Consider the following 115,087-nt stretch of genomic DNA (forward strand, 5'->3'; position numbering starts at 1 on the left):
CAGCCTTTTCCTGAGATTGTTCTAACTTTGGTTCAGAGTCCTCAAATAATTTCTATTACTTCATTGGAAAATTTATTTCCAACATTCCTTAAATCAATGGTTGGCAGTGGTGAGAAGATTGAAAAGATGGTCAATTGCTTCGGCAACTCTTCCTTATTTCAATGATTTTCTTCTGAGCAATATTGTCTGAAAACCCAAAGGATATGACATGCTAATACATATGAAAAAGAAAAAAAACTGAGCTCTTATCCAATCATACTAAATTGGTAGGTGAACTTTCTTTACTTACCTTTATTATGTATGTAGCTTTTTGAACAAAGGGCTTACGCTAAAGGAGCTTCTTTCAAAGCTTGAGACTTAGCTGCTCAGATTCTGCTCTATAAAAAAAGTTTTTATAAAACCCAAAAGTGATTAACTTTATTATGTTGGTGTCAGGGGTGGGTTCCTGCCAGTTCTAACCTCTTCTATAGAAGAGGTTCCACAAATCTACAGTGCCGTTTAGAACCGGTTCCAGCTCCCTCCCCCCCACCCATCCGCACATCATCAAGATGAAGAGTGAGAGGAGGAATTCTGGGAGTTGAAGTTCACAAGTCTTAAAGCTGTCAAGTTTGAACACCCCTGGGTTTTTTTTCCCTAAAGGGTTAGGGGTGCAAGGGTCTTGCGTGCTTCAATGCCAGAGTTCCTGAGCCAACATGGCTGGAGGAGGAATTCTGGGAGTTGAAGTTGACCACGCCTACCCGGTCACATGGCCGGCAAGCTACTCCCACAAAGCAGGCCACATCTACAGAAGAGGTTCTAAAAATTTTTGAAACCTACCACTGGTTGATGGCCATATTCCTCAGTGTAATTTGTTCAGGAAGGCACTATAGATAACACCTGATGGCAGAAAGGAACATTTATCTATAGTAGCTGAATCTTTCTCCTGCAGTTTGGTTTTGAAATTGATCTGAGTACTATATTAGCCCTTGTGCTTTTGGTTGGGCATCTCTATCTTAACCATGGATTAATATATACAGTATAGCTTCTACCAACACATATTTTTTACAAACTCCTAAGCCCCAGCTGCTTCAGTCCTTAGACAGTGGCAAGATTTTCAGTTATGGAGAAGCCCAATAATATTGGCAACAGCAGGCTTAATTGGGCCAATATTGGGTTAGGGCAGTGATGGCTAACTTTTTTCTCCTTGCATGCCGTGTGCTTGGCCACACCCATAATGTTATGTACCCTGCCCTCTGCGCATGCGCGCATGACCCCCCCAACTGCAAGCTCCCCCACCTCCCTTCCATGCGCACATGACCCCTGCCACCCCATGCATGCATGCGTGTTTCCCACATGCATGGAAGAGCCCTGAAAATCAGCTGGCCGGTGGGACGTGCGCGTGCATGCTCAGTGGAGCTGAGCTGGGCAACGGCTTGCATGCCTGCAGAGGGCTCCACATGCCACTACATGCCATAGATTCGTCATCATGGGGTAAAGGTGTTGTATGAGAATATGAAAAAGCAGTTAATTGACCCATCCAACTAACTCCAGCAAGGTTAAGTTTAGCCCCAGGCTGACCCAGTGACACGCAGGGTGAACTCCACTCAGTCTGCTGTGGAAATAATAAAACCCAGTCAATTGCATAAGAAGGCATATATGAGACAGGCTTTTTCAGGAACAAAGTTTGAATTTACGGTCTCAGTAAGGATTCAATTTGCCATATTTTTTTCAGAGGGACACTTTTTCACCACATCAAAGAACAACACATCACACCCATTAAAAGTGAGCACTCTAGACTTAACTGGCACTCCTATCCCTGATTAATTTCCCATCTGTGGCGAGACATACGTTTCTTTAAATTACCATTATTTCTAAAAACACACATTTTGCACACCCAGCTTTGGGATTGCTGTTTTAATTATGTTTTCCTTGTGATATTGTAAATAAGAGTTATGAGATTGTGGCAGAACAAAAATCATACATGCATACAGCAATTTTAAGATAATCCAAGCTTGCTTTTTATCCTTGTTTTAAAATGATGAAATCATCCTGAAACCAATCTCTTAATCCGGGATGGAGATTCTATGGCCTTCAAATCATCACCAAGCAATGACTCCCCACAATCCTCATCATAGGGCAATTAGGAGCACCAAGGACTCCTCAGTTGTAGTTCAGTACTTTGCAAGTTCATTGCATCCTCATATCTGCTTTTAAAATAAACTTCCATAAACTAGATTTCTAGATGTGGTTTTTCTTTCTCAAGCTTCCTAGCCATCAAATGGTAGAAAACAGCTATTCCTCTTACATTATAAACATGAAGACACTTTTCCTAAGTTTTGCTGAAGTTCTTCTTATGTAATACTAGCTGGATATCCATGCTCCGCTATGAAACTATGTGATCCGGGCTGCTAAACTGACACTTACATTTTGAATATTAATGAGTAGTTACGATCGGCCTCTCCTCTTCCCTTCTCTCCCTTAGGCTGGCCCCATTGATCCTCTCCTATCCCTTTGTCTCCCTCAGGCTTGCCCCACAGAGGTCTCTCCCATCTTATCCACTTCTCTCCCTCAGTCTAATCCCTTAGTATCAGAGCGTTTTTTCAGGTGGAGAGGGGAAGTAGAATGTGTAAACTCCAAGCCCGCAGGCCGGATAGATGCCCATACCCATGCAGATGTAGCTGGCCATGCCCATGCCCAAGTGGCAGTTGGAACAGAATTCTTTTCAAGTGGGGAGGGGGAGTAGACCCTTTAACTTCTTAGCATCAGAGCATGTTAATAATAATAATATAAGAAATACTAATGATCTATGGTCATTTCAAAAAATCCTTTCTCAGCACCTAGAAGCCAAGAAGAACATATGTGCCAAATTTCATATAATTTGGCCCTCTAATCGTAATTCCATTTATCCCTCAGCATGGTTTTTAGCAAATCAGATGCAAGTCTAATGAAATTTTCCACAAATATTAGCATTTCTTAATACCTTTGAGAAATGAAAGAAACAACAGACCAAGCCATTTCTATTTATTGAGGTGCGGTTGTTGTGCTTATCAAAAATTCAACTGAGGAACAATGAACCAAACAGCAATGTGTTAGGACAGCCCCTTCCTGAACAAACTGTGTTTGTATAAGTGACAATCAAAACCTTCTCAATTGTGGCACAAAAAATGTAGCCCAATTTCCATGGATATTTATTACAAAGTCAATCACTTTTCATAATATATACATATATGTATGTATAAATAAATAAATATCTAATCAAGTACAATGTGGATGGATTAGTTGGCCAGTCACTTGGATTTACTTTTCAGGCAACAAAATTAAATGAGAAATTTTCAACCATAGCTCTGCTTAGAGGTTACTACATCAAATTTATTATTTTGGTTGCAACCAAATTTTATTGATAAAGAAATCCATAGTATTTCTCAACTGTTAAAGTGTTGCACTGTTGCTATATTTATCACATTATATAAAGCAATTACTGCAAAAAAGGGATGTCATTCACCATTCATATTTTTAAATTTGAACTTGAGAAAAAAATCCTCTCATACTATATTTTTAATATTAAGCGTTTAAATGTTTTGAATTTTACTTAGAAAATGCCATGTGTTAAAATGACAAAGAATCCCTGGCTTTCTATGAGTGCTAAATTTATCAGTTTGGACTGGAGATGAACAGTTAATGTTCCCATAAATTTTATGAGAGCATAAAATATTCTTTATAAATTGGACCAATTGCTGCACACGTATTCTAGTCTAGGCTAAGAAATCAATGATATTTTGGGGAAAATATGCTTAACATCTTTTATTTTTAAATCTTCATATAAATCCATCCAATCTCATTCTGACAGATGGGGAAAAACTTTTTTCTGTAGTTCATAATGCTATTTTTTTTTTAAAAAAATCCCATTTGATCTTTCATTGCACAATTCAAAGGTTCCATGAAAGATTCTAATAGTCAGTGCCAATCTGAGCTAAGCAGTTGAAGCAATCTGATGACTTCCCAATATATTTGTAACTAATGAACTTATTTAGCTGAAAGGAAAAAAAATGGAAGGGGGGGAAAACCCACTTTCAATTTATCTTGGCCTGTTGTAGCTTGAATGAAAGATATAGCTAATCTGGTAATATTTTTGCTTTTTAAATCATTCCAATCCATTAGGTAAGAACAGTGCAATGTAATTGTTATAAAGTACCAAAAATAATGACGTAAATTAATGCACTGAAAATATTTGAGGTCAGTAGCATGCAGGACTTTTATTTCTACTTAAATAGTTGGCAGAAAGGCTATTTCCTCCCTTTATTATGTGATAATTCACAAGTGGATAATTCTGTCCTTCATGCTTTGTTGTTGAATTTTGGGGAAATGTTTCATCCTGCTCAGGCAATCTTTATATGAATTATGTTATAATTATGCAAATGACCTATATAGCAGTAGAGTGTTTTTAAGCAAAACCAGAAAACGTTGGCTATTTGGTGGATAATAAATAAAATAAACAAAAATGATCTTCTGCACATTTGTTTGGCTTGGTGTAGTGCAGGGGTGTCACACTGGCGGCCCGCAGGCAGGATTCATCACATGCAAGTCCCCCCACCCCAACCGCTCTGTGAATGAGAAAAACGTTGCAAAATGGCAATATGACTCAGCGAGTTTGAGACCTGTAGTGTAGTGGTTAAGGTGCTAGCCTAGAAACCAGGTGACCGTGAGTTCTAGTCCTGCCTTAGGCATGAAAGCCGGTCTTGGGCTTTCCTGAAAAGCTTGGGCCAGTCGCTCTCTCTCTCTCTCTACCCAACCCATCACACAGGGTAGTTGTGGGGAAAAAGAGGAGGAGGAAAGACCATTATGTATGTTCACTGCTTTGAGTTATGGTACTTATAAAATAATAAAGGTGGGATAAAAGTCTAATAAAATAAATACATACATTTGGCCATTCTAGCTCCATTTCTTAATAAAAGAAATCAAAGATTGGCATGTTTAAAGCTAATAGGATAGTGAAATCCAGGATACCTGGAGTTTATTTTCTCCACTGCTGGCATGAAATTGCTGTGTGAACACTGCTTTGTGTACAAAGGCAAACAAGATATAACAGCAGGCTTTCTCCAGATTATGATGATGGATTTATCCATGGCTTTAATTCTCAACTAGCCCTTTTGTCAGGCAAAATGTTACTTAATCACCAGCACATTTTTTAAATACCTGGCGTAACCTGGTACAATTACCTAAGGAGAAAAGTTCTCTTATTGAAAAATAGTGTAAGAGTGAACTCTTATGCTATTTTTCAGCAGGAAAACTTTTCTCTTTATAATAATTAGTTTTTCCAGTTTCAGTTAGGAAAACCATTACAATATCCAACTGAGATTTTTTCTAAACTTGGATTTATGTACAAATTAGCGTATTTTTGGACTATAAAAGACTCTAGTCTATAAGACACACATTAGCTTTAGAGGAGGAAAAGAAAAAAAAAATCTGCCTCTGCCTCCACGGCCCGTTCAAAACTGCTGTGGCCCGTTCGCTGCTACTGTGGTCCATTCACTGCCGATAGCCATGAACAGGTGGTGGCGGCAGTAGGTGGCAATGGCAGCGATCTCTGCTGCCTAGAACAGCTGATTGGCCCTGCACCAACCCCCTCCCCCCCGCTCCACAAGATGCACAGACATTTCCACCCACTTTTTTCTTGGGGGGGGGAGTGCATCTTATAGTCCAAAAAATACAGTACTCTAGACTTGTTTTTTGGGCTGTAGGTTGTAATATACAGGATGAACCAGGTCTGCTAAAATGAAAATGTTTGGCTAGTATACAATTCAATGGATTGTGTGTGCTTACAAAATGGGATAATCTAGTAATAAAATGATTAACTGAACTTGACCTTTGTAGATTGGTTGGGGGTCCATAGCTCTAAAGCAGGGATTCTTACTCTGGAATCCATAGAGTTGTGAAACTGGATGGAAAAATAATTACAACTCAATTTTTTTACTAATCTAAGTCAAATGTAGCTATTCACTCAATACTTTAGTTTGATTACTCAGGCCAAATAAAAGCTTTTGCCTTGAAGTTTTTTTAAAATAAAATTTAATTGTAAATACAATTTTAGTATTAAAATATTATTTAATTAAAATAAGATAATTACTTATCTTTTAAACATAATTATTGCTTTGCTGATTTAATGTATTAATTAAGCACATGTATTACTAAATTACACATAAGTTACATTTTAATAATTTGATAACTATCAGAGAACAATTTGTTTCCTGTTGCAATACAATCTATATCAATGCAATGTATGCATTTAAATTATGATTTTTCCAGAGTTGTTTGCTTATTTCCAAAGAAATTCTACATGTAGCAATAGAACCACCATTTTAAAGTACAACATGTAATTTTTGCTTACTGTATTTTCCCAGAGTATAAGACGCACCAAGGTTTTGAAGAGGCAAATTAAAAAAAATTTTTTTTTGCACTCGGCAAATCTCCCAAAAATGGCCTGTTTTTTGCAAAAACGGGCCTGGTTTCTCCCTCCCCAAAAGGGCATGAATAACCCTTAGGAGGCTGGTAGACTGTTCCTGTGTGGGAGAGGGGGCAAAAACGAGCAAAAAAATGGTCCGTTTTTTGTGAAAAGAGGCCCATTTTTTTTTTTTTTTTAAAAAAGGCATTAGGAAGCTTATAGCCTGGGGGCTGGGGGGGCCAAAATTGAGAAAAAATGGGCCTTTTTTGCTCATTTCTGCCCTCCCCAGCCCCCAGGAGGTCTCTGAAAGCCTCCTACAAGCTATGGACGGTCATTTTGGTGAAGGGGGTGGGGTTTCAGGAGGCAAAAAATGCTGTATTCAGTGTATAAGACGCACCCAGATTTTCAGCCCCCTTTTTGAGGGAAAAAGGTGCATCTTATACTCTGAAAAATACAGTATTTTCAAATAATACAAAATCAAGTTCCAGTTACTGTACAATGTAATGTGCATTTCATTAGGCAGCAAATCAAAATATTAGTTTATATAAACATGCTACACTTCTAAATTTGTTTCCTGAAACAAGATGCCTTGACCTTTTGTGAAACAGGTTGCACTAAATGGTTTGGGATGCTTTGTTCCAATTCATTTAGCAAGAGATTTCAGTTCAAAGCCATAACTACAGTTCTGCTAACCAAGAAGACCATACTTCAGAGATCCTTTGAACTTTGATATTGCTACATAATGGCCATCTTGGCTTCTGCTATATACAGGATGTGTTAGGATGTGTTAGGAGACCTCAAACAAACTCAGGCGGGTGACGTGGGAAGACAGTCTGAGGGCATTTATTTTCCTCTATGTGGAAAAGTCACAACTAACAGCAGTCAGGACAGATGGAATGGAACAATAGTAATGTATTGTTTTTAAATGTTCCAGTAAAGAAACGTAAGTGCAAAAACCATAAACTATTTTGGATTTTGGTTCATATGCACGTTACAGCATACCAGTTTGTTCTTGGTTTCTCTGGATCACAGAAGGGAATAAGGATAGATTTCAACCAGACTCTCAAATAAATTAGGAACTGTAAATACATTTCAAATGCCAGAGTATATTTTTAATGACCGATTAGGACTTCCAGCTCGGAGATAATTAACAGTACTGAAAACACTTTCTATTATTGGGAGAAGCAGAGCACAATAAATATGGAGATGGGGTGTCAAATAGTTGCTTGTTATATTTTAAGGCATTCCATCAGATTCAGGATTAGCACTTAGTGAAAATGCGGTTCATATATGCACACTTACAGAATACTTAAAATCTATTTAGTGAAATTAATATTATTGATGAAATTGCCCAAACTCTGAAAATATATGCATTGTTTAATACATAAAGGGGTCTAGCATTTTTTTCTTTAAAAAAATATAGAAGGCTCTCTTTCTAATCATTCATTACTAAGTTTCTCTATAAGACGACTAATGGATTTGGGGGGAAATTGATGAGTAAATGGCAGACATTTGAAACACTGTAATGTTGTGGGTTGTTTAGTTATAACACCCCTTTAATTTATCAGTACTTTGTTATCATGTGCAAAGTTAGGAAATCATGTCTTTCTAACAGTGTTCAGAACTTACTCATTTATATATATTTTACATCTTCTATATACTGAATTCACTGTAATTTTCAAGAAGAAAATTTTATAACAAGGAAAGACCACATGCTTTGCCAGGCAGGATAACAGTGATACAATCTGTTACTATCCAAGAGTTATATTTGCAATAATGGTAACTGGACACTGTAAGAAGAAAAGAGAGAGCGCGCACGAGAGAGAGAGAGAGAGAGCGCGTGAGAGAGAGAGGGGGAGGGAGAAAGAGAGAGAGAGAGAAAGAAAGAAAGAAAGAAAGAGAGAGAGAGAGAGAGGCAGTATAACAATATCTAGTAACTTGCCAAAACAAAATGATGTTCATTAATTTCAAGCAGAAAGCATTCACTTTTATCCCCAGTCCTTCTTCCTGCCACTCTTATTTTTAATTCTTAAATCATAGAACAAACAAAATGTGTGCACCCATTCCAAAGGTAGATACGGTGCTTTGAATTCTACAACATGGAGAGGTGGATCAGCATTCACTGAATTCTGAACAGTTACCAGGAATAGACATAAAAATAATCCTTGTAATTTAGAAGATTATGCAGGATGGCATAATTTAAAGAGGGTGTGTGTGAGTCCAGTCTCATCTTCAGCTTCACCCTGGATATTCCTAAGACAACATTTACCCAAGTCAAAGACACCATAGCTTATATAAGGTAATGTAATTACATAATGTGCCAGTTTTACTGAGCTTGGCTTTTAGTCTAAATTCTATACAAAATGAATATATTACTGTGCAAAGCTGCTGCTTTTAGAGAATACCTCATATGGCTCAAGAAATTCAGTTACAAGTTTATACATCTGCATTTAACAGAGGGAAAGACTAGGCAGTGCTTTTAAGGAAAAGTTAAACATTTCCCCACCAAGGGCAACACCATTAGTCGCTAAATGATGATTCACTATCAGAACTTTCTCCTTTATTTGTCTCATCTCCCCATGCAGGCACTGGAGCATCTGGTGTTCTGAAACACAAAGGCAAGATATCTCAACAATGTGAGCTTTTATGTCTTCAGGCATTCAGAACCTAAAAAAGTATCTTCATATAGGTGCAAAAATGACTTCTGGACCTGAGAACTTGGATAGCAGCCGGGCTCGTACAGTGCGTTAAGTCATACTTAGCAGATTGACAGCGTTGGAAGGCACCTTATAGGTCATCTAGTCCAGGGGTCTCCAACCTTGGTAACTTTATACCTGGCAGAACCTTGGTAACTTTATACCTGGCAGACTTCAACTCCCTGTGGACTTCTGGGAGTTGAAGTCCACCAGGCTTAAAGTTGCCAAGGTTGGAGACCCTTGATCTAATCTATAAATGTAATTATAATAAATGTAATTATAAATGTAATTATACTGTACATCAGGGGTCTTCAACCCCTGAGCAGTGGCCCACTACCGGGCTGTGGCTGGCTAGAGCATGTGTGTGCATGCTCACAGCTCAACCTGTGCACAGCTCAACTTGCACAAACATGCGCACCAGCTGGCCACTCGTGTGGCATAGTTCCCCTCTTTCCCCCAGCTGGGCTGCCAAGCCACAAAGTTGGGGGCTGCTGCTGTAAGTAACAAATTTTAATTAAAGCCTAATTAAAGCCAAACAAATAACATTATGGTCCAGCATATTGTGTGAAGCAGATCATCACTTATCTACAATCATCAACTATATGAAATTAATCAATAAAATGCTTGCTAGGCAAAAAAGCCTCTAGAGGTATACCATAAAGAGATGGGGATACAGTGGAGGAAACTATTATATTAAAGTTTTTTTCTCTGGATGTAAAATCCAGGAAGGCTAGATAACTGATATTGTGAAATGGCTTAAGTAAGCAAATTGAAAGGTTCCAAGTTCACATCTTGCTTAGTTTAGGTCAACTTTCAGTTGACTTCACAATTCTGCAATAAGGAGGTAACACTGGTAGATTTCCTAGAGCTGTTGGCAGGCTCACTGAGCATTCCAAGAACACTTCATAAATTCAAACTACTATGCTTATTTCCACATAATTGAAAAGAATATTTCTCAACCAGTTGGGCCAGCTGTACAACTTTTGTTCTTCTGAGGACTGTATTATCTCAGGATAAATCTTGGGAATTGGGAAAATGCATTCAAATATCAGATCCATTTAGATTCCATGTAAATAATGTTTAAACAAAATAGATATTGCTACTTACTCAAGAAGATCCGGGTTTAATCCTTCAGAAATCATTTTGTTTCTTATTGCCATAACAGGAACACCCTATGGAGGAAAAAAACACTGTGAGAAGCTCAGAACATAGGAGCCCTACCCCAAACATAAGCACCAATACAAACATTAAGAAAGAGGCCCTGGAGACAATTACTAATGACAAATTTTATTTTGACTGATTTATAGGCAGTTTCTCCAACCTGCTAGTTATGCTGCTAGAATTTGATGGCAGCTATGATGGAAGCCAGTAATGCACACACACAAAAAAAGGGTGGGGATATACTTTTCCATTTGAATACAATGCCAAACAATTTTTTAAAGGATCCCTAAAGACAGACTTGCCTTAATTTTTTTTTAAATATCCCAGTATGATAGACATTGGATACACTCAATTAAACCTTTCAAGAAGCTCAGTACTACTTTCCAGGCGCTACCTGTATCTATTGCATGATGTGGGCCAAAATTAAGTATCACTGTAAAAGCAGCTGGAATTTGGCAAGATGATCACAGAAGTGAAGCCAAGGGAAACCAAACAGCTAATGCAGCAAGGAAAGTATGAAATTGCCACACTGCAAATAAGTAATAGACCAAAATTCAACCCAATTTCTTCCCAAGATCCTACCATCATTTCAACCTTTTAAATAGAGGTCTGAAAGGTTAGATGAGATGAAATAATCATTTAATTCATCATTTTAGCTGCATAATGCAAACCAGAATATGAAAGACCACTTGTGTTCCCAAGCATCATGAAGCAGTATTTTTATTTATCTAAGATTTATTTACTGCAAATGAACAATAATGCTTATTCCACCATAAAACATGATTCAAAAGCATCATTAAAAAACAACAACCCAGAACCTTATTTTTCAATTGATCTAACAGTACAATAGAAGCCATGCTGGAACGTGACTGTGTAAGAAAATGGTAGCATTAGCAAGATTCCAGCCAGAGATGACATAATAGAATAATAGCATAATACAATTACTTAAAATACCTATACTAGAAGACAGATAGTGGAACTATCCTTTCCAATTCAGTTGGCTAATTGCAGTTGGTTATTAAAAAACCCTCGTTTCTTATTAAACCATACATTTAGATGATGATCTAGACTCTAGACCATTCTTGTGTTTATATTTATATGAAGGTTATACATTATCAGTACTATATCTTTTCATGTTGCAAAGGTAAACTCCACCAGCTGAATAGAAAGACATAACTTGTATCAGTGATAGTCCTTAGTGTTAAACTATTCTCAGCAATTACCTTCACTAATCTTACAGCATATTTTATCTCATTTATTTTTTGTGGAAAAGCTACTTTTATTTAGTTTTCCTCTACAGTTTTTTAAAGAAAACTGTGCTCAACTCAGAAAGGCCTATATGAATTTTAGCAGCATGACATCCAGATTTTCATATTGACTGTTCACAATGGCATACTTCAGCCAATTATTCATATGAAAGGAAAACAGCTTTTCCATTAAAATTCTCTCAACATTTGTGGATCACTCATCACTAAACATTCTCCTTTCATATTCTTTCAGACTCCTAGGAATAATCTGAAGTCAAAGGTCTTTGCTAGAGATGTTCCAAGAGAAGCTATTCCCATGTTTCTGCTGACAAAGTTCAATAGAACATTCTTTTGACATGGAAAGAAAGAAAGAAAGAAAGAAAGAAAGAAAGAAAGAAAGAAAGAAAGAAAGAAAGAAAGAAAGAAAGAAAGAAAATCTTATTTCCAAGGTTGATGGCAGGTCCGAAAAGGATGCAAGAGACCTTGGTTTCTAAATTAACAGTAATCAATGTAGTGTAGTTGTATTGGCATGGAACCCAATGACTTTTGGGCCAAGGTAAGAACAATATTTTACAAACAAGGGAGTAAAAACTTAACTGTTCAGAGAAGTATCTCTGTACTGGTGTCATTGAGGAAAGCAAGCGAGTGGTCAAGACTAACATGGCAATAACTATGCTGATGTGGTGATTAATATTTTCCCTTGCATATCTGTATTTGGAACGCTTTACCCTAATATAAAACTAGCTATCTCCAATAAAAACAATTACACTCAGCAGTTTAAGAGTGGGAATTTACAGAGCTGTCATTACTGTTAGCACACATTTTTTTTAATGACTAGGAGTCACCATCTGCCATATGGAAAATGTATCCTGAAATACAAAGACTAAATTGTGGTGGTGGCAGTGCTCTGTTATTCAGAACTTCTTTCTTATGTCTTACAAATGGAAAATGTTACTTAATATTATTATGTAAACATTTTCCATTTGTAAACAGTATACAATTTTTACTGGGGAAGGGAATCACAAATTAAAGCTGAAAATTCACCACAAAATTGTAAAAGGAAATAACTTTAAAGAAATTTGTCACTTCAGAATTCTCCAGTATATGTTGTTAAACAGATATGTCAAATTATACCATCGTGGAAATGACCATGGAAAAAATGGTTTATTAATAAGGTCAACATAACTTTTTGAAGCAGGAGGGGAAGCCTTACAAGGATCTCTTGGAATAGTTAAATAAGACATTTATAAAAGCAAGTAATTTAGTATGCTTTAATTATGCATATATACAAGATATTTTCATCACCAAACACATGGCCACAGAATTGGAAACTATCAGTGTTCATTCCATTGCCAAAAAAGGGTGACTCCAAGGATTGCTCCAAATATTGCACAACTGCAATATTTCATCCTAACAAGCTAGCAAGATTGTCTCTAAGATCATACAACAATGTCACAACAAAGCATGAACTCTAAGATCATACAACAGTTCAACGGTGCCAACCATTGAAAGGGAATTAACAGGTGCCAGGTTGCCTTCAGAAGGGGTAGAACTCATGTCCATGTTGTAAGTCTATGCTGGATCATGTAAAAGTCTAAAGAATATCAAAACAATACCTATCATTTGCTTGATTGACTATTAAGAAAGCCTTTGAATTGTTTCGATCAGGACAAGTTGAGGGTCTTGAAACATCTGGTCATTTTTCTGCAGTTTCTGTACACAAATCAGGAAGCTATCGTGCAAACACCATATGGCGATCCCAACTAGCTCAAGATATAGCAAGGAGGGTGGCAAGGCTGCATTCCTTCGACTTTCTCATTCGAGCTAGAACTTGAAGAATAAAAAGTTGAAAGAAAGATTGGATCAACCATCTTCAATATGCTAATGACACAACTCCTCCCAGAAACCCAAGAAACCCTGAATATGATCAAAAGGATTAAAGAAGAAAGCAAGAAATGTGACTTCTTCCTAAACAAATGACCATTGTAGGGAATGGAAATGTCAAAATAATTGACAATGAAGAGATCAAATGTTTGCAAAAATTCATTTTCCTAGAATTGATTGATGAAAGCAGTGAATGCAGTGCAGAAATAAAGCATCAAATCACACTGGGTTGCACAGCCTAATGATCATGGATGGAGAATGAAAAAGCAAGGAGATCAACCAATTTTAAGATATGTATGCTGTCTAGGGATATCTGAGAGTTGAAGTCCATGCATCTTAAAGTTGCCAAGATTCAGAAACACTGAATCTAATATGATATTCTGTTCCTAATTCAGAGTTTTTAACTATTGCAAGGCTTCAAAATTAAAACAAAATCAAAATTTTCTCATCTAGGTTTTAATCCCAGAAACTGTCAAGGATAATATGAAGGATAGAATGGGTAAGATGAAATGCCACAAATTATTTACCGTATTTGCCGATAACTTTATCTAACAGAGAGATGATGGTAACATGATTGATAATTAACTAAAAAGAGAATTGTATCACATAACTAATATAAGAGAAATTATATCCTTGGGCTTAGTTAAAAGTTAGCTTAAGATTTATGAAACAGATGGAGACACTATTCCAAATGAAAGGTCATTCATTTCCAGACCTACCTTTACATAGAGAACAATTGTATTTTGTATCAACTTAAAATAGGAAAGTTGTCTTTCCTAAGGCTCTGTGTTGGCTTGGTTACTGCTACAGAGAGCTCTTCTGCTTTTACTCTGAAGTTTACACCAAACATTTGAACTTATCACACCCATCTTAATAACAGCTCCACATGGATATCTGCCATTACCAACATTGCTTCAAACTTTTTACTGGAACTGTAGTAAAACTGATTCCTTGGTTATCAGATTAGAACATATTCATTTCCTTAATGGTCAAACTATTAGAGCTCTCCATGCTTTGAAAAGGACTCAGGAGCATTTGGGATTGTATATGAGGACAGTATCTCTCTGCTTCATACTGAAGTCACAAAAGTAGCAGCATTTTTTTTTCTAGCTACTCATTTAGAAGCCTGAAAAAGATTTAGTATTTCGTTAGCAAATTAATTCTAGGATTGTATGAAGTCCAGAGCATTTCTTCCAAAACATTGTCAAAATATGCACCTTCACATAAATATAGCTTCTCAACATATATCCAATGAACAGATATTCAAGCAGTAGTAATGATTTGAAGAATTTGTCCTACTTGTCACACCAATGCTCCTCAGTCTGCATTACATGAGCTAAATTCTTAGCAATAGGTGTACACTTTCCTTATTTATTTGTTATTTTTGAAATAGGCCACCATACAGAAAAGAATTCAGCATCTTTTATTCTACTTCCCAGGCACAGACATTTCACTATACATCAGATTTGCATAAATCATTAAAAAAAAACTGTTGCTATTCCAGGTATGCAAATTCTTAAAACTTTTGTTCTGCCCTAGAGGATAGATATTTAAGAACATAAACCCTAGCTGAATGATAGAGAACCCCATCAGCAATATTGAACATCTATTCCTGTATAAGGACTGAGTACAAAAAACAGCAGGCCATTCCTCTCTCCTACTCAACATCCAATCACTGAAACAAGAATTGCTCACGGAGTGCAAATGTGTTTCCCCTTAAATGGGCATCTCCATCTGATGCATTTAAAAGCATCAAACGAGCAGACTGAAGGGATGTTTCAGTCCTCCTTGCTTATGTGTTAGTTCTTGTCTATAGTATTTCCTTCAAGGTCATTTCCTCTTGTTCACGCTCCAGTGAACAACTCTGGCCTCGTTTATATCATAATCCATATCCAGGAAAAGGAGAATCACAAAAGCTTACATTTTCCTGTGATTTTTACCACTGTTGAAAGAGCTGTAACATTATATTGCATTTCAAAATTATGCAGTGCTTCAAAAGCAAAAGATATTTCAGAATCCACAGTGAGTTCACAAGCCTACAACTTGTTAAATCAAATGTCATTTTCCCCTCAGGACTGCACTATGGTTGAAATGGGTATTTGTGTGCTTCCAGCAAAACTGTAAAGAGTGGCAAAGCAAATGCCATCAAAATTGCTTTGTTATCATATCCTACTTGGGAGAATGGCGACAAAACCACAAGTTTCTAACCTTCTCCATGATGAGATCCTACTAGGGTCAGAAGCTAAATAGGGCAAATGAATAACAACAGTTGAAGTGGAATTATCAATGTAATTTCTTACCTTACCTCTTTGCATTAAATCTATTATATACAATATTACATATACATAATTTTTAAAAAATGTGCCTATTCGTTCAATTTAGTTTCACTTTGCCAGGCTTACGGATTATTTTCATTTTAAACTTTAGTGTATTCAAGTTGAACTCTTGCTCATATTTTGCACATGTTTCAGCATCAGAAGACATTAAAAAGAAAACTGTTGGCTCTGTCAAAGCTTGACAGAAACTCTGTCAGGAGCTCTTTTGTGAGCAAGTAATAGAGCCAAAAACAAATTCTATGTGATAGAATAAATGGAATGCAACTGGTTTTCTGGGACAACCATAGCCAGCAACGATGGGAAGAAAATTAAAGCTAAACTGGTTTTTAAATTGTCTATCACAAATAAACACTGTTGGATTAAAACAATCACAGAAACTATTGGAGAGATTTTTTACCCCTAAACAGGACAGAGTAATTCATAATTGTGCATACAATACATACATACATACATACACGCACACACACTCACACACACTGCACATAATGAAAAATCAGTATTTTTAGTAATGACGGACAATTGGGTACAGCAAGACATAGAGGAAAATTGTGTCTCAATATTTATGTCTCAATCAATCTCTATACTAATTTCTATGCTAAAATCATATAAAATTCAACCTACATTCATAATTAACCTCAAAATACAAAATTTACTTTAAAGGAAGCTTCAGGGAATAGAAGTCCAAATGTTTATGATAAAGCCTGGTAAAATAAATGTGACTTACCACTTGAACCATTTTGAGGTATCTGGCATAGTGTGGATCCTTTGCTACAGTGATGACATTTTCATCAGTTCCATTTGTCTTCTGTTGCCCCAACTCAGGTACACTGGTCTGGAATACAACAAACAGTGCACACCAGTCTTCACATGACCTCAGACTTTACCATATTTGGATATCACATTGTTTTTTTTAAAAAAAAAAAAGCTTTACCAGCAACTTATACCCGGAGTTTGATTGGTCCTGCTTGGCTCCTCCTGCCAAGGCAGCAGTTAGACAAACCTGAATAGCAATGCCTATGAATCAAGAATTCTATTTCTGTCCAGATACTGCAGAATTACTTTTTAAGATAATAACGTTTAGTCAAGCTTCACTGACTGCAAAAAGCTATGCAGGGTTGGACCTACTTGGGATCTTGGTGCACCCCAAGACAGTTGGGGACACTGCGGAATTGAAGATGCATCCCAGAAGAAGGCAATGGCAAACTACTTCCTCATTGGACTTATTAGGCAAGAGTCTATTAAGTCACCAGAAGTCAAACTGGAGTCCAATGAGATGAATCTTTTGAATCTAAACAGAAGCAAGTCTAAATATCCAGTTCACACAAAAGGTACTGTGTTTTCCGAAAATACGACCTACCCTGAAAGTAGATCCTAGCTTGATTTTTACATTTGTGCTCAATATAAGCCCTACCCCCAAAATAAGCCCTAATTAAGACCCTATCCACTCCAGGGTGCACGGGTAAAAATTAAGCTAGGGTGGGGATGTGGGGCTGGTGGAGCTGCCCTACTATTTATCTTCAGATACTTACAGCCACACCCCAATACTTGACTTGCTGGCCCATTTCTTCTGTAGCTGGCAAGGTTTTCCTGAAGGCCTCTGGAGCTGATAACAGAGTTCTGGATCGATCCTGAACTCTGTTATCGGCTGCAAAGGCCTTCAGGAAACTCTTGCTTGCCTTGCAGGCTGCAAATGAAATTCCTGAAAACCTCTGACAGAAAAAGGAGGCCGGGGGCAACGTGGGCAAGTGAGGTGAGTCAGTAGACGACATCCCCCCCCAAATAAGTCTTAATGCCTTTTTCGGTAGCAAAAAAAAAAAGACTGTCTTATTTTTGGGGAAACACAGGTAGCAAATCAAGGGATAAATATTTCTGTATTATTTGGCTAGTTGCCAGAATCAATGAAAGCAAACAAACAGCTTGCACCAACGATTTGGTTATTTTCAAATAATTCTGACTTTCTTGACCTTTGAATACAGTCATATTGTGCTTTGGAAAGACTAGCTTACCTCCACGTTAGGTGATATATTTGTTGTCTGTGGCTCTACCAATGTTTGTGAGACAGAGCCATTCATAACACTGGTGTTTGAGATCTCATCTTCTAGGCCAGGCACAGAAGATAACTGAGGATGGGGCACATCACAGGTAAATAATATTTTAATATTGAACATACAAACATTCCATCTGTAATACATCTGATAAACATTTCTCTTCTATAAAGTTTCAGAATGTATAGTTAATGATGCTAGCATTGTCAGACTTTACATATGTCCAAATCTTTACCTTCACTTTGCACTACTGAATGTATCTATTTCCTTTCTGTTCTTTTTTACTTTCCTTAATACTAAAAATATACATGTTTATTTTTGTTTGTAGACAAACATGATCTAAATGAAATCTACCCTCAGAATCCTACAAATTATATATTTAAGAATGTTTAAACTACCACATAAAAAGAAGCATATTAGGAACAAACCTTTGCATCCAGAATATTGAGCAAAGTTTCAATTTGCTGAATACGGAGAGAAAGTGCTGACAATTTCTGGGAATAAGAAAGAGAAATATTACTCAACAATTTCCTTAGTATCATTTAACTCCTCCACATTTTCCATCCAGTAATACTTAGCTCTTTCCCATCACCCCAATCCTGAAAAGCAAACTTATTGCTTTGGTCTTTTGGAGACTAATACAAAACATATTGGACAATAATCTTCTAAGTGCTATTATATAGATGGTTTGAAATAACTGATTACACTATGATGATCAGCTGTTTTAATATACTACTATGCTAATATTCATTCCATTAACAAATAATATGGCGCACATGACATATGATTATATCCCTATTTATCAAGCTTTACTAACAAATAATTTTAACTAAAAGACATGAACTCAGCAACTATAATTCAAAGAAATCAATACTTGCAGAGAGTTCTTATTAATCTATGCATCCCTGGACATTTAGAATAGCCTTAATTTCTGGTAATACTAAAATGCACTATATAGGCAAGAGATGGGATCGTGAACTCAAATAAATATAAACAAGCAAATTAATCTAATAAATTTATTAAGCATATTATTGAAGAAATAATTTAGTATTCATTATCATTAAAAGCTACTGCTTTTTTTTCTTCAGTCTGGTGCCAAAACATAAGTAGCTACCAAAGGTAGTTAATTGTCTCAGAGTTCCAGAACTTGTTGTTAGGCAGAGACTAGTTGGGAAATGCTTTTAAACTATTAGTCAAGATTCAACTGATTTATCTAATAGGTTTTAATAAACAATCCCAGTATGCTTCTAGGTAAAATACTATTGATGATTTAGTATTCTTTTTAATTAATAACAAGTACAGGTAAGCAATACAATATTCCTGGACAATTTGGAGTTTACAGAGACACAAAAACCTCAAGGTACCACTGAATATGGAAAAGTAATACTAACACATTAAAAGAATGGCAAAATTGTAACAAAAAGTCTCTCGTAAACCTAAGTCCCTCTTTATACACTGACTTTTCAATTTATGTTTCATACCCACAAATAAAAATATATTGCTTCTCCAGAAAGATTAATATGGTGACATGGTGATGAAAACTGATAACTACCTCTTGTTTAAAGCAATAAAGGATGAAAACCAAGTTTCCAGACATATTCCCCAAAGCATTGCATGCCAAAGCCTTACAAGCCAACTTTGAATACAGAGACATTTTCATGTTTTCCACTGGCAGATTATACTTCTTCATTGTTTTAACCTTTTCATGGTGGAGAATGAGAATTTAAATTATTTCTGTACCAAGCATGCATTATAAAGAAATGTAGTATACGCTGGCTTTGGAAAGTTACAGTATGGCATGTACTACCTCTTCACAAGTAGTTGAAAATCGATTCAGGAACTGAACTGTGTGAACCACAAATTGGTTTAGAAACGCCACTGTTCTCTTTTGTTGGATAGCTGGAACCTGCATTACATAAAACATAGAAAAAAATACAAGAGAAATCAATTAACTAATGGCCTAGTCACTGCCATTTCCTTGGCAAGATTTTTCTTAAGTGGTTTGCCAATGCCTCCTTCCTAGGGCTGAGAGTAGTGACTAGCCAAAAGTCACCCAGCTTTTGTGGCTAAGGTGAGACTAGAACTCATGATCTCCCAGTTTCTAGCCTGATGCCTTAAACACTACACCAAACTAGCTCTTTTAATATCTCTCTAATATGAAGCAAATACAGTATCAAACATTTACATTCAAACTCTGAGAATGGCCAAATATTTGAATGATAATTTATTATTTGAAAGCAATGTGCCAAGATGCATAAAAGTATAACTTAACTTTTATCAAATTCGCAGTTTGTCAATTGAATAAACATATTCTCTTTTATCAGAACTGTACATTAAAACATGGAAGAGCAAAAGGATAAGACAGTCAAGAGTTTAAAAATATAAAAGTGAATAACTTTTGAATTTAAGCCAAACTATTTATTAGTGACATTGAATAAATAGGAGTTGTAAATCTCAGATCCTGAAATTGGCACAGGAAACATTTTGGAAGTATATTACAGTTTCACTGTTTTTATAGACTGCTGTCAGAGAATGAACTAGGCTAAAAATCGTATCCTACATTTATTGGTGCTTTTGTAATTAATGAGAAACAACGTAAGGAATTTGTTCATGGTCAAACTGAAAATCCATAGCAGCCACTGTCCCTTAATCTAGCATCACTAATATATCCTTTGCAAGAGAAATGATTAATATTTCAGCAGAAAAACACATTAACACAAAATTTCCCATTTCATACTTATCTACAGAAATTGGCAACAACCATTTTAATGATAAACCATTTATTTCATTTATTTTTATTTATTAACTCAGTTTTAAAGATCAGTCAGCTATACTGACAATAGATATTTATTACACAATGCTTAATCAATCAAATTGAATGCCTTATCAACATTTTTTCCCCTTGCCATATATGTTGAATTTTTTTTCTTCCATAGAATTAAACACTAAGATCTCTTCAGTATGAAACTTTTGGAAGTTTTTGAGATTTGTCTATTCAGGGAAAAATTTGTGGGCTTTGTTTAGTTTAATTTAAATTTAAACCATCTTAAAAGAGTTTCAAACTCTTTTAAATTTAACCATTATATTAACCTTCCTTACCCTGCTGTTTGCTTGATCAGAATAGCTGGACAATATGAATTAGTATTCAGCACATCTGAAAAGCACCAATTTGGGGAAGTTGTCTTATACATTTTATTTATTTAAAACTATATAGCCATCCATCTTATAATCAAGGCTCCCAATTAAAAATTACAACATCATAATAGCCATCTTAAAACTATAAAGATGAAATAAACTCAGAAAAAACCTGGAGTCAAGCCAAACTTCTTGGATGAGCCAAACAACTCATCCCACTGCTTGGAGAAAAAGCCAGGCCTTCAAAGCTTTATGGAGTGGAGGCCAACTGAATGTTGGGGGGGGGGGGGGAGTACCCTATGGCAGGAGCTGCCATAAAAGAGGTACACTTTGAGATACCACGAGAAGGCAATGTTTAAGGGAAGAGATTAGGACCTGTGCCCATCCTATTGTCAGACCTGGAAGCCATATTTTTTACATTGGGACTTCAGGCCTGCCACATTTTTCTACTGTGGGAAGGGAGGATTACATAAGAGCATGGGTGATATACAGTCAAAATAACATTCTTATCTCAGAGAGTCAAGGAGACCTTGGCCTGCAGCTGTGATGAGGTGACTCTAGGCATCTCTAGTTTTGGATGGTGCCTGATTGGATCATGTGACAGATATGTGGGTATTGGGCAGGAACTTGAACTTTCTTTTGGGTGGGGAAAACCTGGAAACTTTCAGATTTGGGTCTGAAGATGTGCCAATATGACATCTATTTCCTCAAATGGAACTTTGAGGAAACTCCAGCCTCGGAGTCTTATTTCATTGGAGATGTTACTTTGAACCCTGACACTTATCTGATGTGGCAGGATGGGAATATCCTTAGGGAAAGGCGCTCATACAAATAACCTGGCCATATAGGACTTTAAAAGTGATGACCAGCTCTTTAAATTGCACTTGGAAAGAAACTGGAAGCCAGTACAACTTCTGCAACAGTGGTTTTACACAGGTAAACCAAACCCCCTCCCCTCGCTCCCCAGGTTACTTTGCACTGCTGCATTCTGGACTAGCTGCAATTTCTAGGTGGTCTTCAAGGGCAGTCCCATATAGAATACATTGCAGTAATCCATATGGGAGGTGACTAAGGCAGTGATTCCCAAACTTGGCAACTTTAAGACTTGTGGACTTCAACTCCCAGAATTCTCCAGCTAGCTCTTCTGGCTGGAGAACTCTGGGAGTTGAAGTCCACAAGTCTTAAAGTTGCCAAGTTTGGGAATCACTGGACTAAGGCATGAGCTACTGTAAACATGTACAATGGAAATTTCTTTCTATTTCAAACTTTATTTGAACGTAGGAATGCTATGGAAACCCATTTCAGGAGCTATGGGTGCAAGAAGATTGCAATGTTATTCTCTCTCCTGGTAGGATGGCTCGATTCATGTAACTGCATAAACACAGTAATAATATCATCCTATAAATATTATGATATTTTATGATTTGCTTTAAAAAAGTTATAAGTAATGTACGTAGAGTCACCTTAATCATCTGCAGTGATTCCCTTAACAATTGTACGTCGGAAAAAAATGAAGCAAAACTTGTTTAACAGCTGCCTCACTTAGCAACATAAACTTTGGGCTCAATTGTGGTCGTAAGTCAAGGACTACCTGTACAGAACAAAAAAATTACTGGAGTAGCCTAGAAGACCCATAAGCAAATAAATCAATGCGTTTTCATGTATATATCTACTCAGAGATGACTCAGGGAGGTTTCCTCTCCTGTTCCTGGATATATATGATTACAGCTAAACAATGCAAAATGCACTGACAATGTCTCCTCAAATGGTGAGGAAACATTTGCAACCAAATAAACCAAGATAAACCGCTCTGAACTCGACAGCAGAAAATGTGACTTCAGCAACAGAGTGGTCAATGCCTGGAATGCACTACCTGACTCTGTAGTTTCTTCCCCAAACCCCCATAATTTTAACCTTAGACTGTCTACTGTTGACCTCATCCTATTCCTGAGAGATCTGTAAGGGGTGGGCCTACGGTCCCTGTCCTACTGTCCCCATTTATTTGTACCCATTTCTTGTGCTCATGTTTATGTTTACACCTATACCTGTTATCTTTTACATGTTTGACAAACTAAATAAAATAAATAAAATAAATAGCCAAGCTCGGAACTCGAGCTACTAATATTCAAACGCTGTGAAGAGTAACGACCACGACTCTTTCCGTCTGTCGTCTCTTCAGCCTTCAGCCCCCCCATTCAGGCTGTTACAGATTTTGCTTCATCATAAAACTTTTTTGCTTCTGCTTTCCCTGTCAGAAGTGGGCTCCCCCCCAGTACACACACATTTGTGGGCCTGCTGTGAAATATTACTGCAGGGAAGGGGGGGGGGCTTTTAAAGGGATGGGGAAGGCAGCGGGCACCCAGAAGGGGCTCTCGCCCGGTTCCTCCTCTTCCCCACCCGAACGCCAGCTGGGACACGGGGCGGCCATAGAAGCGGCCTTTCGGGACAGGCAGGAGTCGCTCCACGCATGCGCAAGACCAGGCCGCCCGCCAATACCTTGGTCAGGTCGATGCCCGAACCTACGAGAGGCAACCCGTCCTCGTCCATCCCCGGCGACCTCTCACAGCGTCGAGACCACGGCCGCAAACCTCTTCCCTAATCATCCCTCGCGACCTCTTCTCACGGGAAGCTCTTCCGACGTCTCTTTCGTGGCCTCAGAGCAGAAGGAAGGGCATCATGGGAACTGTAGTTCGGATGCTTGAAGGTTGAGGTTCTTTAGACGCCGAGACTTCCCGATGCTCGCAGCATCTTCTGCAAAAGGAGGCTTGAACGGCAGTTTTAATCATGAAGGTGCTGACAGGAGCTCTCCGCTCAAACCCACTCAGTAAAGACAGACGGACTGGAAGAAACTTGAGTGTAAAATGAAAATGGTTACGACTTGGTAGGACGATATAATTTCGATACAATTCTTTATTAGGGTGCAAAGCGAAAGTGAATCTTGGGCAAGCCACCCTGAATTGGCTTATTGGGCAGATTGGCAGCATATAAATTAAATCAATCAATCCATCCTGAGAATGGGACAAATAATTTGAAATGGTCTACAATTAGAAGTGGAGTCTGTGGATGTGTTTGGTGGAAGACTGACTCAGATAACACCGAAGGTTGTTCTAGTCTAGTCAACCTGGATGTATTGTGACAGGCCCAAACTTTTATCTGAGTATATGTCAGTGGTGGGTTTCAAAAATTGTTCGAACCTACTCTGTGGGTGTGGCCTCCTTTGTGGGAGTGGCTTGCCGCCCATGTGACCGGATGGGAGTGGCTTGCCACCCATGTGACTGGATATGAAGATGCCGAGACACTTTTCAGAACCACCTTAAATTACCTCCCACACAGCACTGGCCTGCATAAGAATAGGATGTAAACTTGTTTTTTAAAAGGCATCTTTGGTTTGCGTTAAAACAACTTTAACACATGCAATGTTCTGATTGCACCACAAATGCAGTAGTCATCCTTACCTTTCACAGAGGCACTGAGTTTTATAAATATGAGCATGATAGTGTAGAATAATCATATCCAAGGACCAGTGGTGGGTTTCAAAAATTTTTGGAACCTCTTCTGTAGGTGTGGCCTGCTTTCCGGGTCCACTGGTGGAACCTCTTCTAACCGGTTCGGTAGATTTGACGAACCGGTTCTACTGAATAGGTGCGAACTGGTAGGAACCCACCTCTGGTATATGTATATTAACATCCATAAAGGTAAAGGTTCTCCTCAGACATATGTGCTAGTTGTTCTAGGGCAGGAGTAGCCAACCTTTTTATACCTATCGCCCACTTTTGTATCTGTTAGTAGTAAAATTTTCTAACCGCCCACCGGTTCCACAGTAATGGTGATTTATAAAGTAGGGAAGTAACTTTACTTTATAAAATTTATAAAGCAGAGTTACAGCAAACCCCTACCACCCACTATGAAAACTGGAACGCCCACTAGTGGGTGGTAGGAACCAGGTTGACTACCACTGCTCTAGGGGGTGGTGCTCAGCTCCGTTTCAAAGCCGAAGAGCCAGCGCTGTCCGCGGTGGTCATGTGGCCAGCATAACTAAATGCTGAAGGTGCACGGAATACTGTTACCTTCCCACCAAAGGTGGTTCCTATTTTTTTCTACTTGCACTTTTACATGCTTTCGAATTGCTGGGTTGGCAGAAGCTGGGACAAGTAACGGGACCTCACTCCATTACCTGGCACAAAGGATTAGAACTGCCAAACTGCCGACCTTTCTGATTGACAAGTTCAGCATCTTAGCCACTGTGTCCCTCATGAGCCATCACATCCCTCACTCTAACATCCACAGTTACATGGAAATGCACGCAGGCATAAATAAATGGCTAAATGATAGAAATTGTCATCAAAGAAAACATCCTTTGCACACAGAGCAAACAAATTACCCTATGCACGCTGTCTATGATTTTCAAAAAGTCATTGACAACATTTCTCATCAGAGGCTTTGGAATAAATTTAGCAGCTATGAATTGAGATTTGTTTTTATATACAGTACATTGCCAACTGATTAAAAACAAGATGTATTGATGGCCACTGCAATGGACTTTAAATGGGATTTGGTATATTTGTGTAGGGCACATCTATCAGACTCTTGAATTTGAACATTTAGTATTCCTCCAGATTGGTGGCACCTGTTTCTGAAGAATTCTTGGGATCAAATAAAAAGCACCTAAGCCAAATATATCTTCTGAAGAAAGTAAAACTCAACTTAGCCATTAAAGATGTAGGTCAAGGAATGCTTTAGATACTGGGGAAGATATTAGTAGGCAAGTAGAGTTCTGAACAAAGAAACTTTGTTCATAGAACCTCTTTGTTGTTTCAAAATGCCATTGTCTTTGTGGTCCTGGATGCTTCATCAGTTCAGTTATGCCCTAATGGCCTCATAGCAGAGAGACCTAGACAAAGGGAACTGAAACATTCCTTAAATCTTGGAAAACAATATTCAGAAACCATTCAGGCAAATATCTTCCTAATTCAGAAGGATATATGAAGCATGAGAGGACCAACACATCTAGACTTGCAAGGTTCTGTTATTATAACTTATCCCAAAAAAGTGTAATTCTGGTTTTTCTATGGTTAATTTTCTGATTCTGGTCTACCTAGTACAGCTGATACTGATCTCACTCGGCACATGATGTGTTATATCCAGTGAAATACCTGGCTGTTCGATCTGCGGTATATTTTAATATGCATAAGTCTATAAAACAAACTCCAACCCACCCTTCTTTAGGCCTGTCTCTGCTCCAGCACTGTCAATAAGCCAATTTGTGCTTTAATTTAGTGTTCTGGTTTCTGGTTCAAAAGCACCCCTAAATTCCACAGCAAATTATGTGAGAAATGGGATGAATGGAAACATAGAAGCTGAAGTTTTCACTGATGAATCAGATGATTCTGAAATGCTCCCAGACAGTTGAGGAGGAGATACTCATATCATCCTAGTATTTAAAAGGGCAGTGAAAATTTGGGAGTCTATTTGAACTAAAGACAAACTATAATCACCAAGAAAAAAGGAAACGTTCCCCATCTGACTATATATATAGTGTCACAACCCCTGGTAAGCCCCAATTATGGGAGGAAGCTAACTGCTTCCATCATCTGTCAATCGGCTCGTCACAAGAGTCCATCACGACAGAAACCCAATATTTTTACTGTTGCCTTTGTTATATTTGTGTTTTATTTGTGCTGATAAATAAATAAAGGGAGACTAGTATAGATCTATTTCAAGCTATTTAGCTCTCATCAGCTAGCCTTACCCTTACTGGGATTCGAACCTGTGCTGTATTGCATCTTAGGCAAACGTCTTAGCCATTATGCCACAGGTCTCCTCCTTATCAGCTGAAGCCAGGGAAGAAGGTATATATTTAGTGTCACAACCCCTGGTATGCCCCAATTATGGGAGGAAGCTAACTGCTTCCATTCTCTGTCCATCGGCTCGTCACAAGAGACCATCACGACAGAAACCCAATATTTTTACTGTTGCCTTTGTTACATTTGTGTTGTATTTGTGCTGATAAATAGTAAACATACTGGGTTTCTGTCTGGATGGTCTCTTGTATATATATATATAACTAGACATAAATTTATATTTTTATTTGGATCTTTTGATATATTCTTAGTAAAAATAATCAGGAAAGGCTATAAGCTGCAGAATGTTAAGGGCATAGATTCTGGAAATTAGCATAAATTACTCCAAATATCAGAAATATTGCTAGATTTACATATGTAAAATAAATTTAAATTTTGATAAATCTTTTTGTAGTAAAATTGTTTTATGATTTAGAAGATAGTGTTATCTGTTGATAAATATCTGCCAAACATGACAGATGAATACCACACACACACACACACACATATAAAGGGAAATGATACTGATCACTTTAAGCTATTTGAAATTAAAAACTCCCTTTCTTCTGATTCTTGCATGTTACAGACTGACCTATTAAGCTATTTAGAGGAACTGAAAATGTGTGTGATCTGAATAGATGAATCCACGCTAAGCTTTGTAATCTTTGATAGCATTTTGTCTGCTTTGATCTTTACAAAAAATGTGAAAAAGGGCAGATGGCAATCCACTGTAGCAAATAAAACATTAAAATTTGAATAAAATAAGTGTCCGCAATATATATTTACCGAATATTTGTTTCACTTCATTCATTTCATTTTCATTTCATTTCATTAGGATTTATAGGCCGCCCTTTTCCCTGAGGGGACTCAGGGCGGCTTACAATCATTAGGGAGGGGGTGCAGTTCAAAAATAAACAATGTGTGAACAAAGTAAAATAATAAAAACACAACTTGCATTTAACACTTCTTGCAGCCTTGTTATATTTGTGCAACAGTTAATAAAATCATATTTTTAATTGTAATGTGAAATAAAATATTGACACACTACTTCAGAAAAGCAAATTTATTTAAAACATGTTTAATTAAAAACATTTGTGTCTGATTTGTATCATCTCAGTTTACAAGAACCTCTCCCATCACATACTATCATATGAAATAAATAAATAAATGTTTGAATTTTGCAGTTATAAAAAGTTCAGTCTTTATTACAGCTCAATCTTCAAAAGCATTGTCTTGTGCAGGTCCAAATCAAAAAAATGAAAGTTTATGGACATATTTAATTTTCAAGCAACTGAAGGATGGATTTTGCCCATTATTCAACAACCTGGAAAAATTGAGTTCTAGTTTATCATGAGAAAAAAAATGTTCTTAAGATCTGTTATGTATACAATTTAATTTCATTGTAGAAATTGACTACCTGTTTGTTCATTTTGGATTTGTCTTTGTTCTCAATATATTCAGTTGTAAAAGTTAGCAGCCAATAAATGAGATTATTTATTCCAACCACATCATTTCTTGCTATCTTCAGTTAGCATAGCACTTCTTGGTATCACAGATATACACATTCATATCAGGAATCAATTTTTATTAAGAAATATTCACTATTAGAAGATTTTACTATGCTTTGTCAATGAACATTCCAGGCTGAAATGGCATCTGAACCAACATTTTTAGCCATTCTTACTCTGCTGGTAATTGTATCAAAGTCTGTATCTATCTATGTAGGCAATCTATTTTAACTGTTTATCTTGACTGCACTTCCTTTTAAACAAATGAAAATTTGCGCAAGATATTATTTCAACAAGATTTGTACAAAAAACGTTGAGTACAATGCCCTGTTAAATCCAGCTGCACTTCTAAAACTAGAAAGTCTAAAATCTTCAGAACTTCATTAAAAAGCAATGTTTCTGTAAAAAAAGTATAAAATAAGCCAACTATATTACTTCAACTCTTCCCTTCCTTAAGCATTATCTGATACTTTAAACCACTATACAGTAGATATAATTTTTTACATTTCGGTCACCCAAAAATATACTTTATGATCTCCTCCCATGGCACATAGTGGAAGGGTCCTGTGCCAGGTTAAACCAGATCCTAAGGGTGCAGAACCAATAAGGATAGGCTGTAAAGGAAACAAAAAAATAGTTTAGTTATTCTTTCTATTTAAGTTCTAGCATACAGTAAGACAACCTCAAAATAAATTTCAAAGAACTCTTTAGTAGTTTGACTGTGACCTAGCAATCATCACTGGAATTGGATATAAATTCAGAATTTCTAAATCTCAAGATAGCTTGCTTCTAAATTTGAAACTAAAAGCAAAAAAATAATGCTTTAGCAAAGAATAAACTATACAAGTAAAAAAAAAACCTACTGTTAGTGCATGAGGATAAAGTCCAAAATATATTGAGACAATCCTCCCAACCTTTTAGAGATCTGACACTGCATCTAGAGGCCAGCACTTCCATTTAGTTGTTTTTCCACAGTAAAACCTAGATTTGCCTGTCATAGCCTATCCCCTTTACATCACATTCGAAATATAGTTTACATCATGGATATCTAAAAATGCACTTGTTATATGCTGACTCTTTTAGCCTTAGAAGTTGGAAAATCAGGAGGCACACAGAAATGTCTTGCTAAATCAGTGTGTAGCTATCCTGAGATCTATAGAAGTTCTTCTATTGTATGATTTACATTAAACCAAAGTTTAATGCACTATGCTATTTTGTAACTTCTAATATTAATTCTACCAGATAAAGAATTTTGTGAAATTACAACTCTCATATAAGGTATTACCTTAAATGATTCTTTTAACTGGTTCCCATTATTGATTTCTGGAAATCTAATCCACTGGACATCAGAACTAAATGTATAATGCATAGCATGTATAAGATGCAATACAAGATGCAAAATACAGACATTATTTTAATTATCTTAATCCTCAAGTTCCTTTTGAGTGCAGAGGATTGAGATAGAATAATTTATTCTCAAGTCTTTTCCAGTAGACTCAGCTTTACTTTCTAAATCAGTTTCATAATCACTTCAACTCATATGGTATGCCAAAGAGTCCAAATTTTACTATTTTAGTACTATTTTAGGAAGACACAATCACAATGACACTAAGTTAATTATTAATAATACTATATGTCTTAGATTGAACAGCTTGCCTATTAAAGCTATTAAAGCCAGGTGAACCTAGAATATATTTCCATATGCTCCAAATATCCTCAGTAAATCCCCTACAACCAGAATCTAAAAGGGATTTTGCTTCTTAAGCTGCCAATTTCCATGGCATTTAATATATTGTTTTTTTAAAAATTGAAGCTATTACCAAGAACACTGTGCACTCCACCATGAGAATCTAATGTTTAAAAGCAGTAAACTGGAAAAATATCCTAACAAGTCTGCCTAAGACTTTAAAGAGAACATGTCTAAAGTAACTTTCTGAATTCCAGCCTATATTTTTTTTCCATTTTGACCGTACAAATGTAGTTTTCCTTGAGATGTTCTGATAAAGTAGATTCAAAGCATATGAAATCAAAGTGAGAAGCAAATAAAATAAAATTTCCCACATTGTATTACACTTGATTTGTCATATAATCATAAGTTGCTTAAGGATGAAATTGTACAGATTTTTTTTTAAAATGGATTTTACATCTTTGATTTTTCATAAATTTACCTGAGGATGACCTAAATGATGAACCAGAAGTTGACTGATCATTTTTCCTGGATAGCCAGTAGTAGCAAACAAGTTTTCATTCACTCGGGACCATCTAAACACAAAAAGAGAATCTAAACAAAATTTTAAAATAGATTATGTTCAATATAATTATGAAACAGTCAAAATTAAACACTTCTGAATTTCATCATTTCAATGGGAACGTTAGGTATATACCGTATTTTCACCCATATAACCCGCCCACGCAAATAACCCGCCCACGCGAATAACCCGCGGGTTTTCGGGATCGTGTAAAATATTTTCCATATACCCCGCCCACGCATATAACCCGCGACGAGTAAGAGAGAAGGGAAACAGCTGACATGGGGGGGGAAGAAACGGAGAAAGAAGCCTGCGCAAGCTGGGGAAGAGGAAAGGAACGGAGGAGAAGGAAACAGCTGAGATCGGGGTGGGGGAAGAAACGGAGAAAGAAGCCTGCGCAAGCTGGGGAAGAGGAAAGGAACGGAGGAGAAGGAAACAGCTGAGATCGGGGTGGGGGAAGAAACGGAGAAAGAAGCCTGCGCAAGCCTCCGATCGTGTAAAATATTTTCCGTATACCCCGCCCACGCATATAACCCGCAGGGGGCGCTGTGCATGTAAAAAACGCATATAACCCGCGGGTTATATGGGTGAAAATACGGTAATAGATATTTTCCAGTGAATGCAGTGAATCATTTCAGAAGACTATGCTACAGCTCTTGAAAATATTTTATATAATGTAGGCAAGACATTAAAGCAACCACATCTTTTAGAAGGTATGTGCAGCTATTAAGAATGTCCACAGCTGTCAGTGTATGCATGTGGCTTCAATTTTTGGTTGGGAATACAGGGAAGTTTTATCTATGCATATACACAATATGCATATACATAATCATGGACATTTTTTGAAGCATCTGAGTGAATCTTTCCATAGACATAGCTACTTTAAAGTAGGATGCTTTTTCATACTGATATGTTAAGTTTGCCCTTCTGAATGCTTTGCATAGAGCTAAGGCATGTCTATGTACATGCATGCATAAATCTTTTTGCTCAGTGTAAAAAATACAATACAAGTAGTCCTACAACAGTTCATGTAGTGACTGTTTGAAGTTACAATGGCACTCAAAAAAGTGACTTATTGCCATTTTTCATACTTACAACAATTGTAGCATATCCATAGTCACAAGATCAAAATTTGTACACTTTGCAGCTGGCTCATATTTCTAACACTTGCGGTGTCCCAGGGTTATGGGATCACCTTTTGTGACCCTCTGACCCTCAATGGGGAAGCCAGATTCACATAACAATTGTGTTTCTAACTTAACTATAGTGATTCACTTAACTATTGTGGAAAGAAAGGTAATAAAATGGGGCAAAAAACAACTGACTTCTTAGCAACAGAAATTTTGGGCTCAATTAATAGTACTGAATGTTTTGCATTGTATTTCATTCCTGTGAAACAACTACCGTATTTTTTGGACTATAAGACACACTCACCCCAAAGTGGGTGGAAATGTCTGTGCGTTTTATAGTGAATATTGCAGCGGGGGAGGGGGGTGGTACAGTGCCAATCAGCTGTTCTAGGTGGCGGTGATTGCCACCACTGATCGCTGCAGGCCATTCACCACCAATTGCTGGTGAACAGGCCGCAGTGGCAGTGAACGGGCTATGGCGATGGTGAAGTGGCTGCAGTGAACTGGCCACGGCGGTGTTGAACGAATGGCTGCCGCTGGTGATAGACAGTGGCAGTGATTCCTGCCGCCTAGAATAGACAGTATTCCGGGAGGCCGATCCAACCGCCAATCAGCTGCTCAGCAGCGAAAGCTCCAGTGTTCCTGGTAGAGGCAGCAGACACAGAGGAGGCATCAGCGTTTCTGGTCAGCCAGCCCACTGATCGGTGGGGCTACGGGAAGCCAGGATCTGGCTGTCACTCAGCTGACTGGTGGGGGGCGCATAGCCAAGCCCTGACGAGCTATGTGCTGGGGCTGCGATAACATGCTGAACCTGACCAGACTGTTTGCTGTAAGGATGCTAGCCAGATGAATATCAGAAGGATGTTGGGAGCAGAGGCAGATTTTTTTTTCTTATTTTTCTCCTGTAAAGCTAATGTGCATCTTATGGTCATAGACCTAAAAATAGGGTATGCAGTTTTAGAATACATTAGAAATATATAATACGAAATCCATGGGAAGTAATTATTTCATTTTATTATACTATGGTCAGACCCACGTCAAGGACTGTATAGTGTGCAGTTCTAGGTACCATACCTTAAGAAAGTTTTAGAAAAAACTGACACGGGGAAAGACAATTAAAAGTTCAGGAACTAGAAAGCAAATATTGTTAATTTTATTACCAGCATTTTTATGCCATTTACTCTGGTATCTCCAAGGTTTTACATCTGTCCAAAAATCTGCCATTTGGGACATGAAATCATGCATTTATATGAATGAAAATTTTGATTGAATGTTTGAAAAAAGACATGCAGCTGAACAGTGAAACCAATTATCCAAAGATGTGATGGAATCTACATACTTAATTGTATGTGCTCAAGCTGGAAAGGCACTTCTCTAACATGCCTTAACTTGGATTCCTGCATTGAGCAAGGGCTTGGACATGACAGCCTTTCTAACTAATGTAAAAATTATTATACATTGTGCTACAATGCTTCCTTATTTCCTATTTCACCCTATTTTTCTTAACAGTCTTTCATTTTCTAACTAAGTCCTTTGAAAGCTGGGTAGTTCCCCAATGTTTTAAGTTTACAATTTTCAGAGTTCCCAATCATAAAAATCAAGTTAGAAGGGTTAGGCTAAGAGAAAGAGTAAAATATTAACAATTAATTTAAAATAAAACTTCTAAGAAAAATTATACAGTTATCTCTCAAATGCAAAGTATATCTGGAAATAATGGCAAAAGTCAAATCTTGTGGTCCTTTATCAATAATTAATGGAGAAGCTAGTTAATCAAATGCATCAATTAAGTACATACCCAAATAAAACTTACCTGAATAACCTGGCTCGATCTGCATGGACAGGCCTTTTATCCAAAGGGTAACTAAAAGAGAGAATAATTTCTAATAATAAAAATCATTAGTTCCTGCTGAGAAGTAGGTCATGCACAATTTGGACTTCATGACTTTATTCTAAGATAACAATCATAAATGCATGCTATCCAACAACTTTATTTGTAAAAAAGGCTGCCACTTAAAAACCACAAAATGGTTCCTTTCCAACATAATTTTAAAAGCATTTCACATGGAAATTACTTTTGAGAATATGTAGGTTTGAGTACTGTGGAAAAAGAATTGCTAAAAAAGAGATATTTTTAATTATCTTTATTCAACCCACATATACAAGGAAAATCATGCATAAAGCAAAGAAATGCAGTGGAAATATTTTCCTGCCTTTATTCTCTGTCCATGTTTCTCTTTTCTTGGCTTTTAATATCAATATTAATTGCTAATACAAATTTAGGAAGTTATTTTGTAAACCAATAAGTGATTTCTAGAAATTATTCTTTGTACAGTGTAATTCATTTTTTTGCATCATAAAAAGTATATTAGGCTAAAATTTCCCTATAAATTCAAATCAACAGTTAAAGTGTAATAGTCTTTTACACTAAAGACTAGTCACAGCAAATAAGATCTAAGCATTTCCTTTTTTTCTTTGTACTTCTAAATCAAATAGCCATGATAGGCCATTTAGTCTTAATAATAAATATTTTGTACACGGTTTTTTTTAAAAGCCAACTTTTAAAATAGTCATCTATTATACTGAAACATTTCAGTAAAAAAAATGCATTGAATATTTTATACCTAGATCGAGTAATGTCCCAGATAAACCAGTCATTTCCTGCAACTGCTCCAATTTTAAAAGTATTTTTTAGGCACCAGCTTGCTGACATTAGTGGTGTTTGATCGGTTGTGAGAGACAAGATAGCCTGATGTGTCACAAGGTCATAGAATCGAATCGTTCCATTTTTTTCTGCTACCATCAACTACAAATGAAAGAAAACAGATAGTTGCAATTTTTGGGATATGGCATTATTTAGACTTCTTTATCCTGTACACCTTATAAGAGCGCAATCAAGAATCATTATAATTAAGTTCTGTTTTTTCTATATGTCTAACATTCAAAAATGAATTCTAACTGAAGAAAGAACTTGGTATGAGCCAACTCCATCATTTATCATAATTCAATAATTCATTATATTATAAACACAAAGTATGAGAAATATGGGAAGAATTGAAGATTAAAGCACATGATGTCATCCAGCAATATAAATCCACAAAACAGATCATGTAGTGAATTCCAACTGGCTTTAAAATGCAGCAATAAATTAAAACCCGACAACCCAAATTTATTCTCATGCCCATTAGACATTGCAAAAGGTCAGAAAGTCAGACCTCAAATAAGAGTTATCAAGGTGACTTTTTTTATTACCTAGGGTTCAGCAAGTTCTATCAGTGCTTACTTTTAAAGCAGCCCCAAAGATTCATTTATAGTTCATGTTTTTCCTCTGAATACCTCTGCTATTACTCATAGTTGGGACTGCGATTTTATAATTTTGGAGAGCTATTTTAATTTTTATACCATTTGGTTTTAAAACTGATTTCATTTATGTTTTATTTCTCTTACATAAGAGTTTTGGAAAGTTTAAAGACTGTCTAGACAGTAAATAAGTAAAGAGCATGGCAGGAAATTATTTTAACTGACAATAAATGTTAGGTTCAAGATGCTTTGAAAATAATGAGGCTAGACCATTTTAATAATTAAATTATCATAGTATGATAATACATTTTTTTAAAAATCCCCTTAAATGCATAGGGGAGCATATGTGATTATTTCCCAGTTACTTTACTTTTTTCCAATAGCTTAAACTAAGAAGTAGGTTACCATTTCTAAAGGAACCATAATGTGCCTTTAACTGCAAAGCTTGCACTTTTTCAGAATATGAACACTGGAAAATTCTGAAATGCTTCAGTTTTATATACAATTATTGTAAATAATTGTAGCTCCCAGTTTGGTTGCTACTTGCCTTGAATGCATCCTCAGGATGCCAGCCCACACTCATTCCAGGAGAACGCAGAACAAAATAAGCTCTTAAATTTGCTTCTAAATCCCAGACTCTAAACATAAAAAAGATTAGGGTTTAAGGAAGTTATACATTGTTACTCCTTCCTAGCACAGTAAAGATCTTGTCTTTTCAACCTAAGTGCAGTTGACAGTAGATAGAATGTACATACTCTATATTTTAACTGGTTAATATCAGTGGATGATGGTTATGAAGTTGACAGAAAAAATGAGAAAGGAAAATATTTTTTATAGGAGAAAGCTATATTATATGTGCTCATTCCTAGGTGTCTCAGTGGTCCAACTCTGTTACAGTTTACTGTTAATTACAGCAAAGATCATATCCAATTTGTATTCTCTAAACTAAGAAGTTATATGCATTCGTAATGTTGATACTGTATACCAACAAACAAACAAACATACATATAAAATTTATGCCGGGTTCTCCAAATTTGGAGATTAGAACCCTTTTTTCTAAAGTGCATATCTGTGAAAACAAAGAATATCTATTTGATTACATAATCTGCAGACAAAGCCCTTTCTTCTGGTGCCAGAAATCTTGCCTTGTAGATTTTTCCAAGCCAAATCAACACTTTCTGTGTGTTTATGTATTTAAAAATGAACTTAATATAATTCAAGACAGTGAATCATTTTGGCAAAAGAATCAGGTCTCTTCCTGAGCCAAAGAAGCAAAAGAGAATTGCATCAATTTTACAGTTTATGACTTAATGCTTTAATCTGCTTTAAATTTAGTTGCAATATAAAGATCACATTCAGTTACAGAATATATTCAGAATATTTTCCTGCCTCCCTTCTACTGCAACATGTTCTGTTATTCATCTAAAACAGCTTTATACCTCAAATATGTGCAGGCAATAAAAATAAATTAACGTATAAACATACAAAACAAAGTTTCCTAATATTGCTATAAATTCATGGTCCTTATGAATTATGGAGACAATATTGATCGCATCACAGATGAATGTTATCATCTATGCTCTGAAAACTTAAAGCATTATTAATGCCATTGTTTCAGGGTGACTTTGAGCTGGTTAATCTCTCTTAGCCCAATCTATCACACAGAGTTGTAGGGAAAATAGGATGAGAGAGTACAGGTAGCCCTCGACTTACGACCACAATTGAGCTCAAAATTTTTGTTGCTAAATGAGACATTTGTTAAGTGAATTTTGCCCCATTTCGTACTATATCAGCATTATACACTGTGTACAAGCAGTGTCGCCTTTTGTAATTGACAGATGGAATTTTTGTTAATGTGCAGATTTTCTGAGTATTATGCAAAGCTTTTAGGTATGGTACACAGTGAGCTGATAACCAAGGGGACCACTGCTGCTGGTTTATGCCATAATTGCTCAACTTCAATTTTTGATACTTTTCCAGTTCTCTGATTTCTATTCTACAGTATACTTTTGTCATTCTTGGTTATTCTTCCAGTAATACTACAGGACTTGGCTGTGGTGGGATTTAAATAATTTAACAATCGGTTCTCTGCCCTAATGATTTCTTCCAACAACCAGTTCACCAAACTGTTCAGAAACTTAACAACTGGTTCTCCAGTTGGTGCAAACTGGCTGAATCCCACCACTGGGACTTGCCCACCCAGAGCACTTGAATCTTGTTACCAAATTGTTCACAAATGTTCAGGAAGTCTAATATCTGACCATAGTCCTTGCTGACTTGGGTGACAACTGATCTAGTATAGGATTCTTTTCTGTTTTTTCATCATATTAAATGGGTTATTTAGACTGGCCCTTCTGCTAAAATCTGTCTGGCATGGATGACCCTTCTGGTAGTATACACTACTGTCTGTATAGGTTTCAATCACATCAGAGCATCATAAGCCCTTCTTCCTGACAGGGGGTATCCATATATCTGCCTATCCCAGGTCCTTGTAAAGGGCTGGGATAGATGGATTGACATTCCAAATCTATTAATTAATAATTAATTATGTAATTATTATTATGCACTATAATCTAAGAGAAGCACAGGGTTTCTTTTAAAATGAAAGGATGATGAAAGGTATCCTGCATTTTAAAATTTCAGTCACTCAACAAAATTTTAAGGAAAAAGATAAAGTGAATGAATTAAAACAAAAACCAGTGTAGGTAATGAAAATGCTGGACAGATTTTATACTAAAACAGCTTAAAATTGTGCTAATAGATAATCAAGGCCAGATTTTTAGTCACGTATATCATGCATATCTAAACTAACTTGGGAATATTTTTTTAAATTAGATGAGAGTCAGTAATTTACTCAGTTTTTAAGACAACCAGAAATTGTATTGACAGTTATTGCTTTGCTATTTTTCCTCATTAAATCACAAGAATTCATAATGCTTTGTGGACCATCCTTAGCAGATTTTTTTGTAGTTGAATTTGAAATGAGCTATGTATTTCTACATGCTATTTTTTATCTGTAAATCATTTTATTCTTCAAGTAGCAAAATGATTGGCAAATTTTCTGTAAAAGGCAGAATTACTACATTATTTTTGTTTTTAAAGAATATGCTAACATTATGTACTACCCTTTCATTAATATAATATTCAATTTCTGGTATTAGTGATGTCACTAAAACATTATTTTGGATGCATTTTCATACCAGTATGAGTAATTGTACAGTAATTGGTACATTTGTACTGAATCAAGATTTTTTTTTTATATTCACTCAAGCAGTTAAAAAACCTGTGGTTTCAATATAAGTTCTGCACAATCCTATTACTGAAATAATATAAATAAGGGACCAGGAACAGAAAATACTGCATATCCCACTGCCAATGAGTATTTCTGAATGTTCAAGATGACTCTCAGAAGATTGTGTCTTCACAAAGACAGAGGATGGGAAGAGCAAGGAAAAGAGCGGTTTGAAATACTCTTGTCCTTCATTCTTATAGCATGAATCAATTCAAACTGTCCCCTTGAAAACCCATCATCCAAACAGGCCAAAATAGACCATCTATTTGCTACAGTAATCATCCAAATACTAGAATTCTGTGTGTTTGCGTGTAGCTTCTAAATATTAAAAATTCTACAAAAGTATCAATTTTCTACATGTTCAGTTTTTTTCACATTTAAATAATTAAAGTAATATTTCAGAATACATACCTACATGTGTTGTCATCACTCACACTTGCAATTTCTTGACCTTTAGGTGAAAATACCAAATCATTAATGTAATCTGAATGGCCTTCCAAAGTCTGTTAATAAAAAGGAGAAATATCTTTTATTACAGAATTAAGACAAAGATGGCATTTCAAAAGTAATATCAGCCAAAGTAAAATGAAGGCACCATTCTAAGGCATAGTAAGGAGATGGTAGCAAGATTAGGATCAAAATATAAGACCAAGATTCAAGTCATTTAGGCTGAGGATTTTGCTGGTCGAAACTATATTTTGAATTGTACCCTTGAAGGAAATGAAATCAACATGATTTTAGCTTTGTAAAGAGACAATTTGGCATGTTTAGATCTAGTTTATTCAAACTGGCATCAATGTAGTATAATATGAATTACGTGCAATAGCCTGACAAACACCAATTCCATTCTAAAGCCATCTTTGTTATCGGAAGCTTCAGGCTCAATGATAAATAAATCTAAGTCACCACAATGATTAAATAACACTTATCACAGGTTTCTGTCTTACTTTCCACAGGAATTGGCAATTGCCATTATTTATTTTTTTGCTTGGGTCTCTTAACTGACTTCACAGCACATACTATAGAACCAGTATACCAAGGCATCATAAATGCAGAATTTGAGTGCACTCATGCTTTTGCACTCTGAGTTAATTTGTTACACTGTATCTAACTTTTCAAGTAAGCTTCAAATGTTGATGAGACACAGAAGTCATCTTTGCTTAAGATCCATTTGTTCAGGACCTGTCCAAAGTCACAATGGTGCTGAACAAAGAATTTACAGCTGGTCCTCAAAGTCCTGGCTGTTGCAACACCTTTCATAATCACCTGAACAAAATTCAGGTACCTGGTAACCAGCTCACACATACTACCAACTGCAACTTCTCAATAACAATTGCTATTTGCAACTTTTCCTGTTGGTTTCCCACAAGTAAAGTCAAGGAAGTGAGCAGGAAGATTGCAAGTCTTCTGGCCTTTCTTTGCTTGCATGCACTGTGCTTTCCTCCCTTTTGCTCCTTCTGCAGCACCGCCCTTCACCAACTCATACAAGGCCTGCCCAGAGCCTCGCTTAACCTCCTGTGGTATCCCACACTGCTTACCTTAGACTCATTGCTTCCTGTTTTAATAACCTGAATGTTTTGAGATTATGTGGGATTGCCTGAATTGTCATCCCTAAGCGATATGGTCACAGGTCATTGTGCTTTCTGATCACTTCGCCTAGCAAAGGCAATCCTGGTTCCAATTGCCATCGTATCTTAGAGAGTATCTGTACTGTCTTAGAATATTATATAAAACAGTATTAATTCCACTCTGTTCATTTTTATTCATCCTGTCAAATCTGAATGGTTATATGCTTCATTTATAATTATATTGCTGCTGATTGCTTCTGTATAAAGAATCATTTCAAATCCAAAGACTTGCCACTCTGAGCTTGGGTCAAAAACACTGAAAATCTAAAAATTCTGAAATGAGGAATTACAATATGAGAATTGAAATAGTTCACTTCATCAACACTGAGATCCATTCAAAGTTTATCTCCTTCAGCTACTATATATAATTAAGAGAGACAGAAAATACATTTTGTCTATGATATTACTAAACAACTGGAGTAAGAAATCCTTGCGCATCACCCAAAGATGTAATAGAATATCCAGTTGTACTTTCTGTTCACCTTCTATTTATTCATTAAATTTATATGCCACCCATTTCACATTCAAGGCAACCCTGAGCAGCTTCTTAAATGTCATAAATTAATTTCACCTTCATTCTTCATGGTTCAATCTACTTTAGACTTATAAAGATATTTAATTTTATTTAAAATGCGCACTAGAATTATAAAATGGAACTTAGTTCTGAATTGCTAAAATAAATACTATCATGCTTCTTAATACAAATGTGCTTCAAAAATGTCACCTAGAATCACCTTTTAAAATACAAGATACAATGCAATTGTTTATGTCTATTCAAAATTATGGAGTGCTGAATTACTGAATGCAAGGCATTGTAATGCAATTTAATTTGCAATTTAAATTGATCTGTATATAATATTAAAAGCCACTGTTGTTATTATAATTAATTTTTTTTCTTCTCACCTTATATTCATTCTTATCTTTGAGGTCCGATGTGAATAACCTTAACTTCTTATCAGCAGCAGCAGTACAAAATCTAATATAATGAAACACTTTATAAGTATTGTAATTTTGTGTAACAGTTGACATGTTATTTTCTCAAATTCGTTTTACTTTATCATGAAAAAGTACATCATTTAATTATTAAAGATGGTCCTCGTTTAGCAACCATAATTGGGCAACTCCATGTTACTATACAGAAAGGGTATGTGATGATGGGTTTAATGACTCTTTGGTCATTAAGTAAGTCACTGTAGTCATTAAACATACATGTGACCAAAACTTGTAGTTTGATTTCCACATTCTACATTAACTGATAAGGTGATTGGGAAGCACATGATTAGTGATCACATGACTGTGGCATGCTGTAATGGTCATAAATGTGAGGATTTGCCATAAAAATGTATTTTTACATCAGTTACATTTAATGGTTGCTAAATGAGGCAGTTGGTAAACAGAGACTAATTATATATGCATAACAGGTCACAGCAAAGCAGGTCATCTGTAATTATTTATATAAAGGGTTTTTACTTGTTCTTCAGTGAAAAAAGCATATAGCATAACATTTATCATCTATAAAGAAAATGCATTTTCTTTCCTGCTCAAGCTATATGATATGATAAATACATGATATAAATGATACATAAAAGAAAAATACATGGGATGATATAAAACCACATTCTGACACAAAAGGTAAATAACAATTCAATTTGGAAATACAAATTACCCTATTTCCCTGAAAATAAGACCACCTTGGATAATAAACCCAATTGGGCTTTTGAGCACATGCGCTAAAATAAGCCCTCTCCCAAAATATTGCAACACAACAGCAGCCATGAGGTGACCATGCTCACCGCCTCCTGCACCTCAAAAATAATAAGACCTCCCCAAAAATAAGGCCAAACGCTTATTTTGGGAGTCAAAAGAAAATAAGGCCCTGTCTTATTTTCAGGGAAACACGGTAGAAAATCTGGAAGTCATTACTTAGGACTAACATACATATTTTACAACATATGAGGCACAAGAGAGCCGTTTATATGTTCCACATGGCACTGTGTTTTGCTGCTGTGTCTGAGTTTTAGTTAGGGCTAATTTTGTTTTCTATTTTTCAGGCAACTGATAAGTTAAAAAATGGTTAAGGTTTATAGGAGTTTATTATTTGAAAATAAAGCTTTATGTAAAAGGACACTGACACTGGTTCTTTCTTGGGTTTCACAGCTGTAATGTATTTGCTTTCTTAAAAGTTTCATTGTCTTCTATTAAGTAGGAAAAGTGATAATCCTAGAGTCATAGCTTTGCATTTCTGAACTGTCTGTGCACATAGCATAGAAGGAACAACAGCATCTGCCCTTTTAAACTGGCAGCAGTAGGCATTTAGTATCAGTGATGAACTAAGAGGCTTATGAAAATGAGGTATTTTCTCAGAATCACTCTATCCGATCTGTTTTATTGCCACAATTAATGCTTCAATGTTTCTGGGCAGATTTCTAAAACATTCAGTGACTGAGAAAAGTAGCATTACACTGTTTTTTTTAGTATTTCTTGTATGATATAAATACTTCTTAAATTTCCTGTTTTGCCATATTAATGCCAGTTGCTTGATCACACAAGAGTGCAAATATGCTATTGTACTGCTATCTCTCCTAAGTTCTGCTGTGGTGCTTTATCACAACGAGGGCTCTTCCATGCAGAGATGAGCAAAATATAAAAGCCAAATGTATATAATCCCAGCAGCAAGACTTGAAGGCCATCCCACTGTCCAGCTAAGGAAAGGAATCAGCAATACCGGAAGATGATGCATCATAGTGCATGGGAGAAGACAATGGTGAACCATTCCTTGTCTATGGAGATTCTCAGTCATCCAGGTCATGGTTGTCCCAAAGGTGCTTTTTCAATAGGCAATGGGAACTTTCTGGTTATTCTTTGAAGACATTTTGCTTCTTATTCAAGAAGCTTCTTCGAAGTTGGATGAGAACCAAAACATCTTCAAAGAAAAACCAGAAAGTCTAGTTGCCTCTTGAAAAAGCACCTTTGGAATAAACAATTCCTTGTATTTAACAAGAAACTGCATGGGCAGACAGTATAAAATGATTAATAAGATAGTGCCAGATGATGGGGCCCTCAGGTCAGATGGTACTCAACATGCTACTGAAGAAGAGGTGAGGATCTTTATGAGTATTAATACTATAGTACTTATGATGAGGCTGGACCATAAGATTATGACTAGACATGCCTTTGTAGTGTCTAATTGTGATGTCTCTATGGTGAATAAGAAAATCCAAAGCTTCAAAGACAGAAGTACAGTGAGACCATGAAATGTAAATAATGTAAGCATGGAAAAAATCAACACAATAACAAACAGATTGAATCAATCACCAGTTTTTTGTAAAAAAAATAAAGATGGAATACAAAACGAGCAAACCAATATTGATTTATTACACAAATTAAATGGACACTGTGGGGCTATTGGGATAGGTTCCACCACAAAACTGCGCTCGACTAAACCGTGCACGACTATACCGCGTCGCTGATGTCATCAACAGGGCGACAACAGCGCGGAGACAGAAGCACGCTGTAAACCCTAAACCTAAAATTAACCCCTAAACCTAACCCCCCTAAACCTAATCCTAACCCTTAACCTAACCCTTAACCTAACCCTAACCCTTAACCTAACCCTAACCCTTAACCTAACCCTAACCCTTAACCTAACCCTAAACCTAACCCTTACCTTAAGTTGAATCGGCTTGCTTTCAAAGCGCTATTTAAAGCGCCCTTCTTTCTCCGCGCTGGCTGTTGTCGTCCTGTTGATGACGTCAGTGACACGGTTTAATTGGGCGCGGCTTAGTCGAGCGTGGTTTTGACGGGTCACGATTGGGATATTCAGAACTTCAAGGACCGGTCGTAACTAGAGCTAGTTTGGTCTAGTGGTTAAGGCACCAAACTAGAAACCAGGAGATTGTGAATTCTAGTCCTCCCTTAGGCATGAAAGCCATTTTGGACCAGTCCCTGCAGGGTTGTTAAATGAATCTGGCTTCACCATTGACTTTGTTGTCAAAAGAGTACAAAAGGGGATCACAGGACAAGAGGACACTGTAACTGCCAAACTTCCAAATTCCAATCACGTTACCATAAAGATGGAGCAAGCATTGTAAGTATGAAAATAGTCATGATACTTTTTCAGTGTAACTTTGAATGATCACTAAAAATGGTTGTAAGTTGAAGACTGCCTGTACTGAACTCTCTATATGACATTAAGTTGTCATTTTCTCAGCCCAATCTTACCTTAAAAGATTGCTGGGAGAGAGGGAAAGAGATATAATCAGGAGGGGGTCCACTATGCATTTGGTCTTGAATTCCCAGACAAAAGGCAAGATATATAATTAATATTTAAAAAAACCAAATAAAATCCTGCTATCTTTAAGTTTTTATTAGGCATATTACCTTATATGGGGAGGTAAAGCATCAAGTCTAGTTTCTGGGCTCCACACAACGGCATCAACTCTGCTTTCATGTTGAAAAGTCCTGAGAGTTTTATATTGTATTCCTTCTACTGCTGCATCTTCTTCCTAAAGATGTAATATTTTGATATGCTTCATAACAAATGAATAGGCTGTTAAAATAAAAGCTACCTCCTTGCCATGAGACCCTTGCATACTCTTTTCTCTTGTAAACAAAATTAAGTGAATACTGCAATCTGATGCATATTGGTCTGGGTATAGCTCCCACTGAACTAAAAAAAGGATACCATTCTAAGAAGACATACACAATATTTTACTGAAGCAATACTTGTATTTTTGTATGCATATACGAGGTGAATCTGAAAGAAAACTAATTGCTGGGTTTAAAAACTATCCATGTTTCTCTCCAAAAGTGTTGGGAAGCGAATGTTTCTAGGATTATAGGACAGCTTGGTATTATGGGCAGGTTTACTACATATGTTAGGTGCATTTTTATTTATGCTGGTATTGATTGTTTGCTGTCCAAAGCTTTCAGGAATGGAAGGCAAAATAAGTAAATGAGCAAATAAATGCAAGAGGTATTACAAAAAAGGAAGCCTTATTATAAATCTTATTATGAAATTTCATAAATGCTATGAAAAGGACAGTTTGTTCCTCTATTTCAGATAAAACAAAATCCTGGATCATTTAAAAAAGTAATGTCTGTTGAGGCATGCACTTTACCTTATAATGTTCTATTTTATAAAAGACTTATTATCTCGAGAGATAATTGGGACATGTGGAAGAGGGAGGAAACAGCAATCATTAAGTGGTCAAGCAATAAAGAAATGAGATTGTAATAATTACTTGGGTACACAACAATTGTTCTTACACTTAATATATAGGTTGTAAAAATGCCTTGCCTATGCAATACATGGGTAATGAAATCAATTTTTTTGATGAATTCTACCTTGCCTGCTTTAATATGAATTTGATCTTTGTAATTCTTTTGTTTAAGAATGATGCTAAGACCCATCATTGAGTCTCCTGGGGAATTCAGGATAATGGCTGAAATGAAATGCAGCCCTCTAAAGCTTATTCCTCAATACATTTATTAGTGTTTAAACAACACAATACTTTGCTGCTGCTTCTGCCATGGAGTCACCAATTATCCTTTGGAAACTTCTATTTTATGTATATCTTGTCCATTGAGTTTCTAAAACACTTTCCTCAAATTTCAGATGTAACTCAAAATTTGAGTATTTGAAAATTTATTTATAGGCCGCCCTTTTCCCTGGGGGGACTCAGGGCGGCTTACAACTCAAAGGGGGGGGGGATACAGACAATAACACATAAGGACAATACATAATTAAAAATAGAACACAACATTCATACCATTCGGGTGGTAGTCTTTCCCCCCCCATATTAAGGCTTCCACATAAATTTAAGAATTATAGAGTATACTAACCTGGAATCTGCAAGTCCCAACAACTACGTAATTATTGCCACCATATGCAATGAGTGATTCTGCAGTGCCACAGTCAAATGGATTGAATTCTACCACATGCACATAATCCTTACATTCCACAGTATAGGCTGCTCTTCGGAAAGACTCCTGCTTCATCTTCGGTTGAAGGAACCAGAAGAGCGCTTTCTGTAGTTGGACAAAAATGGGTTTATCTAAATGCCTAATTCTAGAGGCACATTTTTCAATTAAGAACTTCACCTGAAACACGACAGCTTTGGTAGCTTAATTCTTCCATTTTACAACTCAGAATAACGTTATGTCACTTTCAATGTACTCTGATTGGCATACCTTGCAATGGACTCTCTTTGCATACAGCTCTCAAAGGGTCACTTGCCTTCAACATACACTACATAAACTACTCAAGTCCTTAAATATTTGAAACCACATTTAACCAATGCATAGTAAATGTATTGCACAGTAAGTGCAAACAATGCATAGTAAATAATAAGAGATGGCAAAAATCAGACATTTTGGAACGGCTTGCGTTAGCTACCTCTTGGTTAGCAGTTCACCGGCACCTACTGAGCTCGGGCGGGCGGTGCACACAACACCCCAAAAGTCCCAGGGGTTGAGGCAGGCTTAGAAGACAGCGGGCTGAAGCGAGTATTCCTGCATGAAATAGCCTCGCCGCCCCGTATAGCTCATTCCTCACCTCAGAGGAACCAGCCTCTTCTTCCACAGGCCTAGATTTACGCGGGAAAAAGAAACTGTCGAGCGCGCGCGCCCACACCCACCACCAAGAGGAAAAACTTTCTCCACAAATTTACCCATCAAATTCCCGCGGCTACTTCGCTTACAGCGCAGGACTTCCGGATAGCTTCACTCTCCCACCCCGTGGAAAAAACACTTCCGGGTCGTCAAAGGCCGCCGCTTTGCGATTGGCTGATGGCAGAGCGTTTAAAAATAAACCGCCATGGGTGGCTGCTCGAGTTAAAAGGTTCTATGGTGTATGTGTTTGTTTTTTGACGGCGCGGTGAGTTTGAGGGAGGCGAGCGACGCTGCGAGAAAAGCGCATTTAGGACTTGAAGTATGTGACCAACAAGTAAGGGAGAGGGATGGGTTTTTTGCTTTGCTCTTACACTGAATCTAATCATTTTCATAAGAATCCGAATAGTCTGTATAAGCATAGAGGGCTGTCATCTAAATATATATAGATGACAGCCCTCTATGCTTATACAGACTATTCGGATATGGTATATATACCAGACTGCTGATGGAGCAACCGGGAAAAAGTTCGCAGGTAGAGCATGACTGTAACAGTCTCCTCCACTGATTACATAGCCATCATAACCAAGAGCCACTAAGAGGTTGTTTTGTTTCCTAGATTTTTCTTAATATTTTAAAATTTCGCTGTGCTCATTGCCATGCCTTATGCAAAGACTTTGTATAAAATTATTTTTGCCTGTTTGGAATCGCCTATTTATCTTCGTTGGATAATTGCAGGCTAATTTTAAGGTAAAGGTTCCCCACGCACATATGTGTTAGTTGTTTCCGACTCTAGGGGGCAGTGCGCAGCCGAAGAGCCAGCGCTGTCCAAAGACGTCTCCGTGGTCATGTGGCCGGCATGACTAGACACCGAAGGTGCACGGAACGCTGTTACCATCCCACCAAAGAGGTCCCTGTTTTTCTACTTGCATTTTTTATGTGCTTTCGAACTGCTAGATAGTAATGGGAGCTCACTCCGTTACACGGCACTAGGGATTTGAACCTCTGAACTGCCGGCCTTTCTGATCGACAAACAGGTCAATTTACCTGTGGTTAAATTGCCAAATGGGTCTTCAAGGTAACAGTTATACTGGCTGGTTGGAAGGAAGAAAAATATGCTTTAACCTTGGTATATTGTTGCTGTGTGGGCTTATCCAACACGTTGCCATTAGCTCTTGGGGTACACATAACTGTAAAAAAATATATTTGTTTAGCTTGCTATGTAAATGTAATTACTGTGTTGTGTTGGAATTGGGCTGCAGTCAGTGCTGAAATTCAATCAAGCAAATAGGTGAACCTTTGCAAAAAAAACCTGAAACTTGGATTGTTTTAATTAACGCTTCTTAGTTCAGTTTCAATTTTTAATCTTAATGCCTTATTAGAGACTAATGTGAGATGAGTAATAGACATGCTGAGAAGGATTTTTCTCCTTTACTAGGGTGCTCTGTTTTGCTATGGTGCAGTTCTTCTTTGTCTAAGACATTATTTTGGCCTTTCATTCAATACAGTAGACAATTATTTAATTGACAAAAACTATTTGGTAAGCTTTATGCCATCATTTGACTCTCACTCCAAGTTCATATTGATCCAGAGATTATTTGATCATGATTTTTAAGCTATCCATTCATTTGGAAGTTCACAGAACTAGGTGTCTTACAGTGAGAAAATGAGCAGCAACAATACTAAATTAAATGGATTGATTAAAAAAATCCCATAATTGCTATTGCCTAATTATTATTATTTTTTATAAAAGAGCATTTTTTTACTCTCTTTCTATTAACAGATAAGGTATAATCTTAATCTGGGGATACACACTATCTGCCATCAAGAAATCCATCTGGGGCCCTGATATCTTGGAAATAAGTGCCTGCAGTGCTCTCTTTTAGGTTGTATTGGGAACATATTCCCGAAGGTGGCAAAGACCCAATATAGAAGGCGGCAAAGACCCAATATAGAAGGCCTTATAAGTAATAACCAGCAGTTTGAATTGGACCCAGAAGCCAATATAGTTCTCACAACATAACTGTTCGTTTCCTAAGCACTATTCAGCAATAGATAGATTCTGTGCTAGCTGTAGCTTTTAGGTTATTTTCAGGGTAACCACATGTCGAGAAAATGATGTAGCCAAAATATGAGATGTCAAAGGCATAAGTCAATGTCTTCAGTGTCACCTAGTCCCGTAAAGGTCGCAACTGGCAAGTATGTTGAAGCTGACCAAAGGCTCATCTGACTGCAACCTTTACTTTCTGCTCTGATGAGAATTGGAGTCTAGTAGTCTCCCCTCCCCTGACTGCTCATCTCTATGGCTACACAGAGAGCTCAGTTGACAAACAACAGAAGTAACTTAAAACATATTCTTCAGGCACATTAAGTAAAAGCCAAGGTAGGTGGAGGTCTATGAAGAAGAAATGATGAGACATCAGAATTGCTCCCTTTCAGCCCCCACCAGGAGCTCCCTTTCAGCCCCCACAATGCACTATTGCAGGCTAATTCTGCTGACTGCCAGGAGTTCCTTTCTCATTGGCTCAAGGTTGACTCAACCGTCTATCCTTCAGAGGTTGGTAAAATGAGGATCCAGATTGTTGGGTGCAATATGCTGACTCTCTAAACAGCTTAGGGCTGTAAAGCACTGTGAAGTGGTATATAAGTTTAAGTGCTATTACTATTTTATGACTATCTTCTCTCAGAAGGGAAATGGACCCCTAACTGCTGTTTATTAGGTCATTGGAGGAAGGAGAGAACTCCAGCTTCAATAAGACAAGGGGTAAGAGAGAACTTCGACAATTTAAAGAACTAAAGAGTCAGACGATTGCATCCTACAGTACTAAAGAAACTAGTAGGAACAATTGCTAAACTGCTCTCAAGAATTCTTGAAGGTGAGGCTGGAGGAGAGAAAATATTATCGTCTTCAAAAAGAGGATGAAGAAACACATGGGAGACTTCAGAATTTTCAGTTTGAAGTCTATATTGGAGAAAATTAGATTACAAAGCAGCATGTTTGTGAGCATTTCAATACCGTGCAATTACAGATAGTCCTTGTTTAATAACCATTTGCAGTTATGCCAGTAATGAAAGAGTAACTGTATGACCTTCATAGCTCTGTAAAGCAAAAGGAAGCGGAAGTAAAATCTTATGCTTGTGCCACACTTAAAAAAATTAAATTATAATTAAGATGGACAGGTTCAAGTGATAACTTCTGGATGGGTGGAGAGAGACTACTGCTTACTTTAAGGCCTGTGGTATCATTTTCTCTCTCAAGGAGATGTTTACCTTCCATACTGAGTTCATGCCCTCTCCGGCCATGTTTACAAGACAAGAAGGACATCTATTTTATCCATAAGTGAGTGACCTCTTTCCATAGAGGTTGCTATCCACATCTTCAGATGTTACAAGTTTGAGAGTATCTTAGTGATCTCACAAAATATGATCTTGTAATTTTTTGAGATAATATAAGATTGTCATTTAATGGGCTTCAGAAGCATGCTTTTTCAATTGATGTCCCAATTGGAATTTCCCATGAAGGTCCAGTCAGCTGCTGTCTTCCTAGTTTTCAGAAGAACAATTAAGACAGAAAGAGGTCATGTTATCAATTAAGACTGGAATAAGGTGACCCACATGATTTTGTATATTTTTAATTTAATGTCAGTTTTGTTTATAGTGTGGGTGGGTTTCTTATTTTTGAGAGGGTGCTTTTTATGTTGATCCTAATTATTTACTGTCCAGAGCTTTTAAGAATGGGAGGTATATAAAGTAAGTAAAGAAAATGCCTGAGAAACTAGGCGTTGGCAATTAATACTCACTGCTGTACAGATTGCAGGACTCTGTTTTTATATTAATTTTAAGTTATGCTATTTTTATGCTTTTATGAAATAAAGTGCCTGAAATTGTTCTGACTCTTGTAGTATATAAGTAGAAATAAATTAAACACTTAAGTGAGCCCTTTTCAAATAATTAATTTAGATGATAAATAAGTTTGTCAAGGAATAATTTGTTTATAATTTTTTGAATTCTTATGCTGATTCTATTTATCGTATGTCAACTATAAACTATTTCCCCTGTGCTGTCCTATCATTAAGCTTCCTGTTCTCAGTTACATTGTTTGCTGCTTATGATTCATTTTCTAAATGTTAAACATAGTGCTGACTGACTAATGGTTATTTTATCTACAATAGATGGGAATTATAGGCCAAGTACACGAAGAGACCCAAGTGGGAGATCCTACTTTATCATCTTTGATATTCAACTTCAAAGCCAGTTTTTCAAAAATATTGAACTGCAGTGCCCAGATTGGACTCTATCTTATATTTAAGTGTAATACTGTTATTTCCCAGGATGTCCTTTTGCCACATAGTTACTTTGATAACCCATATTAGGTTGTCTTTAGTTTTGCTTCCTGTCCAATTTTGTATTTTGAACTTTTGCATTTCCTTCCATTGCTGCTATCATCCTTATAGAAGCCATTGTAAATTCTTAATATTTGCAAGTTGTCCTGTATGATTTTTTTTATTATTTAGGATAATGACTCCTCTTCAGCAAAGCATTTGGAATATGATTAAATGTTTCCGGAGAAATTGGCACTTATTTTCAGATTCAGAAAGGACTACAGTATGTGGGGCAGATTGTATGCTGATGGCTTTGCACTTATCTGTTGCGGAAATTAATAAGAAGGTTAATATATATTGATTTAAAGGACTTTTTAAAATAAGTCAATGAGACCATAAAACCCAAAGTACTTTGAAGGGTATCTTAATAATATTTTGTTCATTATTCTGATATTTGGGAATAGAAAAATATTTTACTGCTGAAAAACTACTAAAGGATTCATCAAAATCTTGTTATTTTCTTTGATTAGCTGCCTCATAAAAAGTTAATTTAATATCTTAGCTTCTGCATCACTTAGGCTTCAAACAAACGCTAGTTCCTGAATTTGCTATAATAAGTTCTTTGTTTAAATAAGAGTATATGAATATGCATGTTCAAACCTCACAAATGTCTGAATGTAGAACATGTTTTCTGCTACATAGAGAGATGGTGTTATATGGTAGTTAAGATGTACAGTATGTCTGGGAGACTCAAAGTCAGTAGGGGAAACTCAGTAGGTTTTAGGTTGGTCGTTCACTTTCAGTCCAAGTAGGAATGGTTTAGTGGTTGCATTCCAATTATAAAATTCCCAAGGGAAACACAATTAATCTCCAGTTTTAGATAGAAATATGACTGCCATAGCATTGGGGCAACCAGTGCACAAGAACTAGAATACATTTTAAATTGCTGCCAGTAACTTGCTTGGTTTTTAAAAATTTTATTGGATGGTTTAATCATTATATGGTGATCTGCGCTGTAAAAGGAAAAGGGATATATTAAACAATTGTTATTAACACTGGAATCATTTTTCTTTACTCTCTCTTCAACTGCATGCAGTTGAAAGATGAAGTATCTCATCAAATGTTTCCAAGAAAATTTACTTTTTCTGGTGAGATCAACCGCAGAAATTTTATGCTCAAAGGAATTTATGCTCTAAAATTGTAAGCAGAGGAAAAATAAGTGAAATGTAAGAAGTAAATCATTTTTAGCTTTATCTGTAATTCCAAAATGCAACTTAAATATCTTTGTTTATGCCTCTTTTCCCAACATAATCTATATAAAATAAATATATGTTTTAAGCTGAAAAGCTAGACTTGTTAATCTGACTACACAGTTTGTAAAAGTATAAATATTACTTTTACCTCACAAAATATGATATGACTATGATAGGAGTTAATCACGTGCAGTTATAGAAATGTTCAGCTATCTTTGGCTTATTTCATCTGTTAAACATAAACACTGAGGGTTATGGGTATCTACATTTTAGCTTGCCTGGTGTTCATTGAGTGAAGATGAATTGTCTTGGCTCCCGTATAAAATATATAATATAGGTAACGTATGTAAATCATATAATAATGTTAAAACATTAATGATATTGTGGAGCCACATTACTAGCTGTTGAGGGCCACATAGAGCTCACAGATTGTGGGCTGGACATACCTGCTCTAAGTGATGCACAAAATAGATATAAAATATTTAGTAAAAGTCCCAAATAAAGAATCCAAATGAAGAAAATTACCCGGTAACTTACTTAAAAAAGAATTTTAAAAAATGTATGATTTATAGAACTGCATCTCACAGCAGTGTAAAAAAATTAAAACCACCATAACAATATAAATGCATGAAGTAATCCCCAGAAAAAAACTCTACATCATAAAAAGACACCACATAACTGTTGACCCAAATGGCTGTGGGAAAATCTAGGTCTTGTTAGCCTTGTGAAAGGCTAACAAGATTGATGCCATCCATTTTTTGGGGGGAGGCATTTCTGTTCCATAGGACAGATATAGCTGCAGAGAACTCTAGCTTTTGCAACTGTAAAAAGGCACCTGTATTGAAAATGTCATGAAAGATAACACTAAAGAAGAATACTTATATAGAAAATATATTCAGATTCTGCAAATGTTAAAAGGACTGGGAAGAAAAGCTGTAAAAGAAGCATTTAATCATTTTTCCATAGTTGCATCTCTAAAAGGCATTCATTAGTGTCATGCACACACAAAAAATACTTTTATGGAAAAACTCATTTTTAAACTTTGATACAAAAATATGATTTCTACAGAATAATGTTAGAACTGCAAAGCTTTAAGAATTGTAGATTTTTCTTCATTTTACCTTTGTGAAATACAATATTCTTGTTGTCTATCACAGACTTAAGCTATTGAACTTTATGAACTTCCTTTATGAATTAGCCAGCTGGCATTTGGTCCTAGCAAAACATTTTCTGAGTTCTACCACAAACTCTTACAGTCCTTTCTATGAATAATATGCTGTCATGGTGGGCACCTGATCATGAAAACTGATATTTGGACAGCATTTTTATTTGGATTTAAATTGTTTTTATAATACCAGTATAAACAAAGTTAAGCCCTGAAAATTCCTCATCTTGTGAGAAAAGATTTTGACTGAATTAAATTGGAACTTAGCTAGCTGTTGCATTTCGAAGAACTGGTTTCAGAAACATTAGTGAAAAAATATATTCCACTATCTTTAAACTGCAATCTTATACCATATGGAACAAATCACTTTAATATCCAAAAGCTTATAATAAATCAGACTAACTTACATTTAGGAAAAATACAACTTTAGAGCAAAGCTTGAAACAATTTGAATGTTTTGTTGGACAAAAATTCCTCCAAGTCCTGTTGGGCTAAAGCAGCAAACAGAGAAATTATTTATTGTTTGATAATACAGTATAATCACCCAGTAATTTTCAAAACACTATAGTATTACTGTTCCTAGTAAGTGTAATTGATATTCAATTAATACACTGTAAATGTAATTCAACAACCAATATAATGTAAAAACATTTGGTCCTTTCATATGTTCACCTGTCACATTTTCTTTCTATCTTGTCCTTCAGGAAAATTCTCCCTGCTTTACCTTTCTCACAAAACCATGGCTTAGTTGCCTGACAATTCAATTATTAACCCTTAGTTGCTTGGTGGAAAACCACAACTTTTCTTTTATGAGAAGATGGGCAAAGCCCAGGCTACCCACTTACCAAAGTAACAGGAATAACAAATGGCAATCATTATCTTCTCTGCTATTTTCCTGCCTTGTTTTCTACTTCCTGCTTATTTTATTCACAGAGAGTGCATGTGGCAGTTTGCATTGGTTAAATGTATCCAATCAAATAGATGCAATATGCAGTACATGCAGGAATCATGCTGAATTATCATGAATATCACAAGAATTAAAGCAAAAGATAGAAAAAAATATACATGTGAAGGTGCACCTGGGTTGCTTAGTTCAGTGTCATTGCTAGCTGATCAACGAAGAACACTTTTATAAATGTCATAAAATGATAAAAATGTAATCAGTTACAGTTCATTTTTCCTGATACAATAGCTCTCATTTCAGCTCAGTTAAGTTTGTAAAACATGTTTAACACTTGACTGATGTTGCTGTAAGCATCAGTACACAGTTATTCTGAATAATTCTTTCTTCTTTTTTTATAGCTTTGTGGTGAGTTTAAAGCATCTCTTAGTGAAGTGATACTATCTTGGAATTACTTTGTTCCTGACAAATTAGGTATATTATCTGAAAATGCAAACGCTCCTGAAAATTATATAGACATCAGAAATACCTATGCTAGCTTTTTAAAGCACTGCAATATGATGGATCTTGTAGATATATATATAAAATGTGAGACACTAGGACTGCAAATTGAACCTATACCTTCTGTAAGTATGTGCCATTATTGATTTGAATGTACAGATATCAAATAAAAAATGTTTCTAATATAAATTGGAAATTTTATAGCTTTCAATAATGAAATATTGAAAATATTTCTTTATTGAAAGAAATAAACCATGAACAAAGCAGTAATGTCTAACTTATTAGGTGTGGGTTAATAGGAATTTTTGTAAAGTGCGGTAGCATTATTATGATTTTATTTAAAAGATGCTACAGTAAATTACCGGCACAATGGTCTTGAAATTGTAAAACCACAGATTATGTGATTTAAAATTAACAGATCATTCTCCGTGTTTTTGTAGAATTACTAATGTTGATGCCTTATCTAAAGAAAAGATTTATTTATCAATGCTTATTTATTATTGATTTAATACATGTTTGAACATCCACAGAGTAATATATAAATGTTATAATCTTTCTTCTTAAATTCTGTTATTTTATCTCGATGTAGTCTCATCCATATTGGGTTCATTGGTTCTGCTAAGTAGATTTCAAGAACCTTCCCAAAGCACAATTCTTTCTCATTTTTTATATAAATGGACAACACTTTTTTTTAAACATTCACCTATCATTGTTTTAAAAATGTGAAAGTGAAGTTTTCTAGCTTGCTTCTTTTTAAAAAGTGACTATCAAGCTAACTATAATTCTGAAATTTCTTCTTTGCCAAAGGTACAATTGTTAGAATTTATTGCTGGAACAGCAGATTTAATAACCGAGAACAATTCTACTAATTATGCACTCTCCACACCAACGAGGAAAATAAACCACGATAAGGAAGAGGTAAGACTTGTGCCTTCTATTTTATTTCCTAAGTACTATAACATTTCTTATGAAATATAATTATATTATACTGGTCTGTGACCATAATAAAAAATTTATTTGCTAATTATTATGCTACCTGTTTTTCCCATTTTAATGGTTAGTGTCAAAGCCCTATTCTTTTCACTTGTTGAACTCCCAAGTCTTGTTTGGGGTTTTGCTTTACACTCTGTATTACATGGTTTTTAAAAGTCTGTTCAGAAATAAAATTGAGTATTTTCAGAACATTTATTGGCATTTGAAGTAACAATTTAGCAATGAAATAGTATCCATTATCTATTGATCCACACAAATGTTCTAAATGCCAGATTGGTAAAGGTAAAAAAATTATACGAATAATATAAAATTATGGTCAATGCATGCTTATTTATGCTAATTCTTACCTAAAAACTTGGCTGTGTAGCCTTGTGGGGGAGGGGGAGACACGTGGCACACACAACTATGGGGCTAGCTGTCCCCATGAGATCCACCCTGCTCTATTATCAACCTCTAATCCCCCATCCTGGAATTCTTCTATAAAACGGTTATAATGTTTTATAATTTTAAAGTTTTTAATCTTAATCTTAAATTATTCTGATTTAATTTTACTGATTATATTGTGCTCTGCCCAGAGAGCCTCTCCAACGAAGATGGATAGTTAACAAATATGAAATATAAACAAATATATAAATACATTTTTTTCAAACCAGTGTCACTAATTTGAAAAATATATGGATCACATTTTACTTTATTAAGAAAGTTTCCTAATACATTGCTACATGATATTTTTTTTGAAGCAATCTAGAAGAAAAATGATAGGATTGTGTTTTAATTACAGCTGCCATTGATGGTGAAGAAAATTTTGTTTGCATATTTAACCTTATTGGTTAATTCCAAAAATGATTTGGCTTTTGCTCACATTTTAAACATTCCTGACAGAGGACTTGGAAGAGAGGCTTTTACTGACCTAAAGCATGCTGCCCAGAAGAAACAAATGTCTATATTTCCGGTATGTATGAGAGATTGCTTTGCTTCGCTTTGCTTTGGGATGACATTGAAGAGATGTAACAAAATAGTCTTAGATAGTTGATTCCTCTACTCAAAAGTTAACTTGGGATTCTTTTTCTACATTAAGCAAATGTATATAAGTATTATTTTTGGCAGATATAAAGATCAGTTTATAGTAAACAATTGATGGTATTATTCATAATATTATCTCTATTTATGAATGAAAAAATATTATATTACTGTATAATGATTGAAATAAAAAACATAACAAAAATTAATTAGCAAAATTATGTAATTATATATAATAACTATAATTTATTATGTAGTTAATTCAATCCTTGAGCTTCTAATTAAATCCAATCCATTTAAATACCTTACTGTGTCATCTTATTTTTGGAACACATAGTTTTTTTTAAAAAATAGATACATTTATACTGTGCAAGTGTTCTGTCCCTTCAAATCCGTGCTGGGAACTGCCTGGAAAAGTTCCTGTATTTAGCTTGGCAAGAATTTTGGAAATGGTTGGCCATTGCCTGCTTCCTGGGAGAAAGAGTGAATGGCCCAGCTGGTTTGGTCCTAAGGCAGGGCTACAAATCATTCATTCCCCCACTTCTAGCCTGATGCCTTTAAACCACTACACCAAACAGCTCTCTCAATTTTCTTTAAAGTGACATGAAATTACTGTGTTTGCTGCATTCAAGGATAAATAAACCAAAGCTATAAATGAGACATGTTTTAGGGATATAATTCAATATTGCATTGAGATACCTAATTATAACATTTCTCATATAACGTTATGCATTTGGCCAAGTATATATTAGAGGTAAGTCAGAGTATTGACATAAAGCACTGTTTCTCAAGAACTTTAAAGCAACCATTAGAAATCAACTGATTTAAAATAGTAATTCCTTGCCCAGTCCAGACATTCCAAAAGAAATCTTTCTTGCTATTTTTTTTAATTTAATTGTACCCCAGCTTCAATTTCTCATGTGATTTTGGGATCAAAATATAACTATCAGTTAATAACCAAATATGCTTGCAAGTTTTCAGTACGAGCTGAAATGCCATGCTTTTCCCCATTATTTTAAAATAATATAAGGTTACAGTCTAAAATAACATAATTAGTGGTTATTTTTGAGTTGTATATGATTGTGCTGTTTGGCTGTAATACAGAGCATCCTCTATTCAAGCTACATTTTGTAGAATATTTTATTTTCCAACGATAATTTCTATTGTACAGTAGGCCCCTTTTGAAATCTGGGGGTTTCTGAACAATTTGATACAATGTGTATGGGCACTGCTATTGAAAGAAAAAAATTGGGTATGTGTGCTGGGATACACTAGAACTCTCTGGATTGTTTTAATTGTAAAAGAAACAAGGCTAAAAAGTACTCATTCCCAGAGCCGGATATTCAACAGTCTTGTGGGTTGTCCCAACTGGAGACTTATACATGCTGAGATTTGCCATGTGAAAGGAAATGTCTTCCATATGCACTGGTTTTCCCCAGCAGGTTACAGGGGGGAAAATGGGTCAGAAAATGCTGGTGTTCATATCATCTTGGCTTACTGCTTTTAATATAATCTTAGAAACATTGATCTTTGCTCATTGTCAGAGTCACAGGAAAATCCAGAAGCAAAACTAGAACATCGTACTAGAACATCTAAGAACCTAAAAGCAAAAGAGGGCATAAATTTGATATATGATGATTACATACAGAAAATAGAAAACATTATTTTAATTTCCAACAATGAATGCATTTTTATGAAGTAAAAGTTTTTATGCCTTTTTGTAAAGAATTTCTTTAAAAAAAACCTATCTTTTTCTATTATCATTTTACATATTGTAACTAAATTATGTGTTTCTTGTTAGATGGCAACTTCATTTATACGTGTCATAGAACTTGGAGGAAAAGGATATGCTCCTTTACCAACTGATCCTTTAAGAACTCATGTGAAGGAGCTTTCTCAGTTTATTCACTTTATTGATAAATTAGAAGAAATTATTGGTGAAGATCTGGATTCAAGGTAATTCTTTTCTCATACATAGACTTACCTATTATTTTTTTAAAAAACTTAAAATATATCTTTATTCATTAGCCTTTGAAAAACCAAGCAATCTGATTCTTAATTACAGTTATCAAACTGGTAAATCTCATAATATGATGTTCTTTTTAATGCAATTGAAATAATTCACGTGGAAAACAGGACTTTAATTATTACTTGTCACTTCTATCAAGCTTTCATTGTTTCAGTCTCTTTCAATTATTTTTGCTTTTGTTTACTATAATTTATTATTGTTCTTATTAAAATTGTGTAAGCAGAAAGTACAATAGCTATTATTGCAACAACTACAAACTAAATGTTATCTCTACATGTAGTTATTGATTGAACATACAGTAGTCTATCTTCAGATTGTTTTATAGTTAATATTTCATTAATGGATTATATAGTATATAGTTTTATATAATTTTATAGTTTGGAATATTTGGAATGTTGAAAAATAACAACTGATAAAGCACAGTTGAGACAATAAAAGTGGTGATGTGGCAGTAGAAAACCAATTAAGTGAAGGTTAGTTCTGAAAAAAATTGCTGAACAAGAATTAATTCCTTGAGGGAAAAACTTAGTAGAGTAAGCGGTAATATTGTTAGTAGAAAGAAGATAGGTAAAATAGATGAGCTTGTGCAGGAAGTAAGAACAGATAAATGGGAGATAAAGAAAAGGAGATTTTGGGATTCAACATAGTTAAAAGTGATGCTTCTAATATTATAGATAAAAGAGCCAATGTAAGAAAAAAGGTGGTAGTAACTGGAAAAACTCCTGTTACTGTAACTGACTCTTGTTAGCATCAGTAGGATCTAGTGAGGTGCAATTACTTCAGAATATAAATTAAAATTGCATGCTTATGATATAATATTCAAAATTACTCAGTCCAGAGGGTCTTTAACATTGTTGGGACAAAATGGTTCACCATTAGGTTGTGGAATTGATAAAGAAAAAAAAAACATGCATTGGAATGGAATTTGACAGGATGAAAAGCAATGTTCTTATCAAACAACAGACTTTAACTTTCCTGCTAAAAAGATAAAATATTTTGGATTTAAAAAAAATATTTAAGATTAATTATTTAATCTTGGAAAAATATATCAACAGATATTTCTAGATGGGAAAAGTTAAATGTATCATGGTTAAGAATAATCACAGCTGTCAAAATGAATTTCTCACCACGACTAAACTTCTCTTTTTCAAACAATTTCTCTATTTATTGAAGATAAGCTATTACTTGGCACAGACAAGTAATAAATTACTCTTCCAGTCTTCAAGAAGTTGTTCATATGTATCTGGATCTACAAATTAGAAGTTATTATGCAAGACTAAGTAAACTACTGAATGCCTGAGATATACAGGAAAATAATAAATCTGGGCTTTTCCCCTCCTGCAGTGTTCTAAATGTTTGCTTTTAGGAAGACAAAGCCTCTAATAAATTTGCTCAGTGGAGAAATAGTTTGTAGGAATTTCAAGATTTTATTAAGAATAGGACAAAAGCTCTCAAGATGCTTAGTATGCGGCATTCTGCCACACTTAATTGGTTTCAGTGCCTTCAAATAAGCAGTGTGACAGTAAAAAGAAAAGCTATTGAGAAGTCTGTCCAATTTTACAGTCTAATAACACGTATTTTTGACTTATGCTAAGCATTATAACAGAGCCGTGGTGGTACAGTGGTTAGAGTGCAGTACTGCTAATTGCTGGCTGCCAGCTGTTTGGCAGTTTGAATCTCACCAGGGTCAAAGTTGACTCAGCCTTCCATTCTTCCGAGGTCGGTAAAATGAGGACCCAGCTTGTTGGGGGCAAGATGCTGACTGTAAACCATTTAGAGAGAGCCATAAAGCATTGTGAAGTGGTATATAAGTCTAAATGCTATTGCTATCATATCTATATCTGTTCTGGCCCCCCTCCATCCAGTAATGAATGCAGACACAGGCTTAGCTGTTTGCCACTCTTTATTCACAGCAATTATAATCCTGTTGGCTGAAAGCCCAGACACAACTCACTGGCAAGACGTTGGCAGCAACCCAGACTCCAACAGACATGGGAACACAAGGCAGACCAGACAAGGAGTTCTCCAGATTATTACGAACAGTTGTGTCCTGCAAAAGGACTCCTCCCAAAGTCTCTTCTTACTCTTTTGGGAGGGGCCAAGCCACAACCACCTGGACTTGATTATCTTTTATGAGTCTGTCTCTATAACTGCTGCCTCCGTTTCTCCGCCCTCCATTGCCTGGCGTCAGGCACAAGCTCCCTTTGATCTTCCCCACTGCTCCATGCCTCAGGCGCCTCCTGGTGGCCAACCCGCCTCTCTGGTCCCTGCTCTGAGTCAGAACCCTGCCCAGGGTCCTCCACATCTTCCATAGCTGACTCATAGGGGTCCTTGCTATCGGAGTCCATCGGCAGCTCCAAATGGGCCACAACATATATCTATATCTGTCTGTCTGTCTTTGTGTATATGTTCCAGCATAATTCTGGAATGCTTCAAGCAATTCTCCAAGTAGGTGGAGACATCATCCAGGCATGGGTATGACTCCGTCAGGATCTAATATGACTGGGTCTACAAGTATTAAAGACACGCCCACTAGGCTCCACCCCAGAAATAGACTCAGTCGATCCCTTGATTAGCTGTGTCTCCATATCTCTCCTTGCTAATTAATCACTTTTTCTCTAAAATTTCTCTAAAATCTTTCCAAAAATTCTCTAATTGGCTTTCTCTCAAATTGGGTTCGATTGGTGCTACTTCTTCGCTCCTTTCAGACATTGCAGCCTCTAGGAGGCTTCTGCCTCTCTCTGACTTGGCTGCTTCAGCAGCGGAGAGCGTTGGTGGCCAGCCTACGAGGTTTTCCCTCAGGCTCCTTTCATTATCTCTCACCGCTGCCGCACTGCCCGAAAGGCTAATGTCTCAGCTGCGCCGTCAAAGGAGCCGATTGCTGCAGCCGCGCCACCCGACACAACGATCACTGCAGCCGCGCCACCAGAGAAGCCGCTTCTAATCGCGGCAGTCACAGGAAGCGTTTCGCATGCTGCAGCCTCTTCTTGCCACCCCAGCAGCGTCCTTCGTACAGCTTCAAATTCCGCTCCTGTTGCCGGAGTGTTTGGCGGGCAGCTAATTGTCTGGCGATAAGTGCCTTGTCGTCTCACTACCTCAGCCCTTCCTCAGGACCCTATTTACCCGGGCAGCAGTTGGATTTAGGCGCGAAATCTGTGGTGGCCATTTTGTTTAGGCGGGAAGCCTACAACGACACTTTGGGATGCTTTGGTAACCGTGAGTAATGGCGACCAACAAGACCACGGTTTCCCAGGGGGAGGATTCACCCATTCCAGTTGTTCCTTCTCTTCCGGTCCCCTCTGAACCTAGAAGCAAAAAGAGAGCTTATACCTCCAAGCCTTCTGTTGCCAAGTCTGCTAAGGCCCCTAGGCCTGTTCCTCCTTAGGAGGCCCAAAGTGTGACTTCTCCGAGTGCAGTTCTTGACAAGGCCTCTGACCCTGCTCCACGAAAGGCCACTTCTAAAGCCAATCATTGTTCTACTCCTATCCCTGCTCCTAGGGTTTCTCCTCCATCAAATTTCAATCCCATGGAGGATCTTTCCACTGATACCGATGGGGATATCTCCCTCCCCGGCTTCTCCCTTAAACCCAGAGGATGGGATTGGATTTCAAGGGGATTCTGACTCTGAAGGGGATGGTAGCATCACCCCGGACATAGATGTGGGTTCTCCTGCCCCCAGAGCTGTCTCCATTAACCCTAATGATATGGCTGACATCATAGCAGCTGCCATTGAGCGGGGCATTGCTGCAGGCCTTCAACATCGGCCTCCTGCTGGTACCATTCCTCATTGCTCCACTTCTAACAAGTCAAAGAGGGGGCATTCTAACCATGCTCAAGGGGCAACTTCTGCAAGCGCTTCTCAGCCTTCTGCTGTGGACCCTGAGGTACAGGTTGCTTGTGATTCCGACCTGTCAGAGGATGAGGACTTGACTCCTGCTCCTTCTGCCTTATTGGGCCTGTTCAAGCCTGCCTTGTTTCACTCCCTCTTGTTTAAGACCAAAAAGGTTTCGGGTATTCCGGCCTCAAAACCATCCTCCTCTGCAGAGGTCGACAAATCTTACACTACAGATTCTCTCTTTTCACGTCCACCCGTCGAAAAGGATATAGTTCCTTCCCCAAAACTATTCCTGGAAGTAATTCAAAATCAGTGGGTTTCTCCGGGGTCAGGACCCCTCCCTTCTACTCTGGACAAACAGTTGTACAATGTCAGCCCAGAGCTCTCTAAACTTTTGGCGGTTCCTTCCATTGATCTTCCTGTGGTTTTTCTGTGATCTCCCAACCAATGCTCCAGAGGACGCTCTCCGTCCTGAGGACAAACGCTTACTGGTGAAGGGCCATCAGTCCGCCCCATGCTTCCTTTTTCAACAGGGCAGCTCTTCGTTGGCTGAAGCAGATGCAGGACAGGATCCCTCCTGGTGATTCCCGCGCTCACCAGGACATCAACAAGCTCAAAGCGGCAATGGAGTATGTGGCGGATGCCTCTCTGGATGCGGCTTGTTTCTCCTCCAGGTCGATGGCTTCTACAATCACCACGAGGCGTCTTCTTTGGTTGAAGCAGTGGCAGGCGGAGGCCAGAGCAAAGTGGCATTTGGCATCTGCCTCTTTCTCACCTGGTCTGCTCTTTGGTCCGCCTTTGGAACCTCTCTTGGTAGAGTCCAAGGACAAGCACAAGGTGCTTTCTTCTGCAAACCTCAAGACTGACCCTAAATCTTCTTCTTTCTTCCGGATGGGGGATTTGCCTATCCCCATCCTCAGAGCCAGGCTCCCCCGAGACAGGGCCATCAGTTCCAAGACAGATCCAACCGTAACTCCCAGCGATTCTCCTATCGAAAGCCCTTCAAGGGCGGCTCAAACCATACCTTTCAAAAGCAGAAGTGAAATCTCTGAAAACCTCTCTATTGGGGGATGTCTGTCAGCCTTCGCTGATCACTGGGATGACATCACCAGTGACTCCTGGATCAGGCGTACTGTCCGTTTTGGCCTGGCCCTGGAATTTCTCTCCAGTCCCCCGCAGATCTTCATACCATATCCTGTCTCCAGGGACATTTTTAAAAAACATCTGGTTGAACTAGCTATCGGTCATCTCCTCCAAATTCAGGCCATCGAGGAGGTACCCTTTGAGCAACAGAGGCGGGGTTTTTATGCACTCTCTGCTATCCATTCTGGAGAGCATTCGGCCCAATGACCTCCTCTCCTCCATTTTGGGGGCCCAAAACACTCAGGCAGATGACCTCAGCTGCATGCACATTGATCCAGCAGAGTGGAGCTTACATCGGCGCATCTTCCAACAATTGAGGGTCAGGTTCGGACTTCCGGTTTTCGACCTCTTTGCCTCCCAGGACAACACTCAGCTACCAAGGTACTTTGCACGCTATGCGACTCTAGGATCAGAGGGTATGGATGCTCTGAGCAGCGAGTGGCCTCCAGGCCTTCTGTATGCCTTTCCCCCTCATTCAGCGAGTGGTGCGAAAACTGCTGGTGGAAAGGGCAGAACTAATCTTGATTGTGCCCTGGTGGCCCCGCAGGCCTTGGTTTGCCGACCTCATGAACCTCTCTGTAGCTCCACCGTGGCAACTGCCTCAATTCCCCTCGCTGCTCCTCCAAGGGTCGTTCCAACATCCCGACCTACCTTGGTTGCGTCTCACCGCTTGGAGGTTGAGTGGGAAGCTCTAAGGACTGCGAATCTGTCCGCCGAGGTCATTCACACAATTCAAGCCTCCAGGCGCTCTTCTAGTAACTGCATTTATGATGCCACTTGGACTCAATTCTCTGTCTGGTGCCATACAAAGGGCATTGTTCCTCTACAGGCTTCTATTCCTTATATTCTCCAGTTTCTGCAACAGGGGCTGGATCTAAGACTTTTGCCAAATACTCTTCGCCGCCAGGTCACGGCCCTGTCCTCAGTCCTATCTCTGACTTCTGCTCAGCCCCTTTCTCATGAACCTCTTATTTGTCGTTTCTTGAGAGGTGCCAAAAACATCAAGCCGCTGACAATACACAGATTCCCTACCTAGGATGTCTCCAAAGTCCTGGAATCATTAACTCAGTCTCCATTTGAGCCTTTGCATTCTGTGTCTTTGCATGATTTGACATTAAAAGCGGTTTTTCTTGTAGCCATTACCTCAGCGAGGCGAGTTTCCGAGTTGGCAGCCTTGTCCATCAGACAAGATTTATGCATCTTTCATCCGGATAAGGTAGTCCTTCAGCTTGACCCGGCCTTTGTACCTAAGGTAAATTCTGTATTCCATAGAACCCAGGAATTGGTGCTCCCCGACTTCTGTCCTCAGCCATCACACAAGCTGGAACGCAAGTGGCACTACCTTGATGTACGACGTGCTTTATGTGTTTATATTAAATGAACTGCTACTTTCATGCGATCTGAGGCGCTCTTCGTCAAGTTCCAGCCCAGAGGTAAGAGAGGCTCCAAGGCCTCCTCTTCGGACATTGGTTGTTGGGTACGGGCGGCTATTTCTAGGGTGTATTCTGCTCTCTCTCTGCCTGTTCCACCTCATATCACGGCGCACTCCACACGCAGTGCAGCCTGGTCATCTCAAGCTTCGTTGGAGGAGATATGCCGAGCGGCCACATGGACCTCAATTTCTCTGTTCATCCGACACTACAAACTTGATAAATACGCCTCAGCAGACACTTCATTCGGACGGCACGTGTTGCAGCATGTGGTTTCTACTTAAATTTTCTTATCTTATTCCATTCCCTCCCAATGGGACTATTGGGCTTTGGTATGTCCCATGCCTGGATGATGTCTCCACCTACTTGGAGAATGGGCGTTGGTTCTTATCTGATACACCCTTTCTCAGGATGTTGGAGACATCATCCAGCCCCACCCTGTTACTTTGACTTACTCCTGGTTTTTCTTCTCTACTGTTTTCCTTGGGGAGAGATAATATCTATCGTTTCAGATCGTTTACACAGTGATCTACAAGTCACTCCTTCATCTATTTCTGGGGAGGAGTCTAGTGGGTGTGTCTTTAATACTTGTAGACCCAGTCATATTGGAGCCTGACAGAGTCATACCCATGCCTGGATGATGTCTCCACCGTCCTGAGAAAAGGCGTATCAGGTAGGAACCAACGGCCATTTCAACCAAACGGGACACAGATGACTTATTCTCTGGAAACAAATACTGTGGTGTAAGCCCTCAGAGTGTGTGTTCTGTTAAGATACAGCCTGTTGTGCCTTAAAATGGCTTCTACTGTACTGCTGTAAAATAGCTTCTACTGTGCAGCGCAGTGGAGTTTCCATGGTAACAGCTTCACAGTACTCCACAAGGCGGCTCCCTTTGGTAAGGGGGAAAATCCAACATTAGAAATTATGTTTGGTCCGGATATTTTCCCCTCTAAATAAATATGCAGGCAGCGCCAGGTTATTGGCTAGTTATGTATAAATTATTAGTATAACTCGGTTATATTTGATGCAACAGTACAAATTTAATGGAAGAACACTATAAAATTTACTTTGAACATAATAATCAGAAAGATTATAAGATGCTTGACTGTTGATGTATCATTCTCATTTTGATTGCTAAAATGAGTATTTTCTTTAAAAAATACTAGAAATGTAACAAGCAGGGAGAATCCTCCTTTCATATGACAATACAATAAAACCTTGAAATATTGGAAAACGATTCACTCTAGAATGGAACAAATTTTGAAAACTGCAACTAGAGATACCTTTATTAAACGTTACCAATATAGACACCCTTTCAAAATGTACTGCACTGGCACTGCCTGCAAGGACCCTATATGCTTTTTATTGGAAAAATACCTTTGATTTCCTCTTTTGAAGACTGGTTAATATAAACTATGGGATTATATCTTAAATATAAAAAATCTAAGATATCTAAAATAACGATGTGAAATCGAATTTGTGTCAGTCACTGGGACCAGAGATTTTCTCTTCCAAGCTTTTGGACTCATGAAGAAGAACAAGAACGCAAGGGAGCGGTCAGACAAAGAGACCTCATTGGTAGCCTCACATTGCAATGAACAAGGACACACATTTAATTTTGCAGCAACTAAGATCATTGGCCATGCAGGCACAAAGATAGCCAGGGAAATGATTGAAGCCTGGGAAACGGGCCCCTTGTCAGTTAACAGGAGTGCTGAATTTCCACCAGCATATCAAATACTTAGGAGCTGAGGATTTGGCAACACAAGGAAATGACAGCCAACCACCATCCATCAACACACCAATCAGCCAATAGGAAGATACCACACAAACAACAGCCTCACAGAACAGCCTAAAGCAAATATTCGAATAGAGAAATTCCCTGAAGATACACTCCAAAAAGCTTGGAAGAATAAATCTCTGGTCCCAGTGACAGACCCAAATTCAATTTTACATCATAGTGAAACACGTATATTTGCCTTTATACTTATAAAATATTTTTTTTAAAGTAAATTTGTCACAGAATCTAATTCAAATTATAATTTCACACATGGAATTGTTTGGCATCTAAAATTTGATTTCTAAAGCTTGTGAATTTACATTGTGTAATTTATAGTATTGCAACAGTGTATTACAGTATTTATTACTTACAGTTTTTCTTAGTTTGAACAAATATAACTATTTTTTAATTCAAAAGAGCTATGTGGGTTTAGACTGAAAATGGATTAAATGTCTTGTAATGTTATCATTTGAGCAACATTTGAGTAGTCGTATGTATAGCCCTCTTGAATTATAGAAAGGACAAAATGAAGTAGGAGGAATAGCAAAGCTACTTCTTCCCCATTCAGCAAGTGTAATCATAGTAGTGTAGTATAGAAGCAACTGTTTCCCTTGCTATCCACTTAGTGAGTGATTACCTACTTGGCAGGAAAAAAGTTGGTTTTTTTTCCATAAGTCAGAAGCCTACAAATAGGCAAGCCAGACACCTGCAGTTTATAGGATTATAGTTTACTGGGTTTTTTTAATATTCATTTTTGAACCATCCTGTAAGATTGTACATATTTCCAGATGGGAAAACTTTTTGCCAGGAACTTTTGGCACAGGTAGAACTTGAATCCAGGTAAAAATTGTGTCTACTGGATTATCCTTTAATTTCTTTCAAGGAAATAAAGCAATGATCGATTGTAATTCTAAAAACATTCTTTTCATGGATGCACAGTTTCTTTGTGGAGGCTTGGGGTCATGTAGGAGTCACACAGAAAATACCTGAAATGTGAATCAGAAGGACAAGACGAGCAGGGAGAGATGGTTCATGCAAAAAGTAGGCTGAAAAAAACCACAGCATAGCCCTTATTTACTTTTTTGCATTGCTTAAAAACAACTTTTCACACCTTTTCTGCTCTTTCCATTATTTCTCAAAGTTTTGCAGCAGGAGAGGGATTGGTACCCACAAAAAGTGGCTGGAAAGAAGGATACATGTTCAAAGCCCTGGATTTTTCTCTTACTTGTCTCAAATAAAAATCTAACAGTACCACATTATATGCTTTTAATTGCAATACAACTACCATATTGCAAGAAGAAATATTCAAATTTAAATATGAATGAAGCATTTTGGGATTTGTTTGTATTGTCTTTGGACAGCTTCCCTGTATGAGATGTCCTTAGTAGTCATAAGGCCATATGGCCACCTTGAGTTGTACAAACAAAGGGATATAAATCTACAACATAATATTTAAAAGGCAATTACTGAATTTATTAAGGATCTATGAATTTTTTCTGGGGAAAATGTTCATGCTAATGAAAACATATGAAAAATTAGTACTTTTCACTCAACCTCATAAATAAAATGTATATGCCAGAGGCAAGTAAACATTTGTATCCTTCAAAGATTGGATTATTTTGGTGATTCCCTGTGTCTTCTACAAGGCCATTGTAGAATTTCTCAGGAATCCCTGTTTGCTTTAACTTTTGACTACACTAAATATCCAATTGTCAATTTTAACTCAATGAAGAAAAAAGAATATTGTACAGAGTTGGTATAAACAAGGGCAAAAAACTAAAAATGACTCCAAATATTTAACTGTTTTGTTTGTTTAGGGAATTTTGTCACACCTCTATTAAATAATGTATTCCTAGTATAAGCTTTAAAACAACTGATCTCTGAAAGTTGTCTTATGATGAAGGTAAAGGGGCTTTAGGTTGTTTGCATCCAGCAATTAAAAAACTGATTTGACTTTCAGAGGAGCTGCTTTCCCAGGAAGGAATAAGTCTTTTTTTAAAAAACTTCCTTCCCTCCTTTCTTTTCCCTGTTTTGAATTGAGTGATGAAATGCCACACTTGGTTATTTCCTGCTTTGATGGATAATAACTACACGGGTTGGAACTCTGAACAACTGGATTGAATTGCTCCTATATATCATTCCCATCCAAGGTTGGCCCAGAAACATAAATACCCTTTTGGAGCATTCTCCTCTGATACTTGCATTTTAACTTAAAATGGCACAGATGAGAGGAAGAATTGAAAAAAAAATCCCAAATGTTAACTCCTTGGAATCTTCTTTTTTTCAGATTAAATCATTCATGTAATGTACAGGCAGCACATTTAATACACTGGGTAAAGTATTTCAACACTTAATAAAAGCAGTCTCCAGCCACGGTATGATGCACACTTACTTGGGAGCAAATCCTGTTGAGCTTGGTAGGATTTAACAATCATAGGTAGTTCTGTATTACAAGGATTGCCTGTTAATAGCATACCTTAATGCAAAATGAAGTAAGACATGGCATGATGTCCTAAACTAATCCCTCACATAGTAGATCAGCACTTTATTTTGGCTCCTTCATATAAAAAGTGAATGAAGTTTTCCTTTCTTTGGTCCAGCTAGAGTTATGTATATCTGATGGGGAATGGGAACTTTTTTCTTGGAAATGAAGACTGTGGGAAGAAAGATTAAATAAGAATTGAGACATTAACTGCTCACAGCAGGCATATTCGTTCAAGGCAAGGATGTCAAATCTTGGCTTTACTGGATTATGTGGTGCAAAAACATAGTTAATCATTCAAACGTACTCAGTAAAAGACTTTACTTTGAATATTAGGGCTCCTCATCCTTTTGGGGCTTGGTTGTCATAGTTTATAATCTGGAGAACACACACAGTAGTAGGTGACCTTGCAAAATGACAGTTGGTTGCTTTCCCATATACAAAACAACAGCCCTAAAGAACACAATGATTTAACAAAGGACAGATGAACCAGCATGTTGTCTAGATCTATTTCTGCAGGATGCTTCCTATCATCCCAGATGTCAATTCCTTTTGAGAATGTTAGCTCCCTATTTTTAAAATATGAATATTTTTAAATAAAAAGTCAGATGGATTAAGAAGCTAGCAGATACCAAGAGTGATGCTTACTGATGTTGCTGGTACTGTGTGTACACAAAAGATAGGTTTTTTAAAATATATATATATATTTATAACTATCTTTTTTTGGGAATATAAGAATTGGAAGGCAATTTGGAGAGCCAACCTCTTTTCCAATATAAGTATAAGTATAATCTTTATTGTCATTGTACTTAAATACAATGAAAGTGGTTTATATAGGGATCCAGTACTGCAGCATCTCCATGACATTCTCTGTTAAATCACCTCAAAATACACTCTTGAAATCTCTTTCCAATTCCTCTGCTCTGTGAGGGAGCAGGCGGAGAGGGAAAAAAAAGCAAGTGATTTTTGTAGTCAATCTCTCATTTGCCTAGCCCTTTTCCACCTCTGGTACAATCACATTGCTCTCTATGTGTAGAAGAACAAACAGCTCACTCTTTTGAAACTCCCCTTCTCTCCAATTAATCTGCTCTGTAAAGAGGGGGAAACCCCCCACATGTCAGAAACCCGAATGTGAGTATTGATATGTATGGTAATGACGATTATGTGACTGATGGATGCTGTGAAGGCCATAAATGGTTTTAAATATGCTGTAGATTCCCCCCCCCCCCCGAACTATCATGAGTTTGAATGGTGCTGAAAAATAGTCAATAGTCAAAAATACCTCTGTACTTTTGCTGATGCAGTCTACAAATGGGTTGGTTGGTTAGCTGGTTTCAGCTATATCACATTGTGGCTTATATTCACTTGTGATTATGATTCACCAAGATATTCAGATCTTTTGTGCACATATTGCTGTCCAATGTCCCTCTTATCTATACTCTTACTTATGCTGTAAGCTACCCATAGTCGTTGGATATGAGATGGGCAACAAATAAACATCATAAATAAAATACTCATGTTATTAATTTTTTTCTACCATATTGGTAGCATTTGTCATTGTTTAAATTTATTTTGCTATTTTTTTCCCATTTTACTAGCTTTTGGGTCCTCCTGAATCTCATTATTGTCTCTGTGGAGTTTGCTATTCCCCATGTTTAAGACATCTGCAAATCTGATAATCATATTTTCTGTGATTATCAAGAGAAGTATTTAGTGTAGCTTTTGGCTTACCTAAAGAAGCATACCCATAATAAGGTGATAAGCAGCCATTTGAAATTACTGATGCCCCTCTTGAAAAAGTTGGTAATGAAATTTTTCTGGAGAGCAAATTCCATTTTCATCATCAGTTTGTTGAACTCAGACTTTATTCTTTATTCCTAAGGACTTCATAGTCGTACTTATAAAACTGTATAAAAACTGGAGAGACCAAGTACACTACCTTATCCTCTTTACACAATAAACAGTGAAATGAGAATGAAGTCATAGAGGTCTTGGAACAGTAGGTACAGTTCAAGAAAGTCTGAAAAGCAGGCTGTAACAAAGTCTCATTTGAAATAGGCAACATGAAGGTTATAGGATGCTTCCACGTAGCCTGAAAAAAATCTGTACGTAGTTGTCTCCAAAGAAAGGATTGAGAAAATGGAGCAATTTTATATCTTATGTTCAAATTTTTTCACCATATAAAAAGACACAAATGGGATAAAATACTAATGTTTTGGAGGGCTTCTCCCTTTATACTTTACTTGAATCAGACTAATGGAAGGAAGTTTTCCAGAATGTGGAAATAAGCTTTCAGAATACATATCTGATTTCTAATATGTTAGCCAAAAGCCTGTCACTTTTAACAAATGGGAGAGGAGAGTTGGCTTTTTTTTAATTTAGTATATGTACTATCTAATTTCAAAGAAATATATTGAAAGGAGATGAAATCTCTTCGCCTTTAATTACTCCAAGTTAAAGTCAAATATGCTATTTATGTAACTTCAACTTCTGTTTTCTGGTAGTATGCATTAGAATGTTGGAAACTTATATATCTCTAGGAGGGTGCATTTTATGTTATGAAAGTATTAGAAAACTTTGTCTTTCCAGGTGCTTGAAATTCTGTCTAAAATGCTGTTTATCAGTCTTTATGAAAACACTATTCATAAGTTAATATGCTCCTAAGTAGATGGGAAACAAATAGGTATGTAACAAGGCAGAGGATTTCAAAATCTTAGTGGTGAAGCAGGATTTGGATAATGTGAGCTAATCTATGATAATGTAATTAAACCTCTAACAGGCTATTTTCCTTGCTACTTAAACGATGCTTAACAAGGTATGAGTCTATTGTCCTTATCTCTTCCTTCTGTAATCTCCCAATTCATAATACCGAATTATTTCATTAAAAGGCAAGATCTCACTTCAAGATGCTGTGCAACTTAACAGATCAAAGCTGTTTGCTGAGCAATTTTGATTAACTGTGAATATTCTCTGTTTTCAAATTACTAAATATCTTAAGATAGTGCCAAAATGAATATGGAAATGACCCCTAGGTCTGTTTTTCAGACATGCAGGGGGCCGAATCCTATCAACAATCAAGATGCAGTTGATAAAAGGCCGAAACAGCAGGGATCCTTTCTGTCAAGCAGCAGAGGAAGTTGTACAAGATTTGGATTTGAGGATTAAAAATATTATCAGTTTTCAGCATGAGGCTGTGGCAGCCAGCGCTACTGGAATCAGTCCAGCCCGAGTAAGGGGCCTCCTTTTGTTCTTCTAAACTGCTTGATATAACAGAGATATTTTTTTTAATGCCCTGATTATTTCTTGTACATTAGTTGAAGAAAATAGTTGCTTTGAACCACTTTGAAAATGGTAATGTGTTTTAAAACGTTCTTATTTTAAATGGGCAAATATTTTCTGCAAGAAGAAAAAGCTTTCTCCTCTAATGTAGTGCTGATAATTAGTTTAATCTTTGGGAAGTTCTTCATTTGTTCCCCACCCTCCCTTCCAAGTATATTTTGGCAGTGATTATTTTTATTTTGACTTCCCTATCTTGTGTTAAGTGATTTATCTGCTGATTTCTTCCTGACAGGATTGGCTAACTCTTCCTAGGGAAAAGGTTATTGCCTTGCTTGAATCTCATGTCAGTTTTTTGCCTCTTTGCTTGTACAAGCACCAGCCTGTGCACCTTACTGTTTCTTGTGCTCTGTTTGTATGCACCTTGCCTTGAGGTTTACAGAGCCAGTTGATTAATGAAATTTCTAACATAAGGAAGTTTTATGTGATGAATCTGCATTAGATGGTATTCTACAGAAATGTGCCTATTATTAAAAAAACCCAAAATAGATATCAATAATATTTCAGATATTTCAATTCAGGGTTTAAGATAAACATTGCATCATTTAAATGTGTTTAGGAAGCTTGGATTGGAAGTAAGTTAATATGAATTCCATGATCAAACCCCTTCAGTGTGGTCTAATGTAGCTAATAAACTTATCATATAGTACAGCTAATAAAGTTATTTTAATTTTTAGCCAAAACTACATTCTATAAACCACGACACTGTTTACTGTGGCAGAGATACTGTGAAGTCCTTATTGGCTGTTTTAGATGAAGCAGCTAGTTATCCTCCTCTCAGCAACAAAGCTCTCCTGTTATTTGGAAGTGAAGAATTTGGATTTCCTTCTACCATGTTATTGTTCAAGTAAGTTCAAAGATGATGATGATGAGGTAGATTCAATCTTTGTTTTGTGAAGAAAACTATTTTCTTTTGCAGAAAATATCTGGGAACCTATACAATAATGCTAATGCTGATACAAGCCAGAAACAAAAGTGAATAACTCTACATTTTCAATGTCTCTTTCTACCACTCATTTTATTTTTTCCAACTCTTTAGAATATTAGAAGAAATTATGTAGAATGTGTGATGCTACATTTTCTGTCTGTCCATCAGTGGGATAACTCTCCAAAAATTAAACCCCCAAAATTTGATGACAGGAAAAGCCAGCCAAAAAAAAAAAAATGTTGAGCTTTAAAAACGGCAGAATCTGGCTTTAGACTGTTGAAAAAAAAGTTTCCTGAAAATAAGCGCCCAACTCATCTATGAAGGAGACAAATGACAAGTGGCTTGGAATGTTGGTAACTGCTTCATTCTAAGACCCCCTCCCCTTTTTTCCCCAAGTCACATGACCCTGAGCGGAGGACAGGTAGTCCTCAACTTACAATCATAAATCAACCTGCAATTGTGGTTGTAAGTTATGATGGTAATTAAGCAGGTCATCACGTGACCACACCTAATTTTACAACCCTTTTTGCAGTGACTGTTAGCTGAACGCGGCAGTCATAAAGTGAATGCTGCCATCATTAAGCAAACCCATTGTTCATTCTTGAGGCATTTTTGCTGGAAAACTGTAAGACACAGTTACGTGACTGCAAATGGTCATAAAAGTGGACTAGTTGTGCCAAGCATCCAAAATGCGATCATGTGACTGTGGGAGGGGATGACCATCAGAAATTCTTAACTAGATTGTTAGTACCTTTTTGGAAGTCTGTTGTAACTTCAAATAGTTGCTAAACGACCAGACTTAAGTCAAGAACTGTCTATATATGTTGCCCACTTTGTGTTTCCTAGTGTGCACAAAACCCAGACGCAAGACAGTTGGAGAGCAGAAACATACACAAACAGATGCAACATATTACTGAAAATATAGATGTCTTCTGTGACTATTGTTGATAAAGCAGTTGGTGAAAAAACATCCCAGAAGCTATGTTTTGGCTCTTTACCTTGTTTATTCTATCCAGCCTAGTGGAATGTTTGAAAGAATTATATAAGAAGGTTTGGATTTATGTCTAATACAATAACTTCCTGAAAACTGAACCATATTTGGCTCAAATTTGGTGTCTGGGGGCAGGGGGAACAAAAGAAAGATGGAGGTAATGATATGAAGAACATTTCTCCATTGCACTTCCCCAGAGAGTGAGAAGGAAATTGGGATCCTTTTGGAATGTTGCCATTTCAATTCCAATCTCTCCCCTCTTTTTTCCCTCTCAGTCAATGACCAGAGCAGGCAGCTATTAAGAAGTTGGAAAGAGTTGCACGAGCCTTGCTCAGCAGGCTTTCATTCTCTTTTTGATCACTCCATTCCTCCCTTCCCCCGCTTTTTTTTGCTTTGCTTAGTAGCTGCCAAGAATTGGGGAAATATTGCATTTGTCAGAATTATTAATAGTTTGCAGAGAGCTAGAAGAGAGTACATGGAGAGCTAAGGTCACAAATGAATCCAGAGGTCTGTAACTTTTAGAATGGTAGGTTATTCTGCATTGGAAACATCAGCTTTTTGGAATGCTATCTGTCAAAATTCTGTTCTTGGTCAGTATTCTGTTGTGGCAGTTACAAAGGAAAATAGGATAAAATATGGTACTTAGGACCACAGGATATGATCAGAATGTTAAAAATCATTACCAAGCAAAATTAATCTTATGTTACTAAGAACTGAATAGATGATTCTAACTGGAAAGTTATAATGCTACTGATTCTTCCTTGCTGAATATAGAAATTAGATGTGACCATAAGACACAAAGAGAGAAGAAATATTTGAATTGTGAACAGCATAAAAAGTGAAATAAAGGAAGACTAACCAGATTTCTAATTTTTCGTTGACCCAATCAAGCTGTCTCAAGTAGACATAGGAGTTCCTATGCACATATGGAAGATAAGCACCTACAGAACCTTTCATTTTATAGTGGAACCTCGTATCTAAGTAAATTGGCTTTTTCAAAAATGGATTAAAAACCACACAGACAAAAGCTTCTGAATTTCAGAATTCTTTGGTTGGTTGGTTTTGCTTTATAAGGGTTCTGGTCTTGTACTTCATTTAATGTACAGTATTAACAAGTATTCTAAATCTATACATGCATATCATATAAGGCTAACCAACATATTTCATGCTTACCACAGTAGCTTGTATTTTGCTTAAATATTAATATAGATCTCCAACACAGTCCAGGGGATCTTCTCCCAAAGCTCTGAGACAACGGATTCAAATGGAAGCGTGTGAAAAAATCAAGGTAGTTAACCATGAACCTCTCTTGCCTGCTTCTTTCTCCCAAGATGAAGCATTTATCTAATCTGAACTAACCTTATTAGTTTATAGATTCTAAACTAAACTAAACCAAACTTATCAAATCTAAACTTTGTTGCCTATGCATTCTGGCATCCTACATGTAATGCTACGTGGGACTGATGTTTGCATATAGGGAGAAGAGACACAGCCAAGGGAATGGACAGATAAAAGGCAACTTAGCCTACAGCAGAAGTGCAGCTCAGAAGGGACCCTACCTAGTTTCCTGAGTGTAAAAGGGAATCGGAGGGGGGGAGGGAGAGGAGGAGAATGTATTTATAGGTTTGCATAATTTTATGTTAACATAATCTTACCATAAAGTAGAATGAGTTCGTCTGGCCGTGTATCCTGTTTGATCCAATTTAAAAAGCTTATGCTACTGTTCTATTTTCTGGGTTTGTTTTTAAAAGGGAGGAATAGATCACTTTTAGGGGGAAATAAGGCTATTGTTCAGAATAGGTCAATGATGCTAAGGCATAATTGCTGTTAATATTCTCCTACTTGAACTAGAAGGTTTGCAGCCAGAGATTTAAACATAAAGATACTTTTTCCCTCTCTAGATTCTAGAAAAGCCCTTTCTAAGAAAGAAAACCAGCACTACTTGACTTACATATTGTCAGCCCCAAGATAAAAGCCTACATCCTTTTTCTCCTGCCTTTACATTGCAAAGGCTTGGGAACTTTTTGTTTCTCCGCAGGAGTGATTGGTACCTTTGAATTTTATTCTAACAGACCAGTCTGGTGTCAGTCCCCTTTCCCCCTAAGCTTGCGAGCATTTGCCCTTACACTGATTACATCTCTTCACCACCTCAAGTAATGCAGGGGGGTGTTATGAAAACAAAACCAGAAAATTGAGGGGGGGGGGGGAGAGAAACTTGCTCCTATGTGCCAAGAAGCTTTTATCTTACTTCTCCCCCCCCTTGTTTTTACCTTCAAAATAAACATAAACTGGAAAACCTCCTATCCCATATTGCCACAACAGTGGGTTCTCTTAAGATTACAGCTTAGAAATGCTCAGATTCCATGTTTGCTAACTTCTGTAATATAAGCCCTTGGTGAACATTAGTTACTTTAACTGCTTGGTGCATAAGAGGCTTCATCCATTGTTTATTATTTATTGAAACAGTAAAAAATACAATATAAATACATTTGCAATATTTTTACATATATTGAAATCTTTTTAACCCCCCTGCCTGCTAAATTAAGTCAAAAATGGCTCACCAAAGAACCAGTTGAAGACAGTTCACCTTGCATGAATGTGTCCCTTCTGTCTCTGGACCCTCTCTTTCTTCTTGGCTCAACCTACTTTTTCCTGAAAGAAACCTTTGTTTGTGACTTTGTTCATGCATCACACCAAGATACTGCATAACGTGAATATGGATATGTGTTGGTTTGTTACGTGAATACAGTCATTGTGCTTTATAAATGTTGTGCCAAGTGTGGCTCATTCAGTAAATCTTGACTAAAGAAGTCTTGACTTAGTGGAGTACGTGAACATAGCTTATATCTGGCTATATGTTTATGTGTATACATGTATGTTTGCATACAGAGGAAAAAATATTCTTTTTAATGAACTTATGAGAATCCTTTCAAAAATCAAACAAGACTACAGCTTTCTAAAATACACTTAATGTGGCTATTTTTTCATGTGAAATACAAGCAATTATACAGTAACTTTAGGTATACAAATAGTTATTCCAGGACTTTGCTATTACTCTCACAGTGGGATAGAAATCCTGTCTTCTTCACTTATACATTATAATTCATATTGATCTACTTCCTTTTTAGTTGAAGCAACCTTTAATTAGATCTCAGTTTGCTTGCACTTATAAAGATGACCAAATACTCAAGCCAAAGAATCAGCCCTCCAGTTCATCTCCGGTCGTAACAAATGCACTCCAAAAAATGGCAACTTCTCATATTGAAGACAGATCAACTTCAGGTAAATTCAGTCAGCAATATCTCTCTATTTCTCTGCCCCCTCATTTATTCACCAGGATGAATGTATATGCTGTCAGTTAATTGAATGGTGCCCTAAATAAATGAAATAATTGCTATACCAATGTAGAAGTGGTCTACTAGACATATGTTGGCACCTGCAATGGCTAGTTAGATGCCACAGGAAGCCCAAAACAAGGCATAATGGCAGCAACCTTTCCCTGCCAAGAATTTCTCTACAGTTGATACTCAATGTTATGTTGTCTCTGAATCTATTAGCTCTTTGTAGTCAGCATACACTTACATAGTTATTTTATTTTATTTTGTTGCATTTATTAAAAACTGCTTTCCCAAAACTGTAAGCAGTCTTTCCTTCTGTCAACTTAAGGTCAAACATGGAAAAATAAGGCAGTCCGGGCAGTTCAAATGAATATAAAGGTTTATTGCAAGCAATGTTCCCTCTAATTTTTTTTCAGTGTGTGCAGAAAAGTATAGTATTTGAGCAGCACATTTTCATGCCTGAGCACCTGAATTTTTTTCACAGATGTTTCACAGAGGATCCGAATTGGAATGGAGAAAAATGGATTTGTGTGTGAGTGTGTGAGTGTGTGTGTGTGTGTGTGTGTGTGTGTGTTTGAGTGAGCGAGGGATCCGGTAAGGGAACTGCGCCTATTTAGGAAAGAAGGTAAATTATTGCAAACATGATCAATCAAAGATAAGTATGGGGACAGGTTGGGCAGTAGAGAGAAAGTCATAAAAGAGTGGGAGAGAGGAAGAAAAAAAGAGGGAAGAGAGACAGAAAGAGACAGAGAAGGACAGAGAAAGTGACAGAAGAGTGGGAAAGAAGGAAAGAGAAAGAGAGACAAAGAAAGAGGGTGAAAGAGACAGAAAGAGACAAAGAGGAGAGAAAAGGGAGAAGGAGAGAGAAAGTGACAGAAGAATGGAAAAGAGGGAGAGAGAAAGAGAAGAGAGACAAAGAGAAAGAGGATGAGAGAGACAGAGAGAGAAGAGAGGAAGAGGAAAGAGTAAGAGAGAACATCTCATTTCAACCCTGAGGTGCAAATATTCTCTTTGATTGGTAATTTTATTTGTCCATTTACTATCCAATACTCTCATTTCTCCTTAAGTTCATCAAGAATTCCCTTCTTTTTATTGAATTTATCACAATACCGTGAGAACAACTTTTTCAGCATAGCTTTACAGCTATTTAAAATATATAGTAATTTAGGTCAGGTTTTCAGAACATTAGTCTATTTATAAGTCACTAAGTGCAAAGAAACAGATTCAGAAAGTTGGCTTCCCTTTTTGTAATTGCCTATTGCCTGCTTAATTTTCTACCTACATTTTTGATAACTGATATTCATGTTGACCCAAGAAGCCCATCATAGAAAGAAACCCTCCCTATGAACTTCGTTGGGTTTCCATGGAATGAAGTTTGATCTTTTTCTCAACCATACAGTAGCATATTCTTTCTAAGGAGGATATAATCAAGATAGTCCATAATTGCCTATCAATCTAACAGTATGGCGATTGACAATCTCTTTATATTTCAACTCTAACTCTTTCAGTCTTAAAGATTTGGTGAGGAGAAATCCAAAAATTCTTTTAAAGAGGAAAAAAAATGCTTGCACAATTGCACCCATTGAGACATGTATATATAAACAACACATAGAGAAACAAACTTAACAAAGTGCTAAGTCTGCCCACCAACTAACTAACTCTCTCTCTCTCTCTCTCTCTCTCTCTCTCTCTCTCTCTCTCTCTCTCTCTCTCTCTCTCTCAAAGAGAGAGAGAGAGAGAGAGAGAGAGAATCCCTCCTTTCTTCAGCCCAACACTCTTGCTAGCATCCCGGATGGATGAGAGGGACTGCAGAGGGTCTCCTCGAGTCTAGGGCAGCAAGTCATTCGGTGGAAAAGTTGCCTCTTGGAAGGAATGACCCGGCTTGGCTCCCACTTTCAATCTGCCGCCCAACAACCGAATGGAGAAGCGAAGAGACAGGAGAGACGAAGCGAGAGCCAAGCCAGGTCACTCCTTCCAAGAGGCACGTTTCCCATCGAATGTCTCGCTGCCCTAGACTCGAGGAGACCCTCTGCAGTCCTTCTTGTCTGGCTGGGATGTCAGCGAGAGTGTTGGGCTGAAGGAAGGAGGGATGCACACGCTCATGCTCTCCCTCCCTCCCTCCCTCCCTCCCTCCCCTCCTCCTCCTCCTCCTCCTCCCTCCCTTCCTCTCTCTCTCTCAAATGGCAAATCCGAGCAGCTGCTGCTGGGAGCCGGTCCCATGCCTTCTCCCAACCCCCACACCCCTTCTCTCAGCTACTTCCTGCCTTGTGATTGCTGTCTCCAGGCTGGCTCTCCCCTCCTATTATTGTGGAAGGCGTCTCACAAAAACCACTGGGCGGCAGTTGGAAACTGCTGCACGGTGTTTTGTTGCCACGTGCGCGGCTGCGCACCCGCGCAGCTTAGAGGGAACAGTGATTGCAAGCCTGTGATCTCTATAAGAATCTGAACTACTAATCTCAAAGCAAAGAGGCTGTAGATAAGAATGGATAAGAATAGAAATCAAAGTGGGCTGGCCTTAGATCTCTTGTAGGAAGGGACTCAAGACTGATTATGTGTTTGACCCACTCTCTTGGGCTCAGCTTGGTTGTTTCCTATACTTTCTTTACAATGGTAATTTGAGAATGATCAATATTGTCCTGAAATCATCCATAATTCTAAAATGTGGATGTTTACTACCATTTTGCAGCACAAAATATGCCATCTTTGTGAAAAAGAGAATATTTGCTTGTCAAGGCAGTTTGTGGTTTTTTTTGTTACATTCTACCTACTGGATATACCACAGAGACCTTGTTGCTACTTCTAAAGAGTTCTGGGGACATTGGCATTCTCTAAGACCCTCAACAATTGTAGGGCAGAAAAAAAAGGGTTTGCTGTCCAGGAGTGACAAGGACATAATTGGTGAGATCACCAAAGGGCAAAACCACAAAGCTGAGGACATGCCAGGCAGATCATTTTGTTTTAATTGCTGCTGAAATGTTATTTGGTTGGTTGTATTTCAAGAGCTAATTATTGACAGTAGATGATAGCACGATGTGGCCTGGGCAAGAGGAGAGAGAGAGAGAGAGAATGAGAGGTAATGTAGGTAGGAGGAAGTATGTCATTGCAGGAGAGACTAAGGTCAGCTAAGAAGAACTTTGGTTAGGTACTTCTAAGTTATTTTGTGTTGGTGGTTCCTCTTCATTTTTCAAGATTATGGTCATCTGCCTTCTGGTCTTGTAGTTTAAATATTAAATTGGGTCATAATAAGTCTAAATGCCCAACGAGAAAGCCAATGGAGTTATTACCAGTTCTTACATAGATGGACCAGCTGAACTTGATCTGATTACATTCTGTGAGTCTGACCAAGTATCAACCTAGATTGGCGGGCTGGATATGCTTTTCGCCGTTATGTTAACTCATAATCTAATATCAGTTTTGAGTTCATGTAACTGATATAGGAGCAAAGAGATAGGACATAGTATTTCTAGTGAATCATTCCTCATGGTCTAGGTCACCAAGGTAGAGTTCCAGGATGATGGAGCTATGAAACTTTTTTGTCCATGCTGAGAAGATCATCTCAAGACTTTATGTCTATTATGAAAACTATGGGACTTTCTAAATCAGCCTAATATATGGTATATTTGGAATTTGTCTGTTGTGATTGAGCAGAGAGAAAGGGTATGGAGAATTTTGAAATGCTATTGTCATAAGCCTAACAATTCCATATCATTGCTTCCTTAAACATATTTTTCTGGGATCAAGAGGCTGTCATGAAAAAAAAAACACCACCTGAACTTCTTTAAGACAATACAACAAGTACCAGTCCTGAAGCACCTTTGCTCACTTTGGATCCAAGTATGCCCACTTGTCCTTGCATCACTCACAAGTCTTACCCTGACACAGAATCATCTCTGAGCACATAAAGTAGCACTACTTTTAGAGCAGACTGTAAGCAGATCCTACTGGGGCAATCAAACTTTTAAGATTTGAAAATAACATTGCTTGTTGTTATTTTTAAGGCATTTTCTGTGTTTGCTTTTAGTGGTAAATAATTGAAACCTCATTGAAAGTGCTGCAAAAAATATCTGGGAGGTAAACTTAGTGAACATTGATAAACTATAGCAGTTCCCATAATCATAAAAGCATGTGCAGTTATCGGTTCGTTTATCTTGAACATTTCCAAGGCTCTTTGCTGTTGTTTTCTCCTGAATTAATATCTGTTGCCACCCGTGTCATTACAAGATTGACTTTTTGAATTTGTCCAGCTAAGTGGCTGATAAAGTACACTTGGGATTCCTCAACAGTAAAACATAATACTTTTTGGTGATTGGACACTGCATCAAAATCCTATTCATGTTTTTCAATAATTTGTGCATGCTTTTAAAAAGAATGGCTTCTTGTACTCTTGTTTCTATACGTGTTTATTTTCTGAAGTGGTTGCTGAAGTATTTTTTATGTCAAGGGTGATGGCTCAGCTTGTATATTGTTGTTTTCAACTCAATTATCTATACTAATTAGACTTAGTTAACTCAATTACAGGAATGTTGTCTCTTTTGAAAATTACCAGGGGTGGCTAGTGTACAACAAAAGCAATTTAAAAAATAGTGTATTCTTTTTCCCTTATAAAATGTTTTGTTTTCTTAACCATCAGAAAGCCTGAATTCATCACTTGAAAATACTACACTCGGAACTGGTTCTGGAAGTATTTGTCAGAATGGAAGGAGAAGAAAAGAAATAGGAAAATTAAGTTGCCAGCTAGAAAACAAGAACCCAAAGAGAAAGCTGGTGGAAAGAATGAGTGAAAATGTCATACTGACTAATGAAAATGAAACGCCACAGCATATATACCATAAGAAACCAAAGATGCAAGTGATATGCCAAAATAGTTTGGACAGCAAACTAAAAGAAACCAGAAAATCCAAAAAGGCTATACCCAAAAATAAGCTTATTATTGGACAAGCGAAACTCACTCAGTTCTTTAGGTTGTAAATGTCAGTGGCTTAAAAAGGCAAAAAGTTGGCTATATTAGGATTTCTATTGCAATCATGATTATGCAGAAGTTTTATAAAAATCAAATCATCAAGTTTTATGCAGAATTCTCAGTTTAATAATGCACTGTAACTTTACACTTGTTTCCACATGTGGCATTCTGACATAGAAATATTTAGAATTCTTACAGTAAACACATAGCAATATTTTAACCACAATTACAATTTTTGTGACTTATCAAGGAAAGGGCTTGTCTCTTCCAAGTGATTCACTTCAGGGTCGTTTTAGGCTTGCCAACAAGGTCGATACACTCTTCCCAGCATACATCTCAGCACTAAAGAAAACACACCAAAATTTTGTGGTTTTGACTCTCACATACGTATTTTTATAAACAAGTTTAACTACATTGTCATCTGTAGTAAATTTTTATTCATTTGAAATTTTAACTCATTTTTTGCTTATTTAGAACATGTTATCTTTTATATCTTACATTTAACCAGTCACTCTTTAAAAGACTGAGTGCAACCTACAATTTTTAAAGACTGAGAAAAACAAATAAACTTTTCTTTTACAGAGAAGCATATTCTGATGATTGAGTGCTACAGTTGTCCTTTGATAATAAAAGGGTGGCAGCTGAGTATATTTTAATTGTGTAAATACATAGAGATGCAATTGAATATATATGGGTGAATGAAACACTGGTTTATTCCCGAGCAGGCTTGAGCTAAAAATTTGGCTGATTTCTAAGGCACTCCAAGTCTTCAGGAGTTTGGTAGAGAAACTTGGCTACCTTTTGTGTGAATGAATGCATTGAAAAAGATGATGGAAAAAAGGCAGCTCACGGGAGATGAGGGAGAAGTGATTGGGTCCCTCCTGCTAAGCCAAGTTAGGAAAACACTTACATTTGGGCATCTGGACAATAGAACTAACCTGAAGGCATCAATCTGCGAATTCTCTTTCTCTCTGGCTGGATGCTCCTTGCGACTTCCACAACTGGCCTAGCAGCATGAGGATTGCTGACAAATTAAAGTTGGCTTCAAACTGCTGTTGTAGCTTATGAACAAACTGCCCAAAAGGAAATGGTGGGCAACATGTGCCACGGAAGTTAGGCAGGTGGAAAGCAAAACTGGAGGGCAAGCTATGTGGCTCTTCTTGAGCCTCCACTGCAATGTGCAAGTGAAAGTTGGGAGTACAGGTAGTCCTCAACTTATGGCCACAATTGAGCCCCAAATTTCAGATGTTGAGGGAGACATTTGGTAAGTGAATTTTCCCCATTTTACAACCTTTCTTGCTACAATTGTTGAGTGAATTCCTGCAGTTGATAAGTTAGTAACCCAATGGTTAAGAGAATCTGCTTCCCCATTGACCTTGCTTGTCAAAAGATGATCATGTGGGACACAGCAATGGCCATAAATAAGAACCAGTTGCCAGCATCTGAATTTTGATCGCACGATCATGGGGATGCTGCAAAGGTTGTAACTGCAAAACGGTCATAAGTAACATTTTAGTGTCGTAACTTTGAAAGGTCACTAAATGAATTGTAAGTCAAGAACTACCTGCACTGCAGATCAGCTAGTCACATACATCAGGAAAAATAACCACCTGAGAAATTTGAGAATTTGCCTCTACCTAGATTGCTTCATATCACTGGTGGCCACAGTTATTCATTTCAACAGTTATCATGGTACTATCTCAGCAAATTAAGGTAATATTTCTGTTTTGCAGTAACATGAAAATATAACTTACTATCAAAATCTCTTCTTCTAATAGGCAAGTTAGCTGAGTTTTCATCACTTCCTGTCTCACGCCGTTCTTGTATTGATTCAATATTTTCAACCTCAGCATTTGATGGAAAAGTCATAGGTTCCTCCAATTCAAAATAAGGAAGCTTGTTAATACTTAAGCTCTGTGGCTGGCCGTAGTTTATGACATGATGGTTATAACCTATATTCTGCACTCCAAAGAAAAAGTATAGATGAAAATAATGCAAAATTTCCAAAATACAAATATTTCAGTCCTTAACCCACTAATAAGATATTTTCAGAAAAGAGTTGTGTTCTGATTGCAGCATAATCTACCTTGGAAGTTCAGTTTTCATCTTAAAATCAAGAGTCAAACCAGGTTTTTTCAAGACAAGACATCTTAATACATATCCAAGGAATGTTAATGCTAAATAACATTGATTTGTTTAATTAAGTTTAATAATGCCAAGGTCTCCGTAAACATTTTTTTTCTTTGTAAATTTAAGTAGTAATGAAGTTGGTAAGAGCAACATTAGGATTTGTTTTTAAATTAAAGCTGAAAGGCATGTATTTCATTTAAGCTCTTAAGACTGAAAATACAATATTAACATTTTCAAATATAACTCAAAACACAGTATTCTCTTAGCTTCATTTTAGGATGATAGCCACTTCAAATCACATTTCATACTTTAATTATATAACAATAGCAATGCCCTTAGATTTATATACCGCCTCACAGTGCTTTGCAGCCCTCTCTAAGCAGTTTACAGAGCCAGCATATTGTCCCCAACAATTTGGGTCCTCATTTTACCAACCTCAGAAGAATGGAAGGCTGACTCAACCTTGAGCCCGTCAGGATTGAACTGCTGGCAATCGGCAGAGATAGCCTGCAGTACTGCATTCTAACCACTGTGCCACCATGGCTCTATTTATTGGCATATCTGAAATAATCTATTCCAATATTTTGTTACACATTTTTTGTTCATCATTTGTGTTACACAATAGCTACACAGAAAACTCACTGAGAAATGTGGATTCCGGTCTTCATCCAAAAACTTGCTGTCCTCCATTTTATAATGCTCAAAAGAAGATGCAGGCAGAGACTTTCCAACTTTGTCACCATTCTGTGTTATCTTTCCAAGACTGAATGTGCTTAGCAGCATATTATCTTCTGCTTTTCGCATAGACTTTGAAACAGAACACAAGGAGCCTTGAGACAAAAGAGAAAAAACCAATAAGAATACATGGGATGAGATACACATTCTCCAACGTTTAGATGTTTGCATGGAGGTGAACAAACTTTAAATATTACTTAAGTCAGGCTAATTTGAAAATAGCATAAGGACAGGGAAAAGGGTGTTATATAGCTTGCGGAATGAATAGATATCACTTCAATGACTTACACGGTTTTCAAAGAACGATGAGTAAAGAGGACTGACCTTTTGTATATCATTACATGTCTTTTGTTCCAAACCATAGGTGATGATCTGCTTTTCAATACGTTCATTATATAATTTGGATTATTTTATCAAGTACCACAGGATAATTTTCTTCTGAATTCTAATTTAATCTTTAAATTCCACTTCACACAGCCCCAGGAAAGAATTAATTTGTGCAGGGGTGGAAAAAGAAAGACAGACAAACTTCATTATTCATGCTTTAAAAACTAAGGCTTCTTGAAAAGTAAGAAAAACAGTCTCTGCGAGGAATAGTCTTAAGCAATTATATCTTATCTTAAAGAGAATTCAAACCTCTTCCTACTTATCCATACAAACAGTTTCATAAGTATGCATAAAATAAGTGGTCATGGATATAATTTTAAATACACCACACTTGTGCTTTAATTTTGAAGTAGATGCAGGGCTGAGATGCTACGGGTTCGCCTGGATTTGGGAGAACCAATAGCCAACCTTATGGCCGGTTCAGAAAATCTCCAAATCCCACCCCTGACTGGCCTCACCCACCACACCCTGCCCCTGCCACCCCATCGTGCCCCTCCCAGGAGTCTCCACATGACCCATTTTGAATGTGAGGTAAGTACAGGGCCCGCCTGGAGCCCGGGGGAGGCAGTTTTCGCCCTCCCAAAGGCTCGAGGAAACCCTCTGGAGTCTGGGGAAGGCAAAAATACCCCCCCCCCCGCGCCATGGTGCAGGAGGCTGACTAGGCCATGTCCACCCAACAACCGAGCAGAGAACCCATTGCTGAAATTTTTGAAGCCCACCCCTGAGTAGATGCCATGATTCCTGCTTCCTTAGGAGAGAATATTATTTAAACAAACATGAATTGCAAAGCCTGCCTTTGTCTCATAAATGTTCAGAGAAGACATTTAATATGGAAAAAGTGACATGAGTGAGGAATAACTTGGCTGTGTGCCTGTCTCATGCTTTTCTCAAGCTGCTTTGTCTGAGATTTTGAATTGTTCCATTTTTGCTCCACAAAGGTTTAAATATGACAAAAGGTAGCATGGAGGAGCATTTCTGGAACAGAATTCAAAAATATTGATCTTTATTTAGAATCCCCATCTTATGCAACACATAGTTTTTTATTTCAGAAGCTTGGCTGAAACTCACTCGGATATTTTCAGTAGCAATGTCTGCATTATGAAATTTCCTTAGCATAACTGCCTCTCGGGTTTGTTTCAAGAAAGATGTAAAAATATTTTCACAATCTACCCTTTCGCCCATAAATCTAGGTTTGTCTCTTGGACTTTTTAAGTTTATGGTATGTTTGACATACCTTTGAGGTCTTGAGTATTTATTGTCCTTTGGTTGTAATTTAGAATTTATCTACATGGACACCTAGAATTAATACCAACTTGATGGCACATTATTATTCAGTTGATTGTGATCTATTTTTGCATTGACTGTTGCTGATGTTTGGAGAGAATAATATTCAAATATGACAAAGACATAGTTTGTTTTATAAGTTCCTTCTTAGACAACTAGTCACAGATTAGAAGATATCAAACAATAAAATAAGCCAAGGAATATAGGAGTGATTCAAGTAATGACATTTAAATTAACTGCACTATGCTTTGATCAGATATTCACTAATAAATATACACATCAGTTTGCACAAATAATGAATCAAGACAAAAGAGGACAAGTAAATAAATTAGATATTTAAGATCTTATTCAATGGGGCTGGGGGGGGAAGGAAAACGAGGAGGCTTTCAAACAAGCTGGTGGATGGACTTAGATTGGCAATGGATGGAAGATCAGATTAGGGACAGATCATCATGGAGGATATTTATGTGGTCACTAAGAGTTAACATTGAGTTGATGTCACATAACAAGGATCACAAAACAATACATTTTAAGTCTGAACCTTTACTGTGAAATAGATTATGAAGTGTTTGTGTGCATGCTCTAGGGGGGTGTCAAACTCGATTTCATTGAGGGCTGCATCAGGGTTGTGTTTGACTTTGGGGACTAGGGTGGGTGTGGCCAGCTCAACATCACTCACATCAGAGGTGCCTGTGGTTGTCCAAGCTCCATTTTCAGCTTCCACAGTCTCCTGCATCCCTCTGCTAGTGAAAATGGAGCTCAGGAGGGCAGCATTTGGCTCCTCCTTTCACTGGAAGAAGCACGTTTGCTGTTCCCAGTGTGGCCCCACGGGCCAGATCTAAGTACCCTGTGGGCTGGATCCGGCTCCCGGGCCTCGGATTTGACACCCCTGCTTTAGATAAACTAAAGCAAAAGAAGAATGCCAACCATTTCCCACGATAACATTTTGAACATCTATCCTAATTTTAGACAGGACTTCCAAAATCTCTTTGAAGGCCTGAACCTCAGTGATAGGACAGGAACGAAATCAAATAAATTGTTGAGGATGAAAAGAGACTGCCAAAAACCTAGATACAAAAGATAGCAAATTGGATGTCAGAACAAATGGTAAAAATTGCCAAGAAGAAAAGAGAAATCAAAGCCAAGAATGACAAAGGTCTCAGGAAGGAACTTAAAGAATTTCAAACAGCTGTTAGATGAGAAACAGTTATCTAACAACATCTGTAAAGATACTGAAACCGGTGGCATACACAGAAAAACTAGGAAAGTCTAAAAGAGTTCATATCTTGCAACCTTGAATTGATATGCTAAAGAATGATAATGGAAAGATGGTAACTGATTTAAAAAGAGCCAACAAGGATGGAAGGAGTACACTGAAATTCTATACATTAAAGATGTCATCATCTAAGATCTTATTCAATGGGATATTCTCTACAGGAAATCATTTCTTAGCGACCATGAAAAGTTAAGATGGGCTCCAAGAAAGCTACTTATGACCTAGATCTGAAGTTCTGATGCCTTCCTCCCCCCGCCACTTAATCATGTGATTGCATTTTGGATGCTTAGCAACCAGATCACATTTAGGTGACTGTTATTTATGATTTATTTGGGGAAAATTGGCGTTTTCTTCCAGTTTCCACCCAAAACTGCCAATTATGAATGATGATAACTTTACAGGCACTGCTTTAATGTTAATGCTTAACATTAAAAATATGTAAAACCAAGTTGGTCATGTGATGACTTGCTTAATGATTTATAATCATAATTCCAGGCTCAATTGTGATCCTAAATCAAAGACTACTTATAAATACAAGTACTACTACTGTGATGATTACCAAGCTGGAAAGCTACTTGACACATGTGCCAAGAGATTGGTAAAGTTTGGTCAAAATACAAATAAGAAAGAAAGGGCATTTATGTTGTAGAGTGTGAAAATTATCATACAAAATTCTTAATTTCACATGCTAGCAAAATAATGCTTAGGATCATTCAACACAGATTGGAATCCTGTATGGAAACGAAAATTCTAGATGTTCAGGCTAGTTTTAGAAAGACAAGAGACATTATTGTCAATGCAGCCTGGATAGTTTAGAAAGCCAATTGTAAGTAAAAAGATGTTGATAGATATCTCATTGATTATAAAGAGATCTTTCATTGTATAACCATGGAATTGTAAAGCCATGGAATGGCTTTGGAATCTCAGAAAATATCATATAAAATCAATATATAAAACAGAAAGCCACAGTCTGGAAGGAACTTGGCAAAAGAGATTAGCTGCAGGCTGGCAAAGAAGTGAGATAAAACTACCATATTTTTCGGAGACGGACCTTTTTCCCTCAAAAAAGAGGCTGAAAATCTGAGTGCATCTTATAATACAGCATTTTTGGCCTCCAGAAACCCCGCCCCTTCACCAAAATGGCCATGCTTAGCTTTTAGGAGGCTTTCAGAGAGCTCCTGGGGGCTGGAGAGGGCAGAAATGAGCAAAAAAGCATCCATTTTATAAGGCTATCCACGCCCTCTTCTTTGACAAAAAATGGGCCCGTTTTTGCAAAAAAAATGGTCTGTTTTTTGCTCATTTTTGCTCCCCCATCCCCCAGAATCACTCTACAAGCCTCCTAAAGGCTATTTGAAGCAGTAAGTACTGAGGTAGCACTGTACATTGTGAATATAAAACAATATGACCAACATTTGGCATACAGACCCAAAGGGGTGGATCCATTTTATGTTGTTAGTTGTGAAGTCGTGTCTGACCCATCGCGGTCCCATGGACGTCTCCAGGCCTTCCTGTCCTCTACCATCCTCTGGAGTCCATTTAAGCTCATGCCTACTCTTCAGTGACTCTATCCAGCCACCTCATTCTGTTGTCTCCTTTTACTCTCAATCTTTCCCAGCATTAGGCTCTTCTCCAGTGAGTCCTTCCTTCTCAGTTGGTGGCCAAAGTATTTGAGTTTCATCTTCAGGATCTGTCCTTCTAAAGAGCAGTCAGGCTTTATCTCCTCTAGGACTGACCGGTTTGATCACCTTGCAATCCAAGGGACTCACAGGAGTCTTTTCCATTTTACGCAGAGCAGCAAAATGTAAATGAGGGAAAAGCTGCATATTTGTACTTTCCCTCATCTTCTCTTTATTAGGAATCCCCTGCTTGGCATCTATACCAGTTCCAGAACTGGAGTAAATCTGGTGCCAAAGGAGGGCTATCTGAGGACTAGAAAAACTATTTTAATTCTGCAGAACTATGCAACAACAAGGACACTTCCAGGAAACTTCCAAATCCTTCATTTCTCTGTGGCAGAATTCTGGCATCAGAGGCTTCTGTGTTAGCTAGGAGGGGCTTTTTAAATCAGATCTCCCTCTTTGGATTTGATTCTTTACAGGTAGTCCTCAACTTACGGCTGTAATGAAGCCAGCCCATTTATGATAAAACCTGTTTTTGTGACCTTTTTTGTGATAGTTGTCAAGTGAATTAAAGCAAATGCCATGGTCATTAAGCAAACACCATGATTGTTAAGTGAACCAATGATTTGCCACGAGCACAGTTTTGCCAAAAACTAGAAGTAAGTGGCAATTTTGGCAAAACTCCTAAAACATAGTCATGTGACTTCAGGACTCTGCAAGTTGCCTGAAATTTGGTAACACAAATGCAGTGAAGCCTATTATTGAAGCTTCAAATCTGGGTCATAACTAGCACCCAAATAAGCTTCATCATAACTTCCAACCCTAACCCAACTTCTGTAGAAGAGATCTGGTCTTTTTGTGCTCCTCAAAAGGAGCTATTAAAGCATATTATTAGATTTATAGACAACAACATCCAAAAGGTGCATAACTATTAATCATATTATTAGATTTATGGACAACAATATCCAAAAGGTGCATAGAATTCTCTCTCTCTCTCCGTATGTATGTATGTATGTATGTATGTATGTATGTATGTATGTATGTATGTATGGTGTCACAACCCCTGGTATGCCCAAATATGGGAGAAAGCATACTGCTGATGAGAGCTAAATAGCTTGAAATAGATCTATACTAGTCTCCCTTTATTTATTTATCAGCACAAATGCAACACACACACACACACACACACACACAATCCAAAATAGTTGTTGAATAATATTAGCAAGGTAGCATCCAATACTGGCACATAGGATATAATAGTTTTATCCCAGAGGTCTAAATAATTATTATTTAGCATAATTGCTTTTCCTGTTTAAGTTTCATAAATATTTTTTAGCATGAAGAATTCTAACGTTAAATATTAAACTAAAATTATCCAGTAAGAGTGAAGTTGGCATACTTTTTTTTAAAAAAAGTAGTGACCGTTTTCCTAAAATAAACAAGTAGGGAAAGATCAATATTAATAAACATAGTGTTTAAACAAATGTAGTCTACATTACCATCTATAGTTTTGTATTTTTTTGTAATTCTTTGCAATTCCCTTTTCTCTGATTTAATCATTTATAGCCTACAACTCTTAACAGGCAGTTAGTACTTTGGAAAGTAAAATATTTCCAAAGTAAGCCCGTTTGTTCTAAGAATTTCTATGTGCTTATCACAAGTCATTCTTGGTAAAAAAGAAAAAAACCCCACCTCTATTTGAACCTAAATTCATGGTAGCAAGATAAATTCTGAGTTCTTCTGTTGACGATTTCAAAAGAAACAAATCGGCACAAATGTCATCTCAAGACATATTTTAGGGCTCACTCTCCACCCCCTCCACAATTTAAATATCCATTTTTCTTGCAGTTACTTTTGAGAAGGTGTATTGGAATATGTAACTTATCTTGATCTTGGGCCAAACTGAAAACTGTCTTGCAATCAGTGAAAAACAAGCACAGCTAAAAAAGTATGTTCAGTTTCCTAAAAGTACATGGCAACTACTAAACAGTTGTGGCTAACTATAGTCATTAAGCAGGTCACCATATGACTGCATCCAGTTTTATGACCTTTTTGTGGTGGTCATTAAGCAAATCCATTGTCTGCAATGGGTGTTTTCTTTCCTAGAAACCAGAAGTAAGCGTAGCTTTCTAGCCAAAAATTTTGTAATTTGCAATCATATGACACGTAGCAAAATGAGGGCTGGTTGCTGAGCATCCGAAATGTGATCATGGGCAGCTGTCAGAGTTTTGAATTCAGGTTATAAGTAGCCCTGGTTCTGGTGGGTTCCTCTGTAACTTCAAATGGCCATTAGGTAACCTGTCATAACTCAAGAACTACTTGTAGTCACTGCCTATTCCTTCCTGTTGGAATATAGACACATAAGACACCTTTCATATGTTATAATATTCACTAAAGGACAGAGAAAATTCCTTTCTTCAAATATCTACCTTTCTTTAAATATCTTTCTTCAAATATATTGGAATTAGTTTCCAAGAAACAATGGATGGAAACTAATGAAGGAGAGAAGCAACGGAGATACTTCCTAACAGTGAGGACAATTAACTAGTGGAACATCTTTGCCTTCAGAAGTTGTAGCCGCTCCATCACTGGAGGTTTTTAAGAAGAAACTGGACAGGCACCTGTCTGAAATAGTATAGGGTGTCCTGCTGGAGTATTGGGTTGGACTAGAAGACCTCCAAGGTCCCTTCCAACTCTATTCTGATTGAAATACTTGTTCTTTGAGAACTCATACTAAATTTCATATTGCTAAATGACTGAAGATAGGCTAATGTTGCGATGATTATAAGGAAACCTCAAGACGTCAAATTTCCCCACATAGTTTAATATTGCAAAAGCTCTGCTGAATTAAAAGCAAAGATACAACAGCATATTTAATTCTGGGAAGGTCACAAAAAATACTGACTGCAATTCCCTCTTCAGGCTATTGTCACATGCAACATATTCTGAAATAGAGGTTTGTGAATTTACATGGCATTCTGAGGTTATGGTGACTCATTGGACCAGGTTTGTATTATATTTACTTTCTAATTAGGGACAATTCAAGAATCCATGTTTGATAAATAGGTCCGTATATTTTGGAGTATAAGACGCACCTTTTTCCCTCAAAAAAGAAGTTGAAAATCTGGGTGCATGTTATACACTGAATACAGCATTTTTTTATTTTTTTTTTGGCCTCCTGAAACCCCGCTCCTTCACCAAAATGCCGTGCATAGCCTTTAGGAGGCTTTCAGAAATATCCTGGGGGCTGGGAAGGGCAGAAATGAGCAAAAAATGGGCCTTTTTTTGCTCAAATTTGCCCCTCCAGCCCCCAGGAGCACTCTATAAGAAACCTAAAGGTTATGCATGCCATTTTTTGGAAAAAAAATAGGCACGTTTTCACAAAAAACGGACCATTTTTTGCTCCTTTTTGGACCCTACCCCATCCCCCAGGAGCATTCGACAAGCCTCCCAAAGGCTATTCATGCCCTTTTTTTGAAAAAAACACAGCCCAGTTTTTGCGAAAAGGGGGCATTTTTGGGAGGTCTGCAGAGTGCTTTTTAAAAAAAATTTGCCTCTTCAAAATCTTGGTGCATCTTATACTCTGGTGCATCTTATACTCTGAAAAATATGGTAAATGATTTGATTTTAATTAGGTCAGGAGACTCTCACATCAGAAAGAAGGAAGCAGGGCGAGAAAGGAGAAAAACAGTTCTTACAGACATGTTTTTCTCCAGCATGTTTGACCTGATAGATGTGAAAGTGAGAGACAAGTCATGATGGCAGAGAAGGTGACAATAAAATAATTTAAACAAGACCTAAGGGAGTATTTACAATTTGTACAAAAACTTCTATTTTGGCATCAAGGTTTCTAAGTACCCAGTGACAGAATCACACTCATTTAGCTGAATAGGAGCCATTGCAGATCAGGTCCATTACTAAAGCATTGTTTATTAAGTTCATATGGCTATCCAAGTCACACATGACTCTGGCCACTTTACAACATTAAAAAATCCATAATCTAAAACCTCTAAACCCCAACACTGAAACCAGCCACTTGCTCGGCCTGATGATAGAACCATGTGTTCAGCTTTAAGATTCAAATATATAGAAGGGACATTTTTATATCAGAGCTGTTGGTGTTGGGGCAATTTTAGGATTGTTATATGTGGCAATTTACAGAATTTAGTCCTATAGTGATTAGGAAGACCATCCATCCTCTGTCTGAAGATGCCTTTTTTCTGTTTAATGTGTAAATTGTGTAAATTATACAATTTAATGTATAAGATGTGTAAATTACAGAAAAATGTACAAATATACCTGCCATCAATACTGATTAATCCAGGACTGCTTTGATTTGGAAGATGCAGTTCTATATAGTCAAGTCTATTCCCAGGATAAATCTGGGAATCAGATGTTTATCTCATTCCAAGCAGCTGCATCATACAGTATGTACAAAGGCAGTGACTAGCATACTGGGAAAGCTTTGATGAGACAAACATTTGCGGATGGGATAACACCAGTGGTGGGTTCCGGATCCTGTTCCAACTGGTACAGTTGGAACTGGCCCGGCGGCATCCACATGGATGCGTGCAGTGTGCGCACATATACGCGCAGCATGCACATGCATCTTAGTGCCTCCGTGAGCCTCCGCGACGCTCCAGCTGCTCAGCGGAGCATTGCGCAGATGCTGTATGTGGCATGCTCATGCGCGGAAGCGCTGAAGACTTAAAAGACCAGTAAGGAGCTCAGGTGGGCAGGTGGGCCCTCCGGAGCACCATACTGGAACGGTATCTGGTGCTCCGGGTAGGCTCCGGTACGCCTGTACTAGGGTGTACCCCCTGCAACCCACCACTGGATAATACTGTCACATGGGCCCCCAGCTGTTTATTCTGTGAGGCACTTTTGAAGAGGCAGCAAGTCAGGGACGATCTCTTAGGATCTCTGTGGAGGTACATGAAAGCCAAGATTGAATTAGAAGTTGAAGGAATGCTTAACTTTTGCAAAAGCAGAAAAGGAGGGAAACTTCTAAGAAGTATAAATAGCAGATGCTTCATTTATTAAAAACTTATGATTCATGGGCATTTTACATGTTTCTCTGCCTGGAATTAGACTATCCTTGCCCTCACCAATTTTGGACAATTTTGAGAGGTTCACAGAATGGTTTTGTCTGCCAGTTACAAACCCATCTGATGGTCATGCTGTCTATTCCACATTTTTCTTGGTAAGCTAAAAATATGGGATAGACAGCATCACTACCAGATGACTTTGTAATTGGCTAACATCACCACTAGATGGCTTTGTAACGCTCACAAATCATACTCAATGAGTAGTCCTACATCTACATGGAGGGAAGTAAGCAGTGGGATACCACAAAGTTCTAAGACTCAGTACTCTTCATTATCTTCATAAATGTCTTAGATGAAGGAATAGAAGGGAAACTCATCAGATTTGCAGATGACACTAAGCTGGAGGGAATAGCCAACACCCCCGAGAGGCGAGTTCAAGATCCAAAAATATCTTGACAGACTTGAACAATGAACTCTATCCAACAAACTGGAATTTAATTTGGAGAAAAGCAAGGTTTTACACTTAGATAGGAAAAACCAAAGCTACAAGTACAGATTAAGTGAACCCTAGCTCAGAAACAATAACTGTGATAGGAACCTTGGAGGCGTATTAGAGGATCACTTAAATATGAGCTAGCAGTGTGCAGCAGCAGCCAAAAAAGCTAATACAATCCTTGGTTGTATAAACAGTGGCATAGAATCAAATCATGTGAAGTATTGCTACCATTTTATAAATCCTTAGTAAGACCACACATGGAATACTGCATCCAGTTTTGGTCACCACATTACAAAACAAACTCTCAGACTTTAGAAAAAGTGCAGAAAAGAACAACTGAGATGATTAAAGGCTTGGAGACTAAAACACATGAAGAATGGTTATAGGAATTGGGTATGTCTAATTTAATGAAAAGAAGGACTAGAGATGACAAGATAGCAGTATTCTAGTATTTGAGGGGTTGTCACAAAGAAGAGGGGGTCAACTTATTTCCCAAAGCATCAGAAGGCAAGACAAGAAACAATAGATGAAAACTAATCAAGGAGAGAAACAAATGGAATTAATGAGCAACTTCCTAATAGTGAGAACAATTAACCATTAGAACAGATTTCCCTCAGACATTGTGGGTGCTTCAGCACTGAAGGTTTTTAAGAAGAGCCTGGACAGCCATTTTTCTGAAATGGTATAGGATCTTCTGCTTGGAGGCTGGAATAGAAGACCTTGAAGGTCCCTTCCAGCTCTAGTCTGATTATAACTCTTTTTTTCCTTAACAATTGTGCTGAGGGGGATTTCACTGACCCTACTTTCTATTTCAAAATTAGGTTTCATGGCAGAATTTCTGTGCTGCCACAAATTTTGTATCAGGATTTCTTGACTCTGCTAGAGACAAGAGGTGGAAGTAGATATGTAGGAAAAAGCACCGACTATGAGGCACTTTAAAAAAATATATTTGGCAGTGAGGATCAATACTGTCTGATCCTCACTTTGATCTCTGATCTCAGACTCTGTTTTTCTACGATTTTCTTCAGAACTGATATCATCTATGTTGCATATCCAATTTTACAGTATTTTCAAAATCTTATTGTTCTACTACGTCAAAACAGAAACATGATATATCACGAAATTCTTCATAATCTTCAGAGGATGTAGGATTTATAAAGATATTAAGAAAAAGAAAGGCACATATCTTTTGTGAAATATGTTCCATTGACTTCTCAGGAATCAATGATGGGAATTCAAATTATAAAACATATTTTTCTCCGATTCAGGATATTTAACCTAGAGAATTGTGTGGCTTTACTCTCAAATTGTGCTTAAGTAATGATTGGCAAGTAAAACAAAGTTCTAAAGCTGTTATAGAAAAAACAACATGGGAAAATTTATAGTGCTAGTTGTATATTTCATTTAGCAGATCCAGCAGCAAAATATGTGGCAAAGTTTCTTTCCTTTGATCCATTTTTTTTCTATTGGATCTTTATAAAGATTTTGAAATAAATGCTAAACAAAAATAATTTCCCAGAGAAGATATTTCCTTTTATAATGGTCAGAAGAGTTCTGAAAAATACTGCAACTTAATAGGTAAGTATGAAAGGCTTCATTCTTGGAAAGACTATTTTTATATTTTATTGTGTTGAGGAATGAACCTATAGCACTAAATCTTCAGAAAATAGGAGAAATGGATACATATCATGGTACTATAGACTAGCAAATGTATCCAGGTTAATCTAGACTTAGTACCTAAACTAAGATACATTTCTGAATGCAATTATAACTGATTTAGGAGCTTATACAACTTACGCCCCACTCTATTTTCAGAACAGTCAGTACAGTATTATGAAAATCTCAAGCTCCATGTGAGAAGACACTACCCATCCAGAATCAAAGAAGAATTATCTCTGGACACATATAGTTTCAGAATCTATAGTTTTAGAAGATGTTTCTTGTTTCTTCATATCTAGACCTCAAGATAAAGGCACCAAGTTACACCTTCTGCTTTATTTGGGATACTGCATTTTTGCTGCATTTTTTATCTTGCCAATGGATGACTTCCTTCAAAGGCCTCATGTAGATGTTAATCAGCAGCATAGAGTTTCCCTTGTAGCACCTTGTAATATAATCCAAGGTCTTGATTTTTTTCACTCACCAAAAACAACTGGAATTGGCCATTCAGAAATGAAGAGAACCAGAGTGCAGTCTTCCACCCAACACATACACTTATCTAACTCTCGCATTTCATCCAGGACAATACCTTGGCTGATGGTATCAAGAGGTCCAGTCACACTCCATCCTGGTCCTGAGAAAAAGCACAAAGTAAGAGCAACCAGGTCTGAATCCTGACCATATTAGTTCTAGAACGGGGGACTGACTGACTAGAGAGACAAGAAAATAATTTGTAGAAGAAGATACAGGCAGCCTTCTAATTAATGACCAAAGTTAAATTGGATCCCTCCTTTCAAAGCTGCCTATGACAGGGGTCCCTAGCATCCAGGCTACAGTTGACTAATAGGCCAGGGCCTATTCAGAACCGGGCCACGCAAGAGGTGGGTGAACATGCGTGTGTGTGTGTGCAGCCCCAGTTGACCGAGTGACGGGCGCTTGAACTTGCAGCATCTCTCGTGTGAATGGTGGACAGTTGCTCTTGCACTTCCCCTTGCCCGTCTGCCACTTACCCCAATGAAGCTCTGCACACATGCAAAACCATTCCCTCTCCCTCCCCTGCTGGGCCACCAACCACTTATGACACAATTACAAGGGCTGTTCCCCTTGCTGCGGTCATGTGATTGCATTTTGATTGCTTGACAACTCACCAAACTATATAGCCATTTGCAGCGCCCTGCGGTCACATGATCATGATTTGGGGGTTTTTGGGGGGGGGGTTTGCCGGTTTCTGATGTTTGCTTCCAGTTTCCAGCAAAAAAACACCTATTGGGAAAATGTTCAGGCTATAATTTGGAGTACCTTTACATATAATTTAAGAGTAGGTTTTATTTTATGCCTCCCAGATACTTTGTGTGAAATGAGTGGCCTTAAAAATGTGACAACTAAGTTGGATCAAAGCTCCAGTTGGAAATAAAGTTATGCTTCAGGTACAGCTAAGGGACTACTTGTCTCCCATAATATGTTTCCAGCTGATTTGATAATCTGCAAGCTTGGCTCACTTCAGATTCCTTCAGTTAAATGGTGTCATCTCTTAGAACCCTGGAAGCATGTCTGCATCTGCCCTCTGAAATGAGATTCAAATGGAATCTGAATAGAATAGAATTCTTTATTGGCTAAGTCTGATTGGACACACAAGGAATTTGTCTTTGGTGCATATGCTCTCAGTGTACGTAAAAAGACAACATAAAAAGAACAAACTCCACTGTTGTTTAGCAGAGTCCTGAAGACCTGACTCTTCACCCAGGCCTCCAGTGGGGGAGAGTGACAACCTTCATTCAATTTTCCGTCTCTTTTTCCTTATTTGTTATTATGTTTTTATTATAATTTCTTTGATTGTTGTGAGCCACTCAGAATTGTTAAGAGTTGAGTGACATACACATTTAATAACTCCTCCTCCTTCTCCTCACCATCATGCAACCCAACATTGCTTTCTCAGGTGAATATATGAGCAGAGGGCAACTGATAGTACTTTGTTGGGCCCTCCTCATAGCTGCCCATGCTGCAAGTTCCTGTTGGGTTACATGATATGCTTCCAGGTCATGTTTATGCATTTGCATGAGCATTGCAAACTGATCTGATGCTTATGGACTTGCATAATGTTCTTTTTTTAGACTATGCTAATTGTTCTATCTTTCCTTCAACCTGCAGCTTCCTTGGGCAGACACGTTCTCAACTGAATATTCATCTTCACAAACTACTTCACATGTTACCTTACATGTTACCTTGAATATTCTTTTTTTAAGATCTTCATACTTGCGATTCTTGTTGTATTTTTATTCTACTGAGCAGCTGTTTACATCTTGATCTCTGTAGTAAACAAACTTCAGTGTTATTAGATGATAGACTCATCACCTAGGAAAACTCATCAATTTCTAATTATCAAAATGAGTAAAATACATGTTGTACAAATACAAATACATATATTGTAGATTTCAAACATTTGTTCCAGATTTTAGTTATCATTCACTGAATGTAACTAAAGGCAAGTTTACTTAAAAGTAATTCCATGTGCAGAAACAGAACAGATAGAAAAAAATCTGGATCTTTTCCAGCTGAATTTTCTTTTTCCTCTACAAGGCCATCTACTACTTTTGATATAATTAAAGAAAGGAGATAAATGTTTAATAATTTCATGAAAATCTAAGCTGTTTTTTTTTTAAAAAAGGAGGTCTGGTAATGTTAATCTGGCTGGTAGTCAAAGCTTCTCTATAAGCCAAAAAGAAAAGAAAGGCCTGGCAGGAGTATTTCATTTTTCTACCAAAAACTCTAAAGACTAGAGTTGATTTTTTACAGATGATTTGAAATTGTGTTGAGCATTGCAAACAGCAAAGGGCAGCTGGGAATAGGTGAACAGTCCAGCTTCCAAACACAATTTATTTGAAAATTCAGCATTACTATGAAGAGTTCTTTGTCCTAAAAGCAACACTCTGGTTTTAGTAGCTGATGAGTTGGGCTTTTCAACATTTTACATACTTAATTTATTCAGAACATAGGGGAGAGATTTTAATGTAAAGGCTTGCTACTTTTTTCACACCACATTTTAGACAGTAAAATCAGCATTTCATAAGCGACTATGTAAAATTGTAGCTGACAGCTCATTTCTAACATTTTGGAACAGCCTCGTATTTTTCAGCGGTTTTGGGACATATTTTCTATTGGTCTAAATTTAAATGGCAAGAAACAGTAGCTTCTGTCTGCAAGAATAGGAATAGACAACAGAAAGAAGCAGTGGCATTATATAATTTGCCCAGAGTTGTCTGAGACTTGGGTGGCCTTCAAATTTAAATAAATAAGAAGCAATAGCACACATTTTGCAATGGAATAGTATAAGGATGGTTGAGCTTGAATATCTGCCATTCCAGTTTTGTTTTAGGTAGAATAATAAATTGCAAAATTCTCATTTTAGTTGTACTTAGCCTGCTTCACATTCAATGAGCAAAGAAAGCCCATAGATAGAGATAAGTTTCTCAAAATTGTTAGATCTAGCATGAAGAACAAGATACCACCAGCAGGATAGTAAGTTACATATAAACATGCATTTGTAACATGTTCATTTTTCACTGGTTTAATGTTTTCTTTATATAGTTACATTTGTGTATGTGCAAAAACATTTTATTTCTAATATGTTTTTTTTTTATTAGGGTTTATAGATAACTTGCTTATCCTAGTATGTCATGATATATGTACTGACTTAGTATCTTGGTTTTCACTTAAAGATAATGCTGAAGGGTCTTTTCGTTATCTTTAAATATCCATAGCTTTTCATAGAGATATGCTAATAAATAATTGTGTTTTGGAAGAAGTCTACTGAATGCTATTGTCTTCATATAAATGAAGTCTTCATAGTTTCATTCTCAGGTAACAAAATCACAATTAAAGCCATCCCTGGAATCTTCTGGTTTTGCTTAACTCCTATAGGTATCAATGTGTCTGCTGATATCTCCTGTTTTACTGCAAAGTTCCTGCCCCTCTCAATTTCCAAAGAGATTCACTCTAGACCAGGTTTTTTTTCCAATTCTCTTTAAGCCACAGAAATACTTAGGAAAATATATATATCAAAATCCCTGATCAAGGGGGTGGATTTCTGAATATTAGATGGCAAGCTATGCCTTTTCTGCTGTAATTTAAGGGTTAAAAACAAACAAAAACAAAAGGTCCTTTCTAGAGAGGTTTGGTTTTTTCACCATTTACTCACAAAGAGTGCATTCAAATCATCATGGAATCCTAGTGTGTTTAAACTTGGCTATTTTGAGTCTGAATAGCTATATTTACACTGAACTATAAACCAGCTAATCACATTTTAGCCAAGTCTACTTTGTAGACTCAACCTTTGGCAGTTAGGTTCAGTGTGTTAATGAATACAGAAAATTGGCTTTAATTGGATAAACTAACGTTTGGCTACACAAGGATAGTCATTCTGTGTAAAGGTAACTAATTGTTGTACAAATGAAATCAACAAGGTTAATGATGTGGTGTCACATTGATAATAATTATAAAAAAGTAATTCATCTATAATAGGAAAACAGTACAAAGGAACTCATGAGTCATGTGGGATCATAAATCATTTTGTCTCAGGAGTTATGGAAAAAGTCAGGAATTTGGGTTTTTTCTCTAGGGCAAAAGGCTTGAAATGATATGGATTTCAGGGGAGATATAATTTCATAAGTCATGACAGGCCATAGAGGAGTAAATGTCTCTGAGATTCCCAAAATAATTTTGCTCTAATAGTGCAATATGAAGTTTTTGGATGTTAAGATAGAGCAGAACTGGGCAGAAACAACCAGAGAAAGTAGTTCCAGATCAAAGCTGTGAAAGACTTTACAGATGACAAGCAACACCTTGAACTGCACTCAGAAGCCAACAAGGAACTAAAGTAGGTTGAGAAGTAGAGGTGTCACATCAGTAAAACAACCATAATTGTGAACTACTGAATTCTGATTCATCTGAAGCTTCAAAGTGGTCTTCAAGGCAACCCCAGGTAGAGCATGTTGCAGTAAATCTAAATGAGAAGTGACTAAGACATGAGTGACTGCAAAAAGGGCCTCTAAGTCCAAAATCAATGAACCACGTGTATTTGTGCGAAGGCACTCCTGGCCAAAGTTGTACTTCAAAGTTCAGCAAGAATCCAGAAGGACTCCTAAACTATGCACAAATTCCACCTGACAACCAATACTGGAAAGTTTCTGGGAACCAAGGGCCTTAATATTCCTAGCAACTCTTCTATGCAAGAACTTTTGTTTCTGCTCAAGATAAAATTAAAGAAGCTGTTGTCTGATCATGTTCAGCTCAGACTGAGATCAATGACACTACCATCAGCTTTCATCTCCTCCTCTGCCATTAACAGCAAAAAAATAATCTGGAAGCAAACGGAAAACCTACTGTTCAGAATTTTTACCTGGCACACTGCCTCTTGAGCCCCATAGATGCATTGCCGATTATGACTTCAGTGTCAGATGATGCTAATATAAGTTCACATGTTACATTATATCACGAGGCAGTTTGCTTCTTTATGGCATATGTGTCTCTGTGTGTCCTGTATACAGGCATTGTGATTGATTGATCACTGTTTATGCTTAGAAAGTTGGGCACACTGCCAGTTACACTGAAGTTAAACAAATGAAGGCTTACATATAAAAAAAAATTAAAATTTTACCACCAAAGATAACCATCAAAGCTTTCAATTTATTCCTAGCTATACATCTACATCCTCGGTCCGTGATGGCAAACCTCTGGCACACGTGCCAGAGGTGGCACACAGAGCCCTCTCTGTGGATACTTGCGCCATCGCCAGCTGGTCTTCTGGTTTTTTGGCCAGCTGGTCTTCCTGGGTGCCAGACCACCTGAAAACAGCCCTTTTTGGGGACAAAATCAGCCCCAAAATGGCCTGAAAACACACCCCAAATGGCTTGAAAATGGCCTAGAAAACGGCCTGAAAATGCTCCAAAAACAGGCATGCATGCACCGACTAGCTGGCCTTTGGATTTCCGGTGCTCTCCTGTGCATGAAGACTAGCTGGCTGCACGCATGCACATGTCGGAAACCTAAGACCACCTTGCACACGCACTGGTCAGCTGGTCTTCGGATTTCTGGTGCTCAGGCACATGTACATTCCAGTTTGGGCACTCAGCGCCAAAAAGGTTCTCCATCACTGTCCTGGGTACTGTATACATCCAACCTAATTCATAATAGCTGTCGTTTGTGCCTATAATGTATTATCTCCCTTTTATTCTAGTTATAAAGAAAAAATGCTTTGCTAATTGTTCAGGTTAGATTCCTCCTGCCCGGACAACGCATACAGTATATTCTCTAATAACGCACACATGCTGGATGCTTTCACCTTCAACAAAAGGTGCAATTTTATTTTTGTAAGTATAATTTAATCAGGGAAACCACAATGAATTTACTGGGGTAGCTGAATCTTTCTAATATGTGTCTAGACACATTTCTGCTCGGTCCAAGCTTGACCTGAAATAACAATACAAACGGGCTGAAGAGGATCTGCAAAGACTTTACAGCTAAAGTTGCACAGGTAAAACACTTTATCTTGGTTTTTTTTTTTTGACTCATGAGTTGAAATGCAATGAGAATAATCCTATAATCTTGAACTGAAGGGTTTTTAAAAATCATAAATGTACACTTTAACAAACTGTAGCCAGATAATACAATTGTTTAGTTTTGAAAGTAAGGCAATTAAACAACAGGAACATAGAGCTTGGTTTATTCTTTAATAGCAGCAAAGAAATCTCATTTAAAAGTTTGCTTTTCTTTCCCTAGGTGACTCAGATGACCAGCCATTTGAGGAAGGGAGAACATACAGATGTGCTATTGCACAACAACATTTCTGGACAATGGCCCTAATTTAAATTATATTTGGCAGGACCAAGATGTGTTTCCTGTTTGGTGAATGCAGAACATAGTGATGCCAGAGTTCTCAGTCAGCACTTTTCTAGCAGCAGTGGATTCTAGAGTGAAATGGAAGTGGCAATTGGCACCATAAAAAACAGGAATTTTGAACACTATTATTCCCTTGGTGCATCTCATCAGCAGACTACATGATGCAAATGAGTTTCTGAGGACCCATCTGCTGTAACCTTGTTGGGAAGTCAAAAGCATGAGAGAAGCATCTGGTGGAGTTTCCACCCCCACAATGGTTTCTTCCCAATTTTTGTATAGGGACTTTGTTTTCTAACTATACTTATATTAATCTACAGTTTATAAATCCATTTTAATCAGAGTTACAAATTGCAGTTTGAGGTAAACCATGGTAAAATTGCTGGCACACAAATAATGATCGCCTTCTCAAAGAAGGTGCTATTAAAGTCCTGCTTTTCCAAAACAGTCACTTTGAAATCTGCTATGGAATCTCCTGGAAGGTTGAAATGTTCTGATATTCAGATGTCCTTGTTTTGAAGGGTGATTTCAAATGTTCATCCTTTAATTCTTTGGTGCAAAGTTCACCCCATTTGTTCTATGCAGAACTCAGAGGGATATTGATGGCAGATGATGGTATGTTGAAGGTTCCTCTAATCTTGCCTGTGTATTTGTTGGGGCCTGAGATGGCACTGTGGGTATAGATGTGGGGCAAAGTAGTTATCTGGGCTTGTTGCTTACTCCAGTTCCCATGTTGGTATCATTATCCTGTTGTTGCTTGTTGCCAGGGGTGGGCTGCTGAGGGTTCGGAGGGGTTCGGGAGAACCTCTAGCTAAGATTCTGTGCAGTTCGGATAACCCCAAATCCCTCTCCTGGCTGCCCCCCCTGTTCCCCCCTCCCAGGAGTCCCCAAGCGGCCTGTTTCAGATGCAGGTAAGTGCAGGGTGTGTGCGAAGGCTCAGGGAGGGCAAAAAACAGACCTACAGGAAGTTTGGGAAAGCCGAAAACGGGGCCATTTCTGGCCTCCAGAGAGCCTCTGGAGCTTGGGGAGGCTGTTTTCACCTTCATGGAAGTGAGGAAAGCTTCCGGAGCCCGGGGAGGGTAAAAAAGCCTCCCCCACCATGGTGCAGGAGGCTGACTAGGCCACACCCATCATGGCCACACTCACCCAGCAACCAGGCAGAGAACCCCTTGCTAAAATTTTGAAGCCCACCCCTGCTTGTTGCTTTTGAGAATCGGCTTCAGTTTGTTTTGATGCGATATTTGCCTTCCTCTCAATGCTCAAGAAAGTGCAATGTCATTGCCCAGTATGGACTTTAGCTTTGAACTGTCTGAGCTGTATTTTTTTAAAAAATGCAATATGTTAAAAAAGAAGATTGATTCAGTAAACCTTAGCTAATCAAATAAGAGTTTGACTCAATGTGTGGCCTATGAATCCTGATTCCCTGTAGCCATCTAAGATAATCTGCAAAACACTTAGGGACCTGGGAGATGTTCTCCTTCTATCCAAGGCAAACACTAGGCCGGAAAGAAAAAGTGGATAAACCAATGATTCAGAACAATAGTTATCAATGGTTATCATGGCCAGTGAGCAGCTTTAATTTGATTTCAGTTTGATTTAATTATGGCAATTTTCCTCTACTTTGTGGTCCCCAATTGTGATGAACTCTCTCTCCCAGAATTCCTGACCAGTTTTCCTTGTGGAAAGTTAAATCAAGATTTCTTAGCAGATATTTAAGGACGTCAATGCTTGTTGCTGTGGCTCTCTTGACAACCATTCTTTCAACCTCCTCTCTAGTTAATCTGGAACTGGCTCAGTTTGGCTCCAGTTGCAGAAAATAATATATGGTCATAATGCTTTGTGAGAACAACTTCTCTGAACTTATAGCCAGGTCAGTTTGACTTTGGCCACACACCAAATTGTTAAAAGCATTCTTATTACCGTGACAACTTCTTATAAACTCCATCCAAAGGAGAGAAATGGAGGGGAAAAGTAGGATAGCTAAAATAATTTTAGAGTTTATAAAAATCTCTTACTCGCCAAATAATGATGGTTGATGTCACATAGGCAGTTTCCAAAGTACACTGGTTCATTGGGGGAAGGCTTGACTTTCTAGGGATGCAGAATATTTTCTGGAAAAATAGATGAGGGAGAGGAAAACTGAAAACCCTTCCTGCAACTGTTGTGGCCTGTCGGCCACTGCCCCCCCCCTGGCACCCGAATCAGATGAGGAGGAGGTGTGGGAGTCAGAGTCAGCATCGGTAACCTGAAAACTCCGAGGGGGAAGAGGGAATGGAGCTGTCAGAGACAGAGGCAGAGCCTGGGCCGTCCATCAGCCCTCAGATGGAGAGTCAACAGCCCCCAGGTCTGGAGCAGGGGTGGGATTCAAATAATTTAACAACCGGTTCTCTGCCCTAAAGATTTCTTCCAACAACTAGCTTACCAAACTGCTCAGAAACTTAACAACTGGTTCTCCCGAAGTGGTGTGAACTGGATGAATCCCACCACTGGTCTGGAGGTAGCTGATGAGGAAGAGGGGGAACAGCTGGGTCCAGTGCCTGATGTGCAGATGCACAGAAGGCAGAGGAGAGGAGAGCAGTGGAAATCTGTGGGCCGATCCTTGGGATGGAAGAGCCAGTGCTGCTAGAGAAGCCCCACCCTAGCTCTGGGGATAAAAGCCAGGGGCAGAGATGAATAGATGTGGCAGACAACTATTCATCTCACTGCTGGACAGACTTCTTAGCCTGCGATGAGGACTTGCCGGGACTGCTGTTGCTTCTAATAAAGCAATCATTGATTTAACTACAGAGGGTTTGTCATTTGTGGGAAGCTGGGTCAGAACAACCTTATAAGCACTCAGCTGTAGAAATATTGAGTGCAAAGAAATCCATTGACAACGAGATGACGGGAATAAGATATTTAGGTATGAAAGAGAATAGCATGTTTTAGTTTAGGTATGCCCTTTTCTAATTAGCTTTGAGAAGCTTTTTTACTTGCCATCTTCTTTTGTGTTTTTGATGGTCAAGCTGGGATTGTTGCAGAAACAGGCAAGATGGAGACATTTATGTACAACAAAATGCTGAGTCTCCTCCTCAAGTGTGTGTATCAGTGTGTATTTGGGGGGAGGATGCAAAGGATTTTCTAGCTCAGACCCAAGGCAACTGGGCGGAGAAATAAACCCCCGGAGAGGAAACTCCACACGGAACACTTCCTCCCTCCCTCTCTCTCTCTTTTTCCCTTCCCTTCCTCTGATTGGCTGGTGGTGAACTGTAACCTGAGTCCAGGGTGAACAATGTACAGTGTCTCCCAAAAGTCCGTGAGGAAGGGCCTGGGACTAAAGAGGTAGGTTTCCATTGATTGGCTGGCGGTGAACTGAACCTCAGGTGTGTATGGAGATGCTGCAGTAGCCCAGCAATGAATCTGCTCAAATGATCAGATTGTTGAGCTGCAAAACACCACTGGTGGTGGAGAGAAAGTGATAAAAAGATTGGAAGAGCTTCATATAGAACATTTCCAACATTTTGCTGGAAGACTAGGAGTTTCATCTACCCGTAGCCTGAGGCGTTATGCCAGAAGACATAATAGAAGGAGGTCTATTTTTCTTTTTTTTTTTTGGAATAAATGGCACCATGTTAAAGCATTAGCATATTCTGGAAAAAATAATGGGAAGGCTAGGCGAACATTTGGACTTTCTACTAAATTGCAAGGCTCCCTAATCTCAAAGCAGAAGGCTTTGATTTCCAAGCAGACTGCAAATGCTATCATTACAATCAGCACCAATTGTTTCTGGCTTATTCTGCAATTGTTCAATGACAGCTGGTTGTTCCCATTCCTCTACAAATAAGCATCAGTCATTTTAAAGACGATTCAGCAGTTTGTATGCAAAGTGAACATGTCAAGCTTGAATGTCTGGGTGAACTCAGGGGAAATTAAACAGAAGAGCTAACAAAAGAGCTATAACAGAGTAGGTCATTTAGTCCAACCCCTTGTTCAAGCAGGAGACCCTTCACCATTTCTGACAAGTGGCTGTCCAGTCTCTTTTTGAAAGCCTCCAGTGATAGAGCACCCACAAGTTCCTCTTTAAGGCATCAGATCCTGACAGTCTATCTTGGAGGAGAATTGATAGTGCTTAAAAATTACTTTTTCAGTCCAGAACCTGGGCCCTGAAATCTTGCTAGCTAATGGCTACATGACATTAGAGAAATTAGGTTACACATGTTGAGAAAATTTAAATCATGACAGAGTTGGGCTAGAATGGCACTTTTAATAATGCATATTCTCTCTCCCTCCCTCCCTCCCTCCCTCCCTCCCTCCCTCCCTCCCTTCCTCTCTCTCTGTTTATCTATATCTGTACTATGTCTGTCTGTCTGTCTGTCTCTCTCTCATCTACCTACCTACCTACCTACCTACCTACCTACCTACCTACCTACCTACCTACCTACCTCTACCTCAGGGGTGGGTTTCAAAAATTGTTCGAATCTACTCTGTGGGCGTGGCCTCCTTTGTGCGAGTGGCTTGCCACCCATGTGACCGGATGGGAGTGGCTTGCCGCCCATGTGACCAGATGGGAGTGACCTGCCACTCATGTGACCTGGTGGGAGTGGCCAAGACAATGTTATTACTAGATATTACTAATTACTAGATATTATTTATATTACTAGATCATTATTAATGTGTAGATAACTGCGGGACATTACACACCCACCACGCACACACACAAACTATGACAGTGCCAGGAAAACACCAAAAAATAAGAATTCCCCCTCCCAAAGACTGCCAATGAAACCATTTTTTTCCCCTAAGCCTAAGGATAGGAAAGACAAAGTCACTGGAATAAAAACCATCAAGGCAACGTGGAAAATTATAAAGGACAGGCGCTCACAGAACCATCAACCACCTCAGAATTACCTAAACAATGAGGGTGAAACACAGAAAATCTAGCAAAGCTGCCTTGCACCAACTTAGCCTGCCCATAGAAAAGCAGCCACCTTGAGACACATAAACCATGCACCAACCTGTACATTTAAAAGCAACATATTGCATCACAAATAAAACATTTGCAAAAAGGAATAACATTTCTTGTAATAAACATTCCATAAACAATAAATAAATAAAAATTCTCTAAAAATAATTAAAAAACCCACGTTCAGAGAACACCAAAGGACCCCACAGTCCTCTCCCTCCTTATCTTTTTCTTTTTTGTCCTAACTTTCTCCTCCTTCCCCCCAACCCCACTTCCTTCTAGCACTGATGATCTTACCTAGTTTGGTAATGAAATGCCACCAGGCTAAGAAAGCAGCAAGGATCCCATTATCCCCCACCTCCTCTTTCTCCCTCTCTTTCTCCTTTTTGTCCTTTCTCTTTCTTCCCCCCCAACCCCACTCCCTTCTAGCACTGATGATGTTACCAAACTAGGAGTGCTGGAGAGGAGCTCTCACAGGGCGAAGAGTTTGCCACTACAGGCGCAATCTATCTGTAGCCGTAAATGACTGCAAGCAGCAGCTTCAGGCTAACAGTTGCGTTTGGGAGCGGAGGTGGCGGCAGTGGAAGGGGGGACAGCACAGGATGTCCCAGAGCCCAGGCACTTTTGGAACCTTCGCAGGGCCAGGAACGACTGGAAAACAAGCCCACCGCTGCTTCCGAGTGCCACATCTTCGCTCCGCAAGTGGCAGATGCACCTGTTGCGAGGCCGTCCCATGCTCCAGCCTGGCCAGGGAAGACAGGAGTCCTTCATGCCCACCAAGCCTTCACACGATGTGCCCACCTGCCAGCCTGCTCACTGAGTGGTGGCTGGGTGGGCGCCGGGTGAACGCTGCTGCCCCGGCCACATGGTGCCCACCGCTCACCTTGAAGGCAACATCGTGGAACTTGCCACTGCTGCTGAGTGAGGACTGGCTGGGCAGCGCCCCCCATTAACCACCCTCTCCTGGGCCATGCCTGCGCCCCTACCTGGCCCGCCTGCTGAGTAGGAGGCGGCAGGGATGCGTTGCTGGGCGGGTGCGGCACTGCCACACTTGCCCTTGGGGCTTTTCTTATGGACATGTTGGCTGGCGCTGCTTCAGGGCACCCTGGGTGCCAGCTCCTCTGAGCGCAGCCCATTCCTCCTCCCAAGAAGACCGTTTTCTTTTTAAAAACACCTCTGCAGACGATCTTGAAAACCTGCAAGGTTGCTTTGGGAGGGGGAAGACAGGCAGCATTCCCCCCCACCCCATCTCTGGTTGCCTGCAGCCTCAGAGCCTGCAGCAACTTGCACAGTAAAGGCAATTAAGAACTTCTCTCGCTTGTGAGAAGATTTTCTTTACTGTGCAAAGGCTTGCTTTAAGGCTGCAGGCTCCGAGGCTGCAGGAACCCAGGGAGGGGGGCAGGGGGAAATGCTGCCCATCTGTCCCCTTCCAAAGCACCTTGCAGGTTTTCAAGATCACCCAGAGAGGTGTTTTTTAAAAACAAAATCCTGAAAAGCCACAATATCTGGAGAGACGGGCAGCTGGTCTTTTTTTGTGGGGGGGGGGGGAATCCCCAGAACCAGGAGCACAACCCGCACGGCTTGTTCAAACAGCAAAAGAAAGGGACAGGAGAGGAGTTTGGCTGTTTGAAAAGCCCCGCTTGGAACTCCGCTCCTGTTCCTTCTTTTGCTGTCTGTACATGCAGTGTGGGTTGCGCTCCCTTTTCTTTCATAGCCAGCTCGTTTCCAATTGGGGGAGGGGGGAAGAAATTAACTTTTTCCGTCCCTCTCCATGGATCCCCACTCCAACTGGAAATGAGCTGGTATGAAAGACAAGGGAGCACAACCTGCATGGCTTGTTCAAACAGCAAAAGAAGGGACAGGAGAGGAGTTTGGCTGTTTGAAAGGCCCCGCTTGGAACTCCTTTCCTGTTCCTTCTTTTGCTGTTTCTACATGCCGAGTGGGTCATGCTGCCTTGTCGGCAAGGGCGCTTTGCAGCAACAGGGGCCAGGACCAGTACCGGCGTTCCTGGAAGTTAATTACTTCTGGGTTCACTGACCATCCGGTCCCCGCGAACCGGGGCAATCTCTATCTATATCTCTCTATATCTCTCTATCTATCTATCTATCTATCTATCTATCTATCTATCTATCTATCTATCTATCTATCTATCTATCTATCTATCTATCTATCTATCATCTATCCACCCAATGCACCAAGGATTTGATCAGTTTAGGCAAAATTGTAATCCATTAAATAGATTTTATAACAAGAAAGAAGAACAAAGACAAAAATTAAATGCATAAAATGTATTTAAAACAGAAAGTGTAATTTCTACCCATTCATATAATAATTTTCCTATGGGAAACTGGAGAATATGATGAATCATTGTGTTACACCAAGATGAGTAGGGTCACTAACACTTTAGCTTCTGGGTGTTTTCTACAATTATGTAAAACGTGAAATGCTTTTCCATTTGTCAAAGAATTCTGGGCAAAGAAGCTGGACAAGGGGAGTTCAAATCATGCAGCCAATATGACCAAACATGAAGCAGAACTTACAACTTTATTTACATGGTGATGATGACGAGGGCTTACTTTTCTGATATTACTGAACCCAAGTGAACTCTCCAGCAAGGCTTTCTTGGGAGTTGTATAATACAATTATAAGATACTTTGAGAATGAAGTTGCTCACATCTACTCCAAGTTAGTCATCACAATTGCTGGAAAATCTATTCAATTTAGGGGATTCTAGTAGGATCATTTTCAGAGTTGCCACCCAAGGAAGTAGACATGTTGCATGTGGGGATTAAATGAATTATCTCTTTTCTAGACCTTTACCCAGGCTTGTTGTTAAGCAATCATGCCTAATTGGATATGTTTTGGAAGACTGCCATACTTACTTAGGTGAAGGAATTATGCCAATCAGTTTGAAAGTGATGACGGTATGACCACTCTTGAAAAAAAACGAGAAACAAACACCTTAGAACAGGGATGTAAAACTCAAGGCCCGGAGGCTGGATCTGGCTGCGGGGCTGCCCTAAAAGCAGTGAAGGACCAGCCTGCAGTGACTCTTCCAGTGAAAAATTGAGCTTGGGATGGCTGCGTGTGGCCCTCCCTAGCTCCGTTTTCACTGGCAGAGTTTTAGGAGGTCGTTGCAGTCGAGAACGGAGCTCACTGGCAGAGCGCTCGAGCCACCACAGGTGCCCCTGACACGAGTGACATTGAGTAGGCCACACCCACCTGGCCATGCCCACCCCTGAGTTGTCTGAAGATGGCTCAGGCCTTCACAGGCGCCCCTGACATGAGTGATGTTGAGCAGGCCACATCCACCTGGCCACGCCCACCCTGGCCTCCAGAGGTCAAACACAACCCTGATGAAATCGAGTTTGACACTCCTGCCTTAGAAGATGCTGGGCTTCTGGGCAACCAATTAAAGGTTGCAAATATTTCTACGGAAAAGAGAAAGTAGAGCTGCAAGAAGCTGGTCATCTTTAGGCTGGATATAACACTAAAGTCCTGGATATTGTTGCAGATGTAATAGCTTTGTTTGTCCGAACTAATTATCTTTACTGGTGAGAAATGTGGTGAATGCCTTTTCTGGAAGCAAATTCCAGTCAATTTACCTCCCTTTTACTTACCTTCACAAAGGAGCTAATATAGTACTGCAACAAGTGGCCTGGGTACAACTCTGAGGATGTATAAATAGGATCATAGCCCAGATGTTCATGCTTGTATACCATTGATCACCATGCAATATTGCTAGAATAAGTCTCTGAGTTAGGAATAGGGCATGATATGTGGTGGTTCCATTCCCATCTACAAGCATCATCTTCAGAAGTAGAAAAGTTCTATTTGGAATGTTGCATTCTTGCAATATTATCCTGGGACACGTATATTTACCTTCCTCTGTGACTTTTATTTGATCTCGTGATGCTTTATTGTTCCTCCTCTCCAAAGTCCTAGATTGCATATAGAGGCAGTTTTCCAAAGAGTTGAAGTATGTACTATCAGTATAGTAAGGATATTTAATTCTGTCTGTCTCTCATACATGATTTTGTACATCTCAGCATGGATTGAATCAGATTGCTCTTGTAAGCTATCACCCTGAACATCTGTTCTGCTGAATTAAAAATGTGGAACACAGCTAACCCACTTGTGAAACTCATAAAGCCCTCCTGCTTTGCTGATATGGTTTATATGAGAAAAAAATGGTTTTTAAGAGAAGATTCACCAATTCTTCATTAACCACAATGATTAATAAATTAGGAGCTTCTAGCCAAATTTTAGTAAAGAACAAAATAGGAATTGAGATAATTCCAGGGGTGAAAATCAGCAGGTTTTGACAGGTTCTGGAGTACCAATACCGGAAATTTTGAGTAACGTATTTTTCGGAGTATAAGACGTACATTTTACCCTCAAAAAAGAGGGTGAAAATCTGGGTGTCTTATACACTAAATACAGCATTTTTGGCCTCCTGAAACTCCGCCCCTTCACCAAAATGGCTGTGCATAGTGCTCCTGGGGACTGGGGAGGGAATAAATGAGTGAAAAACGGGCACCACTTTCCCCCCTCCAGCCCCTAGGAGCATCTACAAGCCTCCTAAAGGCTACCCATGCCCTTTTTTTTGACAAAAATGCCCCCCTTTTTTGACAAGAAACGGGCCATTTTTTGCTCATTTATGCTCCCCCCCCAGCCCCTAGGAGCACTCTATAAGCCTCCTAAAGGCCATGGGTCAATTTTTGCAAAAAACTGGTCTTTTGGGGTGGTCTGCAGAGTGCAAAACTTTTTTTTTTAATTTGCCACTTGGTGTCTTATACTCTGGTGTGTCTTATACTTTGAAAAATACAGTAGTTTGGAGAACCGGCAAATACCACCTCTGGCTGGCCCCAGAGTGGCGTGGGAATGGAGATTTTGCAATATCCTTCCCCCAGGAGTGGGGAGGAAATGGGGATTTTGCGGTGTCCGTCCCTTGCCATGCCCACCAAGCCACACCCACAGACCCAATAGTAAATGGGAGTGCAATGGCTCAGTGGCTGAGCTTGTCAAATGGAAAGCTGACAGCCCAGGTTCAAGACCTGAGCATTGCATGATGGGGTGAGCTCCTGTTATTGTCCCAGCTCCTGCCAACCTAGCAGTTCAAAAGCATGTAAATGTAAATGCAAATAGATTAATAGATATCACTTCAGTGGAAAGGTAACTGCCCTCCAGAGTCGGACACAACTGTACAGGGGAAACCATTATCTTTTTTATATGTTTTACAATTTGAAAAATGTTATCTTAAAAAATTGGGAATATATTTTAATTTTTAAAATCACATTAGGCTCCCCCCCCCCGTTGAAAATGTGTTGTATTTCTGCAAACCTTGGATTTTCCTAAAGCATGATGATACTTCTGAGGGCCTCTGTTTTGGCTTAAATTCTGTTGGCATTCAACCATTTGAATCTGCTTTTACAAAGAATAATGTGTTCTGATCCTTAGGAGAAATTGGCCTCAGATTAGGCCTTGTTTGAATTAATTTCAAGTCACTGCTGGTCACTGCTTCAACTGCACAACTAACTTTTTCTAAATTCCAATCCCCAGTGAGTATAAATACAACCTTAGTGGAAGATGAAATTGTGCTGACATAATAACAGTTGCATGTCATCAGTTTTTGCTTCCAGAAATGGTAAAACTGAGCAGATTAAGGTGGTGTCATTGGAACAATAGTGTTTAAGAAGAATTCTGTGCTATTTTAGAGCTTACATGAGCTGTGGTGG

At 38.0% G+C, this 115,087-nt stretch overlaps 4 protein-coding genes across 9 annotated transcripts; 1 reads left to right on the forward strand and 3 right to left on the reverse strand.

The window, feature by feature from the left end:
• Positions 1 to 8,311: 8,311 nt before the first annotated feature.
• WASHC3 (WASH complex subunit 3) lies at positions 8,312 to 23,566 on the reverse strand. The gene is made up of 7 exons (XM_014058864.2): positions 23,419 to 23,566; positions 19,595 to 19,693; positions 18,216 to 18,281; positions 17,749 to 17,862; positions 16,467 to 16,574; positions 10,222 to 10,286; positions 8,312 to 9,023 (listed from the first exon to the last, which is right to left on the reverse strand). Exons 1-7 carry the CDS (start codon positions 23,467 to 23,469, stop codon positions 8,939 to 8,941), a joined length of 588 nt encoding a protein of 195 aa, XP_013914339.2. The 5' UTR covers positions 23,470 to 23,566; the 3' UTR covers positions 8,312 to 8,938.
• A 4,244-nt stretch (positions 23,567 to 27,810) lies between these two features.
• Positions 27,811 to 46,599, reverse strand: NUP37 (nucleoporin 37). Of its 4 annotated transcripts, none has more exons than XM_014058855.2 (10): positions 46,538 to 46,599; positions 45,711 to 45,896; positions 44,247 to 44,371; positions 40,770 to 40,842; positions 38,650 to 38,741; positions 35,494 to 35,584; positions 34,271 to 34,452; positions 33,460 to 33,510; positions 30,439 to 30,532; positions 27,811 to 28,884 (listed from the first exon to the last, which is right to left on the reverse strand). In XM_014058855.2, exons 2-10 carry the CDS (start codon positions 45,864 to 45,866, stop codon positions 28,771 to 28,773), a joined length of 978 nt encoding a protein of 325 aa, XP_013914330.2. In that variant the 5' UTR covers positions 45,867 to 45,896; positions 46,538 to 46,599; the 3' UTR covers positions 27,811 to 28,770. The 4 variants fall into 4 exon arrangements, 3 of the variants coding, with proteins under 3 accessions (XP_013914330.2, XP_013914331.2, XP_013914329.2); XM_014058856.2 differs by lacking the exon at positions 46,538 to 46,599 and adding an exon at positions 46,423 to 46,528; XM_014058854.2 differs by lacking the exon at positions 46,538 to 46,599 and adding an exon at positions 46,264 to 46,416.
• A 143-nt stretch (positions 46,600 to 46,742) lies between these two features.
• Positions 46,743 to 104,748, forward strand: PARPBP (PARP1 binding protein). 3 transcript variants are annotated; one of them, XM_087723038.1, is made up of 11 exons: positions 46,743 to 46,812; positions 50,990 to 51,143; positions 54,518 to 54,742; positions 55,425 to 55,535; positions 56,392 to 56,562; positions 58,432 to 58,586; positions 72,375 to 72,558; positions 73,343 to 73,512; positions 75,794 to 75,872; positions 77,713 to 77,866; positions 104,291 to 104,748. In XM_087723038.1, the coding sequence occupies exons 2-11, from the start codon at positions 50,994 to 50,996 to the stop codon at positions 104,377 to 104,379; spliced, it is 1,488 nt and encodes a 495-aa protein (XP_087579164.1). In that variant the 5' UTR covers positions 46,743 to 46,812; positions 50,990 to 50,993; the 3' UTR covers positions 104,380 to 104,748. The 3 variants fall into 3 exon arrangements, with proteins under 3 accessions (XP_087579164.1, XP_013914326.2, XP_087579165.1); XM_014058851.2 differs by lacking the exon at positions 104,291 to 104,748 and adding an exon at positions 82,553 to 83,468; XM_087723039.1 differs by lacking the exons at positions 46,743 to 46,812; positions 50,990 to 51,143; positions 104,291 to 104,748 and adding exons at positions 51,893 to 52,023; positions 82,553 to 83,468.
• On the reverse strand, positions 83,164 to 85,894 carry PMCH (pro-melanin concentrating hormone). Its single transcript, XM_014058852.2, has 3 exons — positions 85,655 to 85,894; positions 84,637 to 84,841; positions 83,164 to 83,224 (listed from the first exon to the last, which is right to left on the reverse strand). Exons 1-3 carry the CDS (start codon positions 85,892 to 85,894, stop codon positions 83,175 to 83,177), a joined length of 495 nt encoding a protein of 164 aa, XP_013914327.2. The 3' UTR covers positions 83,164 to 83,174.
• Positions 104,749 to 115,087: the final 10,339 nt, after the last annotated feature.

This window comes from Thamnophis sirtalis, unplaced genomic scaffold (genome assembly GCF_051295495.1).
Source record: "Thamnophis sirtalis isolate CommonGarterSnake01/CBP01778 unplaced genomic scaffold, rThaSir2_p1.2 scaffold_9, whole genome shotgun sequence".
Lineage (NCBI taxonomy): Eukaryota > Metazoa > Chordata > Lepidosauria > Squamata > Natricidae > Thamnophis > Thamnophis sirtalis.

Excerpts from the sequence above, each read along its gene's own strand:
- WASHC3 (XM_014058864.2), bottom strand. The coding sequence starts at position 23,469 with ATGGACGAGGACGGGTTGCCTCTCGTAGGTTCGGGCATCGACCTGACC. Across the intron at positions 18,282-19,594 it reads TTTCAACTACTTGTGAAGAG|AAATTGTCAGCACTTTCTCT; the intron begins GTAGTACATGCC and ends TCTTATTCCCAG. Across the intron at positions 16,575-17,748 it reads ATATATCACCTAACGTGGAG|ACCAGTGTACCTGAGTTGGG; the intron begins GTAAGCTAGTCT and ends GTTGTATTCCAG.
- NUP37 (XM_014058855.2), bottom strand. The coding sequence starts at position 45,866 with ATGAAGCAGGAGTCTTTCCGAAGAGCAGCCTATACTGTGGAATGTAAG. Across the intron at positions 34,453-35,493 it reads ATCCTGAGGATGCATTCAAG|TTGATGGTAGCAGAAAAAAA; the intron begins GCAAGTAGCAAC and ends TTTCATTTGTAG. Across the intron at positions 33,511-34,270 it reads TGGGACATTACTCGATCTAG|TTACCCTTTGGATAAAAGGC; the intron begins GTATAAAATATT and ends TCTCTCTTTTAG.
- PARPBP (XM_014058851.2), top strand. The coding sequence starts at position 50,994 with ATGACTCCTCTTCAGCAAAGCATTTGGAATATGATTAAATGTTTCCGG. Across the intron at positions 54,743-55,424 it reads AAATTGAACCTATACCTTCT|GTACAATTGTTAGAATTTAT; the intron begins GTAAGTATGTGC and ends TCTTTGCCAAAG. Across the intron at positions 58,587-72,374 it reads GGTGAAGATCTGGATTCAAG|ACATGCAGGGGGCCGAATCC; the intron begins GTAATTCTTTTC and ends TCTGTTTTTCAG.
- PMCH (XM_014058852.2), bottom strand. The coding sequence starts at position 85,894 with ATGTGTATCTCATCCCATGTATTCTTATTGGTTTTTTCTCTTTTGTCT. Across the intron at positions 84,842-85,654 it reads ACCGGAATCCACATTTCTCA|AATATAGGTTATAACCATCA; the intron begins GTGAGTTTTCTG and ends TTTGGAGTGCAG. Across the intron at positions 83,225-84,636 it reads TAGAAGAAGAGATTTTGATA|TGCTGAGATGTATGCTGGGA; the intron begins GTAAGTTATATT and ends TGTTTTCTTTAG.